Raw genomic sequence first — 135,943 nt, 5'->3', positions numbered from 1 at the left:
AGTCTGGAGAAGCACCCTGGGCGCGGTGCTCAGTGTGTGGGCTGGCAGCTGTGCCCCTGCCCGCTGCTGCAGCCAGAGGCCGCGCGGGCTCTTCTCCAGGCTCCCGTGGGCCCCAGCCGGGTGCCGATGGAGCCCCGGCCCGGCGGGGCTGCGGGGTGGCACCGCGGCTCCCCGGGCAGCAGCCGGCCCTCTGCCCCCTCCAGAGCCCGGCGCCAGCGGCTGCTGGCCGGGCCTCAGGGCTGTGCGGGCAGGGGAGGCCGGGGCTGGGCGCAGGGAGCGCCCGGCCCAGGGGCTGAGCCCGCGCCAACCCTTCCCTGCTGCCGCTCTCTCCAGCTGGCAGAGGACAGGAGCCGAGCGGCCGAGCACCTGCGCCGGGCCCTGCCCTACCTGCAGAGCCCACAGGAGCCCCTGCGAGAGGCGGCCGTCAGGTTCATGGGTGAGCCAGGAGCCCGGGCTCCCTCCCCGCCCCGCCGCAGCTCGGCCCCAGCCCCGCCTGCTGCCCCGGCAGCGCCATCCGGGCCCGGCGCCGTGGAGCCCCGCCTGGCCTGGGCGCTGCTGCCGCCCTCCGGCAGCCGTGCCCTTGGGCGGCAGCGTGCGGCAAGGGCCCGGGCTGAGCCCTGCCGGGCCACGAGGCCGTGTGGCCACAGGGCTGGCAGCGCCGCTGGCAGGGAGCTGTGCCGCTGGGCCGTGACAGGCTCTGTGTTCGCAGGGATGGCCGGGCGGAGCTTGAGGGGGCAGCAGGGAGAGCTCCAGCTGATCTCTGAGGGTGAGTGAGGGCAGCGGGCTGACAGCGGGGGCTGGCGGGGGCAGCTGCCATCCCTGCCCCGGCTGCAGAGGGCTCTGCTCCCTGTGCGGAGCAGGGCTGGCCTGGGCAGAGCACACAGAGATTTCAGGGACACATGGGGGATTCGTGGCCCGCAGCTTGGGCCTGATCCTGTTGGTCCCTACTCCCTCCTGGCCATGGCAAGAACTGGCTGGGATGGCCCTGGCAGGGGGCTCTCCTCGGCTCCCCGCAGATCCAGGATCTGGCCATGGCTCTGATCCTCTCTCTTTCAGCCCTTGAAGGAATGGTGAATGACATCAGCGTCAGCGTGGGAAGCCTGGCAATTCAATCATTGTGCATACTGAAGGCAGCAGAGCAGGCTCCCATCCCAATGTTCCAGAGGCTGCGAGATCAGCTGCGCAGGGCATGGAAGACACGGCCTCGTCTGTCGCGGCTCGGCTGGCTGGGCTGCTGGGGCTCTGTCGAGGGCTGATCCAGGAGGCTGTCTTTCCTGGGGCCTCCTGAGCCAGCAGGGATTTTATTCAAAATAGCTTTTTTCTTCATTTTGTTTTCCTTTAGTATGTAGATATTGAATGTAAATAAATATCTTGTTTTCTTTTCCTTTAGTATGTAAATATAGGATGTGTTATAATAGACAGACTCCCAGGATCTTTCTTTTGCTACCCTGGATCTGCAGGGCATAGGGGAGGAGGGGGAAAAGGGTGCTTGTGCTCAGCAAGCTTCCCCATCGTGCAGTGTTGCAGGGAAAATGGCCAGAAGCCCCCTGGCCTTTGGGGGTGTGCTGAAGCCTTTGTGCTGCCCACAGAGTGGGTGGGCAGGGCCGGAGCCGCGGGGATCCCTGCGAGAGCGGTGCCTGGAGATGGCCACAAGGCCTGTCCCAGGCAGGAAGCGCCATCCGTGTCCTCCTGCCCGTGTGTTGCTGGCTGGATTGCTGAGGGCTCTGAGGTGCCTCTTGATGGGGCTCCCCTGGAGCTGCTGTGGGGCTGCGGCGCTGCTGCCGGGCAGGTTGGCCGGGCTGGGGGAGACCCGGAGGGGCTGGGGCAGTGGGCAGCCCTGAGCAATTGGGTGTCAGAGGCCACAAGCAGCCCCCAGGCAGCCGCCTTGTTCCTGGCACCCGGCTGCTCTGGCGCTTCCTCAGTGGGCGGTTGGAGGGACCCCCTGGAATCAGGCGTGGAACCCTGGTGCCGGCCTTTCAGGGCTGTGAGGCCAGCAGTTGTGGGGCTGGGCGTGTGCCCTCGCTGTGCTGAGACTGGGGTCCCTGGCCCCTCAGCCTTAGGCACCGAGCTTGACTGCCTGCTTGCTGAGTCTTGCTGCTGTAGCCGTGGGGGATGCCAAGCTCTGTGGGTTTAGACATTATTGAGCGAGAAGAGCAGCAGCTTTGAGCCCAAGAGGGGCCACAGAAAGGCCCTCTGGGCAAAGGGCATTGCTGGCATTCCCAGGGCAGGGACACACGAGAGTGCAGCGGGCACCTTCAGGGTGCCAGGCTGGCTTTGCTTTGGGTCACCTCCCTGTGTGCAGGGCTGGGTCTTTGCTTTGCTGTCGTTGGCCTTTTGCCCTCGTGCTCCTTTGGCTGCCTGCAGAGAGGGGCAGCCCTATCAGGAGGGTGAAAGGCCCTGTCTCTGACATCTCAAGGGGGAAATGGAGCTCTGCCGGCCCTCAGCCCACGCTGTGAGCAGAGCAGAGCCTTTTTCCCGCCCCAGTGGCTTTCTGCCTGCTGCAGGCCCCAGGCCAGCATGACCCACTCTCCTGGGGCTGAGTCACTGAGGGGGTGGGTGGCTGCTGCCCCTCGGTTCACTGACAGGCTGTGAGGGTCGCTGAGTGAAAGGTGGGTGTCCCAAGCGCTGCTGAGGGGACCTGGGGCACTGAGGGACATGAGGTGCACTGAGGGGACATGCACCAGTGGCTCCTGTCCAATCAGTCTGCTGAGCTCAGGCTGAACAGGAACACTGCTGGATCTGACCGAGTGTCTCCTGGTTTAGGGCAGATTTGGGAGAAAACCTCCAAAAGGGGTTCCCCCAGAAAACAAACCCACACGGCCCCTCCCTCCAAGTGCTTCGTGAAAAAAATCTCCTTCTGGAGAGAAGTGGAAAAAAACCTGTTAATTTTATGAGGCAAAGCAGTGCTACCATAAAAAGTGAACAATACCAGATGAGAAAACTCATTTGCCGCTCTGATGGGATGACAAATTCAGAAAATCTCTCCGGTGGATGGTTGCTCTGTTCTCAGTCCCTCTGGCCCTGGGAAAGGCTGCTGCCCCGAGTAGGCCACAAAGTGCGAGCTCTCGGTGTTTCCCCGGGTCCCAGTCCGGAGCAGGTTCGAACAGTTCCAAGAAAAAGGAAAGGAAAAAAACAGTGCAGGGAAAAATTCTCTGCCTCAGCTAGCTAAACTAACTAAAAAGCAAAGGAGGGCCCTGTTCTGCCCCATCCGTGCCCAGACAACACAACAGTTCTGTGTTCCAGCAGAATGTGGAGCAGTGAGTGCAGGCTGATAACAAAACTCCGTGCTTCTTCTTCTCCCCGCCTTCGCTCTCAGAGCCAGTCTTGAAGGCACAGAATATAATATCCAGCATAAAGAGAACAGACGACTGGGGATACAAGCATCATAACGTCACCCTAGGGCATTCCACCCCTTATCCCCATCAACTTATATCCTCACCTTACTACCAAACATCATGCATTTTATTAATGTAAAAACTTCCATCTGTCCCACCCAAAAAATTACAAGCAACACCCATTATGCCCCCATCATATCCCCAGACCGGACAACTGAATCCAGGCACCAGACTTCAGAGCTGCAGGATTCCCCACTTTCTTTTTACTCACTCCAACTCCATCTTTCACCTGCTCAGACCTTCAACACTCACACATTTCCTTCTATCTCATGTCTGTGTGGTTTAATGTACAGACGGTGGCAGTAACATCCCGCAAACTGTGATATTTGCATCTGAGTCTCACCCCACAATCAGATCAACCTGAGGTTCACATCGTGTTTTTCCATCTCTCTGCATTATCCACCACGTGCAGTCTGGTCCCTGGGCAGAGACAACGCCTAAATGAGTTTGTACTCGAGGCAGAATTGATCCACGCTGTCTTCCCTAACAAACCTCTGACATGTACCACTGGGACTTTGTCTCCTACATTCAGGGACTCAGAGCGGGCAGGACCTGCTCGGTTGGTGGAACCTCGGGTGTTAACTAACCAGGTGGACTTTGCTATATGCAGCTCCCAATTTTTGAAAGATCCCCCACCCAATGCTTTCATGGGTTTTGAACAGTGCATTGTAGCTCTCCACTTTGCGTGCAGCTGGTGCATGATAGGGGATACGGGACATCCACTCAGTGCCATGTTCCCTGGCCCAGGTGTTGATCAGGCTGTTCTTGAAATGAGTCCCATTGTCTGACTCAATCCTCTCAGGGGTACCATGCCTCCAAAGGACCCGCTTTTCAAAGCCCAGGATGGTGTTATGGGCAGAATTGTGAAGCACAGGCTAGGTTTCCAACCATCCCGTGGTGGCTTTTACCATGGTGAGCACGTAGCACTTGCCTTGGCGTGTCTGGGGCAGTGTGATGTAGTCAATCTGCCAGGCCTCCCCATACCTGTACTTGGACCACCGCCCACCATAGCACAGGGGCTTCACTCGCTTGGCCTGCTTGATGGCAGCACATGTCTCACAGTCCTGGATAACCTGAGAAATACCATCCATGGTTAAATCCACCCCTCGGTCTCGTGCCCACTTACAGGTGGCGTCTCTGCCCTGATGGCCTGAGGCATCCTGGGCCCATCGAGCTAGGAATAACTCTCCTTGTGTTGCCAATCCAAGTCTATCTTTGCCACCCCTATCTTTGCAGCCTGCTCTACCTGCTGATTGTTTTGGTGCTCCTCATTAGCTCTACTCTTGGGAACATGGGCATCCACGTGGACAACTTTCACAGGTAGCTTCCTTACCCGGGTAGCGATGTCTTCCCGTTCTTCAGCAGACCAAATTGGTTTTCCTCTACGCTGCCAGTTAGCCTCTTTCCACCTCTCCAGCCATCCCCACAGAGCATTGGCTACCATCCACGAATCAGTGTAGAGCTAGAGCTATGGCCACTTCTCTCTTTCGGCATTGTCCAGGGCCAGTTGAAGGGCTTTGAGTTCCGCAAGTTGGCTTGATCCCCCTTCTCCTTCGGTGGCCTCTGCGACCTGTCGTGTGGGGCTCCATACAGCTGCTTTCCACTTCCAATTCATCCCTACGATGTGACAGGAACGGTCAGTGAAAAGAACGTAGCGTGTTTCTTCTACTGGCAGTTGCTTGTATGGTGCAGCTTCTTCAGCCCTTGTCACTTCTTCTTCATCTGTGACACCAAAATTTTCACCTTCAGGCCAATTTGTAATTGCTTCCAAAATCCCAGGGCGATTCAGTTTGCCAATACGAGCGTGCTGCGTGATGAGAGCAATCCACTTGCTCCATGTAGCACTGGTGGCATGGTGGGTGGAGGGAACCTTTCCTCTGAACATCTGGAAGGGATGCCAGGAGCAACACGGCCTTGCCACCAGCCCCAACAGGTGCTCCATCCCAGTCCTTCTGTCCCTGCCACATTGCCAGGGCCGGAGCCAGCACTGCAAGTGTGACCTGGGCTTTGCTCTGCACACAGGTTTGCAGTGTGGACCCTGAAGTCCCTGCTGTACCAAAAGCAGTACAAGGATGTGGTGATGGCAATGGAACGCAAGCGTGGCTGGGACACGCTGCTCTGTGCTGACACCCACCACTATGCCGTGGGTCTGCTGGCCAGGTGAGACCCCCTTCTCCCCGCTGCCTCTGACATTTGTGCTCTGCGCCTGGGGTGCCCCACACAGTCCCCATGGTCGTGGGCCAGAGGGCCTCGTCACCGAGGGACTGCCAAGCAGACTGGAAAAGGCTGGGAGAGGAGGGTGCCCACAAAGAGCCACCTCCCAAATGGCCCAGGTCCCCTTGCAGGATGCTGGGGAAAGACCAGAACTCTGTGAGTCAATCCTGAAAGAAGTTTGTTCCAGTGGCTCACAGTCTTGTGGACTTTTACTCCTGACAGGGAGATGTCCTGCATCTCCATACGCTCGTGTTTCCGGATCTTTCGCTATCTGCTCCACCTGCTCAGCAAAGAGATGCCATACTGGGATCTGCCTGCCCTGGCCTTCCTGGTGGAGGTGAGCCCGTTGGCCAGCGCTGCCTCGCTGAGCTGCCTCCCAGCTCTCTGCCCTCTCGTAGCCGCAGCTGCTTGGGACGGTGCCCACGCCCTGTGCGGTTCTGGGCTCCTGCCGGCCGGTCCCCTGTCACTGCCCTGTGCCTTTCAGGTCCTCGAGCACCTGGACTTGAGTGAACGCCATGCTGACAGAGTCCTGCAAATCTTCTCAAGGCACCTGCAGAGTGAGTGCAGGGAGAGGCGTCACCTGGCACTCAAGGGCCTTCTCAAGCTCACTGACAATCCCTCGATGGTGAGAAGGGGGCAGTGGCTGAAGCCGTGCAGGCAGCGTGGGGCTGGGGAACGCAGTTTCTTGGGCTTGGCTGTGCTTGGGGTGCTGGGGCAGCTCCTCCCAGCTCTCCTGCCTCCCGCTTCAGCTGCCTGAGTGCTTTGCCCTCTAGATCCTGTGGCAGAAGGGTGGCCTTTCACAAACTTGTGTTCTACACAGACCGAGAAAATGCGGAGCCTGACTGAAAGTCTTGTGGAGCTCCTGCGGGATGCAGATGGAGAGATTGTTAAGATAACACTCATGGTACTCAGCTTTATAATCTTGGACAAGGACACGCCAATACCCAGCTCCTTCGCCCTGCAGCTGGCTCAGGCAGTCGTGCTACTCTTTGACCTCGTAAGGCTCTGTGCCCCCAGCCACGGCCCCTGGGTACTGCCCAAACACTTGGTGCCCTGTGGATTTGCAGGCATGCACCCAGCTGAGCCCCTCGCAGCCCATGCTGAGGTCTTCTTTTCGTCTCTTAATACAGGACAATAGCCAGGTACAGCTGCTCTCCATGCTGCTCTTCCGAACACTGCTGACTCTTCCATTGGAAAAGGAGAGAAACACTCTGAAGTCACAAGTGTGCCACAGCCTGCTGCCACTCTTCTTCCACTGCCATGATGAGAATCAGCGTGTGGCAGAGGTGAGCACTCGTGGGCTGCTGCTGTCCCCTTGGGAGGGGGCTCGGCTGCCTCCTGCCCTGGTGCCTGGCGGGCTGCAGCCTCCTCCAGGCCTTGGCACAGGGATGCGGGTCCTGGGCTCTGGGCTGTGGGGCCATCTCCGTGTCTCTGCTGCTCTCCAGGCTTCTCGGGAAACGCTGATTTGTGTGGCCGAGTTCCTGAACAGGAGAGATCTTGAGAAACTAGTCAAGAAGGAGAAACTCTGGATTTTCGCCAACTGCCTGGTAAGGACGGCCTGGAAGCCCCAGGCTCAGCCTGGAGAAGCGCCCTGAGCGCGGTGCTCAGTGTGTGGGCTGGCAGCTGTGCCCCTGCCCGCTGCTGCAGCCAGAGGCCGCGCGGGCTCTTCTCCAGGCTCCCCTGGGCCCCAGCCGGGTGCCGATGGAGCCCCGGCCCGGCGGGGCTGCGGGGCGGCACCGCGGCTCCCCGGGCAGCAGCCGGCCCTCTGCCCCCTCCAGAGCCCGGCGCCAGCGGCTGCTGGCCGGGCCTCAGGGCTGTGCGGGCAGGGGAGGCCGGGGCTGGGCGCAGGGAGCGCCCGGGCCAGGGGCTGAGCCCACGCCAACCCTTCCCTCCTGCCGCTCTCTCCAGCTGGCAGAGGACAGGAGCCGAGCGGCCGAGCACCTGCGCCGGGCCCTGCCCTACCTGCAGAGCCCACAGGAGCCCCTGCGAGAGGCGGCCGTCAGGTTCATGGGTGAGCCAGGAGCCCGGGCTCCCTCCCCGCCCCGCCGCAGCTCGGCCCCAGCCCCGCCTGCTGCCCCGGCAGCGCCATCCGGGCCCGGCGCCGTGGAGCCCCGCCTGGCCTGGGCGCTGCTGCCGCCCTCCGGCAGCCGTGCCCTTGGGCGGCAGCGTGCGGCAAGGGCCCGGGCTGAGCCCTGCCGGGCCACGAGGCCGTGTGGCCACAGGGCTGGCAGCGCCGCTGGCAGGGAGCTGTGCCGCTGGGCCGTGACAGGCTCTGTGTTCACAGGGATGGCCGGGCGGAGCTTGAGGGGGCAGCAGGGAGAGCTCCAGCTGATCTCTGAGGGTGAGTGAGGGCAGCGGGCTGACAGCGGGGGCTGGCGGGGGCAGCTGCCATCCCTGCCCCGGCTGCAGAGGGCTCTGCTCCCTGTGCGGAGCAGGGCTGGCCTGGGCAGAGCACACAGAGATTTCAGGGACACGTGGGGGATTCGTGGCCCGCAGCTTCGGCCTGATCCTGTTGGTCCCTACTCCCTCCTGGCCATGGCAAGAACTGGCTGGGATGGCCCTGGCAGGGGGCTCTCCTCGGCTCCCCACTGAGTCGGGATCTGACCGTGGCTCTGATCCTCTCTCTTTCAGCCCTTGAAGGAATGGTAAATGACATCAGCCTCAGCGTGGGAAGCCTGGCAATTCAATCATTGTGCATCCTGAAGGCAGCAGAGCAGGCTCCCATGCCAATGTTCCAGAGGCTGCGAGATCAGCTGCGCAGGGCATGGAAGACACGGCCTCGTCTGTCGCGGCTCGGCTGGCTGGGCTGCTGGGGCTCTGTGGAGGGCTGATGCAGCAGGCTGTCTTTGCTGGGGCCTCCTGAGCCAGCAGAGATTTTATTCAAAATAGCTCTTTTCTTCATTTTGTTTTCCTTTATCATGTAAATATTGAATGTAAATAAACATCTTGTTTTGCTTTCCTTTAGTATGTAAATATAGAATGTATTATAATAGACAGACTCCTAGGATCTTTCTTTTGCTGCCCAGGGTGCCCAGGACATAGGGGGAAGCGTGGAAAAATGGTGCTTGGGCTCAGCAAGCTTCCCAGGCGTGCAGTGTTGCAGGGAAAATGGCCAGAAGCCCCCTGGCCTTTGGGGGTTGTGCTGAAGCCTTTGTGCTGCCCACAGAGCGGGTGGGCAGGGCCGGAGCCGCGGGGATCCCTGCGAGAGCGGTGCCTGGAGATGGCCACAAGGCCTGTCCCAGGCAGGAAGCGCCATCCGTGTCCTCCTGCCCGTGTGTTGCTGGCTGGATTGCTGAGGGCTCTGAGGTGCCTCTTGATGGGGCTCCCCTGGAGCTGCTGTGGGGCTGCGGCGCTGCTGCCGGGCAGGTTGGCCGGGCTGGGGGAGACCCGGAGGGGCTGGGGCAGTGAGCAGCCCTGAGCAATTGGGTGTCAGAGGCCACAAGCAGCCCCCAGGCAGCCGCCTTGTTCTAGCACCTTGCTGCTCTGGCGCTTCCCCAAAGCATCTCCCAGGCCTGCGACAGAAGCCCTCGATGCCGGGACACCACCGCAGCAGGAGGGTGGGGACACCCCCGAGGTGCCCAGGCTGGGCTGGCTGGGGACAGGGAGAGCAGGGGCCACTGCCAGGGCATGGCCACTGGCTGCTGCCAATAAGCGGCAGGGGGCAGAGGCAGGGCTGGCGGCCAGCCCGGGCCCTCGCGGTTGCCCAGGCCTTGGTGCTGTGACCAAGGCCCCCCTGACAAAGAGCTCTGGGCCCGCAGAGCTGCTGCCACCATGGGGAGGGCGGCCATGTCTCCTCGAGCAGGGCTGCGGAGGCGCTGCTGCCCTGGCGCCTCTGGACCCCACAGGAACAGCACCAGAGCGTGCTCCGGCACAGCAGCACCCTGGAACGCTGGCACCTGCTCAACGAGGCTCCCGCACCAGCCAGGATGCCAGACGCGGGGAGACCGTGGGCACAATTGCCATGCTTTGGCAAAAGGCTTCAGCAGTGTTCACCAGAATGGCTTTCTCTTGACTTGCCAGCCTCACAGCAAAGCCTGACAGCTTCAGCTGCAGCCTGTGCCCCTGACTGACTTCCATGGCCGTGCTTCAGCATTGCATCCTGGGATGCGTTCAGATTAGGGGTTCTGATCTGTTTTTGCTAGCCAGTTCTGTGGACCCCTGCACACCCCCCGAGTTTCCCCCCCCCCGTGCTGGTCTGCTCCGGGTCTCTTACCATTGGAGCTCACCGTGCCAGTCCTGTAACCACTCCCCTGTCCACTCCGGAGTGTTCTGTGTCCGTCACCCCATTCGCCCCGGAGCCCCGTGTCCACCCCTGCCGCGTTCTCGTTGGTTGCCGTGGTCCATGTCACCGCCACGGCACCTGTCCCCATTGTGCGGGAGGGCTTCTACCCTCCTAGTCCAGCCCCCTATAAAATCCTGCGCCTCCCCGGTCCCAGTGCCATTTTCTGTCCACGTGGCGCTGATAGCGAGTCGCGGTTTCTCCACCACAGATCCCCGCGGCAATAAAAGCTTTCTAGCAAACTGTACGGACGGAGTGGACAATTCCTTCCCTCTTTGTCTTGTCCCTCGTGCCGATGGCAGAAGTGGCCAGCCCTACCCCGGTGCGCGGAAAGCAGAAGCGCCCGGGAATCGCGACAAACCTCGGTCCTGCCGAGAAGCAGTGCATTGCCGGGCTCTCCGGAGCTGCCCAGGACAAGGAAAAACAACGCATCGTCGCACTTGAGGGCAGACTCGCCTTCCACAGGCGGGCGTCCCAAGGCAGAGGCATTGGTGCCATGGTGAGAGAGAGACTCTGACGGGGCACGAGCCCTGCGCTGCAGCTGCCCGCCCTCTCCTCCATGCAGGCACCTTAAAGACACATGCGTCAGCTCTGAAACTGAATCCTGGAGTTGCTTGCAACAAAGAACAAAGGAGGTGCCGGAGAAAAGCTGGGACTTCTATGGCTCGGTTTTGCTCTCCACTTGGGGAATCACAGAATGCCAGAGCACTTTATCTTGCAAAGTATCATAAAGATCATCCAGTTCCTACCACCCTGCCACGGCCACAGGTGCTGTGCAGGCACAGCTGTCACTAGGGTTGGAAGAACACTTCTCCATGTTTACCATTCCTCTCCTGGATTTCAAGCTAACATGAAAAAATCGGCTGGTTACAGCTGAATTTTGTAGCTCTCAGAACTTGGAATAGGAGTCTCCAGTTCCATGGGATGTCCATTCAGCCTTTGTTAGATCATCCCGATGGAGCTCAGCCCTGTGCAGCCCAGGCACAGGCACCAGGCTGCTGGTCCATTTCAGCATCCCAAAGTCTTTGTGGCTTCCTGTGCACCCTGAGGCTCCGGCATCCACTCTTGAATTCCCAGTTAGTGCTGTGCAGGACATGAGAACACAGGAATCGCCTGCTTGGCTCATTCTTGGCTTTGCTGCTCCTGCCTAAAGGAATAATCAGGAGTATATGCTGATGTAAAGCTATAGCTAAACACCAGGGACCTTTTCGGTAGTGTTTAAAACAAAACCCTTGTGTGACTCTTCAGAGACTCTAAAATGCAGGGTGAAAATGACAGCTTTGGTATTTAAGAATCCCATGTGATTTTTCTGGTCAAGGATTTGAATGCTAATGCAGAAATTACAAAAATGTTAAAAGTTGTTTTCATTGGCAACCCCTTTTAAATGGCATCAGCACACTTACAGGGGACAGAGTATGACACTGGGACAGTACTTGCTGTTGCGGTGTGTTAGTTTATTAAGACAAATGTTCTGTTATCTTGTGGTATGTTCCAGTGTCCTCTGAGTTATTCCAGGTGGTTTCTCCCCTCTGTTATGGCCTCCTACCTGGCTGTCCCTCAAAGAATCCCCTCCCTACTTTCCAGACACTTCCCTGCCTGTTAAGGCAACCTGGCCCCTTCGCCCTGTCTGTCAGCCCAAACCCTACCCTTTGTTCCAGAAGGTTCCCTGTCCCTCATGCTCAAATCCAATCCTCAGCCAGATCCTGTATCCTCCCCTCGCTCTGATTGGTTTTAGTCCCAGAAACCGCAGCCTAGAAGTTCCTCATTGGTTGCCGTAAGGTGTCCACCGCCTGTTTTGAAAGATTTAAAATCCGGGGCACAGGTGTGCTCGGGGCTCTTTTTGGCTTGTGCTCCCCTCTGTCATCCCTCCCCTGTACACCTTCCTCTTGCCTCTCCCAATAAATTGGCTGGACTTTGCACTACAGAAGAGTGTCCTCTGCTTCCTCTGCCCAGTCCTTGTTGCTCCTCCATGGGTCTCTACTGCTGGGCATCTGGCTCAGAGGTCCTGGCCCAGGCAAAACCCCAGCCAGGCCAGCCCACTCTCGCCACTGGCCCGGGGCATCGCAGAGCTAGCCAGGGCTCTGGAGGACAATGGCAACTTGGCACTTAATGGCTTCAGATCTGGGAGATACATGTTTTGCCCAGCTTCACCCAGGAGTTCAAGTTCTCCCAGGACTTTGATCAACTGGTCACTGCAGGTAACTTTCACTAAATGCAAAAGGATGTAACAGCAGAACTTCTGGAGAATGTGCCCTAGGGATAGGGAGAAAACCTTAAAAATGATCAGCAGGCTCTGGAAAACTTAAAACAAAAAATCAAAACCAGATGTACCCTGTGACTTTTCAGGCTTGACTCTTTGGGTCTGGAGGAAATATTTGTCTGGCATCAGCTACGACACAGACAGACATGCAGCAACTGGAGCATGAAACATCAGAGACTGGGCTAGTGTGTTTTTCCCAGAAGAACAGACAGAAGACCACATTGATAAATGACAGTGTCTCTCTACAGTGGAATCGTCCAGGGAAACTCAGCAGCTGTTGGTGTTGTGGTGCTACTGCTAATCTCTTCCATGAAAAGAAGCATTTCAGGACAGACTAACAGCTTCTGCCTTCTCACAGACACCAAGTGTTGCCAGCAGTTGCTCCAGTTGCTCCTGCCAGCAGCCCCCGATGCACATGGGCTTTGGCTCCCTGTGGCACAGAAGCCCCCCAGGGGCACCGGTCTCTGGGGCAGGAGACGGGCACCAGCGCTGCCAGGGCTCGGGGGGTGGCAGGGCTGCTTGGGCGGGGACTCTGCCACACCTGCTGATGTCAGCGCTCCCCGGGCCCCAGGGCTCGGAGCAGCGTTCGTGCCCTGGCCCACACGTTCCTTGTCCCTGTCACAGCCGCGGGTTTAGGATGGCCACCAGCCGGGACTTGTCCCAAGGAGGCCGTGGCAGCTTCCGTGGAAGGCCCCATGCCCTTCCCAGCGCGGCTGCGTCGGCAGCCCTGGGGGCTCCTTGTGCTGCCCTGAGCCCGCAGAGCAGGGCAGGCTTTGCTGATGCTCTGAGCCGTTCCTAAAGATCCTGTGCGGGCTGCCCCGGACCGCGTCCTGCAGGGTGACCCGCTGCTGCCTGATCAACAGGTGCCCCGATAGAGAAATGTAGCCCCACCAAAAGACAGGAGGACTCTCGTGCTGCTGAAATCCACGTGGCTTTATTGAGGACAGGTGGAAGGAGGAAGGAAGCAGGAACAGGAGCAGGGAGACAACCAGATGCAGAGGGAGACAGCTCCGAGAGCAACTGGGGAAGGATGGGCCAGGGTATAGAACTGGGGAGGGATGGGAGTGCTTAGGGTACAGACTGTCCAATGGGAAAAAGGCTTCAGGGATGAGCCCCAGGGCAGGTGACAGTGTTTCCAAGGGCCCTTTGTGACATGGTGCCGCACGGTCACCGTGGAATTGCAATGGAATCGGGTGTCCAAGGGCCCTTTGTGACACGTGGTGACACAGCAGCTGGTGGTTCCAAGAGCACGCCACAGTGCTCAGAGCAGGCGACGGGACAGGACGGGACAGAGCAGTGCCGTGAGGAGCCCCCTCACAGCTCACTTGTTCGTGTCCGACCCGCAGCTTTTCTGAGGCGTTGTTCCTGCAGCTGACCTCGAGGCCACACCACAGCACTTGGTGACCCGTGGCCTTCCCGAGGCTTCTGTTCTGCAGGTGCCCTTGAGGGCAGAGGGTGGGACTTGGTGCCCTGGAGCCTTTCTGAGGCATCTCCCAGCCCTGCCGCCAGTGCCCTCGAGGCCAGACCACAATCCCTGACAGAAGTCTCCTGTCCTTGTGGCAGGAGCCCTTGAGACCAGAGGCCAGGCCTTGCTGTCCTGTAGCCTTCCTGAGGCTTCTCTCTGGAAGGTTCCTCCCAGGCACAACTGCAGGACTTGCTGACATGGAGATTTTCTGAGGCATCTCTCCTGCAATTTCCCAAAAATCCAGTGACTGACATGGAGAAGAGACCCCCGAGAGTGCCCAAGCTGGCCTGGGTGGAGGAGGAGGAAGAAGGCCCTGGAGCTGCCCCAGCACAGGAGACTGAAAAGGTGGTGCCGTTCCATCCACCGCAGGAAGGTGAGTGGCAGAGCTGGGCCGCAGGGCCGGTGCCTGCAACGAGCTTTGTCCCATCCGATCATATCCAATTGCATCCCATTGCATCCTCCCCCGTTGCATTTCCTCACATTCCATTGCATCCCATTGCATCCCATCCCAAGCCATCCCATTCCCTGGGGATCAGCCTGGGGACACGATGGAAGGGGTCCTGGCAGACACCCCTCAGTGGCCGTGCTCCATCCCCTGCGGCATCCCGGGGCTGTCCCTGCCTGGGGAGAGAAGGGCCGGGCTGTGTTCTCCGGCCTCTCCCGCAGCCCCTCAGCTCTGGCTGTGCTCACTCCTTGCCAGGTGCAGCCCTCGACTGCACACAAGAGCAGGAATCCACCCGTGGCCGCTTCCGCAGAGCAGCGCAGGTACTTGCAGCCATCCCCACCTGGGCTGGGCCTGCTGTCACTGCTCAGCCCAGCACCGTGTGTGGAGCACTCCATGCAACATCCCTGGCTTCTTGCCCTTCTCCTACAGCTCATTTGCAAATTCATCAGGAGCATTCGGCAGGAAGAGACCATCTCCAGGGGCACTGGGCTCAGAGATTACTCAGAGGTCCTCAAACATGAGACCAGTGCTGCCCTGCGGGATTTGCTTGTGGAGAGGGGTGTTTTCAGACCAGAGCAAGTAAGCAGCCTGTGGCCAGGCTTCAATTCCCTCATGAGTCACATGGCTTCCCAAGCCACTAGTGTTGGTCCCTGTGAGTCTTTGAGGCCATCGCAGTGCGGTGGGAAGGGAAGCACTTCTCTGGGGACACTGGGAACGTTGCTCACTTCTGGCAGCTTTCCAAATTGCCCTGTGCCTTCTGCAGGTGCCTGCCATGGTGAGATACATCCACCAGTGGCTCACGGCCAATGATTCTGCTGAGCACAGGCTGGACAACACCCTGCTGCATCTCACCAAAGCGCAGCCAAATGACGCAGTAATGACACTCCTGCGTGTGGCCCCATCCTGTGACAGGTATGGGGCCCACCTGGCCAGAGGGCTCAGGGCTCCCCCCAGCCCATCACCCTGTACAGCCTGTCCCAGGTGTCTGACCAACAGAGACTTCCAGGGCCCTCTGGCTGCTCCCTTTCCCAGCCCTGGCATGTCAGCCCCCCAAGCCTGCTGCCATGCTCCCTTGCTGCCCCTCAGGGGCCAAGCCCAGGCCACGGTGCTGTGCCTGAGACCCCCTGAGACAGAGCTCTAACCCCACAGAGCTGCCATGGCCATGTGGAAGACCATCATGTGCTCACCCAGGACTGCGAAGCTGGTGCAGCTGATTCTCCTGGATGTGCTGGGGAGCTGGCCAGAGTACAGCACGTGCACCTCCGATGGGGACAAAACGGGTGTCTTTGCCCTGGCTGTGAGTTCCTGCCAGTGGCCTTTGCTGGCCCCAAGGCCGCCTCTCCAGCAGCTCTCCTTCCTCCTTCCCCACTGCATTTCCCTGCCTCAGGCGCTGCCCTGAAACCTGGCCTAGGGGCAGCTGCAGGGCCACCGGTCCCGCTGCTCCCCCTGTGTCTCTCTGGGCCTCTCCCTGCCACGCTCGGGCCCTGTCACACGGACACCTCGGCACTGAGCGCTTTCTCAGGGGGCTTTGTTCTTTGCAGGCAACTGTGGTGATGTGGAAGATCCTCCAGGAGCCCCGTGTCCCACGTATAGCGACAGCGCATCTCCCCCGCCTATTTGTGCATCTGCTCTTTCAAGTGTTCTTCAGCACTGAACAGATGCCAAAGAAGGTCCTTACCTTCTGGAAGGGATGCCAGGAGCAACACGGCCTTGCCACCAGCCCCAACAGGTGCTCCATCCCAGTCCTTCTGTCCCTGCCACATTGCCAGGGCAAGAGCCAGTGCTCCCAGTGTGACCTGGGCTTTGCTCTGCACACAGATTTGCAGTGCGGACCCTGAAGTCCCTGCTGTGCCAAAAGCAGTACAAGGATGTGGTGATGGCAATGGAACGCAGGTGTGGCTGGGACACGCTGCTCTGTGCTGACACCCACCACTATGCCGTGGGTCTGCTGGCCAGGTGAGACCCCCTTCTCCCCGCTGCCTCTGACATTTGTGCTCTGCGCCTGGGGTGCCCCACACAGTCCCCGTGGTCATGGGCCAGAGGGCCTCTTCACCGAGGGACTGCCAAGCAGACTGGAAAAGGCTGGGAGAGGAGAGAGCACAGAAGGAGACACCTCCTAAGTGGCCCAGGTCCCTTGGTGGGAGACCAGACCTCTGTGAGCCTGTCCTGGGAGAGATTTCTTCAGGGTCCTGGTCCCTTTTTCGCCCTCCTAGGGAGATGCGCCATGCTTCTCTTGAGTTGTGTTCCAGTATTGCACTCCACCTCCTCTGGCTGCTCAGCACACAGGAGCCACGCTGGGATCTGCCTGCCCTGGCATTCCTTGTGGAGGTGAGCCTGTTGGCCAGCGCTGCCTCGCTGAGCTGCCTCCCAGCTCTCTGCCCTCTCGTAGCCACAGCTGCCAGGACGGTGCCCACGCCCTGTGCTGCTGCCTGGGCCCAGCCCTGTGCGCTTCTGGGCTCCTGCCGGCCGGTCCCCTGTCACTGCCCTGTGCCTTTCAGGTCCTCGAGTGCCTAGATTCAAGTGAATGTGGTGACAGTGTTGTGGAGGTCTCATCAAGGTACCTGCAGAGCGAGTGCAGGGAGAGGCGTCGCCTGGCGCTCAGGGCCCTTCTCGAGCTCATTGACGATCCCTCGATGGTGAGAAGGGGCAGCGGCTGAAGCTGTGCTGGGAACGCAGTCACTTGGGCTTGGCTTCAGGCGCTGGGGCAGCTGCTCCCAGCTCTCCCGTTTCGGCTTCCCCAGTGCCTCGGGACAGGCCTTTGGCCTCCAGGCCCTGCAGCAGCAGGGTGGTGTTTCAAAAACTTGTGTTCCACACAGGCTGAAAAGATGTGGCGCCTGACCGAAAGCCTCATGGACCTACTGTGGGACAGTGATGCAGAGATAGCTGGGCTGACACTCATCACACTCAGCTTTATATTCTTGCACAAATCCATTCTGATCTCAACTCCCATTGCCCTGCAGCTGGCTAAGGCGCTCCTGCCACTCTTTGACCATGTAAGGCTCTGTGCCCCCAGCCACAGTCACTGGGTGCTGCCTGGAAACTTGGTGCCCTGTGGAGTTCCAGGCCTGTGCCCAGGCAGGCCTGGAGGAGCCAAAGCGGAGGTATTTTTCCCTTTTCTTCATATAGGAAAATAGCCAGGTACAGCTGCTCTCCATAAAACTCTTTCAAGACATGATGGGGTTTTTGGAAAAGGGAGAAAAGCCTTTGGAAAGGCCTGTGCACCAGAGCCTGCTGCCACTCTTCTTCCACTGCCATGATGAGAATCAGCGTGTGGCAGAGGTGAGGACTCGTGGGCTGCTGCTGTCCCCTTGGGAGGGGGCTCGGCTGCCTCCTGCCCTGGGGCCTGGCGGGCTGCAGCCTCCTCCAGGCCTTGGCACAGGGACGTGGGTCCTGGGCCCTGGGCTGTGGGGCCATCTCCGTGTCTCTGCTGCTCTCCAGGCTTCTCGGGAAACGCTGATTTGTGTGGCCGAGTTTCTGAGAAGGAGAGATCTCGAGAAACTGGTGAAAAAGGAGAAACTCTGGATTTTCGCCAACTGCCTGGTAAGGACGGCCTGGAAGGCCCAGGCTCAGCCTGGAGCAGCGCCCTGAGCGCGGTGCTCAGTGTGTGGGCTGGCAGCTGTGCCCCTGCCCGCTGCTGCAGCCAGAGGCCGCGCGGGCTCTTCTCCAGGCTCCCGTGGGTCCCAGCCGGGTGCCGATGGAGCCCCGGCCCGGCGGGGCTGCGGGGCGGCACCGCGGCTCCCCGGGCAGCAGCCGGCCCTCTGCCCCCTCCAGAGCCCGGCGCCAGCGGCTGCTGGCCGGGCCTCAGGGCTGTGCGGGCAGGGGAGGCCGGGGCTGGGCGCAGGGAGCGCCCGGGCCAGGGGCTGAGCCCGCGCCAACCCTTCCCTGCTGCCGCTCTCTCCAGCTGGCAGAGGACAGGAGCCGAGCGGCCGAGCACCTGCGCCGGGCCCTGCCCTACCTGCAGAGCCCACAGGAGCCCCTGCGAGAGGCGGCCGTCAGGTTCATGGGTGAGCCAGGAGCCCGGGCTCCCTCCCCGCCCCGCCGCAGCTCGGCCCCAGCCCCGCCTGCTGCCCCGGCAGCGCCATCCGGGCCCGGCGCCGTGGAGCCCCGCCTGGCCTGGGCGCTGCTGCCGCCCTCCGGCAGCCGTGCCCTTGGGCGGCAGCGTGCGGCAAGGGCCCGGGCTGAGCCCTGCCGGGCCACGAGGCCGTGTGGCCACAGGGCTGGCAGTGCCGCTGGCAGGGAGCTGTGCCGCTGGGCCGTGACAGGCTCTGTGTTCACAGGGATGGCCGGGCGGAGCTTGAGGGGGCAGCAGGGAGAGCTCCAGCTGATCTCTGAGGGTGAGTGAGGGCAGCGGGCTGATAGCGGGGGCTGGCGGGGGCAGCTGCCATCCCTGCCCCGGCTGCAGAGGGCTCTGCTCCCTGTGCGGAGCAGGGCTGGCCTGGGCAGAGCACACAGAGATTTCAGGGACACGTGGGGGATTCGTGGCCCGCAGCTTCGGCCTGATCCTGTTGGTCCCTACTCCCTCCTGACCATGGCAAGAACTGGCTGGGATGGCCCTGGCAGGGGGCTCTCCTCGGCTCCCCGCAGATCCAGGATCTGACCATCCTCTGATCCTCTCTCTTTCAGCCCTTGAAGGAATGGTGAATGACATCAGCGTCAGCGTTGGAAGCCTGGCAATTCAATCATTGTGCATACTGAAGGCAGCAGAGCAGGCTCCCATCCCAATGTTCCAGAGGCTGCGAGATCAGCTGCGCAGGGCATGGAAGACACGACCTCGTCTGTCGCGGCTCGGCTGGCTGGGCTGCTGGGGCTCTGTCGAGGGCTGATCCAGGAGGCTGTCTTTGCTGGGGCCTCCTGAGCAGGCAGAGATGTTATTCAAAATAGCTCTTTTCTTCATTTTGTATTCCTTTACTATGTAGATATTGAATGTAAATAAATATCTTGTTTTGTTTTCCTTTAGTATGTAAATATGGGATGTGTTATAATAGACAGACTCCCAGGATCTTTCTTTTGCTACCCTGGATCTGCAGGGCATAGGGGAGGAGGGGGAAAAGGGTGCTTGTGCTCAGCAAGCTTCCCAGTCGTGCAGTGTTGCAGGGAAAATGGCCAGAAGCCCCCTGGCCTTTGGGGGTTGTGCTGAAGCCTTTGTGCTGCCCACAGAGCGGGTGGGCAGGGCCGGAGCCGCGGAGATCCCTGCGAGAGCGGTGCCTGGAGGTGGCCACAAGGCCTGTCCCAGGCAGGAAGCGCCATCCGTGTCCTCCTGCCCGTGTGTTGCTGGCTGGATTGCTGAGGGCTCTGAGGTGCCTCTTGATGGGCTCCCCTGGAGCTGCTGTGGGGCTGCGGCGCTGCTGCCGGGCAGGTTGGCCGGGCTGGGGGAGACCCGGAGGGGCTGGGGCAGTGGGCAGCCCTGAGCAATTGGGTGTCAGAGGCCACAAGCAGCCCCCAGGCAGCCGCCTTGTTCCTGGCACCCGGCTGCTCTGGCGCTTCCTCAGTGGGCGGTTGGAGGGACCCCCTGGAATCAGGCGTGGAACCCTGGTGCCGGCCTTTCAGGGCTGTGAGGCCAGCAGTTGTGGGGCTGGGCGTGTGCCCTCGCTGTGCTGAGACTGGAGTCCCTGGCCCCTCAGCCTTAGGCACCGAGCTTGACTGCCTGCTTGCTGAGTCTTGTTGCTGTTGCCGTGGGGGATGCCAAGCTCTGTGGGTTTAGACATTATTGAGTGAGAAGAGCAGCAGCTTTGAGCCCAAGAGGGGCCACAGAAAGGCCCTCTGGGCAAAGGGCATTGCTGGCATTCCCAGGGCAGGGACACACGAGAGTGCAGCGGGCACCTTCAGGGTGCTAGGCTGGCTTTGCTTTGGGCCACCTCCCTGTGTGCAGGGCTGGGTCTTTGCTTTGCTGTCGTTGGCCTTTTGCCCTCGTGCTCCTTTGGCTGCCTGCAGAGAGGGGCAGCCCTATCAGGAGGGTGAAAGGCCCTGTCTCTGACATCTCAAGGGGGAAATGGAGCTCTGCCGGCCCTCAGCCCACGCTGTGAGCAGAGCAGAGCCTTTTTCCCGCCCCAGTGGCTTTCTGCCTGCTGCAGGACCCTGGCCAGCATGACCCACTCTCCTGGGGCTGAGTCACTGAGGGGGTGGGTGGCTGCTGCCCCGCGGTTCGCTGACAGGCTGTGAGGGTCGCTGAGTGAAAGGTGGGTGTCCCAAGAGCTGCTGAGGGGACCTGGGGCACTGAGGGACATGAGGTGCACTGAGGGGACATGCACCATGGCTCCTGTCCAATCAGTCTGCTGAGCTCAGGCTGAACAGGACCACTGCTGGATCTGACCGAGTGTCCTGCTTTAGGGCAGATTTGGGAGAAAACCTCCAAAAGGGGTCCCCCCAGAAAACCAACCCACATGGCCCATCCCTCCAAGTGCTTTGTGAAAAAAATCTCCTTGGAGAGAAGTGGAAAAAAACCTGTTTATTTCAAGATGCAAAGCACTCCCCGGCACAAAAAGTGAACAATACCAGATGACAAAACTTATTTGCTGCTCTGATGGGATGACAAATTCAGAAAATCTCTCCGGTGGATGGTTGCTCTGTTCTCAGTCCCTCTGGCCCTGGGAAAGGCTGCTGCCCCGAGTAGGCCACAAAGTGTGAGCTCTCGGTGTTTCCCCGGGTCCCAGTCCAGAGCAGGTTCGAACAGTTCCAAGAAAAAGGAAAGGAAAAAAACAGTCCAGGGAAAACTTCTCTGCCTCAGCTAGCTAAACTAACTAAAAAGCAAAGGAGGGCCCTCTGCTGCCCCATCCGTGCCCAGACAACACAACAGTTCTGTGTTCCAGCAGAATGTGGAGCAGTGAGTGCAGGCCGATAACAAAACTCCGTGCTTCTTCTTCTCCCCGCCTTCGCTCTCAGAGCCAGCCTTGAAGGCACAGAATATAATATCCAGCATAAAGAGAACACACGACTGGGGATACAAGCATCATAACGTCACCCTAGGGCATTCCACCCCTTATCCCCGTCAACTTATATCCTCAACTTACTACCAAACATCATGCATTTTATTCACGTAAAAACTTCCATCTGTCCCACCCAAAAAATTACAAGCAACACCCATCATGCCCCCGTCACATTCCCACACCAGACCACTGCATCCAGACCCTAGACTTCGGAGCTGCAGGATTCCCCACTTTCTTTTTACTCACTCCAACTCCATCTTTCACTTGCTCAGACCTTCAACACTTACACATTTCCGTCTATCTCATGTCTGTGTGGTTTAATGTACAGACAGTGGCAGTAACATCCCGCAAACAGTGATATTTGCACCTGAGTCTCACCCCACAATCAGATCTCCCTGAGGTACACATCGTGTTGTTCCATCTCTCTGCATTATCCACCACGTGCAATCTGGTCCCTGGGCAGAGACAACGCCATGAATGAGTTTGTCTGTACTCGAGGCAGAATTGATCCACGCTGTCTTCCCTAACAAACCTCTGACATGTACCACTGGGACTTTGTCTCCTACATTCAGGGACTCAGAGCGGGCAGGACCTGCTCGGTTGGTGGAACCTCGGGTGTTAACTAACCAGGTGGCCTTTGCTAAATGCTGCTCCCAATTTTTGAAAGATCCCCCACCCAATGCTTTCATGGGTTTTGAACAGTGCATTGTAGCCTCCACTTTGCCTGCAGCTGGTGCATGATAGGGGATACGGGACATCCACTCAGTGCCATGTTCCCTGGCCCAGGTGTTGATCAGGCTGTTCTTGAAATGAGTCCCATTGTCTGACTCAATCCTCTCAGGGGTACCATGCCTCCAAAGGACCCGCTTTTCAAGGCCCAGGATGGTGTTATGGGCAGAATTGTGAAGCACAGGCTAGGTTTCCAACCATCCCGTGGTGGCTTCTACCATGGTGAGCACGTAGCACTTGCCTTGGCGTGTCTGGGGCAGTGTGATGTAGTCAATCTGCCTGGCCTCCCCATACCTGTACTTGGACCACCGCCCACCATAGCACAGGGGCTTCACTCGCTTGGCCTGCTTGATGGCAGCACATGTCTCACAGTCCTGGATAACCTGAGAAATACTCTCCATGGTTAAATCCCCCCCTCGGTCTCGTGCCCACTTACGGGTGGCGTCTCTGCCCTGATGGCCTGAGGCATCCTGGGCCCATCGAGCTAGGAATAACTCCCCTTGTGTTGCCAATCCAAGTCTATCTTTGCCACCCCTATCTTTGCAGCCTGCTCTACCTGCTGATTGCTTTGGTGCTCCTCATTAGCTCTACTCTTGGGAACATGGGCATCCACGTGGCCAACTTTCACAGGTAGCTTCCCTACCCGGGTAGCGATCTCTTCCCGCTCTTCAGCAGCCCAAATTGGTTTTCCTCAATGCTGCCAGTTAGCCTCTTCCCACCTCTCCAGCCCTCCCCACAGAGCATTGGCTACCATCCACGAATCAGTGTAGAGCTAGAGCTTTGGCCACTTCTCTCTTTCGGCATTGTTCAGGGCCAGTTGAAGGGCTTTGAGTTCCGCAAGTTGGCTTGATCCCCCTTCTCCTTCAGTGTCCTCTGTGACCTGTCGTGTGGGGCTCCATACAGCTGCTTTCCACTTCCAATTCATCCCTACGATGCGACAGGAACGGACAGTGAAAAGAACGTAGCGTGTTTCTTCTGCTGGCAGTTGCTTGTATGGTGCAGCTTCTTCAGCCCTTGTCACTTGTTCTTCATCTGTGACACCAAAATTTTCACCTTCGGGCCAATTTGTAATTGCTTCCAAAATCCCAGGGCGATTCAGTTTACCAATACGAGCGTGCTGCGTGATGAGAGCAATCCACTTGCTCCATGTAGCACTGGTGGCATGGTGGGTGGAGGGAACCTTTCCTCTGAACATCCACCCCAGCACCGGTAGTCAGGGTGCCAGGAGGACTTGTACTTCTGTACCAATCACCTCTGAGGCGGCTTGGACTCCTTCGTAGGCAGCCAAGATTTCCTTCTCTCTTGGGGTGGAGTTGGCTTCAGACGCTCTGTAGCTTCGACTCCAAAATCCTAGTGGTAGGCATTGAGTCTCCCAAGGCACCTTCTGCCAAAGGCTTCAGGACAAACCATGGCTCCCGGCTCCAGAGTAGAGCACACTCCTCACCTATGGTCCCCTCCTGACTGGGTCAAGGACGACTACATGAGCGATCTCCTGCTTAATTTGGGCAAAAGCTGGTTGCTGCTCAGGGCCCCACTGGAAATCTTTCTTCTTGTGGGTGACCAGGTAAAGAGGGCTCAGGATCTGACTGTACTGAGGAATATGCATTCTCCAGAAACCAATGGAGCCTAGGAAAGCTTGTCTTTCCTTCTTACTGGTTGGAGGGGACATTGCTGTAATCTTGTTGATGACATCCGGAGGAATCTGATGCCGTCCATCTTTCCACTTTACTCCCAGGAACTGGATCTCACAAGCTGGTCCCTTAACTTTGCTCTTTCTGATGTCAAAACCAGCTTCCAGGAGGATGCGGATGATTTTCTCTCCTTTCTCAAACATTTCTGCGGCTGTGTTCCCCCAGACAATGATGTCATCAATATACTGCAGGTGTTCTGCAGCCTCAGCCTTTTCCAGTGCAGCCTTGATCAGTCCATGGCAGATGGTGGGGCTGTGCTTCCAGCCCTGGGGCAGTCGGTTCCAGGTATACTGCACCGCCCTCCATGTGAAGGCAAACTGAGGCCTGCATTCTGCTGCCAGAGGAATGGAGAAAAAGGCATTGGCAACATCGATAGCCTTGGACTGCAGCTTCTACTGGAGCTCTAACATGTCTGGCACAGCAGTGCTCAGCCGTGGTGTCACTTCATTCCATGCACAGTAGTCCACTGTCAATCTCCATTCTCCTTCAGATTTACACACAGGCCAAATGGGGCTGTTGAAGGGTGAGTGGGTTTTGCTGACCACCCCTTGGCTCTGCAGCTCTGGCATCATCTTATGGATGGGAACCACAGCATCTCGAGTTGTTCTGTACTGTCGGCGATGCACTGTTGAAGTGGCAATTGGTACCTGTGTCTCTTCTCCCTTCAGAAGTCCTCCTGTAGATGGATTCTCGGACAGTCCAGGCAAGGTGTTCAATTGCTGGACGCCCTCTGTCACTGCAGCTGCTATCCCAAATGCCCACCTGAGTGCTTTTGGAGCTTTGAAATACCCACTTTGGAGGCAATCTATGCCCAAAATACGTGGGGCCTCTGGGTCAGTCACAATAGGGTGTTTCTTCCACTCATTTCCAGTCAGGCTCACATCAGCTTCCACTAAAGGAAAATCCTGTGATCCCCCTGTCACGCCAGCAGTAGAGACAGATTCTGCCCCCGCATGTCTCAATGGGACTAATGTGCATTGCGCACCAGTATCGACCAAAGCTTTATATTCTTGTGCTTCAGATGTGCCAGGCCAAGGAATCCACACAGTCCACAAAACATGGTTTTCCCTTGCCTCTACCTGGCTAGAAGCAGGGCCCCTCTAAGCCTGGTTATCCTTCTTCCTTTGGGCACATGTCTTGGAGGTTCCTTCAAGGGGATCAGACATGTCATCATCATCATCATCATCATCATCACACGTGGCAGTTCAGCTACGGGCAACTGGAGCCGCTTTCCTTTTGGTGGTGAACCATATAAACCAAAACTCAAGGACAAAGACTCTCTAACTAGTCCAAGTTAGAAAGTGGTATGTTTATTACAGAGTCCCCGAAATGCGTGACCGTGCCACACAAGGATTTTTGCCTTCTAGAGGCTCACCGCCTAGTCCACACACGCCTCTTGGGATCAGGTAGTTACCCGGAGGCCATACACACTGCAGCAGCTGTCCTTCCTCTGATGGAGCTTCCCAGCACTCTAGATCTCTTGTAGGCTGCTCTCCGAATATCCTGGGGCTGTTCTTAATACCATTGATGTGAGCTGAGTCTTCCGCCCACTCTTGGGATTCTCTCATTGGAAGACAAACATTTTCTGGCTGGCTTCATGGAGAGGGAGGCAAAAGAAGGCACCCTTCAGATTGAAACAGTAAACTAGGTTAATTCAGGTGTTAAACAGGTTAACAAAGTGCAGGGCTTGGCAACCACTGGCTATAAATCCTCAGTTGTTTTATGAACAGCTCTTAAATCTTGTACTGTTCAGTATGATCCATCAGGCTTTTGAACAGGTAAAAGAGGAGTATTGAACTCAAACTGATACTCTTTTCATAGCTCTGTCCATAAAAACATTTTCATTACTTGGCTAATCTCTTCTCTGTCTTCCTTCTTTAAGGGATATTGTTTAACTTTTTAACTGGTTCTTTCCCCCTTTTTAAGCTTAACTTGCACTGGGGGTGCATTCTTTGCTCTCCCTGGTATATTAGAAGGCCACACCTCAGGAGATACCTGATCCATTATTTTCCTTTACTTCCCAAATAATCTCCCTATCTTTTGTTTTCAACTGCTAGACAAACCTATAAATGCCCACTTGCTTTCCAAGGTTATATTTTGATCGTTTGCAAAAATATGCTCTTTCAGATTGGCCAAGTAGCTCCCCTTACCATGACATAATCATCTGTTATTGACATTAAGGCTTTATTTCACACTGAGTAAGTTGCCCCCATGTCTACTAAAAATTCTTTTTTTTTTTTTTTGGTTTCCATTTTTCTCAAATAACTTGTTATTTCCTTGCTCCTCATGATCAGTTGCTACTAAAATCCTTATAGCTCTCTGAGCAGCCTTTGTTTCTTTAAAATGACAAGGTGCCTCTCTCAGCCTTCTCTATTTAAATGTCTGTGTATACCACAACTTTTTACACTGAATACAGAGAAAACAAACCCAGGGTTCACAAGGGGAGCCCTTTGAACAAGCAACCTCTACCAAATTCGGTCTCCACTGATTTGTAATTTTATAGGACATTTCAGTTACTTATTTTTACTCACTCTACCTAAACTTTGACAAAATTTTACAGTCCTTTCCTAGTTTTTTCCTGCACAATCCAATCTTCAAGTACCAAAGTGACTTTGAAGACACCAACTTTAAAATCGTTTATCTCCTGTTGTTGAGAAGACACCATGTCCCCAATCCCCACTGGCTTCCTGTTCAGTTAATTGAATTTGATCACCACCAGTGAGGGACACCCGGAAAACATATTCTGTTTCTGATTCATGTGGAAGGTGTCCGTATTCCCTTTTAAGCTTAGCTAGCTCAGTGGCAGTGTTTAGTTGTGATGGTATGTGTTTGGTTGTGATGTGAGGGTCGAGATCATCATCACTGAGATAGTTATTCTCTCTTTTAATCAAGGGTCTCAAGTGATGGCAGCAATGTTCCCCACAATTACTTGCTGCTTCAAGTTCTTGATGAGGATAGATTTGGTTAATGTGAGGAGTTTCCTTCTCCTCAAGCTCTGTAGAGGAATCAGCATTATGTGATTTCTTAACATGTTCCTCTGTTAAGGCAGCTCGCAATGCATAGATCACATTTTTTGCTTCATAGAACTGTTTCTGCAAAATTTCAACTAGATTTTGAAGGGAGTCTATTATAGCATGTTCCTCACTTCTTCGCTCAAAGCGATTTTCTGTAGCTGCCATGAGACAAGCTCCCAAAACTGAGCCTAAGATAGTTTTATTTTTGCCCAGTTTGAATTTTGGTTCATGTTGTAATGAACACACTCTATCAATAGCATTTTCTAAGTTAAACCAATTACTCTGTGCCCATTTTCCTCCTTCCGTAGAAGGTTTGGCATTGTGTTTGGCTAGTAGTGCATAAAATTCAGCTTTAATTTCAACACTAAGATTATCACTCATTTTGTGAAGGGACCAAAACCACGACAGAGAGCTACAAACTTAAGTTACACAAAACTACACAGCCCTCGCTGTGTCGCCCTTCGCTTCCCTGGGTGGGTGAAAGGACAATAATCTGCCTGGGAGGCTCTGCTTAGTTTCTGCAAGTTGTCCCTTCCTTCCCAGACCAGACATACACAACAACAACAAAACAACAGTGTCCCGCCTTTTGCACTAAGGGATCCTTTGTGAATTTCCAAAGACACTGTGGGTACCTTTTCAGCTGCAACCCTTCTGTCTAGACAGAAATCCTGTCTGTGACACCAATTTTAACCTCACGATCCGCTTATTGCGGGGTGTCGTGATGGTTCTTTTCACCGATCCCAAAAGTGCAAAAAAGGCAAACAAGAAGGGACTATCAGTTAATCACAACAAATGCACCTTTATTAGGGGCCAAACCAGTAAATGTGATAGTGGGGATCAGAAAGGAGATAGAAGGATAGAGAGAGAGAAAGAAGAGGGATATGGAATAGCTACCAACACAGGCGAGATCCTCAGTGGTCCGGACGATGGGGATCCGTCTGTCGTGTCGGGGAAGTCTTCCAAGTTCTGGTGGACTCGGGGGTCCAGTTATAGTCCACAGAGGAAAGAGGGGGGAACAAGTGGAACAGTGAAAGTCCATTGTAATCGCCCCGAGGGAACGGGTGAGTCCACAGAAACCACCAAAGCAAGACGAATCCAATGAAGAATAAGTCCATTGAAATTACTGAAGGGAAACAGGTCACGTCATTAGTGGTCAGACCACCAATTTCCCCTCCTGCCTATAGTAGGGGTCTCAGTCTCAGTCCTTGGGAGGAGAGTTCTCATTCTTTCTTTGTCACGGTGGTAAGGAGGCAGATGAGGTGTCTTCAATGAAGGACCACGGGAGTCACCCCAAAAGTTCATTCGGCTTAAGGAACGGAGATCAGAAGCAGGCTGCGCATCAGACTGTCCCGTGCTGGCTCCATGTCAGGTCTTTGCCAAGTCCTTGCCAACTCCTTGCCAAGTTCTTGTCAGGCCTTGTTCGGAACAGCGAGCATGACGGTTCAGTGGTTGCACCTGCACTGTGTCCTGTTGTAAGCCGGAAACTGCAGTGGGGGAAGGGATTCTTTCTCATGGCAATTGGAAGGCAGAATGGAGAACGAGGGGCTTCAGACGGCCTCTTATAACATCTCCCACAACGTATCAAACGGCCTTTCCAGACCATGCATCCACTATACAGGTCACTATTTAAAACTGTTTTAATTTTTAAACATGCCGTTTTGTCCGGAGTTTTAGTAGTCAGGGGTCCTTGTCTGCTCCTGGATGAACAGTCTGGGCAGTGGAGCCCACTCTTCCAGGAATGCCCTGGGGTCGCCCCAAGGGGGTCCACAACCTGGGCTGGTCTCACAGCAGAGCAGAGTCTCCTCCTGGCTGGCTCGCCAACTGAATCATTAAAACCAAAAATCACAGACAAAAACTCTCGGACTGGTCAAAGTTAGAAAGTGGTATGTTTGTTACGCCGGCAGGCAGCACCGTGGGGATTGTCCCCGAAATGCGTGACTGCGCCGCAGAAGGGTTTCTGCCTTCTGTTTATTTCCCAAAATAATACATATGCGCAACCGCAGCACCTCCCATCCCCGCTTTCTATTCAAATGAGGTTATTAGTCCTTCATGCGTGCGTAGTTCTTCTCTTGAATTGGGTCGGTGGTCTCAAATTGAGCCAGTGGTGCCAGGGAGGAAGTCAGGAAGGTCTTCATCAGGTCTCTGTGACCCCTGGCATGATCCAAGGCCCCCTGCTTCGTGATGGACTGACATAGGGGCCAGGTGCTGGGCATTGTTCTACTGGTTTCAATATGTTCCTGTTCACTTTCTCCACTTCCTTCTACAAATGAGCTTGTAATAGAACAATTAGCTTTAGCTTAAGCATCTAATCATCATTAACCTATCGCTGGTGTATCTAACTTCAATATGAATTGGTTCTAACCATCAGCTGAAATCTTAACCCCTTAAAATCAGGATTCACAGGCAGATCCAATTCTAGTGCCAATTAATAGCGTATCAATACCCCTGGCTAGATAAACATGCACAGCCCAACATCCCCAGGGCCGCTCCTCCCATTCCCCCACTGGAAGGGAAGAGGCAGAGGCAGCCCCACCCTCTGTGGGATCCCAGGTGGAGCTGGCACCTCTCCTGATATCCCCCAAGCCGTGGAAGGCCCAGGCTAGGAAACAGGGACATTTCCTGGCACAAATGACCACGAGATATCCCCATCACCATGAGCCACCCCCCAAGACAAGGCGCAAGTAACCCTCTGAAAGCCCAGAACAAAGGGTCTGTCACATTGAAATATACTCCAGCAATGATCCCGAATCCATCCTGGTATGGATAAGGCAAGGATGTCTGGGTTCCAAAACCCCCTGTGACAACTGAACAACAGGTAAAACGTCTGGCTTGCCAAGCACTCAAAAGTATAGACATTAACTTTACTAACAGTATATGGTTTCAACTATTACCTACCAGAAGCTCTGTTTCAGAGCCTACACGTCAACTTGTCTCCAACAGCAACTGAAACGAACATTACCATGGTCCAAAAACTGTTGGAACATCCTGGCCTGCACAAAGTGCTACAACAGCAGAAGAAGAAAAGTCATAAGACACTGATCAGTGTCCATCACAATACAGAAAAGGCACGTTATGTCCTAGAAGAAATGAAGAGGGATGGAGAGAATCACGGGCAGGAAAACTTTCTTGGAGGGTCCCCAAGTGCCACAGGCTTTTCCAACCTAAGCTTCATCCTGCAGTTGTGATACTGGCACTAACTGGGATTGGGTTTGTGTCAATAATTGCAGTGGATGTAAGAGTGTGGTACCTAATCCAGCAATCATGAAAACAAACTTGTCCAGAAATACACAGGTTGAAGGAAGGAAAAGCAATGTGGGTTTTTTTTTGTGCCAGAACGAGATGCTGTGTTTTTGTTCATAGATACCACTTGGTTTTAACATTTTGATAAAAGAACTGATTGGCTCCAACACTGAGCCAAGAGCCACCACAGAGACTGACTCAGAGAGGTGGGTATTGGCTTTATTCGGCGCTGGCTACATGGGGGATTGCTCCTCTGTGAGAAATGGATTTGTAAAGGATTCTCAGAAGCTGGCTGAAAGCTCACACAGTCTTGTACATCTGTATGCAAACTCTGAGATAAGGTGTGCTGCCTTAGGAAGGCCATGGAATCGAGGACATTGTTGAGAGAGAGATTGAACTAGAAACAAGTCTCAGAAGGTGGCCTTACAAAAAGACCAGCTATTTTGAGAACTAGAACTGTGAAAGATGCATTGTAGCAAGATCACATGGGGTGAAATAATAGGTGATTGGTGTTAGGAGTATTAGCAGCATTGTGTGGCAAAAGCTAATAGGCTGAAAAACATTTCTAAGGTATTGCAAGCAGGAAATAGGGTGGCTTCTTAGAGAATGGTGTTAAGCTTTATATCTCTTATGTCTCACCCTTCTACAAGACTGGTAATGGAATAAAATCTTTGAAAAAGCCTCTCAGTTGCCCCGTCTCTGTAGAGCTAGGATTTCCCAACGCTCCTCCTAACAATCACACTCAGCACATTGCACAGCGTAATATATGGTTACATATTGTGCATATTTATTACATTCCTTGGTTAGGACTGGTTATACAAATTAATTCTCAGAAGTCATTCATATCATTAGCATATGTGATGGCAAATTCAGTGTACTCTGGTGGTGCCACTGAGGAAGGCTCCGAGTCTTCCACAGGGCTCACTGCCATGAAGGCCGACAGTCTCATTCTGTCTGCACTTACCACCTTTCTTTCTGAAGCATGCACAGTCCTTTGTTGGCTGCTCCAATGGTATCAACATGTTCTGTTCCTCTGATCTTAACAAGGAACCTTCCGTTTCTCTTAGCTTCAAATGGCTAAAGTGCATCTTGTTCCTTAGGCTTCTGCTTAATATTTGCTGACCCTTTGCCATGGTTGGACGCTGGCGCAATGCCAGTGCACCCATGCAAAGATATTTTTTCCAAATGAATGCTGTGAGATACGACTAGAAACAGAGCAGAGCAGGCTGGAGCTTAGAAATAAAGCAAAACACTTTTTTAACCTACAACTAGAATAAAAGACACCCACCGAATTCAGAATGAAAACCTTCCAAAACATTCCTCCTCCCCCCACCCAATTCCCACCAAAACACAGTGAGACAAAACCTTGCATTCCCGATCAAGTTACCAGCCCTCAGATAATCAATTCTCAGCCCATCAAGGGAGAGAGGAGTCTCTCTTGTACCATAGACTCCCCCAGGAAACACAATTGCCACCTCTTGTGTTTCCGCGTCACACACGGCACCACCTGGAGAAAATCTGCCATCGTGACATCCTCCTTCCATGTACAGTGCTCTCAGCACCGTGCATGATGGACCGAGACTGCTCACAGGGTTCCTTTGAAGGACGCTTTGCCAAGGAGCAAAGAACAACTGTTTCTCTTTTTGGGACAACAGTGCCCCCCATTTTCTCCTCCCCTGGAGCCAAGGGTCTCGAGAACAGAGATCTTCTTCTTCCCTGAAGACTGAGGGCACCACCACACCCTCCTCATCTTCTTCTCCACTCCTGCCACTCCCTTGGCATCACTGCAGCAGGTCACTCACACTCCAGCCCTGGCAGTCACTCCCTTGGCTCAAGCCATTACATCCCCCTAAAATGCAGTCTGTGTTGCAGGAGGAATTGCTTCTGTCTATGGCTATACAAGAAAAGTCCAGCCAAGCCTGCTCCATCATCTCCTCCCACTTAGGATTTCTTCTTCTAACATCTCAGATCCCAGGCAGTCTCTCTTCTCTTTCCGAGCAAGGAGGATTAATGTTTCACCAAGTTTTCTCTATCCAAGAAGGGGTTAAAAGTCTCGGGCTCCCAGGATGACTGAAGTCTTGGCTGCCCAGAACTCCCACGGCTGGGCACCTTCCCCCCTCCGCTTCTCTTTCTCCTCTGCCGGCGTACTGCCGGCACATGAGATCAAATTTCCAGGTGTGTGGTAGTCTGTTATTTCACAGTTTGTTCTTCTGTAGTATGTTTGAATATTCCTTCTTCTAAGTTTGTAATGGTTCATTCTATGTACCCAGTTTGGCCTCCCTAATGGTTCAGTCCTGAGTTGTTTACCACAGTTTTCCCCACCAAAATGTATGTCAATCTACTTGTCAGTCTCCCTGTATGCCTCCCTTGTTGCCTTGTCTTACCCCTGTCTGTCAAAGATAGCACACTGCTTTGGTTCCGGAGTGTTCCCTGTCTTTCATCCCTTCCTCAAAGCAGAATTGGATTGTAGGGTTTGCTCCCTCCCCGTGTTGGCTTCTACTGGGGAGCTCTTACCCTGCACCCCTCCCCTGATGCCCTCCTCTTGGTCAAAGGTTGTGTACTCCCCGTGTTCCCTCTACCCTTTAAAAGGAGTCCTTTCATGTTCAGATTTGGCACTTGCTCTGCCCCCCTTTGGGAATTAAATCCTTGGAGATTCAGACAAGTGTCCTTCCCTTATTCCTCTGCCTCTCTTTCCTCGTGCCCTGTGCCTTTGCTGTGCTGCCCACGCCACAGCAATCACCGCCACGCGCAACAGTCTCGGCAGAGAATTGGGGACGGCCACTCGCGTGTCTGCCCTTCGGCCACAGGCGGGACAGCTCGTCGGCGAACCTCCATCCCGTGGCCGCTGAGAGCCAGACTCAGATTTGAAAACCAATGGATGGCTTTTATTTTTTTTGCCTCCGTGTTATGTTTTCTAAAGTGACTCTCAATGGCTGACGTTAAGGCAAATGAGTTGCTGCTTTGCGATGGGAAGCAAACTTGAAAATCTTTCATTTGTTATAAATGACTAAGGCAAGAGTTGGCTCTCACAATTCAGAGATGAATATTATGTGGACGTGAAGAGAAGTATGTAGAGTTCTGTTATTTTTCCATGTTCTCCCCATAGTCCTCTTTCCCTTCCCCCCTGAATTGGTGTCACTGGTCGGGGCTCTCAGAGGAGGGAGAGCTTGTTACTAGGAGGTGTGGCATGGCAACACCTGACCTCCAATCAAGATGTAAGAAAGTAATCTCACTGACGGACAGCAGAGAAAGAGTTGACTGACAAAACCTTGGGAAGGGCTAAGGGTATAAAAGGCAGAGTATCCATTTTGCAGATGAGTACTGGTCATGGAGACTCCCAGCCCTTTCCTTATTCAGTTGTTTGTTGTATTTTTGTTCAGGTTTAATAAACCTTTGAAATTTTAAAAGTGAGTGTCGTTTCTCAAAACGTTCTTAGGCAATTCCAATTAATTTGGGAAGTTTGCAACTTATTGGAACTACTTGAGTTGAGCAATGGAAACTAAAGCATTCCTTAATAGGGGATTCTTTAATGCCAGATTCTTCTGTGTCTTCATGGTAAAGAAGTTTTTGTGCTGCAGGAAATGACTTCAATGAGAAAATAATTCCAGCATGGAGTAAGAGCTCCTGACAGATACCACGTGTTGCCAGCAGTTGCTCCAGTTGCTCCTGCCAGCAGCCCCCGATGCACGTGGGCTTTGGCTCCCTGTGGCACAGAAGCCCCCCAGGGGCACCGGTCTCTGGGGCAGGAGACGGGCACCAGCGCTGCCAGGGCTCGGGGGGTGGCAGGGCTGCTTGGGCGGGGACTCTGCCACACCTGCTGATGTCAGCGCTCCCCGGGCCCCAGGGCTCAGAGCAGCGTTCGTGCCCTGGCCCACACGTTCCTTGTCCCTGTCACAGCCGCGGGTTTAGGACGGCCACCAGCCGGGACGTGTCCCAAGGAGGCCGTGGCAGCTTCCGTGGAAGGCCCCATGCCCTTCCCAGCGCGGCTGCGTCGGCAGCCCTGGGGGCTCCTTGTGCTGCCCTGAGCCCGCAGAGCAGGGCAGGCTTTGCTGATGCTCCGAGCCGTTCCTAAAGATCCTGTACGGGCTGCCCCGGACCGCGTCCTGCAGGGTGACCCGCTGCTGCCTGATCAACAGGTGCCCAGATAGAGAAATGTAGCCCCACCAAAAGACAGGAGGACTCTCGTGCTGCTGAAATCCACGTGGCTTTATTGAGGACAGGTGGAAGGAGGAAGGAAGCAGGAACAGGAGCAGGGAGACAACCAGACGCAGAGGGAGACAGCTCCAAGAGCAACTGGGGAAGGATGGGCCAGGGTATAGAACTGGGGAGGGATGGGAGTGCTTAGGGTACACACTGTCCAATGGGAAAAAGGCTTCAGGGATGAGCAGGGATGGGGTGACATAACCCCAAGCAATGAGGGAGAAGGGGAGGAGTGGTTTGTGGAGGGAAGCAATGGGGTTATTGAGAACAAGGAACTTTCTAGAACTTGGGGAGATGACAAGCATGAACTGACAGATGACAGAGATGTGTTCATCTGCATGGGGAAGCAGGGAACTCTGGACCCGTGTTCTACACAAATGAAGCCTCCCAGGGCATCCCTGAGCTGCTGTCCCCAGGGGCACATCCCAGAATCCTGTTGGGCTGTCTCAGACACTTGGGGTCAGGGATTCCTTCCAACCTGGGCCACTTTGGGTGGGCTGGGGGCGGCCCCAGGGCAGGTGACAGTGTTTCCAAGGGTCCTTTGTGACATGGTGCCGCACGGTCACCGTGGAATTGCAATGGAATCGGGTGTCCAAGGGCCCTTTGTGACACGTGGTGACACAGCAGCTGGTGGTGCCAAGAGCACGCCACAGTGCTCAGAGCAGGCGACGGGACAGGACGGGACAGAGCAGTGCCGTGAGGAGTCCCCTCACAGCTCACTTGTTCGTGTCCAACCCGCAGCTTTTCTGAGGCGTTGTTCCTGCAGCTGACCTCGAGGCCACACCACAGCACTTGGTGACCCGTGGCCTTCCCGAGGCTTCTGTTCTGCAGGTGCCCTTGAGGGCAGAGGGTGGGACTTGGTGCCCTGGAGCTTTTCTGAGGCATCTCCCAGCCCTGCCGCCAGTGCCCTCGAGGCCAGACCACAATCCCTGACAGGAGTCTCCTGTCCTTGTGGCAGGAGCCCTTGAGACCAGAGGGCAGGGCTTGCTGTCCTGTAGCCTTCCTGAGGCTTCTCTCTGGAAGGTGCCTCCCAGGCACAACTGCAGGACTTGCTGACATGGAGATTTTCTGAGGCATCTCTCCTGCAATTTCCCAAAAATCCAGTGACTGAAATGGAGAAGAGACCCCCGAGAGTGCCCAAGCTGGCCTGGGTGGAGGAGGAGGAAGAAGGCCCTGGAGCTGCCCCAGCACAGGAGACTGAAAAGGTGGTGCCGTTCCATCCACCGCAGGAGGGTGAGTGGCAGAGCTGGGCCCCAGGGCTGGTGCCTGCAACGAGCTTTATCCCATCCTATCGGATCCAACTGCATCCTCTTCCATCCTCTCCCATTGGATTTCATCACATACCTTTGCATCCCATTGCATCCCATCCGATCCCATCCCTTCCCAACCCATCCCAGCCTCTGGGGACCAGCCTGGGGACACGATGGAAGAGGGGCCTGGCAGACACCCCACAGGGGCCGTGCTCCATCCCCCTGGGGCATCCCAGGGTTGTCCCTGCCTGGGGAGAGCAGGGCCGGGCTGTGTTCTCCGGCCTCTCCCGCAGCCCCTCAGCTCTGGCTCTGCTCACTCCTTGCCAGATGCAGCCCTGGACCACAAACAAGAGCAGGAATCCACCCGTGGCCGCTTCCGCAGAGCAGCGCAGGTACCTGCAGCCATCCCCACCTGGGCTGGGCCTGCTGTCACTGCTCAGCCCAGCACCGTGTGTGGAGCACTCCATGCAACATCCCTGGCTTCTTGCCCTTCTCCTACAGCTCGTTTGCAAATTCATCAAGAGCATTCGGCAGGAAGAGACCATCTCGAGGGGCGCTGGGCTCAGAGAATACTCAGAGGTCCTCAAACATGAGACCAGTGCTGCCCTGCTGGATTTGCTTGTGGAGAGGGGTGTTTTCAGACCAGAGCAAGTAAGCAGCCTGTGGCCAGGCTTCAATTCCCTCATGAGTCACATGGCTTCCCAAGCCACTAGTGTTGGTCCCTGTGAGTCTTTGAGGCCATCGCACTGCGGTGGGAAGGGAAGCACTTCTCTGGGGACACTGGGAACGTTGCTCACTTCTGGCAGCTTTCCAAATTGCCCTGTGCCTTCTGCAGGTGCCTGCCATGGTGAGATACATCCACCAGTGGCTCACGGCCAATGATTCTGCTGAGCACAGGCTGGACAACACCCTGCTGCATCTCACCAAAGTGCAGCCAAATGACGCAGTAATGACACTCCTGCGTGTGGCCCCATCCTGTGACAGGTATGGGGCCCACCTGCCCAGAGGGCTCAGGGCTCCCCCCAGCCCATCACCCTGTACAGCCTGTCCCAGGTGTCTGACCAACAGAGACTTCCAGGGCCCTCTGGCTGCTCCCTTTCCCAGCCCTGGCATGTCAGCCCCCCAAGCCTGCTGCCATGCTCCCTTGCTGCCCCTCAGGGGCCATGCCCAGGCCACGGTGCTGTGCCTGAGACCCCCTGAGACAGAGCTCTAACCCCACAGAGCTGCCATGGCCATGTGGAAGACCATCATGTGCTCACCCAGGACTGCGAAGCTGGTGCAGCTGATTCTCCTGGATGTGCTGGGGAGCTGGCCAGAGTACAGCACGTGCACCTCGGATGGGGACAAAACGGGTGTCTTTGCCCTGGCTGTGAGTTTCTGCCAGTGGCCTTTGCTGGCCCCAAGGCCGCCTCTCCAGCAGCTCTCCTTCCTCCTTCCCCACTGCATTTCCCTGCCTCAGGCACTGCCCTGAAACCTGGCCTAGGGGCAGCTGCAGGGCCACCGGTCCCGCTGCTCCCCCTTTGTCTCTCTGGGCCTCTCCCTGCCACGCTCGGGCCCTGTCACACGGACACCTCGGCACTGAGCGCTGTCTCAGGGGGCTTTGTTCTTTGCAGGCAACTGTGGTGATGTGGAAGATCCTCCAGGAGCCCCGTGTCCCACGTATAGCGACAGCGTATCTCCCCCGCCTATTTGTGCATCTGCTCTTCCAAGTGTTCTTCAGCACTGAACAGATGCCAAAGAAGGTCCTTACCTTCTGGAAGGGATGCCAGGAGCAACACGGCCTTGCCACCAGCCCCAACAGGTGCTTCCTCCCAGTCCTTCTGTCCCTGCCACACTGCCAGGGCAAGACCCAGTGCTCCCAGTGTGACCTGGGCTTTGCTCTGCACACAGATTTGCAGTGCGGACCCTGAAGTCCCTGCTGTGCCAAAAGCAGTACAAGGATGTGGTGGTGTCAATGGAACGCAGGTGTGGCTGGGACACGCTGCTCTGTGCTGACACCCACCACTATGCCGTGGGTCTGCTGGCCAGGTGAGACCCCCTTCTCCCCGCTGCCTCTGACATTTGTGCTCTGCGCCTGGGGTGCCCCACACAGTCCCCGTGGTCGTGGGCCAGAGGGCCTCTTCACCGAGGGACTGCCAAGCAGACTGGAAAAGGCTGGGAGAGGAGAGAGCACAGAAGGAGACACCTCCTAAGTGGCCCAGGTCCCTTGGTGGAAGACCAGACCTCTGTGAGCCTGTCCTGGGAGAGATTTCTTCAGGGTCCTGGTCCCTTTTTCGCCCTCCTAGGGAGATGCGCCATGCTTCTCTTGAGTTGTGTTCCAGTATTGCACTCCACCTCCTCTGGCTGCTTAGCACACAGAAGCCACGCTGGGATCTGCCTGCCCTGGCCTTCCTGGTGGAGGTGAGCCTGTTGGCCAGTGCTGCCTCGCTGAGCTGCCTCCCAGCTCTCTGCCCTCTCGTAGCCGCAGCTGCTTGGGACGGTGCCCACGCCCTGTGCTGCTGCCTGGGCCCAGCCCTGTGCGCTTCTGGGCTCCTGCCGGCCGGTCCCCTGTCACTGCCCTGTGCCTTTCAGGTCCTCGAGTGCCTAGATTCAAGTGAATGTGGTGACAGTGTTGTGGAGGTTTCATCAAGGTACCTGCAGAGCGAGTGCAGGGAGAGGCGTCGCCTGGCGCTCAGGGCCCTTCTCGAGCTCATTGACGATCCCTCGATGGTGAGAGGGGGCAGCGGCTGAAGCTGCGCTGGGAACGCAGTCACTTGGGCTTGGCTTCAGGCGCTGGGGCAGCTGCTCCCAGCTCTCCCGTTTCGGCTTCCCCAGTGCCTCGGGACAGGCCTTTGGCCTCCAGGCCCTGCAGCAGCAGGGTGGTCTTTCAAAAACTTGTGTTCCACACAGGCTGAAAAGATGTGGCGCCTGACTGAAAGCCTCATGGACCTACTGTGGGACAGTGATGCAGAGATAGCTGGGCTGACACTCATCACACTCAGCTTTATATTCTTGCACAAATCCATTCTGATCTCAACTCCCATTGCCCTGCAGCTGGCTAAGGCGCTCCTGCCACTCTTTGACCATGTAAGGCTCTGTGCCCCCAGCCACAGTCACTGGGTGCTGCCTGGAAACTTGGTGCCCTGTGGAGTTCCAGGCCTGTGCCCAGGCAGGCCTGGAGGAGCCAAAGCGGAGGTATTTTTCCCTTTTCTTCATATAGGAAAATAGCCAGGTACAGCTGCTCTCCATAAAACTCTTTCAAGACATGATGGGGTTTTTGGAAAAGGGAGAAAAGCCCTTGGAAAGGCCTGTGCACCAGAGCCTGCTGCCACTCTTCTTCCACTGCCATGATGAGAATCAGCGTGTGGCAGAGGTGAGGACTCGTGGGCTGCTGCTGTCCCCTTGGGAGGGGGCTCGGCTGCCTCCTGCCCTGGCGCCTGGCGGGCTGCAGCCTCCTCCAGGCCTTGGCACAGGGACGCGGGTCCTGGGCCCTGGGCTGTGGGGCCATCTCCGTGTCTCTGCTGCTCTCCAGGCTTCTCGGGAAACACTGATTTGTGTGGCCGAGTTCCTGAGAAGGAGAGATCTCGAGAAACTGGTGAAAAAGGAGAAACTCTGGATTTTCGCCAACTGCCTGGTAAGGACGGCCTGGAAGCCCCAGGCTCAGCCTGGAGCAGCGCCCTGAGCGCGGTGCTCAGTGTGTGGGCTGGCAGCTGTGTCCCTGCCCGCTGCTGCAACCAGAGGCCGCGCGGGCTCTTCTCCAGGCTCCCCTGGGCCCCAGCCGGGTGCCGATGGAGCCCCGGCCCGGCGGGGCTGCGGGGCGGCACCGCGGCTCCCCGGGCAGCAGCCGGCCCTCTGCCCCCTCCAGAGCCCGGCGCCAGCGGCTGCTGGCCGGGCCTCAGGGCTGTGCGGGCAGGGGAGGCCGGGGCCGGGCGCAGGGAGCGCCCGGGCCAGGGGCTGAGCCCGCGCCAACCCTTCCCTGCTGCCGCTCTCTCCAGCTGGCAGAGGACAGGAGCCGAGCGGCCGAGCACCTGCGCCGGGCCCGGCCCTACCTGCAGAGCCCACAGGGGCCCCTGCGAGAGGCGGCCGTCAGGTTCATGGGTGAGCCAGGAGCCCGGGCTCCCTCCCCGCCCCGCCGCAGCTCGGCCCCAGCCCCGCCTGCTGCCCCGGCAGCGCCATCCGGGCCCGGCGCCGTGGAGCCCCGCCTGGCCTGGGCACTGCTGCCGCCCTCCGGCAGCCGTGCCCTTGGGCGGCAGCGTGCGGCAAGGGCCCGGGCTGAGCCCTGCCGGGCCAAGAGGCCGTGTGGCCACAGGGCTGGCAGCGCCGCTGGCAGGGAGCTGTGCCACTGGGCCGTGACAGGCTCTGTGTTCACAGGGATGGCCGGGCGGAGCTTGAGGGGGCAGCAGGGAGAGCTCCAGCTGATCTCTGAGGGTGAGTGAGGGCAGCGGGCTGACAGCGGGGGCTGGCGGGGGCAGCTGCCATCCCTGCCCCGGCTGCAGAGGGCTCTGCTCCCTGTGCGGAGCAGGGCTGGCCTGGGCAGAGCACACAGAGATTTCAGGGACACGTGGGGGATTCCTGGCCCGCAGCTTCGGCCTGATCCTGTTGGTTCCTACTCCCTCCTGACCATGGCAAGAACTGGCTGGGATGGCCCTGGCATGGGGCTCTCCTCGTCTCTCTGCTGATCCAGGATCTGGCCATGGCTCTGATCCTCTCTCTTTCAGCCCTTGAAGGAATGGCTAATGACATCAGCGTCAGCGTTGGAAGCCTGGCAATTCAGTCATTGTGCATACTGAAGGCAGAAGACCAGGCTCCCATCCCAATGTTCCAGAGGCTGCGAGATCAGCTGCGCCGGGCATGGAAGACACGACCTCGTCTGTCGCGGCTCGGCTGGCTGGGCTGCTGGGGCTCTGTGGAGGGCTGATCCAGGAGGCTGTCTTTGCTGGGGCCTCCTGAGCCAGCAGGGATTTTTTTTTCTTCAAAATTGCTCTTTCCTTCGTTGTGTTTTCCTTTAGTATGTAAATATAGGCTGTATTACAATGGACAGACTCCCAGGCTCTTTCTTTTGCTGCCCAGGGTGCCCAGGACATAGGGGAAGAGTGGGAAAATGGTGCTTGGGCTCAGCAATTTTCCCAGGCGTGCAGTGTTGCAGAGAAAATGGCCAGAAGCCCCCTGGCCTTTGGGGGTTGTGCTGAAGCCTTTGTGCTGCCCACAGAGCGGGTGGGCAGGGCCGGAGCCGCAGGGATCCCTGCGAGAGCGGTGCCTGGAGATGGCCACAAGGCCTGTCCCAGGCAGGAAGCGCCATCCGTGTCCTCCTGCCCGTGTGTTGCTGGCTGGATTGCTGAGGGCTCTGAGGTGCCTCTTGATGGGCTCCCCTGGAGCTGCTGTGGGGCTGCGGCGCTGCTGCCGGGCAGGTTGGCCGGGCTGGGGGAGACCCGGAGGGGCTGGGGCAGTGGGCAGCCCTGAGCAATTGGGTGTCAGAGGCCACAAGCAGCCCCCAGGCAGCCGCCTTGTTCCTGGCACCCGGCTGCTCTGGCGCTTCCTCAGTGGGCGGTTGGAGGGACTCCCTGGAATCAGGCGTGGAACCCTGGTGCCGGCCTTTCAGGGCTGTGAGGCCAGCAGTTGTGGGGCTGGGCGTGTGCCCTCGCTGTGCTGAGACTGGAGTCCCTGGCCCCTCAGCCTTAGGCACCGAGCTTGACTGCCTGCTTGCTGAGTCTTGTTGCTGTTGCCGTGGGGGATGCCAAGCTCTGTGGGTTTAGACATTATTGAGTGAGAAGAGCAGCAGCTTTGAGCCCAAGAGGGGCCACAGAAAGGCCCTCTGGGCAAAGGGCATTGCTGGCATTCCCAGGGCAGGGACACACGAGAGTGCAGCGGGCACCTTCAGGGTGCCAGGCTGGCTTTGCTTTGGGTCACCTCCCTGTGTGCAGGGCTGGGTCTTTGCTTTGCTGTCGTTGGCCTTTTGCCCTCGTGCTGCTTTGGCTGCCTGCAGAGAGGGGCAGCCCTATCAGGAGGGTGAAAGGCCCTGTCTCTGACATCTCAAGGGGGAAATGGAGCTCTGCCGGCCCTCAGCCCACGCTGTGAGCAGAGCAGAGCCTTTTTCCCGCCCCAGTGGCTTTCTGCCTGCTGCAGGCCCCAGGCCAGCATGACCCACTCTCCTGGGGCTGAGTCACTGAGGGGGTGGGTGGCTGCTGCCCCGCGGTTCGCTGACAGGCTGTGAGGGTCGCTGAGTGAAAGGTGGGTGTCCCAAGAGCTGCTGAGGGGACCTGGGGCACTGAGGGACATGAGGTTCACTGAGGGGACATGCACCAGTGGCTCCTGTCCAATCAGTCTGCTGAGCTCAGGCTGAACAGGAACACTGCTGGATCTGACCGAGTGTCTCCTGGTTTAGGGCAGATTTGGGAGAAAACCTCCAAAAGGGGTTCCCCCAGAAAACAAACCCACACGGCCCCTCCCTCCAAGTGCTTCGTGAAAAAAATCTCCTTCTGGAGAGAAGTGGAAAAAAACCTGTTAATTTTAAGAGGCAAAGCAGTGCTACCATAAAAAGTGAACAATACCAGATGAGAAAACTCATTTGCCGCTCTGATGGGATGACAAATTCAGAAAATCTCTCCGGTGGGTGGTTGCTCTGTTCTCAGTCCCTCTGGCCCTGGGAAAGGCTGCTGCCCCGAGTAGGCCACAAAGTGCGAGCTCTCGGTGTTTCCCCGGGTCCCAGTCAGGAGCAGGTTCGAACAGTTCCAAGAAAAAGGAAAGGAAAAAAACAGTGCAGGGAAAAATTCTCTGCCTCAGCTAGCTAAACTAACTAAAAAGCAAAGGAGGGCCCTCTGCTGCCCCATCCGTGCCGAGACAACACAACAGTTCTGTGTTCCAGCAGAATGTGGAGCAGTGAGTGCAGGCCGATAACAAAACTCCGTGCTTCTTCTTCTCCCCGCCTTCGCTCTCAGAGCCAGCCTTGAAGGCACAGAATATAATATCCAGCATAAAGAGAACACACGACTGGGGATACAAGCATCATAACGTCACCCTAGGGCATTCCACCCCTTATCCCCGTCAACTTATATCCTTAACTTACTACCAAACATCATGCATTTTATTCACGTAAAAACTTCCATCTGTCCCACCCAAAAAATTACAAGCAACACCCATTATGCCCCCATCATATCCCCAGACCGGACAACTGAATCCAGGCACCAGACTTCAGAGCTGCAGGATTCCCCACTTTCTTTTTACTCACTCCAACTCCATCTTTCACCTGCTCAGACCTTCAACACTTACGCATTTCTTTCTATCTCATGTCTGTGTGGTTTAATGTACAGACGGTGGCAGTAACATCCCGCAAACTGTGATATTTGCATCTGAGTCTCACCCCACAATCAGATCACCCTGAGGTTCACATCGTGTTTTTCCATCTCTCTGCATTATCCACCACGTGCAGTCTGGTCCCTGGGCAGAGACAACGCCATGAATGAGTTTGTACTCGAGGCAGAATTGATCCACGCTGTCTTCCCTAACAAACCTCTGACATGTACCACTGGGACTTTGTCTACTACATTCAGGGACTCAGAACGGGCAGGACCTGCTCGGTTGGTGGAACCTCGGGTGTTAACTAACCCGGTGGACTTTGCTATATGCAGCTCCCAATTTTTGAAAGATCCCCCACCCAATGCTTTCATGGGTTTTGAACAGTGCATTGTAGCTCTCCACTTTGCCTGCAGCTGGTGCATGATAGGGGATACGGGACATCCACTCAGTGCCATGTTCCCTGGCCCAGGTGTTGATCAGGCTGTTCTTGAAATGAGTCCCATTGTCTGACTCAATCCTCTCAGGGGTACCATGCCTCCAAAGGACCCGCTTTTCAAAGCCCAGGATGGTGCTATGGGCAGAATTGTGAAGCACAGGCTAGGTTTCCAACCATCCCGTGGTGGCTTTTACCATGGTGAGCACGTAGCGCTTGCCTTGGCGTGTCTGGGGCAGTGTGATGTAGTAAATCTGCCTGGCCTCCCCATACCTGTACTTGGACCACCACCCACCATAGCACAGGGGCTTCACTCGCTTGGCCTGCTTGATGGCAGCACATGTCTCACAGTCCTGGATAACCTGAGAAATACTGTCCATGGTTAAATCCACCCCTCCATCAGGTGCCCACTTACAGGTGGCGTCTCTGCCCTGATGGCCTGGGGCCTCCTGGGCCCATCAAGCTAGGAATAACTCTCCTTGTGTTGCCAATCCAAGTCTATCTTTGCCACCCCTATCTTTGCAGCCTGCTCTACCTGCTGATTGTTTTGGTGCTCCTCATTAGCTCTACTCTTGGGAACATGGGCATCCACGTGGACAACTTTCACAGGTAGCTTCCTTACCCGGGTAGCGATGTCTTCCCGTTCTTCAGCAGACCAAATTGGTTTTCCTCTACGCTGCCAGTTAGCCTCTTTCCACCTCTCCAGCCCTCCCCACAGAGCATTGGCTACCATCCATGAATCAGTGTAGAGCTAGAGCTATGGCCACTTCTCTCTTTCGGCATTGTCCAGGGCCAGTTGAAGGGCTTTGAGTTCCGCAAGTTGGCTTCATCCCCCTTCTCCTTCAGTGGCCTCTGTGACCTGTCGTGTGGGGCTCCATACAGCTGCTTTCCACTTCCAATTCATCCCTACGATGCGACAGGAACGGTCAGTGAAAAGAACGTAGCGTGTTTCTTCTGCTGGCAGTTGCTTGTATGGTGCAGCTTCTTCAGCCCTTGTCACTTGTTCTTCATCTGTGACACCAAAATTTTCACCTTCAGGCCAATTTGTAATTGCTTCCAAAATCCCAGGGCGATTCAGTTTGCCAATACGAGCGTGCTGCGTGATGAGAGCAATCCACTTGCTCCATGTAGCACTGGTGGCATGGTGGGTGGAGGGAACCTTTCCTCTGAACATCCACCCCAGCACTGGTAGTCAGGGTACCAGGAGGACTTGTACTTCTGTACCAATCACCTCTGAGGCGGCTTGGACTCCTTCGTAGGCAGCCAAGATTTCCTTCTCTCTTGGGGTGGAGTTGGCTTCAGACGCTCTGTAGCTTCGACTCCAAAATCCCAGTGGTGGGCATTGAGTCTCCCAAGGCACCTTCTGCCAAAGGCTCCAGGACAAACCATGGCTCCCGGCTGCAGAGTAGATCACACTCCTCACCTCTGGTCCCGTCCTGACTGGGCCAAGGACGACTACATGAGTGATCTCCTGCTTAATCTGGGCAAAAGCTTGCTGCTGCTCAGGGCCCCACTGGAAATCTTTCTTCTTGTGGGTGACCAGGTAAAGAGGCCTCCGGATCTGACTATACTGAGGAATATGCATTCTCCAGAAACCTATGGAGCCTAGGAAAGCTTGTGTTTCCTTCTTATTGGTTGGAGGAGACATTGCTGCGATCTTGTTGATGACATCCGGAGGAATCTGATGCCGTCCATCTTTCCACTTTACTCCCAGGAACTGGATCTCACAAGATGGTCCCTTATCTTTGCTCTTTTTGATGGCAAAACCAGCTTCCAGGAGGATGCGGATGATTTTCTCTCCTTTCTCAAACATTTCTGCGGCTGTGTTCCCCCACACAATGATGTCATCAATATACTGCAGGTGTTCTGCAGCCTCAGCCTTTTCCAGTGCAGCCTTGATCAGTCCATGGCAGATGGTGGGGCTGTGCTTCCAGCCCTGGGGCAGTCGGTTCCAGGTATACTGCACTGCCCTCCACGTGAAGGCAAACTGAGGCCTGCATTCTGCTGCCAGAGGAATGCAGAAAAAGGCATTGGCAACATCGATAGCCTTGGACTGCAGCTTCTACTGGAGCTCTAACATGTCTGGCACAGCAGTGCTCAGCCGTGGTGTCACTTCATTCCATGCACAGTAGTCCACTGTCAATCTCCATTCTCCTTCAGATTTACACACAGGCCAAATGGGGCTGTTGAAGGGTGAGTGGGTTTTGCTGACCACCCCTTGGCTCTGCAGCTCTGGCATCATCTTATGGATGGGAACCACAGCATCTCGAGTTGTTCTGTACTGTCGGCGATGCACTGTTGAGGTGGCAATTGGTACCTGTGTCTCTTCTCCCTTCAGAAGTCCTCCTGTAGATGGATTCTCGGACAGTCCAGGCAAGGTGTTCAATTGCTGGACGCCCTCTGTCACTGCAGCTGCTCTCCCAAATGCCCACCTGAGTCCTTTTGGAGCTTTGAAATAACCACTTCGGAGGCAATCTATGCCCAAAATACATGGGGCCTCTGGGTCAGTCACAATAGGGTGTTTCTTCCACTCATTTCCAGTCAGGCTCACATCAGCTTCCACTAAAGGAAAATCCTGTGATCCCCCTGTCATGCCAGCAGTAGAGACAGATTCTGCCCCCGCATGTCTCGATGGGACTAATGTGCATTGCGCACCAGTATCGACCAAAGCTTTATATTCTTGTGCTTCAGATGTGCCAGGCCAAGGAATCCACACAGTCCACAAAACATGGTTTTCCCTTGCCTCTAACTGGCTGGAAGCAGGGCCCCTCTAAGCCTGGTTATCCTTCTTCCTTTGGGCACATGTCTTGGAGGTTCCTTCATGGGGATCAGACATGTCATCATCATCATCATCATCATCATCATACCTGGCAGTTCAGCTACGGGAAACTGGAGCCGCTTTCCTTTTGGTGGTGAACCATATAAACCAAAACTCAAGGACAAAGACTCTCTAACTAGTCCAAGTTAGAAAGTGGTATGTTTATTACACAGTCCCCGAAATGCGTGACCGTGCCACACAAGGATTTTTGCCTTCTAGAGGCTCACCGCCTAGTCCACACACGCCTCTTGGGATCAGGTAGTTACCCGGAGGCCATACACACTGCAGCAGCTGTCCTTCCTCTGATGGAGCTTCCCAGGACTCCAGATCTCTTGTAGGCTGCTCTCCGAATATCCTGGGGCTGTTCTTAATACCATCGATGTGAGCTGAGTCTTCCGCCCACTCTTGGGATTCTCTCATTGGAAGACAAACATTTTCTGGCTGGCTTCATGGAGAGGGAGGCAAAAGAAGGCACCCTTCAGATCGAAACAGTAAACTAGGTTAATTCAGGTGTTAAACAGGTTAACAAAGTGCAGGGCTTGGCAACCACTGGCTATAAATCCTCAGTTGTTTTATGAACAGCTCTTAAATCTTGTACTGTTCAGTATGATCCATCAGGCCTTTGAACAGGTAAAAAAGGAGTATTGAACTCAAACTGACACTCTTTTCATAGCTCTGTCCGTAAAAACATTTTCATTACTTGGCTAATCTTTTCTCGGTCTTCCTTCTTTAAGGGATATTGTTTAACTTTTTAACTGGTTCTTTCCCCCTTTTTAAGCTTAACTTGCACTGGGGGTGCATTCTTTACTCTCCCTGGTATATTAGAAGCCCACACCTCAGGAGATACCTGATCCATTATTTTCCTTTACTTCCCAAATAATCTCCCTATCTTTTGTTTTCAACTGCTAGACAAACCTATAAATGCCCACTTGCTTTCCAAGGTTATATTTTGATCGTTTGCAAAAATATGCTCTTTCAGATTGGCCAAGTAGCTCCCCTTACCATGGCATAATCATCTGTTATTGACATTAAGGCTTTATTTCACACTAAGTAAGTTGCCCCCATGTCTACTAAAAATCCTTTTTTTTTTTTTTGGTTTCCATTTTTCTCAAATAACTTGTTATTTCATTGCTCCTCATGATCAGTTGCTACTAAAATCCTTATAGCTCTCTGAGCAGCCTTTGTTTCTTTAAAATGACAAGGTGCCTCTCTCAGCCTTCTCTACTTAAATGTCTGTGTATACCACAACTTTTTACACTGAATACAGAGAAAACAAACCCAGGGTTCACAAGGGGAGCCCTTTGAACAAGCAACCTCTACCAAATTCAGTCTCCTCTGATTTGTAATTTTATAGGACATTTCAGTTACTTATTTTTACTCACTCTACCTAAACTTTGACAAAATTTTACAGTCCTTTCCTAGTTTTTTCCTGCACAATCCAATCTTCAAGTACCAAAGTGACTTTGAAGACACCAATTTTAAAATCGTTTATCTCCTGTTGTTGAGAAGACACCATGTCCCCAATCCCCACTGGCTTCCTGTTCAGTTAATTTAATTTGATCACCACCAGTGAGGGACACCCGGAAAACATATTCTGTTTCTGATTCATGTGGAAGGTGTCCGTATTCCCTTTTAAGCTTAGCTAGCTCAGTGGCAGTGTTTAGTTGTGATGGTATGTGTTTGGTTGTGATGTGAGGGTCGAGATCATCATCACTGAGATAGTTATTCTCTCTTTTAATCAAGGGTCTCAAGTGATGGCAGCAATGTTCCCCACAATTACTTGCTGCTTCAAGTTCTTGACGAGGATATATTTGTTTAATGTGAGGAGTTTCCTTCTCCTCAAGCTCTGTAGAGGAATCAGCATTATGTGATTTCTTAACATGTTCCTCTGTTAAGGCAGCTCGCAATGCATAGATCACATTTTTTGCTTCATAGAACTGTTTTTGCAAAATTTCAACTAGATTTTGAAGGGAGTCTATTATAGCATGTTCCTCACTTCTTCGCTCAAAGCGATTTTCTGTAGCTGCCATGAGACAAGCTCCCAAAACTGAGCCTAAGATAGTTTTATTTTTGCCCAGTTTGAATTTTGTTTCATGTCGTAATGAACACACTCTATCAATAGCATTTTCTAAGTTAAACCAATTACTCTGTGCCCATTTTTCTCATTCCGTAGGAGGTTTGGCATTGTGTTTGGCTAGTAGTGCATAAAATTCAGCTTTAATTTCAACACTAAGATTGTCACTCATTTTGTGAAGGGACCAAAACCACAACAGGGAGGTACAAACTTAAGTTCCACAAAACTACACAGCCCTCGCTGTGTCGCCCTTCGCTTCCCTGGGTGGGTGAAAGGACAATAATCTGCCTGGGAGGCTCTGCTTAGTTTCTGCAAGTTGTCCCTTCCTTCCCAGACCAGACATACACAACAACAACAAAACAACAGTGTCCCGCCTTTTGCACTAAGGGATCCTTTGTGAATTTCCAAAGACACTGTGGGTACCTTTTCACCTGCAACCCTTCTGTCTAGACAGAAATCCTGTCTGTGACACCAATTTTAACCTCACGATCCGCTTATTGCAGGGTGTCGTGATGGTTCTTTTCACCGATCCCAAAAGTGCAAAAAAGGCAAACAACAAGGGACTATCAGTTAATCACAACAAATGCACCTTTATTAGGGGCCAAACCAGTAAATGCGATAGTGGGGATCAGAAAGGAGATAAAAGGATAGAGAAAGAGAGAGAAGAGGGGTATGGGAATAGCTACCAACACAGGCGAGATCCTCAGTGGTCCGGACGATGGGGATCCGTCTGTCGTGTCGGGGAAGTCTTCCAAGTTCTGGTGGACTCGGGGGTCCAGTTATAGTCCACAGAGGAAAGAGGGGGGAACAAGTGGAACAATGAAAGTCCATTGTAATCGCCACGAGGGAACAAGTGAGTCCACAGAAACCACCAAAGCAAGACGAATACAATGAAGAATAAGTCCATTGAAATTACTGAAGGGAAACAGGTCATGTCATTAGTGGTCAGACCACCAATTTCTCCTCCTGCCTATAGTAGGGGTCTCAGTCTCAGTCCTTGGGAGGAGAGTTCTCATTCTTTCTTTGTCACGGTGGTAAGGAGGCAGATGAGGTGTCTTCAATGAAGGACCACGGGAGTCACCCCAAAAGTTCATTCTGCTTAAGGAACGGAGATCAGAAGCAGGCCGCGCATCAGGCTGTCCCGTGCTGGCTCCATGTCAGGTCTTTGCCAAGTCCTTGCCAACTCCTTGCCAAGTTCTTGTCAGGCCTTGTTCGGAACAGCGAGCATGACGGTTCAGTGGTTGCACCTGCACTGTGTCCTGTTCTAAGCCGGAAAGTGCAGTGGGGGAAGGGATTCTTTCTCGTGGCAATTGGAAGGCAGAATGGAGAACGAGGGGCTTCAGACGGCCTCTTATAACATCTCCCACAACGTATCAAACGGCCTTTCCTGACCATGCATCCTCTATACAGGTCACTATTTAAAACTGTTTTAATTTTTAAACCTACCGGAGTTTTAGTAGTCAGGGGTCCTTGTCTGCTCCTGGATGAACAGTCTGGGCAGCGGAGCCCACTCTTCCAGGAATGCCCTGGGGTCGCCCCAAGGGGGTCCACAACCTGGGCTGGTCTCACAGCAGAGCAGAGTCTCCTCCTGGCTGGCTCGCCAACTGAATCATTAAAACCAAAAATCACAGACAAAAATGCTCTAACTGCTCAAAGCTAGAAAGTGGTATGTTTGTGACACCGGCAGGCAGCACCGTGGGGATGGTCCCCGAAATGCGTGACCGCGCCGCACAAGGATTTCTGCCTTCTGTTTATTTCCCAAAATAATACATATGTGCAACCGCAGCACCTCCCATCCCTGCTTTGTATTAAAATGAGGTTATTAGTCCTTCGTGCGTGCGTAGTTCTTCTCTTGAATTGGGTCGGTGGTCTCAAATTGGGCCAGTGGTCCCAGGGAGGAAGTCAGGAAGGTCTTCATCAGGTCTCTGTGACCCTCTAGCATGATCCAAGGCCCCCTGCTTCGTGATGGACTGACATAGGGTCCAGCTGCTGGGCATTGTTCTACTGGTTTCAATATGTTCCTGTTCACTTTCTCCACTTCCTTCTACAAATGAGCTTGTAATAGAACAATTAGCTTTAGCTTAAGCATCTAATCATCATTAACCTATCGCTGGTGTCTCTAACTTCAATATGAATTGGTTCTAACCATCAGCTGAAATCTTAACCCTTTAAAATCAGGATTCACAGGCAGATCCAATTCTAGTGCCAAGTTAGAGCGTATCAATACCCCCGGCTAGATAAACATGCACAGCCCAACATCCCCAGGGCCGCTCCTCCCATTCCCCCACTGGAAGGGAAGAGGCAGAGCCAGCCCCACCCTCTGTGGGATCCCAGGTGGAGCTGACACCTCTCCTGATATCCCCCAAGCCGTGGAAGGCCCAGGCTAGGAAACAGGGACATTTCCTGGCACAAATGACCACGAGATATCCCCATCACCATGAGCCACCCCCCAAGACAAGGCGCAAGTAACCCTCTGAAAGCCCAGAACAAAGGGTCTGTCACATTGAAATATACTCCAACAATGATCCCGAATCCATCCTGGTATGGATAAGGCAGGGATGTCTGGGTTCCAGAACCCCCTGTGACGCCGTAACAGCAGATAAAACGTCCGGCTTGCCAAGCACTCAAAAGTAGGTACTTGTAACTTTGCTAACAGGATGTGATTTCAACTATTACCTACCAGAAGCTGTGTTACAGAGCCTACACGTCAACTTTTCTCCAACTGAAAGGAACATTACCATGCTCCAAAAACTGTTGGAACATCCTGGCCTGCACAAAGTGCTACAACAGCAGAAGAAGACAAGTCAGAAGACACTGATCAGTGTCCATCAGAATACAGAAAAGGCACGTTATGTCCTAGAAGAAATGAAGAGGGATGGAGAGAATCACGGGCAGGAAAACTTGCTTGGATGGTCCCCAAGTGCCACAGGCTTTTCCAACCTAAGCTACATCCTGCAGTTGTGATACTGGCACTAACTGGGATTGGGTTTGTGTCAATAATTGCAGTGGATGTAAGAGTGTGGTACCTACTCCAGCAATCATGAAAACAAACTTGTCCAGAAATACAAAGGTTGAAGGAAGGAAAAGCAATGTGGGTTTTGGGTGTTTTTTTTGGTTTGTTTTTTTTTTTTTGGTTTTTTTGGTTTTTTTTCCAGAACCAGATGCTGTGTTTTTGTTCATAGATACCACTTGGTTTTAACATTTTGATAAAAGAACTGATTGGCTCCAACACTGAGCCAAGAGCCACCACAGGGACTGACTCAGAGAGGTGGGTATTGGCTTTATGCGGCGCTGGCTACGTGGGGGATTGCTCATCTGTGAGAAATGGATTTGTAAAGGATTCTCAGAAGCTGGCTGAAAGCTCACACAGTCTTGTACATCTGTATGCAAACTCTGAGATAAGGTGTGCTGACTTAGGGAGGCCATGGAATCGAGATGACATTGTTGAGAGAGAGATTGAACTAGAAACAAGTTTCAGAAGGTGGCCTTGCAAAAAGACCAGCTATTTTGAGAACTAGAACTGTGAAAGATGCATTGTAGCAAGATCACATGGGGTAAAATAATAGGTGATTGGTGTTCGGAGTATTAGCAGCATTGTGTGACAAAAGCTAATAGGCTGAAAAACATTTCTAAGGTATTGCAAGCAGGAAATAGGGTGGCTTCTTAGAGAATGGCGTTAAGCTTTACATCTCTTATGTCTCACCCTTCTACAAGACTGGTAATGGAATAAAATCTTTGAAAAAGCCTCCCAGTTGCCCCGTCTCTGTACAGCTACGATTTCCCAACACTCCTCCTAACACACACACTCAGCACATTGCACAGCACAATACATGGTTACATTTTGTGCAAATTTATTACATTCCTTGGTTAGGAGTGGTTATACAAATTATTTCTCAGAAGTCATTCATATCATTAGCATACGTGATGGAAAATTCAGTGTACTCTGGTGGTGCCACTGAGGAAGGCTCCGAGTCTTCCACAGGGCTCACTGCCATGAAGGCCGACAGTCTCATTCTGTCTGCACTTATCACCTTTCTTTCTGAAGCACGCACAGTCCTTTGTTGGCTGCTCCAATTGTATCAACATGTTCTGTTCCTCTGATCTTAACAAGGAACCTTCCGTTTCTCTTAGCTTCAAATGGCTAAAGTGCATCTTGTTCCTTAGGCTTCTGCTTAATATTTGCTGACCCTTTGTCATGGTTGGACGTTGGCGCAATGCCTGTGCACCCATGCAAAGATATTTTTCCAAATGAATGCTGTGAGATGCGACTAGAAACAGAGCAGAGCAGGCTCGAGCCTAGAAATAAAGAAAAAAACTTTATTAACCTACAACTAGAATAAAAGACACCCACAGAATTCAGAATGGAAACCTTCCAAAACATTCCTCCTCCCCCCACCCAATTCCCACCAAAACACAGTGAGACAATGTGGCCAGCACATTTCTCTCTCTCTCAGGATTTTTTATTGAGGTGCACAGAGAGAAATTAAAGAGAAAACAATTTCTATTTCTGCTCCTTGTTTTTCTCTTGTGGAATGTTTTTGGAGAATTGTTTACCCAGATTGAGCGCTTGATTGGATCATGGTGGATTGTTTGGGCCTGACAGCCAATTGGATCCACCTGTGTCTGGGCTCTGGAGAACAGGGTCACGAGTTGTGAGTTAGTTAGATATGATAGTTAGAGAAAGTAGCATGTAGTATTTAGTATCCTCTTTTATATAGCATATTAATATATTATAACATAATTATAATAAAGCAATCATTCAGCATTCTGAAATGGAGTTAGACATCATCATTCTTCCCATTGGGTTCGCCGACATCTACAACAAGACAAAACCTTGGATTCCTGATCAAGTTACCAGCCCTCAGATAATCAATTCTCAGCCCATCACGGGAGAGAGGAGTCTCTCTTGTACCATAGACTCCCCCAGGAAACACAATTGCCACCTCTTGGGTTTCCGCGTCACACACGGCACCACCTGGAGAAAATCTGCCATCGTGACATCCTCCTTCCATGTCCAGTGCTCTCAGCACCGTGCATGATGGACCGAGACTGCTCACAGGGTTCCTTTGAAGGACGCTTTGCCAAGGAGCAAAGAACAACAGTTTCTCTTTTTGGGACAACAGTGCCCCCCATTTTCTCCTCCCCTGGGGCCAAGGGTCTCGAGAACAGAGATCTTCTTCTTCCCTGAAGACTGAGGGCACCACCACACCCTCCTCATCTTCCTCTCCACTCCTGCCACTCCCTTGGCATCACTGCAGCAGGTCACTCACACTCCAGCCCTGGCAGTCACTGCAGCCGGTCACTCCCTTGGCTCAAGCCATGACATCCCCCTAAAATGCAGTCTGTGTTGCAGGAGAAATTGCTTCTGTCTATGGCTATACAAGAGAAGTCCAGCCAAGAAAGTGTAAGCCTGCCTATCTTTGTCTTCATTCTCTTAATTTTCTCTTGAACATTTCTAGTGAAGGCAAGTTTTCAGCAGCTCTAAGTGTTTACAAACTAATGAGTAAGTAAATAAACTCAGCATTCACATGCTTTTTATTTCCAAAGTGAAGTGGTGCTTTTTTGTCTGCTGAAGAGAAGAAAATGTCTTCCCATGGTGTTCTGAGATCTCATCGTGGGAAGCAGTGCCACAGCTGACTCTTGCTGTAGCATTAGTTTAGGCTGGATATTAGGAAAAAGTTCTTTACAGAGAAAGGGTTGTCCAGCCCTGGAACAGACTGCCCAAGGCAGTGGTGGCACCCCCATCTCAGGGTGAGGATTTAAAAGCTGTGTGGATGTGGCACTTGAGGACATGAATTAGTGGTGGAATTGGTTCCAACCCAAATAATTCTATGATTTTACATTTAGCAGAGAATGTTTACCATTAGACCTGGAATCTCAGACATTCCCACAGCAGTAATCCAGATGGAGATGTGTAGTTAGCAGCATGAGTAGGGAAGACCTCTGAGGAGGGGAAGATGGTCTTTAGAATCATGGTATTTGAAACTTTGGAGACTTAGACTTGGATGTTTCTTTGATTGCCAGCTCATGGAAATATTATCTTTGGGATCTGTTTCACTGTTTTCAGAGTAATAGTATAAGAGAAAAAAAAAAAACAAACAGAAAGCAAGAAAACAGAACACTGCTAGAGAACAAAATCTGCTCTGTATGATTGCTTAACTTTGCTAACTTGTGGCAGCTTGAGTATTTCCCTTAATCAGAGAGAGCTGATAGGAATGGACAAGAAAAACCAGATCCTTCCATATCTGTGGGCATGAACATTGCTGTCCACAAATAAGTGTTTAGGTTAAGACTACCCAGAGACAAGCAGCGTTGGATAAGAAGTCAAAGAAATACCAAAAACATCTCCTTGGTACTGGAAGCAAAAGTGTCTTGAGAAGGAAAATGGAATAGCATTCTACTAATAGTAATTTGCATGTTAGTTCATTTACTTGTACTAAAAACGATGCCAGTCACGTGCAGCCCTGCCTCCCTGGGAGGATGGAGCACTGGGGGGAGTTGGGGTGTGGTAATTAGCCAAGTTTTCCTGGGTCTCCAGACTGATCCCATTGCTCCGTGTTCTCCTTCTGCTTCTAGGATGGTGCATCGATTTAGACAACTGGATGCAAAGGTACTTCTGACCCAGATTGCTCTGGGGAATGTGATTCTCTCTGGTAAAGCAGGGGGTGTGCCTTGGCAAGGAAAATGAGCCTCCCAGAGTCGTGTGCAGTCTTTGTCACTGTCACCAGGACCCCATTTTAATTGGCCTTTTTTGCCGTGCTCTTTTGATTCCATACATAGGAGTGTGTAGGACGTGTAGTGATTAGGAGAAGAGGGAATGGTTTTGAACTTAGAGCAGGATTAGATGGGATAATGGGATGAAATTCTTGGCTGTGAGAGTGGGGAGGCCCTGGCACAGGGTGCCCAGAGAAGCTGTGACTGCCCCTGGTGTGGTAGATAGGGACAGGCGAACGGAAGATCTCGGGATGTGACGGAAAGCTAGACCCTTCCCCCCTTCTTCCTGCTATAGTTAATCAATTACCCCTAAAGCATGCAGCCCCTCCTAAACCCAGTAGTTTTCCACTCCTTACTAACCCCAACCAGACCCACCATCCCCTTCTGACGTAGCGAAGCCCCCTTGACTATTTAACCCCATGAGATAAGATAATAAACGCCATTTGACCATCCACCACATTGGTGTCTGTGCATGTCTGTGGCCCGAGTGACCTGGGGGAGGCCAGGTTGCCGTGCTGTGTCTTGAACCAGGTCGCCAGCCTTCTCATCAGAAGGCGACATATGGTGCCGAAACCCTCGGGTAGCGGGAATCTCCTGGACAAGAGACAGCGGCCAGAACGGCCAAGCCGATTCTAGGCGGGGGAGACGTCCCCGGACCAGCGAACCACATGGAGGCCATCGCGAAGGTCGTAAGTTCGATTTATAAGCAGTGGGGAATTAAGTGTAAGCTCAAGGATTTTTACCTCGCTATTGCGAGACTCCTTGAACTCGGGACGATTGAACGTCCCGTGGATATATTACACCCGGAGGTGTGGGGGAGATGTACAGCCGCGTTAGCTGAGGATACAAAGACCTCAGGCAGCGGAAAAAGCCTCAAGGCTTGGGGAAAAGTCGAGCGGGCTCTGCGCGAAGCGTTAGAGGAGCAAGAAACATGGAGCGCGGCGAGCGCATGTTTATTAGCCACACCCAAACTGGGGGTAGGAGCGGCAACGCAAACCGCCCCAGACAGCGAGGTACCCGGGAGCGGGGACCCGGGGGGATCGGGCGCGTTCCCCCCCTCCCCGAGCCCGAGCCCAACCCCCCCCGCGGGACCTCCCGAAAAACCCGCGGACCCCCTGTCCGTTCCTTCACCACGGATCGGCGACTCGGCGCCGGGGGCGCGACAGCGCGCGCAGTCCGTTTGGGAGAAATTGGCTAGGGAAGCCAGAGACGCGGAGAGACGAGCGGCGCCGCCGCCACCGCCGCCCTATCCCGCCAAACATGGCGCCAGCGACCCAGAAGATGGGCGGGGCGCGCATGCTCCCTGCGGGAAGACCCCAAATACCCGGATTCTCGCTAGTGCGCAGCCGCGAGGAAAGGAGGAGGAGGGGGGCGGCAGAGAGCGCATGCCCAATCAGGAGTCATGCTCAACGCCGCTACCATCTAAGGGAGAGACCTCCCCCTGCGGGCGGCAGGGCAAGCCCAGGGGGCGGGAACGGCACCACCCCCGAAGGGAGGGGGAGGGACGGGGCCGGAGCTGCACGAAAAGGCACCGGGACCCGGAAACGCGCTGGCACTCGACTTCCGGCTCTGAGTCGAGCTCCATCAGCTCCGACAGCTCGGGAGAGCTGACGGATGCTGATGGGGACTCAGAAACGGAAAAAGCGGAGCTGACGCGGTTTGAAACAAAACCGAATAAAGCCTTAAGCCACATCGAAAGGCAATCACAATGCGAACCAGCCCAGTTTACCGACTGGGCTAGAATAAAGATAGCTTGTGCAAAATGGACTCCCTCAAGGGCAGTAAAAGCCTTCCTGGTGAGGATCACCGGACCAGAGGGAAACCAACAACGGGTATATAATCTGGCAAACCCCAAAGGGCAGCCATGCCCAGTGCTGGACATCAAGGACTGCTTCTTTTCAATACCCCTGCACGCTGAGGACAAGGAACGGTTCGCCTTTTCCATCGTGTTCCCGAACGGCGAGCGACCTAACCTCCGCTTCCAATGGAAGGTATTACCGCAAGGTCTCGTGGACAGCCCGACCATATGCCAAATCACCGTGGACAAAGCACTGGTGCCAGTCCAACAGTCCTACCCCGCTGCGACCATCGTTCAATACATGGATGACATCCTCGTTGATGCACCATCGACGAGCCAGGTGGATCACCTGGTGACCGCGATCACGGAAACTCTCCAGGCCAATGGCTTTGAGATCGCGAACACGAAGATCAAGAGAGGACCCTGCGTGACCTTCCTGGGAGTGGGGATCATGGACTCCCACGTGACGCCTCCCAAGGTAAAGGTCCGCCGAGACATCAAGACGCTCCATGACGTGCAGCGCCTTGTGGGTTCTCTGCAGTGGCTCCGCAACATCATCCTGGTTCCACCCGAGGTCATGGAACCCCTATATGACCTCCTGAAAGGAAAGCACCCCTGGGACCCCAAGGAACTGACGCCGCAAGCAGCAAGCTCCCTCAACTTCATCGAGCACCAGATGTCTACTGGCACGCTTGCCAGGTGGGACCCAGATGCGCCACTCGATCTGTACGTCCACTTCACACAAAAGGGAGGAGTGGGAGCACTAGCCCAAGGACCTTCCGAAAAGTCCCGGCCAATCCAATGGGTGGTTCTCGGAAGACCAACTCGTGCGTTTTCCCCGGGAGTTGAATGCATCGCCAACCTCATCATGAAAGGTAGGAGACTCGCTCTGAGACACCTGGGAACCGAGCCGACAAGAATCCACCTCCCCTTTCGCAAGCGGCCAACCACGGAGTCGACCTCAATATCGGAGCACCTGGCCCTTGCTCTCACCGGCTTCGGAGGAGAAATCTCCTACGCCACCAGGCCACCTTGGACTCAGCTGCTGACCATCGTCGATATAGACATGCCGCCAAAGGTCATGGACCGACCGCAGCCGGGACCGACGGTCTTCACGGACGCTTCCTCCACGACTTCTACTGCAGCGGCAGTGTGGCAGGAAGGAGAGCAATGGCATTGCGTCAAAACAAGTGACCCCACACTGTCAGTGCAACAACTGGAAGCAGCAGCAGTGGTCTTGGCGTGCGGACTCTTCCAAGACGAACACCTCAACATCGTAACAGACTCTATATTCGTGGCAGAGCTTTGCCTGGCCATGTCAGGACCAGGCGTGTCAACGTCAGCAGCGGCCTCAATGCTGGAGGAGGCACTCTCCTCGCGACGGGGCACCGTGTCTGTCATCCACGTCAACAGCCACAACCCAGTCAAAGGCTTCTTCCAGACCGGCAATGACAAAGCAGACGCCGCAGCAAAGGGAGTGTGGACGCTGCAGGAAGCTCGGCAGCTGCACGAGTCGCTCCACATCGGAGCCAAAGCACTGGCGAAGAGATGCGGGATCTCGACCGTGGACGCAAAACATGTAGTGGCCACTTGCCCTCACTGCCAGAAGTCGCCCCTGTGGACCAGTGGGGTCAACCCAAGAGGTCTCAAGGCCTCGGAAATCTGGCAGTCGGACTTCACCTTATGTCAACTGCTAAAGCCCCCAGCATGGATTGCAGTGACAGTGGACACTTACAGCGGAGCGATCGTAGCCACACAGCACCCCAAAGCTAACTCTAAGGCCACGATGCAGCACTGGCTGACAGCTATGGCATGGCTTGGTATCCCCAAGCAAATCAAAACTGACAACGATTCCAATTTCATTTCCAAACCAGTGCAAGAATTCGCCTCGAAATGGGGCATCACCTTAGTACAAGGTATCCCATATAACAGTACCAGGCAAGCCATAGTTGAGCGAGCAAACCAGACCCTGAAAGCTAAGCTAGAAGTATTGGCAAAGGCAGAGGGCTTTACCAGTTCCGTTCCCCCAGGAGACCAAACGCGTATACTGACAACAGCTTTGCTAGCACTGAATCAGTTCCCTAGAGGAGATGAGGCAGACAGTCCGGTTCGAAAGCACTGGGCCACTCGAGCCCTAGAGGAGGGCCCGCAGGTTGTAATCAAAAACGAACTGGGCGAATGGGAACGGGGCTGGAGACTGGTACTCACGGGACGGGGGTATGCGGCGGTTAAAAAAGAGGGCAAGATCAAGTGGTGCCCACTTAAGTCAATCAAGCCAGACCTTCAGAATGAGACTAACGAGAATTGCGAGTTTCTCTTTACAGGACGTGCTCGTGGGTCGTCCCCGTAATGCGTACATCCCGGCTCCAGAGAAAAGCGACGAACCACCAAAACGCCAGACAGCACCCAAGAATCCTACACCATTCTAATTGTTCCTAGGGTCCTGTACCACTCAGACGAGGAGGTGTACCACATCTTCGAGGAGCTCAAAGAAAGAGAGACAGGGAAACCCAACAGAGCTGGTTCGAGTCCTGGTTCAATCAATCACCATGGCTCACCACTCTAATTTCCACCCTAGTAGGTCCGCTAGCGATACTGCTTTTAACCTTCACATTCGGACCTTGCCTGCTAAACAGGCTGGTCTCATTTGTTCAAGCTCGCCTAGAACGGGCCAACATCCTGTTCATAGGCCGGCAACAAATGCTGTGAGCCAAAAACCGAGGACACTGCCAGTCGCAGAGGTTCTCTAAACTTCCCTTGCGAAAATTACTCAGGTTTACCAAAAAACCCCTTTTCCCTTATCACATTACAACTTTATACCTCACCTTAGTGCCTATGTTTATAACTACCTCATTCATTAGTAAAAAAGGGGGGGGGAGATGTGGTAGATAGGGACAGGCGAACGGAAGATCTCGGGATGTGATGGAAAGCTAGACCCTTCCCCCCTTCTTCCTGCTATAGTTAATCAATTACCCCTAAAGCATGCAGCCCCTCCTAAACCCAGTAGTTTTCCACTCCTTACTAACCCCAACCAGACCCACCATCCCCTTCTGACATAGCGAAGCCCCCTTGACTATTTAACCCCATGAGATAAGATAATAAACGCCATTTGACCATCCACCACATTGGTGTCTGTGCATGTCTGTGGCCCGAGTGACCTGGGGGAGGCCGGGTTGCCGTGCTGTGTCTTGAACCAGGTCGCCAGCCTTCTCATCAGAAGGCGACACCCTGGATCCCTGGAAGTGTCCAAAGCCAGATTGGATGGGGTTGGAGCAGCCTGTGTTCCTGCCCACAGCAGGGGTGGAACACAATGAGCTGTAAGGTCCCTTCCAAGCCACAAGAGCTTCATATTGTGCAGGAAAATGAAACAAAGACACTTGCTTAGCACTGGAGGAGTGTTTCTCAGTATTCCTTGTGGGATGGAATAAAATAGAAGGAATTTCCATCTTAAACTGCAACATTCAGCTGTCTTAACAGGTCCATGAAACACCAGTGGGAAGAAGGGGTGTCACATACTTGACATGTCCCCATCCCAAAGGTGTCTGTCAAGTTTAGCTTCCGGTGCTGTTGGCATGGGGTAATTAAGCAATATAAAGCTACCAATCTACCAGAGAGCACATGATGAGAATTGCCATACAAATAATCTTTTTATGACTGTGATGTTAAAATGGGTATGTGTGTTCACAATGGGTATTTTCTGAGGCTTGACTATCTTTTTGGCCTCTGAAGTGGGGAGTGGCTTTGGTATGAAGCACAGACTTTTTGAGAAACTCACAGGTGAAAAGACCCACATATACTTCAGAGTATTTTTTTTTGGTTGCTGTCAAATAATTTAGATTGCAAAATAATAGGTTGCTTCCCAGACTGAAAGGGAAGTGGTGAGTGAGTCTGTGGCTAGTGATGCTTCTCTTGAAACTGAAAGGAGATCTGCTAACCTTAATTCTCTTCTGAAAAGAAATACCCATCTCTTGCTCCTCTGTTCTGCTAACTGCTGGTTAACTCGCTGCAATACAGAGGCATCGGGGCTCGCTGTATTAATTGCCCTGATGAACACTGTCATTGGGAGTGTCCTCTCGAGCACTCTTGCATTTGGTGTAATACTTGAAGAGGCAATTACTTGTTACCTTCATTACTCATTAGCATTGCTTTCCTTCAGCTAGATGGACTTTACAAAAATAACCTCTTTTTTTTTTAAGCTCTCTGATTTGAAAGGCCTTCTGAAAGAGATTTCCAGTAAAATTAAATGAGTGCAGCTGAAATTCAAGAGCAGCTACTGGAGCAGGGTAAGCCGTCTTTAAATCCATTCTCTGCCTTGAAAAAGTTACCAGCATTTGTGGTGTTAAATTGGTGTGTCTTTGAAAGAAGAGCTAGTATTAATTGCTGATGGTTGTATTCATATTGTCTGATACTGGGGAAGAAAGGAGACCCGAATTGTCTTCCTCATTTGTGTTTTTCTTTCTGAAAAATACAGGTTTCCATCTGGGCTTTCCATCAGTTTTTGGCACTGTTTAAAACACTTTGTTTTGCTCGCTTGCCTCTGAATAACTGTGACTAACCCAAGGTTATTTTAGTTGTCTTTCTGTTGGAGGGCCTCTAGAAAATGAGGAGCTGCTGTGCTGGATCCTTTACCCTTGGTACCTTCTAACTCTGAAGAGCAGGCAACCCAAATAGAAAAGACACAAGTGAGGGCAGGAGTAAGGTTTATTTTTCCACTATCAAAGTGGGGCATTAGGCTGGACCACTGTAGCCTTCTTGTACAATAAGCTGCAGTGTGAGGAGCTGACCCAAAGTCTCAGGTGCAGCTGAGTGTCTGGTCATCAGCCTTGTGTCCTTTTGCCTCCAGTTTCAAGAAAGAATTGGCTTGGATCCCACAGAGGGATGTGAAAGTCAGACAGAATACTGATGGATGCAGAGAACGCTGCCATCTTTAGAGACAGCAGGCTAAGAAGTGTAACTGTTGAATGGGATAATCTGGAACAACTTGATCAGCCTGGACATTACGGCCTGGCTCCTTCTTCCACAGAGTGGTTTTGTCCAAGAGAACTTAAACCTGTGCCAAACATTCCCCACTCAGCTCACTGTTTTCCTGGGAGAACTGAATATTCACTTGACCTAAGTTCCATGTAGTCATGAATGACTTGCAACCACCTAATAAAATCTACAGAGATCACCAGTTCCTGGGCTGGTTCTAGGATGTGCTGGACTCCCAAGTTGCCTAAAAAAAAGGCTGTAGAATAGTGGAACTCTGGAGGCCATTTAGTCCAGTGCTGCTCAAACAGTGCCAGCACAGATCAAAGGGAGCTGCAGTGTGGCTGGCAAACAGGTTGTAATTAGATACAGTGGGGCAGCCTGGGACAAGGGACAGCAGTTCATGATGGAGCTTGTGGAAAGGCACCTCTCATGAAAGATGATAGTGCCTTCAGAAGAATCCTAGAATCCCAGAATGGTTTGGGCTGGAAGGGGCTTTAAAGCTCATTCAGTTCTACCCTCTGCTATGTCCACCCTCCCCTGGACAAGGCATCCAGTCACGTGAGCTGATGTTGAGAGGATGAAAGCAAAGCCTTGAGGTGGGCTGGGAGCTCTACTCTCCAATTCTTTCTGTTGCTCACACAGGTACCAGTTCATGAAGAAAAATTGCTCGGAGCTGGCAGTAACCCCCAAGCAGATGGTAACGGAGGCACCAGAGTATCAATGTCTCGGCAGGAGTCAGCAGGATTTTCTTGCTATTTTTATTTTTGTTGATCAAACAGCCCTTTCTGCTTGTTGCAAGGTTGTGGTGAAACAGGAGATGATTGCTTATCTCCTGACATGATTCCTGCATTCCCCAAACTCTTCTCATCTGCCCTAATGTCCACTGGCAGCAATTAGTCCTTGTAAGCTGCTGTTGCAAAACACTCCTATTTCCAAGAGTTCTGCTGCTGTTGCCAAAATCCCTTTGCTTTTACACTTCACTCAAAGGGACCCGTGCATGGGTTTCCTTCAAGCACTAATTGCGCGTCTGAATGAATCCATCTCCCTTCCTGTTCTGTCCTGCAGTAGCTGGATCTTGCTTGTTCCTTGCACGGGCTGTCTGTCAGACCTGCTGGGGTCTGGAAGGCTGGCATGCCAGAAAGCAATGGATTTCAGCATCATCCCCCCAAGGAAAGCCTTTGGTCCAGCCCTTCATCCCTATTTCAGACTGTACAGGAACATTGTGGACTTGTTCCCCCTCTACCTGGAGCCTTTCAGCAGTGCAGAAGTTCAGCTATTACAGCCCTGCATGGGAGAGACATTAATTCATCTAGGAAATGTTTCTAAAGGCTTTGTGGGCAATCCTTGCTTGGTTTCATTGATGAAAATTTGTATTCTGGGAATGTTTGAATTCATTTGACTTTTCCAATGTGTGTTTGCTGATGTTTGCAGCTGGAAATGGAGAAGAGATTGTTGGAACCTTTAAATAGAGCAGTGCTTGATATGGTGAGGTGGCGCTTTGTGCTTTCTGTCTAAAATAGCAGCTGAATTCTGTCACATTTTGTTTGGTATAACTGAGAGCACAGCCAACTGAAAGCACTACAAATAGCATTTATTTACATGGCAAAGCATTGTATCAACCTTCCTTCCCAGTGTCCAGGAATCATGGAATCATAGACTCACCAGAGGAAAGGACCTGCCAGGATGATGGAGTCCAAGCCCTGGCCCTGCACAGACACCCCAACAATCCCAGCCTGTGCATCCCTGAGAGCATTGTTCAAATGTTCCTTGGGCTCTGTCAGCCTGGGGCTGTGCCCATTCCCTGGGGGAGTCTGCTCAGTGCCCCAGCACCATCTGGGAGAAGAACCTTTTCCTAAAATCCCACCTGACCCTGCCCTGACACAGCTCCAGCTGCTCCCTCAGGTGCTGTCCCTGTCACAGAGAGCAGAGATTGGAGATGTCCTCTGGGAGGAAGCTGCCAGCCATGCTGAGACCTGCTCCCTCTCTTTCCTCCTCTTCTCCAAGCTGACCAAGCCAATTGACTTTAGCCGTGCCTCATACAGCTTCCCCTCCTGTCCCCTCATCATCTTCATTCCCCTCTTTGAATACTCTCTGCAGGCTTTGTATCCTTATGATATGTTCAGAGAGGTTGCTGCTCTTTTCTCCCTGTATCTCATGACCCAGCTGTACTGTATGCTGTGCATGACACCATCCTGGGGGCTCCAGCACTAACAAGAGCAGTGGTATTTGTTTACATGTGGAAACATTTCCTGCTGAAAAGTAAAGGGCTTTCACTGATTCACACGGCAGTTAGCTTGCACCATAAATTCTTGAGATAAGATTCCTTTCTGGAAGTTATTTTTCCCATATAATTTGTCTGCCTTGGATGTGAAAATTGTGCTATTTGTTCACTCCCTTCCTATATAAAACCTGTGGAATCCTTTAAACCCTTCAGGGAAATCCCAAGGACCCTGCCTTGTAAGAATATACCCTAGAGTCTCCACCTAGGCTTAAAGAGAAGACTTCTGCCATGGAGCCTTGCAACACCATGATCCACCCCAGTTCCTTTCCCCATATGTCCCAAATTCTTGTGGTTTTTCCTTTCCCTGTTTCCTCATTGGTTGTGGTATCCCTGGTGGCCAGCCCTGTCTTCCCTGTAGGCCAATGCCATCAGACCACTGGCCTCTGACCCCTACTTAACCTTGTGCAGAGCACAGGGCCAGGTCTTTGCCCCTGATCCCTTTGGCATGGTGGATGCAATAAACCTTCGCTGGAATACATCATAAACAGACCCTTCCTGTCTTTCCTCCGCTGAGCTGTGTGTGTGAGTGGATTTGAAATGGCTGTTCTTGTGGCCTCACTCAGAGCAGCTTCTGAAGGAGACGCTTCAAAGAAGGCTGCAGCATTTCTACCACCCTGCCACGTGGCAACAAAAACCTGCTGTGTGGTTCCCGAAGCTCTAGTGATCTGTTGTTGTGTGAATGTAGCAGTGAAACCATGTTCTGTAAGGCCTGAATTCTGGAGTCAGTCCGTGTCCAGTGCTGCACCCAGGGGCACCAGCCTGTGCCACACACGCTGCTGCAGCCAGAGGCCGCGCGGGCTCTTCTCCAGGCTCCCGTGGGCCCCAGCCGGGTGCCGATGGAGCCCCGGCCCGGCGGGGCTGCGGGGTGGCACCGCGGCTCCCCGGGCAGCAGCCGGCCCTCTGCCCCCTCCAGAGCCCGGCGCCAGCGGCTGCTGGCCGGGCCTCAGGGCTGTGCGGGCAGGGGAGGCCGGGGCTGGGCTGGCGGCCAGCCCGGGCCCTCGTGGCTGCCCAGGCCACAGTGCCGTGACCGAGGGTCCCCTGACACCGTGGGGAGGGCGGCCGTGTCTCCTCGAGCAGGGCTGTGGAGGTGCTGCTGTCCCGGCGGCTCTGGATCCCACAGAAACAGCACCGGAACACGCACGAGAACAGCAAGTCTGCGAGCACTTCCCCTGGCTGCTCCTTTAGTGTGTTCACAACACACTGAGAGACACAGAACACCACCTGCTTCTCCTCTAAGAGTTATCCCTTTCCTCTGCATTTCCCAATGCACCAGATATTAGCTGCTGGCTTTAGCTAGACACACAAACAGTGCTGCATTAAACTTTGGACTTGGCTGTTTTTCTGTTCCAGAATGCTTTAAAAATGCGCAGAAAAGTCCAGGGAGACATGACTGTGTCTCTGTCCTGTGAAAATCAATAGCTGTTGGTGCTTTTGTGTTGCTGCTAATCCCTTCTATGGAAAAAAAATCATTCCTGGAAGGAACAACATCATCTCATAGATACCAAGTGTTGCCAGCATTTGCTCCAGGTGCTCCCACCAAGAGCCCCTGCAGGGAGGAGCACAGCCCCCGATGCACGTGGGCTTTGGCTCCCTGTGGCACAGAAGCCCCCCAGGGGCACCGGTCTCTGGGGCAGGAGACGGGCACCAGCGCTGCCAGGGCTCGGGGGGTGGCAGGGCTGCTTGGGCGGGGACTCTGCCACACCTGCTGATGTCAGCGCTCCCCGGGCCCCAGGGCTCAGAGCAGCGTTCGTGCCCTGGCCCACACGTTCCTTGTCCCTGTCACAGCCGCGGGTTTAGGAGGGCCACCAGCCGGGACGTGTCCCAAGGAGGCCGTGGCAGCTTCCGTGGAAGGCCCCGTGCCCTTCCCAGCGCGGCTGCGTCGGCAGCCCTGGGGGCTCCTTGTGCTGCCCTGAGCCCGCAGAGCAGGGCAGGCTTTGCTGATGCTCTGAGCCGTTCCTAAAGATCCTGTGCGGGCTGCCCCGGACCGCGTCCTGCAGGGTGACCCGCTGCTGCCTGATCAACAGGTGCCCAGATAGAGAAATGTAGCCCCAGCAAAAGACAGGAAGACTCTCGTGCTGCTGAAATCCACGTGGGTTTATTGAGGACAGGTGGAAGGAGGAAGGAAGCAGGAACAGGAGCAGGGAGACAACCAGACGCAGAGGGAGACAGCTCCAAGAGCAACTGGGGAAGGATGGGCCAGGGTATAGAACTGGGGAGGGATGGGAGTGCTTAGGGTACAGACTGTCCAATGGGAAAAAGGCTTCAGGGATGAGCAGGGATGGGGTGACATAATCCGAAGCAATGAGGGAGAAGGGGAGGAGTGGTTTGTGGAGGGAAGCAATGGGGTTATGGAGAACAAGGAACTTTCTAGAACTTGGGGAGATGACAAGCATGAACTGACAGATGACAGATATGTGTTCATCTGCATGGGGAAGCAGGGAACTCTGGACACGTGTTCTACACAAATGAAGCCTCCCAGGGCATCCCTGAGCTGCTGTCCCCAGGGGCACATCCCAGAATCCTGTTGGGCTGTCTCAGACACTTGGGGTCAGGGATTCCTTCCAACCTGGGCCACTTTGGGTGGGCTGGGGGCGGCCCCAGGGCAGGTGACAGTGTTTCCAAGGGCCCTTTGTGACATGGTGCTGCACGTGGACACCGGGAAACGGGTGTCCAAGGGCCCTTTGTGACACGTGGTGACACAGCAGCTGGTGCTGCCAAGAGCACGCCACAGTGCTCAGAGCAGGCGACGGGACAGGACGGGACAGAGCAGTGCCGTGAGGAGCCCCCTCACAGCTCACTTGTTCGTGTCCGACCCGCAGCTTTTCTGAGGCGTTGTTCCTGCAGCTGACCTCGAGGCCACACCACAGCACTTGGTGACCCGTGGCCTTCCCGAGGCTTCTGTTCTGCAGGTGCCCTTGAGGGCAGAGGGTGGGACTTGGTGCCCTGGAGCTTTTCTGAGGCATCTCCCAGCCCTGCCGCCAGTGCCCTCGAGGCCAGACCACAATCCCTGACAGGAGTCTCCTGTCCTTGTGGCAGGAGCCCTTGAGACCAGAGGGCAGGGCTTGCTGTCCTGTAGCCTTCCTGAGGCTTCTCTCTGGAAGGTGCCTTCCAGACACGACTGCAGGACTTGTTGATGTGGAGATTTTCTGAGGGATCTCTCCTGCAAGTTCCCAAAAATCCAGTCACTGACATGGAGAAGAGACCCCCAAGAGTGCCCAAGCTGGCCTGGGTGGAGGAGGAGGAAGAAGGCCCTGGAGCTGCCCCAGCACAGGAGACCGAAAAGGTGGTGCCGTTCCATCCACCGCAGGAGGGTGAGTGGCAGAGCTGGGCCCCAGGGCTGGTGCCTGTGGCCACCTTTGCCCGATCCCATCCCATCCCATCCCATCCCATCCCATCCCATCCCATCCCATCCCATCCCCTGGGGACGTGCCTATGGAGACGAAGGAAGACGGGCCTTCTTCCATCCCCCTGGGGCATCCCAGGGCTGTCCCTGCCTGGGGAGAGCAGGGCTGGGCTGTGTTCTCCGGCCTCTCCCGCAGCCCCTCAGCTCTGGCTGTGCTCACTCCTTGCCAGGTGCAGCCCTGGACCACAAACAAGGGCAGGAATCCACCCGTGGCCGCTTCCGCAGAGCAGCGCAGGTACCTGCAGCCATCCCCACCTGGGCTGGGCCTGCTGTCACTGCTCAGCCCAGCACCGTGTGTGGAGCACTCCATGCAACATCCCTGGCTTCTTGCCCTTCTCCTACAGCTCGTTTGCAAATTCATCAGGAGCATTCGGCAGGAAGAGACCATCTCCAGGGGCACTGGGCTCAGAGATTACTCAGAGGTCCTCAAACATGAGTCCAGTGCTGCCCTGCTGGATTTGCTTGTGGAGAGGGGTGTTTTCAGACCAGAGCAAGTAAGCAGCCTGTGGCCAGGCTTCAATTCCCTCATGAGTCACATGGCTTCCCAAGCCACTAGTGTTGGTCCCTGTGAGCCTTTGAGGCCATCGCAGTGCGGTGGGAAGGCAAGCACTTCTCTGGGGACACTGGGAATGTTGCTCACTTCTGGCAGCTTTCCAAATTGCCCTGTGCCTTCTCCAGGTGCCTGCCATGGTGAGATACATCCACCAGTGGCTCACGGCCAATGATTCTGCTGAGCACAGGCTGGACAACACCCTGCTGCATCTCACCAAAGTGCAGCCAAATGACGCAGTAATGACACTCCTGCGTGTGGCCCCATCCTGTGACAGGTATGGGGCCCACCTGCCCAGAGGGCTCAGGGCTCCCCCCAGCCCATCGCCCTGTACAGCCTGTCCCAGGTGTCTGACCAACAGAGACTTCCAGGGCCCTCTGGCTGCTCCCTTTCCCAGCCCTGGCATGTCAGCCCCCCAAGCCTGCTGCCATGCTCCCTCGCTGCCCCTCAGGGGCCATGCCCAGGCCACGGTGCTGTTCCTGAGACCCCCTGAGACAGAGCTCTAACCCCACAGAGCTGCCATGGCCATGTGGAAGACCATCATGTGCTCACCCAGGACTGCGGAGCTGGTGCAGCTGATTCTCCTGGATGTGCTGGGGAGCTGGCCAGAGTACAGCACGTGCACCTCTGATGGGGACAAAACGGGTGTCTTTGCCCTGGCTGTGAGTTTCTGCCAGTGGCCTTTGCTGGCCCCAAGGCCGCCTCTCCAGCAGCTCTCCTTCCTCCTTCCCCCACTGCATCTGCCTGCCTCAGGCGCTGCCCTGAAACCTGGCCTAGGGGCAGCTGCAGGGCCACCGGTCCCGCTGCTCCCCCTGTGTCTCTCTGGGCCTCTCCCTGCCACGCTCGGGCCCTGTCACACGGACACCTCAGCACTGAGCTTTGTTCTCTGCAGGCAACTGTGGTGATGTGGAAGATCCTCCAGGAGCCCTGTGTCCCACACAACGTGAAGCTGCATTTCCCCCACCTATTTGTGCATCTGCTCTTCCAAGTGTTCTTCAGCACTGAACAGATGCCAAAGAAGGTCCTTACCTTCTGGAAGGGATGCCAGGAGCAACACGGCCTTGCCACCAGCCCCAACAGGTGCTCCATCCCAGTCCTTCTGTCCCTGCCACATTGCCAGGGCCGGAGCCAGCACTGCAAGTGTGACCTGGGCTTTGCTCTGCACACAGGTTTGCAGTGTGGACCCTGAAGTCCCTGCTGTACCAAAAGCAGTACAAGGATGTGGTGATGGCAATGGAACGCAGGTGTGGCTGGGACACGCTGCTCTGTGCTGACACCCACCACTATGCCGTGGGTCTGCTGGCCAGGTGAGACCCCCTTCTCCCCGCTGCCTCTGACATTTGTGCTCTGCGCCTGGGGTGCCCCACACAGTCCCCGTGGTCGTGGGCCAGAGGGCCTCGTCACCGAGGGACTGCCAAGCAGACTGGAAAAGGCTGGGAGAGGAGGGTGCCCACAAAGAGCCACCTCCCAAATGGCCCAGGTCCCCTTGCAGGATGCTGGGGAAGACCAGAACTCTGTAGTCAATTCTGGGAGAAGTTTGTTCCAGTGGCTCACAGTCTTATGGACTTTTACTCCTGACAGGGAGATGTCCTGCATCTCCATACGCTCGTGTTTCCGGATCTTTCGCTATCTGCTCCGGCTGCTCAGCACACAGGAGCTATGCTGGGATCTGCCTGCCCTGGCCTTCCTGGTGGAGGTGAGCCCGTTGGCCAGCGCTGCCTCGCTGAGCTGCCTCCCAGCTCTCTGCCCTCTCGTAGCCACAGCTGCTTGGGACCGTGCCCACGCCCTGTGCGGTTCTGGGCTCCTGCCGGCCGGTCCCCTGTCACTGCCCTGTGCCTTTCAGGTCCTCGAGCACCTGGACTTGAGTGAACGCCATGCTGACAGAGTCCTGCAAATCTTCTCAAGGCACCTGCAGAGTGAGTGCAGGGAGAGGCGTCACCTGGCACTCAAGGGCCTTCTCAAGCTCACTGACAATCCCTTGATGGTGAGAAGGGGGCAGTGGCTGAAGCCGTGCAGGCAGCGTGGGGCTGGGGAACGCAGTTGCTTGGGCTTGGCTGTGCTTGGGGTGCTGGGGCAGCTCCTCCCAGCTCTCCTGCCTCCCGCTTCAGCTGCCTGAGTGCTTTGCCCTCTAGATCCTGTGGCAGAAGGGTGGCCTTTCACAAACTTGTGTTCTACACAGACTGAAAAAATGTGGAGCCTGACTGAAAGTCTTGTGGAGCTCCTGCGGGATGCAGATGGAGAGATTGTTAAGATAACAGTCATGGTACTCAGCTTTATAATCTTGGACAAGGACACGCCAATACCCAGCTCCTTTGCCCTGCAGCTGGCTCAGGCAGTCGTGCTACTCTTTGACCTCGTAAGGCTCTGTGCCCCCAGCCACGGCCCCTGGGTACTGCCCGGACACTTGGTGCCCTGTGGATTTGCAGGCATGCACCCAGCTGAGCCCCTCGCAGCCCATGCTGAGGTCTTCTTTTCGTCTCTTAATACAGGACAATAGCCAGGTACAGCTGCTCTCCATGCTGCTCTTCCGAACACTGCTGACTCTTCCATTGGAAAAGGAGAGAAAGACTCTGAAGTCACAAGTGTGCCACAGCCTGCTGCCACTCTTCTTCCACTGCCATGATGAGAATCAGCGTGTGGCAGAGGTGAGGACTCGTGGGCTGCTGCTGTCCCCTTGGGAGGGGGCTCGGCTGCCTCCTGCCCTGGTGCCTGGCGGGCTGCAGCCTCTTCCAGGCCTTGGCACAGGGACGCGGGTCCTGGGCCCTGGGCTGTGGGGCCATCTCCGTGTCTCTGCTGCTCTCCAGGCTTCTCGGGAAATGCTGATTCGTGTGGCCGAGTTCCTGAACAGGAGAGATATTGAGAAACTGGTGAAAAAGGAGAAACTCTGGATTTTCGCCAACTGCCTGGTAAGGACGGCCTGGAAGGCCCAGGCTCAGCCTGGAGAAGCGCCCTGGGCGCGGTGCTCAGTGTGTGGGCTGGCAGCTGTGCCCCTGCCCGCTGCTGCAGCCAGAGGCCGCGCGGGCTCTTCTCCAGGCTCCCGTGGGTCCCAGCCGGGTGCCGATGGAGCCCCGGCCTGGTGGAGCTGCGGGGCGGCACCGCGGCTCCCCGGGCAGCAGCCGGCCCTCTGCCCCCTCCAGAGCCCGGCGCCAGCGGCTGCTGGCCGGGCCTCAGGGCTGTGCGGGCAGGGGAGGCCGGGGCTGGGCGCAGGGAGCGCCCGGCCCAGGGGCTGAGCCCGCGCCAACCCTTCCCTGCTGCCGCTCTCTCCAGCTGGCAGAGGACAGGAGCCGAGCGGCCGAGCACCTGCGCCGGGCCCTGCCCTACCTGCAGAGCCCACAGGAGCCCCTGCGAGAGGCGGCCGTCAGGTTCATGGGTGAGCCAGGAGCCCGGGCTCCCTCCCCGCCCCGCCGCAGCTCGGCCCCAGCCCCGCCTGCTGCCCCGCCGGCGCCATCCGGGCCCGGCGCCGTGGAGCCCCGCCTGGCCTGGGCGCTGCTGCCGCCCTCCGGCAGCCGTGCCCTTGGGCGGCAGCGTGCGGCAAGGGCCCGGGCTGAGCCCTGCCGGGCCACGAGGCCGTGTGGCCACAGGGCTGGCAGCGCCGCTGGCAGGGAGCTGTGCCGCTGGGCCGTGACAGGCTCTGTGTTCACAGGGATGGCCGGGCGGAGCTTGAGGGGGCAGCAGGGAGAGCTCCAGCTGATCTCTGAGGGTGAGTGAGGGCAGCGGGCTGACAGCGGGGGCTGGCGGGGGCAGCTGCCATCCCTGCCCCGGCTGCAGAGGGCTCTGCTCCCTGTGCGGAGCAGGGCTGGCCTGGGCAGAGCACACAGAGATTTCAGGGACACGTGGGGGATTCGTGGCCCGCAGCTTCGGCCTGATCCTGTTGGTCCCTATTCCCTCCTGACCATGGCAAGAACTGGCTGGGATGGCCCTGGCAGGGGGCTCTCCTCGGCTCCCCGCAGATCCAGGATCTGACCGTGGCTCTGATCCTCTCTCTTTCAGCCCTTGAAGGAATGGTGAATGACATCAGCGTCAGCGTGGGAAGCCTGGCAATTCAGTCATTGTGCATCCTGAAGGCAGCAGAGCAGGCTCCCATGCCAAAGTTCCAGAGGCTGCGAGATCAGCTGCGCAGGGCATGGAAGACACGGCCTCGTCTGTCGCGGCTCGGCTGGCTGGGCTGCTGGGGCTCTGTGGAGGGCTGATCCAGGAGGCTGTCTTTCCTGGGGCCTCCTGAGCAGGCACAGATTTTATTCAAAATAGCTTTTTTCTTCATTTTGTTTTCCTTTAGTATGTAGATATTGAATGTAAATAAATATCTTGTTTTGTTTTCCTTTAGTATGTAAATATAGGATGTGTTATAATAGACAGACTCCCAGGATCTTTCTTTTGCTACCCTGGATCTGCAGGGCATAGGGGAGGAGGGGGAAAAGGGTGCTTGTGCTCAGCAAGCTTCCCCATCGTGCAGTGTTGAAGGGAAAATGGCCAGAAGCCCCCTGGCCTTTGGGGGTTGTGCTGAAGCCTTTGTGCTGCCCACAGAGCGGGTGGGCAGGGCCGGAGCCGCGGGGATCCCTGCGAGAGCGGTGCCTGGAGATGGCCACAAGGCCTGTCCCAGGCAGGAAGCGCCATCCGTGTCCTCCTGCCCGTGTGTTGCTGGCTGGATTGCTGAGGGCTCTGAGGTGCCTCTTGATGGGGCTCCCCTGGAGCTGCTGTGGGGCTGCGGCGCTGCTGCCGGGCAGGTTGGCCGGGCTGGGGGAGACCCGGAGGGGCTGGGGCAGTGAGCAGCCCTGAGCAATTGGGTGTCAGAGGCCACAAGCAGCCCCCAGGCAGCCGCCTTGTTCCTGGCACCCGGCTGCTCTGGCGCTTCCTCAGTGGGCGGTTGGAGGGACCCCCTGGAATCAGGCGTGGAACCCTGGTGCCGGCCTTTCAGGGCTGTGAGGCCAGCAGTTGTGGGGCTGGGCGTGTGCCCTCACTGTGCTGAGACTGGAGTCCCTGGCCCCTCAGCCTTAGGCACTGAGCTTGACTGCCTGCTTGCTGAGTCTTGCTGCTGTTGCCGTGGAGGATGCCAAGCTCTGTGGGTTTAGACATTATTGAGCGAGAAGAGCAGCAGCTTTGAGCCCAAGAGGGGCCACAGAAAGGCCCTCTGGGCAAAGGGCATTGCTGACATTCCCAGGGCAGGGAACACATGAGAGTGCAGAGGGCACCTTCAGAGTGTCACGCTGGCTTTGCTTTGGGCCACCTCCCTGTGTGCAGGGCTGGGTCTTTGCTTTGCTGTCGTTGGCCTTTTGGCCTCGTGCTCCTTTGGCTGCCTGCAGAGAGGGGCAGCCCTATCAGGAGGGTGAAAGGCCCTGTCTCTGACATCTCAAGGGGGAAATGGAGCTCTGCCAGCCCTCAGCCCACGCTGTGAGCAGAGCAGAGCCTTTTTCCCGCCCCAGTGGCTTTCTGCCTGCTGCAGGCCCCAGGCCAGCATGACCCACTCTCCTGGGGCTGAGTCACTGAGGGGGTGGGTGGCTGCTGCCCCTCGGTTCGCTGACAGGCTGTGAGGGTCGCTGAGTGAAAGGTGGGTGTCCCAAGCGCTGCTGAGGGGACCTGGGTCACTGAGGGACATGAGGTTCACTGAGGGGACATGCACCAGTGGCTCCTGTCCAATCAGTCTGCTGAGCTCAGGCTGAACAGGACCACTGCTGGATCTGACCGAGTGTCCTGCTTTAGGGCAGATTTGGGAGAAAACCTCCAAAAGGGGTCCCTCCAGAAAACCAACCCACACGGCCCCTCCCTCCAAGTGGTTTGTGAAAAAAATCTCCTTCTGGAGAGAAGTGGAAAAAAACCTGTTAATTTAAAGAGGCAAAACACTCCCCAGCACAAAAAAGAGAACAATACCAGATGACAAAACTCATTTGCCGCTCTGATGGGATGACAAATTCAGAAAATCTCTCCGGTGGGTGGTTGCTCTGTTCTCAGTCCCTCTGGCCCTGGGAAAGGCTGCTGCCCTGAGTAGGCCACAAAGTGTGAGCTCTCGGTGTTTCCCCGGGTCCCAGTCCGGAGCAGGTTCAAACAGTTCCAGGAAAAAGGAAAGGAAAAAAACAGTCCAGGGAAAACTTCTCTGCCTCAGCTAGCTAAACTGACTAAAAAGCAAAGGAGGGCCCTGTTCTGCCCCATCCGTGCCCAGACAACACAACAGTTCTGTGTTCCAGCAGAATGTGAAGCAGTGAGTGCAGGCTGATAACAAAACTCCGTGCTTCTTCTTCTCCCTGCCTTCGCTCTCAGAGCCAGTCTTGAAGGCACAGAATATAACATCCAGCATAAAGAGAACACACGACTGGGGATACAAGCATCATAACGTCACCCTAGGGCATTCCACCCCTTATCCCCGTCAACTTATATCCTCAACTTACTACCAAACATCATGCATTTTATTCACGTAAAAACTTCCATCTGTCCCACCCAAAAAATTACAAGCAACACCCATCATGCCCCCGTCACGTCCCCACACCAGACCACTGCATCCAGGCCCCAGACTTCAGAGCTGCAGGATTCCCCACTTTCTTTTTACATACTCCAACTCCATCTTTCACTTGCTCAGACCTTCAACACTCACACATTTCCTTCTATCTCTTGTCTGTGTGGTTTCATGTACAGACAGTGGCAGTAACATCCCGCAAACAGTGATATTTGCATCTGAGTCTCACCCCACAATCAGATCTCCCTGAGGTACACATCGTGTTGTTCCATCTCTCTGCATTATCCACCACGTGCAATCTGGTCCCTGGGCAAAGACAATGCCATGAATGAGTTTGTCTGTACTCGAGGCAGAATTGATCCACGCTGTCTTCCCTAACAAACCTCTGACATGTACCACTGGGACTTTGTCTCCTACATTCAGGGACTCAGAGCGGGCAGGACCTGCTCAGTTGGTGGAACCTCGGGTGTTAACTAACCAGGTGGCCTTTGCTAAATGCTGCTCCCAATTTTTGAAAGATCCCCCACCCAATGCTTTCATGGGTTTTGAACAGTGCATTGTAGCTCTCCACTTTGCCTGAAGCTGGTGCATGATAGGGGATACGGGACATCCACTCAGTGCCATGTTCCCTGCCCCAGGTGTTGATCAGGCTGTTCTTGAATTGAGTCCCATTGTCTGACTCAATCCTCTCAAGGGTACCATGCCTCCAAAGGACCCGCTTTTCAAAGCCCAGGATGGTGTTATGGGCAGAATTGTGAAGCACAGGCTAGGTTTCCAACCATCCCGTGGTGGCTTTTACCATGGTGAGCACGTAGCACTTGCCTTGGCGTGTCTGGGGCAGTGTGATGTAGTCAATCTGCCTGGCCTCCCCATACCTGTACTTGGACCACCACCCACCATAGCACAGGGGCTTCACTCGCTTGGCCTGCTTGATGGCAGCACATGTCTCACAGTCCTGGATAACCTGAGAAATACTGTCCATGGTTAAATCTGCCCCTCGGTCTCGTGCCCACTTACAGGTGGCATCTCTGCCCTGATGGCCTGAGGCATCCTGGGCCCATCAAGCTAGGAATAACTCTCCTTGTGTTGCCAATCCAAGTCTATCTTTGCCAACCCTATCTTTGCAGCCTGCCCTACCTGCTGATTGCTTTGGTGCTCCTCATCAGCTCTACTCTTGGGAACATGGGCATCCACGTGGACAACTTTCACAGGTAGCTTCCCTACCCGGGTAGCAATGTCTTCCCGCTCTTCAGCAGCCCAAATTGGTTTTCCTCTACGCTGCCAGTTAGCCTCTTCCCACCTCTCCAGCCCTCCCCACAGAGCATTGGCTACCATCCACGAATCAGTGTAGAGCTAGAGCTTTGGCCACTTCTCTCTTTCGGCATTGTCCAGGGCCAGTAGAAGGGCTTTGAGTACCGCAAGTTGGCTTGATCCCCCTTCTCCTTCAGTGGCCTCTGTGACCTGTCGTGTGGGGCTCCATACAGCTGCTTTCCACTTCCAATTCATCCCTACGATGCGACAGGAACGGTCAGTGAAAAGAACGTAGCGTGTTTCTTCTGCTGGCAGTTGCTTGTATGGTGCAGCTTCTTCAGCCCTTGTCACTAGTTCTTCATCTCTGACACCAAAATTTTCACATTCGGGCCAATTTGTAATTGCTTCCAAAATCCCAGGGCGATTCAGTTTACCAATACGAGCGTGCTGCGTGATGAGAGCAATCCACTTGCTCCATGTAGCACTGGTGGCATGGTGGGTGGAGGGAACCTTTCCTCTGAACATCCACCCCAGCACCGGTAGTCAGGGTGCCAGGAGGACTTGTACTTCTGTACCAATCACCTCTGAGGCGGCTTGGACTCCTTCGTAGGCAGCCAAGATTTCCTTCTCTCTTGGGGTGGAGTTGGCTTCAGACGCTCTGTAGCTTCGACTCCAAAATCCCAGTGGTGGGCATTGAGTCTCCCAAGGCACCTTCTGCCAAAGGCTCCAGGACAAACCATGGCTCCCGGCTGCAGAGTAGAGCACATTCCTCACCTCTGGTCCTGTCCTGACTGGGCCAAGGATGACTACATGAGTGATCTCCTGCTTAATCTGGGCAAAATCTTGTTGCTGCTCAGGGCCCCAGTGGAAATCTTTCTTCTTGTGGGTGACCAGGTAAAGAGGCCTCCGGATCTGACTGTACTGAGGAATATGCATTCTCCAGAAACCTATGGAGCCTAGGAAAGCTTGTGTTTCTCTCTTGTTGGTTGGAGGAGACATTGCTGCGATGTTGTTGTTGACATCCGTAGCAATCTGATGCCGTCCATCTTTCCCCTTTACTCTCAGGAACTGGATCTCACAAGATGGTCCCTTAACTTTGCTCTTTTTGATGGCAAAACCAGCTTCCAGCAGGATTCCGATGATTTTCTCTCCTTTCTCAAACATTTCTGCGGCTGTGTTCCCCCAGACAATGATGTCATCAATATACTGCAGGTGTTCTGCAGCCTCAGCCTTTTCCAGTGCAGTCTGGATCAGTCCATGGCAGATGGTGGGGCTGTGCTTCCAGCCCTGGGGCAGTCGGTTCCAGGTATACTGCACTGCCCTCCACGTGAAGGCAAACTGAGGCCTGCATTCTGCTGCCAGAGGAATGGAGAAAAAGGCATTGGCAACATCGATAGCCTTGGACTGCAGCTTCTACTGGAGCTCTAACATGTCTGGCACAGCAGTGCTCAGCCGTGGTGTCACTTCATTCCATGCACAGTAGTCCACTGTCAATCTCCATTCTCCTTCAGATTTACACACAGGCCAAATGGGGCTGTTGAAGGGTGAGTGGGTTTTGCTGATCACCCCTTGGCTCTCCAGCTCTGGCATCATCTTATGGATGGGAACCACAGCATCTCGAGTTGTTCTGTACTGTCGGCGATGCACTGTTGAAGTGGCAATTGGTACCTGTGTCTCTTCTCCCTTCAGAAGTCCCACTGTAGATGGATTCTCGGACAGTCCAGGCAAGGTGTTCAATTGCTGGACGCCCTCTGTCACTGCAGCTGCTATCCCAAATGCCCACCTGAGTCCTTTTGGAGCTTTGAAATACCCACTTTGGAGGCAATCTATGCCCAAAAGACATGGGGCCTCTGGGTCAGTCACAATAGGGTGTTTCTTCCACTCATTTCCAGTCAGGCTCACATCAGCTTCCACTAAAGGAAAATCCTGTGATCCCCCTGTCACGCCAGCAGTAGAGACAGATTCTGCCCCCGCATGTCTCGATGGGACTAATGTGCATTGCGCACCAGTATCGACCAAAGCTTTATATTCTTGTGCTTCAGATGTGCCAGGCCAAGGAATCCACACAGTCCACAAAACATGGTTTTCCCTTGCCTCTAACTGGCTGGAAGCAGGGCCCCTCTAAGCCTGGTTATCCTTCTTCCTTTGGGCACATGTCTTGGAGGTTCCTTCATGGGGATCAGACATGTCATCATCATCATCATCATCATCATCATACCTGGCAGTTCAGCTACGGGAAACTGGAGCCGCTTTCCTTTTGGTGGTGTACCATATAAACCAAAACTCAAGGACAAAGACTCTCTAACTAGTCCAAGTTAGAAAGTGGTATGTTTATTACAGAGTCACCGAAATGCGTGACCGTGCCACACAAGGATTTTTGCCTTCTAGAGGCTCACCGCCTAGTCCACACACGCCTCTTGGGATCAGGTAGTTACCCGGAGGCCATACACACTGCAGCAGCTGTCCTTCCTCTGATGGAGCTTCCCAGGACTCCAGATCTCTTGTAGGCTGCTCTCCGAATATCCTGGGGCTGTTCTTAATACCACCGATGTGAGCTGAGTCTTCCACCCACTCTTGGGATTCTCTCATTGGAAGACAAACATTTTCTGGCTGGCTTCATGGAGAGGGAGGCAAAAGAAGGCACCCTTCAGATCGAAACAGTAAACTAGGTTAATTCAGGTGTTAAACAGGTTAACAAAGTGCAGGGCTTGGCAACCACTGGCTATAAATCCTCAGTTGTTTTATGAACAGCTCTTAAATCTTGTACTGTTCAGTATGATCCATCAGGCTTTTGAACAGGTAAAAAAGGAGTATTGAACTCAAACTGACACTCTTTTCATAGCTCTGTCCATAAAAACATTTTCATTACTTGGCTAATCTCTTCTCTGTCTTCCTTCTTTAAGGGATATTGTTTAACTTTTTAACTGGTTCTTTCCCCCTTTTTAAGCTTAACTTGCACTGGGGGTGCATTCTTTGCTCTCCCTGGTATATTAGAAGGCCACACCTCAGGAGATACCTGATCCATTATTTTCCTTTACTTCCCAAATAATCTCCCTATCTTTTGTTTTCAACTGCTAGACAAACCTATAAATGCCCACTTGCTTTCCAAGGTTATATTTTGATAGTTTGCAAAAATATGCTCTTTCAGATTGGCCAAGTAGCTCCCCTTACCATGACATAATCATCTGTTATTGACATTAAGGCTTTATTTCACACTAAGTAAGTTGCCCCCATGTCTACTAAAAATCCTTTTTTTTTTTTTTTTGGTTTCCATTTTTCTCAAATAACTTGTTATTTCATTGCTCCTCATGATCAGTTGCTACTAAAATCCTTATAGCTCTCTGAGCAGCCTTTGTTTCTTTAAAATGACAAGGTGCCTCTCTCAGCCTTCTCTACTTAAATGTCTGTGTATACCACAGCTTTTTACACTGAATACAGAGAAAACAAACCCAGGGTTCACAAGGGAAACCCTTTGAACAAGAAACCTCTACCAAATTTTGTCTCCTCTGATTTGTAATTCTATCGGACATTTCAGTTACTTATTTTTACTCACTCTACCTAAACTTTGACAAAATTTTACAGTCCTTTCCTAGTTTTTTCCAGCACAATCCAATCTTCAAGTACCAAAGTGACTTTGAAGACACCAACTTTAAAATCGTTTATCTCCTGTTGTTGAGAAGACACCATGTCCCCAATCCCCACTGGCTTCCTGTTCAGTTAATTGAATTTGATCACCACCAGTGAGGGACACCCGGAAAACATATTCTGTTTCTGATTCATGTGGAAGGTGTCCGTATTCCCTTTTAAGCTTAGCTAGCTCGGTGGCAGTGTTTAGTTGTGATGGTATGTGTTTGGTTGTGATGTGAGGGTCGAGATCATCATCACTGAGATAGTTATTCTCTCTTTTAATCAAGGGTCTCAAGTGATGGCAGCAATGTTCCCCACAATTACTTGCTGCTTCAAGTTCTTGATGAGGATAGATTTGTTTAATGTGAGGAGTTTCCTTCTCCTCAAGCTCTGTAGAGGAATCAGCATGATGTGATTTCTTAACATGTTCCTCTGTTAAGGCAGCTCGCAATGCATAGATCACATTTTTTGCTTCATAGAACTGTTTTTGCAAAATTTCAACTAGATTTTGAAGGGAGTCTATTATAGCATGTTCCTCACTTCTTCGCTCAAAGCGATTTTCTGTAGCTGCCATGAGACAAGCTCCCAAAACTGAGCCTAAGATAGTTTTATTTTTGCCCAGTTGGAATTTTGTTTCATGTCGTAATGAACACACTCTATCAATAGCATTTTCTAAGTTAAACCGATTACTCTGTGCCCATTTTTCTCCTTCCGTAGAAGGTTTGGCATTGTGTTTGGCTAGAAGTGCATAAAATTCAGCTTTAATTTCAACACTAAGATTGTCACTCATTTTGTGAAGGGACCAAAACCACAACAGGGAGGTACAAACTTAAGTTCCACAAAACTACACAGCCCTCGCTGTGTCGCCCTTCGCTTCCCTGGGTGGGTGAAAGGACAATCATCTGCCTGGGAGGCTCTGCTTAGTTTCTGCAAGTTGTCCCTTCCTTCCCAGACCAGATACACACAACAACAACAAAACAACAGTGTCCCGCCTTTTGCACTAAGGGATCCTTTGTGAATTTCCAAAGACACTGTGGGTACCTTTTCACCTGCAACCCTTCTGTCTAGACAGAAATCCTGTCTGTGACACCAATTTTAACCTCACGATCCGCTTATTGTGGGGTGTCGTGATGGTTCTTTTCACCGATCCCAAAAGTGCAAAAAAGGCAAACAACAAGGGACTATCAGTTAATCACAAGAAATGCACCTTTATTAGGGGCCAAACCGGTAAATGCGATAGTGGGGATCAGAAAGGAGATAAAAGGATAGAGAAAGAGAGAGAAGAGGGGTATGGGAATAGCTACCAACACAGGCGAGATCCTCAGTGGTCCGGACGATGGGGATCCGTCTGTCGTGTCGGGGAAGTCTTCCAAGTTCTGGTGGACTCGGGGGTCCAGTTATAGTCCACAGAGGAAAGAGGGGGGAACAAGTGTAACAGTGAAAGTCCATTGTAATCGCCACGAGGGAACAAGTGAGTCCACAGAAACCACCAAAGCAAGACGAATCCAATGAAGAATAAGTCCATTGAAATTACTGAATGGCAACAGGTCATGTCATTAGTGGTCAGACCACCAATTTCCCCTCCTGCCTATAGTAGGGGTCTCAGTCCTTGGGAGGAGAGTTCTCATTCTTTCTTTGTCACGGTGGTAAGGAGGCAGATGAGGTGTCTTCAATGAAGGACCACGGGAGTCACCCCAAAAGTTCATTCTGCTTAAGGAACGGAGATCAGAAGCAGGCCGCGCATCAGGCTGTCCCGTGCTGGCTCCATGTCAGGTCTTTGCCAAGTCCTTGCCAACTCCTTGCCAAGTTCTTGTCAGGCCTTGTTCGGAACAGCGAGCATGACGGTTCAGTGGTTGCACCTGCACTGTGTCCTGTTGTAAGCCGGAAACTGCAGTGGGGGAAGGGATTCTTTCTCGTGGCAATCGGAAGGCAGAATGGAGAACGAGGGGCTTCAGACGGCCTCTTATAACATCTCCCACAACGTATCAAACGGCCTTTCCTGACCATGCATCCGCTATACAGGTCACTATTTAAAACTGTTTTAATTTTTAAACCTACCGGAGTTTTAGTAGTCAGGGGTCCTTGTCTGCTCCTGGATGAACAGTCTGGGCAGCGGAGCCCACTCTTCCAGGAACACCCTGGGGTCGCCCCAAGGGGGTCCACAACCTGGGCTGGTCTCACAGCAGAGCAGAGGCTCCTCCTGGCTGGCTCGCCAACTGAATCATTAAAACCAAAAATCACAGACAAAAACCCTCAAACTGGTCAAAGCTAGAAAGTGGTATGTTTGTGACACCGGCAGGCAGCCCCGTGGGGATGGTCCCCGAAATGCGTGACTGCGTCGCAGAAGGATTTTTGCCTTCTGTTTATTTCCCAAAATAATACATATGTGCAACCGCAGCACCTCCCATCCCCGCTTTCTATTCAAATGAGGTTATTAGTCCTTCATGCGTGCGCAGTTCTTCTCTTGAATTGGGTCGGTGGTCTCAAATTGGGCCAGTGGTGCCAGGGAGGAAGTCAGGAAGGTCTTCATCAGGTCTCTGTGACCCTCTGGCATGATCCAAGGGCCCCTGCTTCGTGATGGACTGACATAGGGTCCAGCTGCTGGGCATTGTTCTACTGGTTTCAAGAGGTTCCTGTTCACTTTCTCCACTTCCTTCTACAAATGAGCTTGTAATAGAACAATTAGCTTTAGCTTAAGCATCTAATAATCATTAACCTATCGTTGGTGTATCTAACTTCAATATGAATTGGTTCTAACCATCAGCTGAAATCTTAACCCTTTAAAATCAGGATTCACAGGCAGATCCAATTCTAGTGCCAAGTTAGAGCGTATCAATACCCCCGGCTAGATAAACATGCACAGCCCAACATCCCCAGGGCCGCTCCTCCCATTCCCCCACTGGAAGGGAAGAGGCAGAGCCAGCCCCACCCTCTGTGGGATCCCAGGTGGAGCTGACACCTCTCCTGATATCCCCCAAGCCGTGGAAGGCCCAGGCTAGGAAACAGGGACATTTCCTGGCACAAATGACCACGAGATATCCCCATCACCATGAGCCACCCCCCAAGACAAGGCGCAAGTAACCCTCTGAAAGCCCAGAACAAAGGGTCTCTCACACTGCAATATACTCCAGCAATGATCCCGAATCCATCCTGCTATGGATATAAGGCAAGGATGTCTGGGTTTCAGAACCCCCTGTGACAACTGAACAACAGGTAAAACGTCTGGCTTGCCAAGCACTCAAAAGTATAGACATTAACTTTACTAACAGTATATGGTTTCAACTATTACCTACCAGAAGCTGTGTTACAAAGCCTACACGTCAACTTTTCTCCAACACCAACTGAAACGAACATTACCATGCTCCAAAAACTGTTGGAACATCCTGGCCTGCACAAAGTGCTACAACAGCAGAAGAAGAAAAGTCAGAAGACACTGATCAGTGTCCATCAGAATACAGAAAAGGCACGTCATGTCCTAGAAGAAATGAAGAGGGATGGAGAGTCACGGGCAGGAAAACTTGTTTGGATGGTCCCCATGTGCCACAGTCTTTTCCAACCTAAGTTACATCCTGCAGTTGTGATACTGGCACTAACAGGGATTGGGTTTGTGTCAATAATTGCAGTGGATGTAAGAGTGTGGTACCTAATCCAGCAATCATGGAAACAAACTTGTCCAGAAATACACAGGTTGAAGGAAGGAAAAGCAATGTGGGTTTGGTTTTTTTTTTGCCAGAACGAGCTGCTGTGTTTTTGTTCATATATACCACTTGGTTTTAACATTTTGATAAAAGAACTGATTGGCTCCAACACTGAGCCAGATGCCACCACAGAGACTGACTCAGAGAGGTGGGTATTGGCTTTATGCGACGCTGGCTACGTGGGGGATTGCTCCTCTGTGAGAAATGGATTTGTAAAGGAATTCTCAGAAGCTGTCTGAAAGCTCACACAGTCTTGTACATCTGTATGCAAACTCTGAGATAAGGTGTGCTGACATAGGAAGGCCATGGAATCGAGATGACATTGTTGAGAGAGAGATTGAACTAGAAACAAGTTTCAGAAGGTGGCCTTGCAAAAAGACCAGCTATTTTGAGAACTAGAACTGTGAAAGATGCATTGTTGCAAGACCACATGGGGTAAAATAATAGGTGGTTGGTGTTAGGAGTATTAGCAGCATTGTGTGGCAAAAGCTAATAGGCTGAAAAACATTTCTAAGGTATTGCAAGCAGGAAATAGGGTGGCTTCTTAGAGAATGGTGTTAAGCTTTACATCTCTTATGTCTCACCCTTCTACAAGACTGGTAATGGAATAAAATCTTTGAAAAAGCCTCTCAGTTGCCCCGTCTCTGTAGAGCCAGGATTTCCCAACACTCCTCCTAACACACACACTCAGCACATTGCACAGCACAATACATGGTTACATTTTGTGCATGTTTATTACATTCCTTGGTTAGGAGTGGTTATACAAATTACTTCTCAGAAGTCATTCATATCATTAGCATACGTGATGGAAAATTCAGTGTACTCTGGTGGTGCCACTGAGGAAGGCTCCGAGTCTTCCACAGGGCTCACTGCCATGAAGGCCGACAGTCTCATTCTGCCTGCACTTACCACCTTTCTTTCTGAAGCATGCACAGTCCTTTGTTGGCTGCTCCAATGGTATCAACGTGTTCTGTTCCTCTGATCTTAACAAGGAACCTTCCGTTTCTCTTAGCTTCAAATGGCTAAAGTGCATCTTGTTCCTTAGGCTTCTGCTTAATATTTGCTGACCCTTTGTCATGGTTGGACGCTGGCGCAATGCCAGTGCACCCATGCAAAGATATTTTTTCCAAATGAATGCTGTGAGATGCGACTAGAAACAGAGCAGAGCAGGCTGGAGCTTAGAAATAAAGCAAAACACTTTTTTAACCTACAACTAGAATAAAAGACACCCACCGAATTCAGAATGAAAACCTTCCAAAACATTCCTCCTCCCCCCACCCAATTCCCACCAAAACACAGTGAGACAAAACCTTGGATTCCCGATCAAGTTACCAGCCCTCAGATAATCAATTCTCAGCCCATCAAGGGAGAGAGGAGTCTCTCTTGTACCATAGACTCCCCCAGGAAACACAATTGCCACCTCTTGTGTTTCCGCGTCACACACGGCACCACCTGGAGAAAATCTGCCACCGTGACATCCTCCTTCCATGTACAGCGCTCTCAGCACCGTGCATGATGGACCGAGACTGCTCATAGGGTTCCTTTGAAGGACGCTTTGCCAAGGAGCAAAGAACAACAGTTTCTCTTTTTGGGACAACAGTGCCCCCCATTTTCTCCTCGCCTGGGGCCAAGGGTCTCGAGAACAGAGATCTTCTTCTTCCCTGAAGACTGAGGGCAGCACCACACCCTCCTCATCTCACTCTCCACTCCTGCCACTCCCTTGGCATCACTGCAGCAGGTCACTCACACTCCAGCCCTGGCAGTCACTCACTTGGCTCAAGCCATTGCATCCCCCTAAAATGCAGTCTGTGTTGCAGGAGAAATGGCTTCCGTCTATGGCTATACAAGAAAAGTCCAGCCAAGCCTGCTCCTTCATCTCCTCCCACTTAGGATTTCTTCTTCTAACATCTCAGATCCCAGGCAGTCTCTCTTCTCTTTCAGAGCAAGGAGGATTAATGTTTCACCAAGTTTTCTCTATCCAAGAAGGGGTTAAAAGTCTCGGACTCCCAGGATGACTGAAGTCTTGCCTGCCCAGAACTCCCACGGCTGGGCACCTTCCCCCCTCCGCTTCTCTTTCTCCTCTGCCGGCGTACTGCCGGCACATGAGATCAAATTTCCAGGTGTGTGGTAGTCTGTTATTTCACAGTTTGTTCTTCTGTAGTATGTTTAAATATTCCTTGTTCTAAGTTTGTAATGGTTCGTTCTATGTACCCCTTTTGGCTTCCCTAATGGTTCAGTCCTGAGTTGTTTGCCACAGTTTTCCCCACCAAAATGTATGTCAATCTACTTGTCAGTCTCCCTGTGTGCCTCCCTTGTTCCCTTGTCTTACCCCTGTCTGGTAAAGATAGCACACTCCTTTGGTTCTGGAGTGTTCCCTGTCTTTCATCCCTTCCTCGAAGCAGAATTGGATTGTAGGGTTTGCTCCCTCCCCGTGTTGGCTTCCATTGGGGAGCTCTTACCCTGCACCCCTCCCCTAGTGCCCTCCTCTTGGTCAAAGGTTGTGTACTCCCCGTGTTCCCTCTACCCTTTAAAAGGAGTCCTTTCATGTTCAGATTTGGCACTTGCTCTGCCCCCCTTTGGGAATTAAATCCTTGGAGATTCAGACAAGTGTCCTTCCCTTATTCCTCTGCCTCTCTTTCCTCGTGCCCTGTGCCTTTGCTGTGCTGCCCACGCCACAGCAATCACCGCCACCCGCAACAGTCTCGGCCGAGAATTGGGGACGGCCACTCGCGTGTCTGCCCTTCGGCCACAGGTGGGACAGCTCGTCGGTGAACCTCCATCCCGTGGCCGCTGAGAGCCAGACTCAGATTTGAAAACCAATGGATGAGCATTTTTTTTTTTGCCTCTGTGTTACGTTTTCTAAAGTGACTCTCAATGGCTGACGTTAAGGCAAATGAGTTGCTGCTTTGAGAAGGGAAGCAAACTTGAAAATCTTTCATTTGTTATAAATGACTAAGGCAAGAGTTGGCTCTCCCAATGAAGAGATGAATATTATGTGTATGTGAAAAGAAGTATGTAGAGTTCTGTTATTTTTCCATGTTGTCCCCATAGTCCTCTTTCCCTTCCCCCCTGAATTGGTGTCACTGGTCGGGGCTCTCAGAGGAGGGAGAGCTTGTTACTAGGAGGTGTGGCATGGCAACACCTGACCTCCAATCAAGATGTAAGAAAGTAATCTCACTGACGGACAGCAGAGAAAGAGTTGACTGACAAAATTTTGGGAAGGACTAAGGGTATAAAAGGCAGAGTATCCATTTTGCAGATGAGCACTGGTCATGGAGACTCCCAGCCCTTTCCTTATTCAGTTGTTTGTTGTATTTTTGTTCAGGTTTAATAAATCTTTGAAATGTTAAAAGTGAGTGTCATTTCTCAAAACGTTCTTAGGCAATTCCAATTAATTTGGGAAGTTTGCAACTTATTGGAACTACTTGAGTTGAGCAATGGAAACTAAAGCATTCCTTAATAGGGGATTCTTTAATGCCAGATTCTTCTGTGTCTTCATGGTAAAGAAGTTTTTGTGCTGCAGGAAATGACTTCAATGAGAAAATAATTCCAGCATGGAGTAAGAGCTCCTGACAGATACCACGTGTTGCCAGCAGTTGCTCCAGTTGCTCCTGCCAGCAGCCCCCGATGCACGTGGGCTTTGGCTCCCTGTGGCACAGAAGCCCCCCAGGGGCACCGGTCTCTGGGGCAGGAGACGGGCACCAGCGCTGCCAGGGCTCGGGGGGTGGCAGGGCTGCTTGGGCGGGGACTCTGCCACACCTGCTGATGTCAGCGCTCCCCGGGCCCCAGGGCTCAGAGCAGCGTTCGTGCCCTGGCCCACACGTTCCTTGTCCCTGTCACAGCCGCGGGTTTAGGATGGCCACCAGCCGGGACGTGTCCCAAGGAGGCCGTGGCAGCTTCCGTGGAAGGCCCCGTGCCCTTCCCAGCGCGGCTGCGTCGGCAGCCCTGGGGGCTCCTTGTGCTGCCCTGAGCCCGCAGAGCAGGGCAGGCTTTGCTGATGCTCTGAGCCGTTCCTAAAGATCCTGTGCGGGCTGCCCCGGACCGCGTCCTGCAGGGTGACCCGCTGCTGCCTGATCAACAGGTGCCCAGATAGAGAAATGTAGCCCCACCAAAAGACAGGAGGACTCTTGTGCTGCTGAAATCCACATGGGTTTATTGAGGACAGGTGGAAGGAGGAAGGAAGAAGGAACAGGAGCAGGGGGACAACCACACGCAGAGGGAGACAGCTCCGAGAGCAACTGGGGAAGGATGGGCCAGGGTATAGAACTGGGGAGGGATGGGAGTGCTTAGGGTACACACTGTCCAATGGGAAAAAGACTTAAGGGATGAGCCCCAGGGCAGGTGACAGTGTTTCCAAGGGCCCTTTGTGACATGGTGCCGCACGGTCACCGTGGAATTGCAATGGAATCGGGTGTCCAAGGGCCCTTTGTGACACGTGGTGACACAGCAGCTGGTGGTGCCAAGAGCACGCCAGAGTGCTCAGAGCAGGCGACGGGACAGGACGGGACAGAGCAGTGCCGTGAGGAGCCCCCTCACAGCTCACTTGTTCGTGTCCGACCCGCAGCTTTTCTGAGGCGTTGTTCCTGCAGCTGACCTCGAGGCCACACCACAGCACTTGGAGACCCGTGGCCTTCCCGAGGCTTCTGTTCTGCAGGTGCCCTTGAGGGCAGAGGGTGGGACTTGGTGCCCTGGAGCTTTTCTGAGGCATCTCCCAGCCCTGCCGCCAGTGCCCTCGAGGCCAGACCACAATCCCGGAGAGGAGTCTCCTGTCCTTGTGGCAGGAGCCCTTGAGACCAGAGGGCAGGGCTTGCTGTCCTGAGGCTTCTCTCTGGAAGGTGCCTTCCAGGCACGACTGCAGGACTTGCTGACTTGGATATTTTCTGAGGCATCTCTCCTGCAATTTCCCAAAACTCCAGTGACTGACATGGAGAAGAGACTCCTTAGAGTGCCCAATCTGGCCTGGGGGCAGGCGGAGGAAGAAGGCCCTGGAGCTGCACCAGCACAGGAGACTGAAAAGGTGGTGCCGTTCCATCCACCGCAGGAGGGTGAGTGGCAGAGCTGGGCCCCAGGGCTGGTGCCTGCAACGAGCTTTGTCCCATCCGATCATATCCAATTGCATCCCATTGCATCCTCCCCCGTTGCATCCCATCCCATCCCATCCCATCCCATCCCATCCCATCCCATCCCATCCCATCCCATCCCATCCCATCCCCTGGGGACGTGCCCATGGAGAAGAAGGAAGAAGGGCCTTGCTCCATCCCTTGGGGCATCCCGGGGCTGTCCCTGCCTGGGGAGAGCAGGGCTGGGCTGTGTTCTCCGGCCTCTCCCGCAGCCCCTCAGCTCTGGCTGTGCTCACTCCTTGCCAGGTGCAGCCCTGGACCACAAACAAGAGCAGGAATCCACCCGTGGCCGCTTCCGCAGAGCAGCGCAGGTACCTGCAGCCATCCCCACCTGGGCTGGGCCTGCTGTCACTGCTCAGCCCAGCACCGTGTGTGGAGCACTCCATGCAACATCCCTGGCTTCTTGCCCTTCTCCTACAGCTCGTTTGCAAATTCATCAAGAGCATTCGGCAGGAAGAGACCATCTCCAGGGGTACTGGGCTCAGAGAATATTCAGAGGTCCTCAAACATGAGACCAGTGCTGCCCTGCTGGATTTGCTTGTGGAGAGGGGTGTTTTCAGACCAGAGCAAGTAAGCAGCCTGTGGCCAGGCTTCAATTCCCTCATGAGTCACATGGCTTCCCAAGCCACTAGTGTTGGTCCCTGTGAGCCTTTGAGGCCATCGCAGTGCGGTGGGAAGGGAAGCACTTCTCTGGGGACACTGGGAACGTTGCTCCTTCTGGCAGCTTTCCAAATTGCCCTGTGCCTTCTCCAGGTGCCCGCCATGGTGAGATACATCCACCAGTGGCTCACGGCCAATGATTCTGCTGAGCACAGGCTGGACAACACCCTGCTGCATCTCACCAAAGCGCAGCCAAATGACGCAGTAATGACACTCCTGCGTGTGGCCCCATCCTGTGACAGGTATGGGGCCCACCTGCCCAGAGGGCTCAGGGCTCCCCCCAGCCCATCACCCTGTACAGCCTGTCCCAGGTGTCTGACCAACAGAGACTTCCAGGGTCCTCTGGCTGCTCCCTTTCCCAGCCCTGGCATGTCAGCCCCCCAAGCCTGCTGCCATGCTCCCTTGCTGCCCCTCAGGGGCCATGCCCAGGCCAGGGTGCTGTGCCTGAGACCCCCTGAGATAGAGCTCTAACCCCACAGAGCTGCCATGGCCATGTGGAAGACCATCATGTGCTCACCCAGGACTGCGGAGCTGGTGCAGCTGATTCTCCTGGATGTGCTGGGGAGCTGGCCAAAGCACAGCACGTGCACCTCCGATGGGGACAAAACGGGTGTCTTTGCCCTGGCTGTGAGTTTCTGCCAGTAGCCTTTGCTGGCCCCAAGGCCGCCTCTCCAGCAGCTCTCCTTCCTCCTTCCCCCACTGCATCTCCCTGCCTCAGGCGCTGCCCTGAAACCTGGCCTAGGGGCAGCTGCAGGGCCACCGGTCCCGCTGCTCCCCCTGTGTCTCTCTGGGCCTCTCCCTGCCACGCTCGGGCCCTGTCACACGGACACCTCGGCACTGGGCTTTGTTCTTTGCAGGCAACTGTGGTGATGTGGAAGATCCTCCAGGAGCCCTGTGTCCCACACAACGTGAAGCTGCATTTCCCCCGCCTATTTGTGCGTCTGCTTTTCCAAGTCTTCTTCAGCACTAAACAGATGCCAAAGAAGGTCCTTACCTTCTGGAAGGGATGCCGGGAGCAACACGGCCTTGCCACCAGCCCCAACAGGTGCTCCATCCCAGTCCTTCTGTCCCTGCCACATTGCCAGGGCAGGAGGCACTGCTCCCAGTGTGACTTGGGCTTTGCTCTGCACTCAGGTTTGCAGTGAGGACCCTGAGGTCCCTGCTCTGCTTTCTCCAGTGTGAGCATGTGGTGATGTCAATGGAATGTAAGCGTGGCTGGGACACGCTGCTCTGTGCTGACACCCACCACTATGCCGTGGGTCTGCTGGCCAGGTGAGACCCCCTTCTCCCCGCTGCCTCTGACATTTGTGCTCTGCGCCTGGGGTGCCCCACACAGTCCCCGTGGTCGTGGGCCAGAGGGCCTCTTCACCGAGGGACGGCCAAGCAGACTGGAAAAGGCTGGGAGAGGAGGGTGCCCAAGAGCAAGCAACTCCTAAATGGGCCAGGTCTCCTTGCTGGAAGGGTGGTGGGGAAGATGAGAACTCTGTGAGTTACCCCTGGAGGAGGTTTGCCCCACTGGCTCAGGTCTTGTTTCCTTTTTCCTCTTGTCAGAGAATTGCGCCAATCATCCATAGACTTTTGTCCCGGGATTGCATTCTACCTGCTCAGGCTGCTCAGCAAAGAGATGCCATACTGGGATCTGCCTGCCCTGGCCTTCCTGGTGGAGGTGAGCCTGTTGGCCAGCGCTGCCTCGCTGAGCTGCCTCCCAGCTCTCTGCCCTCTCGTAGCCGCAGCTGCTTGGGACGGTGCCCACGCCCTGTGCTGCTGCCTGGGCCCAGCCCTGTGCGGTTCTGGGCTCCTGCCGGCCGGGTCCCCTGTCACTGCCCTGTGCCTTTCAGGTCCTCGAGTGCCTGGACTTGAGGGAATGCAGTGACGATGTTCTGGAGATCATGTCAAAGAACCTACAGCACGAGTGCAGGGAGAGGCGTCGCCTGGCACTCAGAGGTCTCACGGTGCTCAGCAAGGATCCCTCGATGGTGAGAAGGGGGCAGCGGCTGAAACCGTGCAGGCAGCGTGGGGATGGGGAATGCAGTTGCTCGGGCTTGGCTGGGCTTCCCGTGCTGTGGCAGCTGCTCCCAGCTCTCCTGCCTCCCACTTCAGCTGCCCGAGTGCTTCGGGACAGGCTTTTGCCGCAGGGTGGTGTTTCACAGACTTATGTTCCACACAGGCCAAAGGAATGTGGAGCCTGACTGAAAATCTTGTGGAGCTGCTGGAGGAAAATGATAGCAACGTGGTCAGGATGACCATTGTTCTACTCCGATATTTATTCCTCCATAATCGTGCCCCAATACCGAGCCCCATCGCCCTGCAGCTGGCTGAGGCGCTCCTGCCCCTCTTTGACAACGTAAGGCTCTGTGCCCCCAGCCACGGCCTCTGGATGCTGCCTGGACACATTGTGCCCTGTGGAGATGCAGGTCTGCACCAATGTGGGCCAGAATCAGCTGATGCTGAGGTCTTTTGTCCTTCCTTCCTACAGGATGATAGCCTGGTGCAGCTGTGCTCCATGTCTGTCTTTCAAAACATGCTGGAGTTATTAATGGAAGAGGGAAGAAAAGCCCTGAAGTCACCTGTGCGCCAGAGCCTGCTGCCACTCTCCTTCCACTGCCATGATGAGAATCAGCGTGTGGCAGAGGTGAGGACTCGTGGGCTGCTGCAGTCCCTCTGGGAGGGGGCTGGGCTGCCTCCTGCCCTGGCGCCTGGCGGGCTGCAGCCTCCTCCAGGCCTTGGCACTGGGATGCTCCTGTGCCCCGGCCTGTGGGGCCATCTCCGTGTCTCTGCTGCTCTTCAGGCCTCTCGGGAAACGCTGCATTCTTCAGCCAGATTCCTGAAGAGGAGGGACATCGAACAAATGCTACAGGTGGATCAGACATGGAGGTTCGGCGAGGGCCTGGTAAGGACGGCCTGGAAGGCCCAGGCTCAGCCTGGAGAAGCCCCCTGGGCGCGGTGCTCAGTGTGTGGGCTGGCAGCTGTGCCCCTGCCCGCTGCTGCAGCCAGAGGCCGCGCGGGCTCTTCTCCAGGCTCCCCTGGGCCCCAGCCGGGTGCCGATGGAGCCCCGGCCCGGCGGGGCTGCGGGGCGGCACCGCGGCTCCCCGGGCAGCAGCCGGCCCTCTGCCCCCTCCAGAGCCCGGCGCCAGCGGCTGCTGGCCGGGCCTCAGGGCTGTGCGGGCAGGGGAGGCCGGGGCCGGGCGCAGGGAGCGCCCGGGCCAGGGGCTGAGCCCGCGCCAACCCTTCCCTGCTGCCGCTCTCTCCAGCTGGCAGAGGACAGGAGCCGAGCGGCCGAGCACCTGCGCCGGGCCCTGCCCTACCTGCAGAGCCCACAGGAGCCCCTGCGAGAGGCGGCCGTCAGGTTCATGGGTGAGCCAGGAGCCCGGGCTCCCTCCCCGCCCCGCCGCAGCTCGGCCCCAGCCCCGCCTGCTGCCCCGGCAGCGCCATCCGGGCCCGGCGCCGTGGAGCCCCGCCTGGCCTGGGCGCTGCTGCCGCCCTCCGGCAGCCGTGCCCTTGGGCGGCAGCGTGCGGCAAGGGCCCGGGCTGAGCCCTGCCGGGCCACGAGGCCCTGTGGCCACAGGGCTGGCAGCGCCGCTGGCAGGGAGCTGTGCCGCTGGGCCGTGACAGGCTCTGTGTTCACAGGGATGGCCGGGCAGAGCTTGAGGGGGCAGCAGGGAGAGCTCCAGCTGATCTCTGAGGGTGAGTGAGGGCAGCGGGCTGACAGCGGGGGCTGGCGGGGGCAGCTGCCATCCCTGCCCCGGCTGCAGAGGGCTCTGCTCCCTGTGCGGAGCAGGGCTGGCCTGGGCAGAGCACACAGAGATTTTAGGGAGACATGGGGGATTCGTGGCCCGCAGCTTCGGCCTGATCCCTATGGTCACTCTTCCTTCCCATGAAAAGAGCTGGCTGGAATGGCCCTGGCAGGGGGCTCTCCTCGGCTCCCCGCTGAGTCGGGATCTGACCGTGGCTCTGTTTGTCTCTCTTGCAGCCCTTGAAGAAGTGACAAATGACAGCAGTCCTGCCATCAGAAACATGGCAATTGAAACAGGGTTCGTGATCCGGGCAATACAGAGAGCTCCCTACTCCACATTCCGCAGGCTACGAGATCAATTCCGCAGCGCATGGAAGAGATGGCCTCGTCTATGCAGCCCTACCTTCCTGTGCTGCTGGATCCCTGAGGAGGCCTGATCTGGAAGGCTTTGCCTGCTGGGGCCCCTTGAGCCAGCAGCTATTTTATTTTTCTTCAAGGTTTTTAGTTTCGTATTTTCATTTTTGTTTAGTATATAAATATAGTATGTGTTATAAAAGACAGACTCCCAGGATCTTTCTTTTGCTACCCTGGATCTGCAGGGCATAGGGGAGGAGGGGGAAAAGGGTGCTTGTGCTCAGCAAGCTTCCCCATCGTGCAGTGTTGCAGGGAAAATGGCCAGAAGCCCCCTGGCCTTTGGGGGTTGTGCTGAAGCCTTTGTGCTGCCCACAGAGCGGGTGGGCAGGGCCGGAGCCGCAGGGATCCCTGCGAGAGCGGTGCCTGGAGATGGCCACAAGGCCTGTCCCAGGCAGGAAGCGCCATCCGTGTCCTCCTGCCCGTGTGTTGCTGGCTGGATTGCTGAGGGCTCTGAGGTGCCTCTTGATGGGGCTCCCCTGGAGCTGCTGTGGGGCTGCGGCGCTGCTGCCGGGCAGGTTGGCCGGGCTGGGGGAGACCCGGAGGGGCTGGGGCAGTGGGCAGCCCTGAGCAATTGGGTGTCAGAGGCCACAAGCAGCCCCCAGGCAGCCGCCTTGTTCCTGGCACCCGGCTGCTCTGGCGCTTCCTCAGTGGGCGGTTGGAGGGACCCCCTGGAATCAGGCGTGGAACCCTGGTGCCGGCCTTTCAGGGCTGTGAGGCCAGGAGTTGTGGGGCGGGGCGTGTGCCCTCGATGTGCTGAGACTGGAGTCCCTGGCCCCTCAGCCTTAGGCACTGAGCTTGACTGCCTGCTTGCTGAGTCTTGTTGCTGTTGCCGTGGGGGATGCCAAGCTCTGTGGGTTTAGACATTATTGAGCGAGAAGAGCCGCAGCTTTGAGCCCAAGAGGGGCCACAGAAAGGCCCTCTGGGCAAAGGGCATTGCTGGCATTCCCAGGGCAGGGACACACGAGAGTGCAGCGGGCACCTTCAGGGTGCCAGGCTGGCTTTGCTTTGGGCCACCTCCCTGTGTGCAGGGCTGGGTCTTTGCTTTGCTGTCGTTGGCCTTTTGCTCTCGTGCTCCTTTGGCTGCCTGCAGAGAGGGGCAGCCCTATCAGGAGGCTGAAAGGCCCTGTCTCTGACATCTCAAGGGGGAAATGGAGCTCTGCCGGCCCTCAGCCCACGCTGTGAGCAGAGCAGAGCCTTTTTCCCGCCCCAGTGGCTTTCTGCCTGCTGCAGGCCCCTGGCCAGCATGACCCACTCTCCTGGGCTGAGTCACTGAGGGGGTGGGTGGCTGCTGCCCCTCGGTTCACTGACAGGCTGTGAGGGTCGCTGAGTGAAAGGTGGGTGTCCCAAGCGCTGCTGAGGGGACCTGGGTCACTGAGGGACATGAGGTTCACTGAGGGGACATGCACCAGTGGCTCCTGTCCAATCAGTCTGCTGAGCTCAGGCTGAACAGGACCATTGCTTGATCTGACCGAGTGTCCTGCTTTAGGGCAGATTTGGGAGAAAACCTCCAAAAGGGGTCCCTCCAGAAAACCAACCCACACGGCCCCTCCCTCCAAGTGGTTCGTGAAAAAAATCTCCTTCTGGAGAGAAGTGGAAAAAACCCTGTTAATTTAAAGAGGCAAAACACTCCCCAACACAAAAAAGAGAACAATACCAGATGACAAAACTCATTTGCCGCTCTGATGGGATGACAAATTCAGAAAATCTCTCCGGTGGGTGGTTGCTCTGTTCTCAGTCCCTCTGGCCCTGGGAAAGGCTGCTGCCCCGAGTAGGCCACAAAGTGCGAGCTCTCGGTGTTTCCCCGGGTCCCAGTCCGGAGCAGGTTCAAACAGTTCCAAGAAAAAGAAAAGGAAAAAAACAGTCCAGGGAAAACTTCTCTGCCTCAGCTAGCTAAACTAACTAAAAAGCAAAGGAGGGCCCTCTGCTGCCCCATCCGTGCCGAGACAACACAACAGTTCTGTGTTCCAGCAGAATGTGGAGCAGTGAGTGCAGGCCGATAACAAAACTCCGTGCTTCTTCTTCTCCCCGCCTTCGCTCTCAGAGCCAGTCTTGAAGGCACAGAATATAATATCCAGCATAAAGAGAACACACGACTGGGGATACAAGCATCATAACGTCACCCTAGGGCATTCCACCCCTTATCCCCGTCAACTTATATCCTTAACTTACTACCAAACATCATGCATTTTATTCACGTAAAAACTTCCATCTGTCCCACCCAAAAAATTACAAGCAACACCCATCATGCCCCCGTCACGTCCCCACACCAGACCACTGCATCCAGGCCCCAGACTTCAGAGCTGCAGGATTCCCCACTTTCTTTTTACATACTCCAACTCCATCTTTCACTTGCTCAGACCTTCAACACTCACACATTTCCTTCTATCTCATGTCTGTGTGGTTTCATGTACAGACAGTGGCAGTAACATCCCGCAAACAGTGATATTTGCATCTGAGTCTCGCCCCACAATCAGATCTCCCTGAGGTACACATCGTGTTGTTCCATCTCTGCATTATCCACCACGTGCAATCTGGTCCCTGGGCAAAGACAACGCCATGAATGAGTTTGTCTGTACTCGAGGCAGAATTGATCCACGCTGTCTTCCCTAACAAACCTCTGACATGTACCACTGGGACTTTGTCTCCTACATTCAGGGACTCAGAGCGGGCAGGACCTGCTCGGTTGGTGGAACCTCGGGTGTTAACTAACCAGGTGGCCTTTGCTAAATGCTGCTCCCAATTTTTGAAAGATCCCCCACCCAATGCTTTCATGGGTTTTGAACAGTGCATTGTAGCTCTCCACTTTGCCTGCAGCTGGTGCATGATAGGGGATACGGGACATCCACTCAGTGCCATGTTCCCTGGCCCAGGTGTTGATCAGGCTGTTCTTGAAATGAGTCCCATTGTCTGACTCAATCCTCCCAGGAGTAACATGCCTGGTCTACCTGCTGATTGTTTTGGTGCTCCTCATCAGCTCTACTCTTGGGAACATGGGCATCCACGTGGCCAACTTTCACAGGTAGCTTCCCTACCCGGGTAGCAATGTCTTCCCACTCTTCAGCAGCCCAAACTGATTTTCCTCTGTGCTGCCAGTTAGCCTCTTTCCACCTCTCCAGCCCTCCCCACAAAGCATTGGCTACCATCCACGAATCAGTGTAGAGCTAGAGCTTTGGCCACTTCTCTCTTTCGGCATTGTCCAGGGCCAGTAGAAGGGCTTTGAGTTCCGCAAGTTGGCTTGATCCCCCTTCTCCTTCAGTGGCCTCTGTGACCTGTCGTGTGGGGCTCCATACAGCTGCTTTCCACTTCCAATTCATCCCTACGATGCGACAGGAACGGTCAGTGAAAAGAACGTAGCGTGTTTCTTCTGCTGGCAGTTGCTTGTATGGTGCAGCTTCTTCAGCCCTTGTCACTAGTTCTTCATCTGTGACACCAAAATTTTCACCTTCGGGCCAATTTGTAATTGCTTCCAAAATCCCAGGGCGATTCAGTTTACCAATACGAGCCTGCTGCGTGATGAGAGCAATCCACTTGCTCCATGTAGCACTGGTGGCATGGTGGGTGGAGGGAACCTTTCCTTTGAACATCCACCCCAGCACCGGTAGTCAGGGTGCCAGGAGGACTTGTACTTCTGTACCAATCACCTCTGAGGCGGCTTGGACTCCTTCGTAGGCAGCCAAGATTTCCTTCTCTCTTGGGGTGGAGTTGGCTTCAGACGCTCTGTAGCTTCACACTCCAAAATCCTAGTGGTGGGCATTGAGTCTCCCAAGGCACCTTCTGCCAAAGGCTCCAGGACAAACCATGGCTCCCGGCTGCAGAGTAGAGCACATTCCTCACCTCTGGTCCTGTCCTGACTGGGCCAAGGACGACTACATGAGTGATCTCCTGCTTAATCTGGGCAAAATCTTGTTGCTGCTCAGGGCCCCAGTGGAAATCTTTCTTCTTGTGGGTGACCAGGTAAAGAGGGCTCAGGATCTGACTGTACTGAGGAATATGCATTCTCCAGAAACCTATGGAGCCTAGGAAAGCTTGTGTTTCTCTCTTGTTGGTTGGAGGAGACATTGCTGCGATGTTGTTGTTGACATCCGTAGCAATCTGATGCCGTCCATCTTTCCCCTTTACTCTCAGGAACTGGATCTCACAAGATGGTCCCTAAACTTTGCTCTTTTTGATGGCAAAACCAGCTTCCAGCAGGATTCCGATGATTTTCTCTCCTTTCTCAAACATTTCTGCGGCTGTGTTCCCCCACACAATGATGTCATCAATATACTGCAGGTGTTCTGCAGCCTCAGCCTTTTCCAGTGCAGTCTGGATCAGTCCATGGCAGATGGTGGGGCTGTGCTTCCACCCCTGGGGCAGTCGGTTCCAGGTATACTGCACTGCCCTCCACGTGAAGGCAAACTGAGGCCTGCATTCTGCTGCCAGAGGAATGGAGAAAAAGGCATTGGCAACATCAATAGCCTGGGACTGCAGCTTCTACTGGAGCTCTAACATGTCTGGCACAGCAGTGCTCAGCCGTGGTGTCACTTCATTCCATGCACAGTAGTCCACTGTCAATCTCCATTCTCCTTCAGATTTACACACAGGCCAAATGGGGCTGTTGAAGGGTGAGTGGGTTTTGCTGACCACCCCTTGGCTCTGCAGCTCTCGCATCATCTTATGGATGGGAACCACAGCATCTCGAGTTGTTCTGTACTGTCGGCGATGCACTGTTGAGGTGGCAATTGGTACCTGTGTCTCTTCTCCCTTCAGAAGTCCTCCTGTAGATGGATTCTCGGACAGACCAGGCAAGGTGTTCAATTGCTGGACGCCCTCTGTCACTGCAGCTGCTATCCCAAATGCCCACCTGAGTCCTTTTGGAGCTTTGAAATACCCACTTTGGAGGCAATCTATGCCCAAAATACATGGGGCCTCTGGGTCAGTCACAATAGGGTGTTTCTTCCACTCATTTCCAGTCAGGCTCACATCAGCTTCCACTAAAGGAAAATCCTGTGATCCCCCTGTCATGCCAGCAGTAGAGACAGATTCTGCCCCCGCATGTCTCGATGGGACTAATGTGCATTGCGCACCAGTATCGACCAAAGCTTTATATTCTTGTGCTTCAGATGTGCCAGGCCAAGGAATCCACACAGTCCACAAAACATGGTTTTCCCTTGCCTCTAACTGGCTGGAAGCAGGGCCCCTCTAAGCCTGGTTATCCTTCTTCCTTTGGGCACATGTCTTGGAGGTTCCTTCATGGGGATCAGACATGTCATCATCATCATCATCATCATCATCATCATCATCATCATCATCATACCTGGCAGTTCAGCTACGGGAAACTGGAGCCGCTTTCCTTTTGGTGGTGAACCATATAAACCAAAACTCAAGGACAAAGACTCTCTAACTAGTCCAAGTTAGAAAGTGGTATGTTCATTACACAGTCCCCGAAATGCGTGACCGTGCCACACAAGGATTTTTGCCTTCTAGAGGCTCACCGCCTAGTCCACACACGCCTCTTGGGATCAGGTAGTTACCCAGAGGCCATACACACTGCAGCAGCTGTCCTTCCTCTGATGGAGCTTCCCAGGACTCCAGATCTCTTGTAGGCTGCTCTCCGAATATCCTGGGGCTGTTCTTAATACCACCGATGTGAGCTGAGTCTTCCACCCACTCTTGGGATTCTCTCATTGGAAGACAAACATTTTCTGGCTGGCTTCATGGAGAGGGAGGCAAAAGAAGGCACCCTTCAGATCGAAACAGTAAACTAGGTTAATTCAGGTGTTAAACAGGTTAACAAAGTGCAGGGCTTGGCAACCACTGGCTATAAATCCTCAGTTGTTTTATGAACAGCTCTTAAATCTTGTACTGTTCAGTATGATCCATCAGGCTTTTGAACAGGTAAAAGAGGAGTATTGAACTCAAACTGACACTCTTTTCATAGCTCTGTCCGTAAAAACATTTTCATTACTTGGCTAATCTTTTCTCGGTCTTCCTTCTTTAAGGGATATTGTTTAACTTTTTAACTGGTTCTTTCCCCCTTTTTAAGCTTAACTTGCACTGGGGGTGCATTCTTTGCTCTCCCTGGTATATTAGAAGGCCACACCTCAGGAGATACCTGATCCATTATTTTCCTTTACTTCCCAAATAATCTCCCTATCTTTTGTTTTCAACTGCTAGACAAACCCATAAATGCCCACTTGCTTTCCAAGGTTATATTTTGATAGTTTGCAAAAATATGCTCTTTCAGATTGGCCAAGTAGCTCCCCTTACCATGACATAATCATCTGTTATTGACATTAAGGCTTTATTTCACACTAAGTAAGTTGCCCCCATGTCTACTAAAAATTCTTTTTTTTTTTTTTGGTTTCCATTTTTCTCAAATAACTTGTTATTTCCTTGCTCCTCATGATCAGTTGCTACTAAAATCCTTATAGCTCTCTGAGCAGCCTTTGTTTCTTTAAAATGACAAGGTGCCTCTCTCAGCCTTCTCTACTTAAATGTCTGTGTATACCACAGCTTTTTACACTGAATACAGAGAAAACAAACCCAGGGTTCACAAGGGGAGCCCTTTGAACAAGCAACCTCTACCAAATTTTGTCTCCTCTGATTTGTAATATTATCGGACATTTCAGTTACTTATTTTTACTCACTCTACCTAAACTTTGTTTGACAAAATTTTACAGTCCTTTCCTAGTTTTTTTCCTGCACAATCCAATCTTCAAGTACCAAGAGTGACTTTGAAGACACCAATTTTAAAATCGTTTATCTCCTGTTGTTGAGAAGACACCATGTCCCCAATCCCCACTGGCTTCCTGTTCAGTTAATTTAATTTGATCACCACCAGTGAGGGACACCTGGAAAACATATTCTGTTTCTGATTCATGTGGAAGGTGTCCGTATTCCCTTTTAAGCTTAGCTAGCTCAGTGGCAGTGTTTAGTTGTGATGGTATGTGTTTGGTTGTGATGTGAGGGTCGAGATCATCATCACTGAGATAGTTATTCTCTCTTTTAATCAAGGGTCTCAAGTGATGGCAGCAATGTTCCCCACAATTACTTGCTGCTTCATGTTCTTGATGAGGATAGATTTGTTTAATGTGAGGAGTTTCCTTCTCCTCAGGCTCTGTAGAGGAATCAGCATGATGTGATTTCTTAACATGTTCCTCTGTTAAGGCAGCTCACAATGCATAGATCACATTTTTTGCTTCATAGAACTGTTTTTGCAAAATTTCAACTAGATTTTGAAGGGAGTCTATTATAGCATGTTCCTCACTTCTTCGCTCAAAGCGATTTTCTGTAGCTGCCATGAGACAAGCTCCCAAAACTGAGCCTAAGATAGTTTTATTTTTGCCCAGTTGGAATTTTGTTTCATGTCGTAATGAACACACTCTATCAATAGCATTTTCTAAGTTAAACCAATTACTCTGTGCCCATTTTTCTCCTTCCGTAGGAGGTTTGGCATTGTGTTTGGCTAGAAGTGCATAAAATTCAGCTTTAATTTCAACACTAAGATTGTCACTCATTTTGTGAAGGGACCAAAACCACAACAGGGAGGTACAAACTTAAGTTACACAAAACTACACAGCCCTCGCTGTGTCGCCCTTCGCTTCCCTGGGTGGGTGAAAGGACAATCATCTGCCTGGGAGGCTCTGCTTAGTTTCTGCAAGTTGTCCCTTCCTTCCCAGACCAGACATACACAACAACAACAAAACAACAGTGTCCCGCCTTTTGCACTAAGGGATCCTTTGTGAATTTCCAAAGACACTGTGGGTACCTTTTCACCTGCAACCCTTCTGTCTAGACAGAAATCCTGTCTGTGACACCAATTTTAACCTCACGATCCGCTTATTGCGGGGTGTCGTGATGGTTCTTTTCACCGATCCCAAAAGTGCAAAAAAGGCAAACAACAAGGGACTATCAGTTAATCACAACAAATGCACCTTTATTAGGGGCCAAACCAGTAAATGTGATAGTGGGGATCAGAAAGGAGATAAAAGGATAGAGAGAGAGAGAAGAGGGGTATGGGAATAGCTACCAACACAGGCGAGATCCTCAGTGGTCCGGATGATGGGGATCCGTCTGTCGTGTCGGGGAAGTCTTCCAAGTTCTGGTGGACTCGGGGGTCCAGTTATAGTCCACAGAGGAAAGAGGGGGGAACAAGTGTAACAGTGAAAGTCCATTGTAATCGCCACGAGGGAACAAGTGAGTCCACAGAAACCACCAAAGCAAGACGAATACAATGAAGAATAAGTCCATTGAAATTACTGAAGGGAAACAGGTCATGTCATTAGTGGTCAGACCACCAATTTCCCCTCCTGCCTATAGTAGGGGTCTCAGTCTCTGTCCTTGGGAGGAGAGTTCTCATTCTTTCTTTGTCACGGTGGTAAGGAGGCAGATGAGGTGTCTTCAATGAAGGACCACGGGAGTCACCCCAAAAGTTCATTCGGCTTAAGGAACGGAGATCAGAAGCAGGCCGCGCATCAGGCTGTCCCGTGCTGGCTCCATGTCAGGTCTTTGCCAAGTCCTTGCCAACTCCTTGCCAAGTTCTTGTCAGGCCTTGTTCGGAACAGTGAGCATGACGGTTCAGTGGTTGCACCTGCACTGTGTCCTGTTGTAAGCCGGAAACTGCAGTGGGGGAAGGGATTCTTTCTCGTGGCAATCGGAAGGCAGAATGGAGAACGAGGGGCTTCAGACGGCCTCTTATAACATCTCCCACAACGTATCAAACGGCCTTTCCTGACCATGCATCCGCTATACAGGTCACTATTTAAAACTGTTTTAATTTTTAAACCTACCGTTTTGTCCAGAGTTTTAGTAGTCAGGGGTCCTTGTCTGCTCCTGGATGAACAGTCTGGGCAGCGGAGCCCACTCTTCCAGGAATGCCCTGGGGTCGCCCCAAGGGGGTCCACAACCTGGGCTGGTCTCACAGCAGAGCAGAGGCTCCTCCTGGCTGGCTCGCCAACTGAATCATTAAAACCAAAAATCACAGACAAAACCCCTCAAACTGGTCAAAGTTAGAAAGTGGTATGTTTGTTACGCCGGCAGGCAGCACCGTGGGGATTGTCCCCGAAATGCGTGACAACGCCGCAGAAGGATTTTTGCCTTCTGTTTATTTCCCAAAATAATACATATGTGCAACCGCAGCACCTCCCATCCCCACTTCGTATTCAAATGAGGTTATTAGTCCTTCATGCGTGCGCAGTTCTTCTCTTGAATTGGCTCGGTGGTCTCAAATTGGGCCAGTGGTGCCAGGGAGGAAGTCAGGAAGGTCTTCATCAGGTCTCTGTGACCCTCTGGCATGATCCAAGGCCCCCTGCTTCGTGATGGACTGACATAGGGTCCAGGTGCTGGGCATTGTTCTACTGGTTTCAAGAGGTTCCTGTTCACTTTCTCCACTTCCTTCTACAAATGAGCTTGTAATAGAACAATTAGCTTTAGCTTAAGCATCTAATCATCATTAACCTATCGCTGGTGTATCTAACTTCAATATGAATTGGTTCTAACCATCAGCTGAAATCTTAACCCTTTAAAATCAGGATTCACAGGCAGATCCAATTCTAGTGCCAAGTTAGAGCGTATCAATAACCCCCGGCTAGATAAACATGCACAGCCCAACATCCCCAGGGCCGCTCCTCCCATTCCCCCACTGGAAGGGAAGAGGCAGAGGCAGCCCCACCCTCTGTGGGATCCCAGGTGGAGCTGGCACCTCTCCTGATATCCCCCAAGCCGTGGAAGGCCCAGGGTAGGAAACAGGGACATTTCCTGGCACAAATGACCACGAGATATCCCCATCACCATGAGCCACCCCCCAAGACAAGGCGCAAGTAACCCTCTGAAAGCCCAGAACAAAGGGTCTGTCACATTGAAATATACTCCAACAATGATCCCGAATCCATCGTGGTATGGATAAGGCACGGATGTCTGGGTTTCAGAACCCCCTGTGACAACTGAACAACAGGTAAAATGTCTGGCTTGCCAAGCACTCAAAAGTATAGACATTAACTTTACTAACAGTATATGGTTTCAACTATTACCTACCAGAAGCTGTGTTTCAGAGCCTACACGTCAACTTTTCTCCAACAGCAACTGAAACGAACATTACCATGGTCCAAAAACTGTTGGAACATCCTGGCCTGCACAAAGTGCTACAACAGCAGAAGAAGAAAAGTCAGAAGACACTGATCAGTGTCCATCACAATACAGAAAAGGCACGTCATGTCCTAGAAGAAATGAAGAGGGATGGAGAGAATCACGGGCAGGAAAACTTTCTTGGAGGGTCCCCAAGTGCCACAGGCTTTTCCAACCTAAGCTTCATCCTGCAGTTGTGATACTGGCACTAACTGGGATTGGGTTTGTGTCAATAATTGCAGTGGATGTAAGAGTGTGGTACCTACTCCAGCAATCATGGAAACAAACTTGTCCAGAAATACACAGGTTGAAGGAAGGAAAAGCAATGTGGGGTTTTTTTTGTGCCAGAACCAGATGCTGTGTTTTTGTTCATAGATACCACTTGGTTTTAACATTTTGATAAAAGAACTGATTGGCTCCAACACTGAGCCAAGAGCCACCACAGAGACTGACTCAGAGAGGTGGGTATTGGCTTTATGCGGCGCTGGCTACGTCGGGAATTGCTCCTCTGTGAGAAATGGATTTGTAAAGGATTCTCAGAAGCTGGCTGAAAGCTCACACAGTCTTGTACATCTGTATGCAAACTCTGAGATAAGGTGTGCTGACATAGGAAGGCCATGGAATCGAGGACATTGTTGAGAGAGAGATTGAACTAGAAACAAGTCTCAGAAGGTGGCCTTGCAAAAAGACCAGCTATTTTGAGAACTAGAACTGTGAAAGATGCATTGTAGCAAGATCACATGGGGTAAAATAATAGGTGATTGGTGTTCGGAGTATTAGCAGCATTGTGTGGCAAAAGCTATTAGGCTGAAAAACATTTCTAAGGTATTGCAACCAGGAAATAGGGTGGCTTCTTAGAGAATGGTGTTAAGCTTTATATCTCTTATGTCTCACCCTTCTACAAGACTGGTAATGGAATAAAATCTTTGAAAAAGCCTCTCAGTTGCCCCGTCTCTGTAGAGCTAGGATTTCCCAACGCTCCTCCTAACAATCACACTCAGCACATTGCACAGCACAATACATGGTTACATTTTGTGCATATTTATTACATTCCTTGGTTAGGAGTGGTTATACAAATTACTTCTCAGAGGTCATTCATATCATTAGCATACGGGATGGAAAATTCAGTGTACTCTGGTGGTGCCACTGAGGAAGGCTCCGAGTCTTCCACAGGGCTCACTGCCATGAAGGCCGACAGTCTCATTCTGTCTGCACTTATCACCTTTCTTTCTGAAGCACGCACAGTCCTTTGTTGGCTGCTCCAATGGTATCAACATGTTCTGTTCCTCTGATCTGAACAAGGAACCTTCCGTTTCTCTTAGCTTCAAATGGCTAAAGTGCATCTTGTTCCTTAGGCTTCTGCTTAATATTTGCTGACCCTTTGCCATGGTTGGACGCTGGCGCAATGCCAGTGCACCCATGCAAAGATATTTTTTCCAAATGAATGCTGTGAGATGCGACTAGAAACAGAGCAGAGCAGGCTGGAGCTTGGAAATAAAGCAAAACACTTTATTAACCTACAACTAGAATAAAAGACACCCACAGAATTCAGAATGAAAACCTTCCAACACATTCCTCCTCCCCTCACCCAGTTCCCACCAAAACACAGTGAGACAAAACCTTGCATTCCCGATCAAGTTACCAGCCCTCAGATAATCAATTCTCAGTCCATCAAGGGAGAGAGGAGTCTCTCTTGTACCATAGACTCCCCCAGGAAACACAATTGCCACCTCTTGTGTTTCCGCGTCACACACGGCACCACCTGGAGAAAATCTGCCACCGTGACATCCTCCTTCCATGTCCAGTGCTCTCAGCACCGTGCATGATGGACCGAGACTGCTCATAGGGTTCCTTTGAAGGACGCTTTGCCAAGGAGCAAAGAACAACAGTTTCTCTTTTTGGGACAACAGTGCCCCCCATTTTCTCCTCCCCTGGGGCCAAGGGTCTCGAGAACAGAGATCTTCTTCTTCCCTGAAGACTGAGGGCAGCACCACACCCTCCTCATCTCCCTCTCCACTCCTGCCACTCCCTTGGCATCACTGCAGCAGGTCACTCACACTCCAGCCCTGGCAGTCACTCACTTGGCTCAAGCCATTGCATCCCCCTAAAATGCAGTCTGTGTTGCAGGAGAAATTGCTTCCGTCTATGGCTATACAAGAAAAGTCCAGCCAAGGCCGCTCCATCATCTCCTCCCACTTAGGATTTCTTCTTCTAACATCTCAGATCCCAGGCAGTCTCTCTTCTCTTTCAGATCAAGGAGGATTAATGATTCACCAAGTTTTCTCTATCCTAGAAGGGGTTAAAAGTCTCGGGCTCCCAGGACGACTGAAGTCTTGGCTGCCCAGAACTCCCACGGCTGGGCACCTTCCCCCCTGCTTCTCTTTCTCCTCTGCCGGCATACTGCCGGCAGATGAGATCAAATTTCCAGGTGTGTGGTAGTCTGTTATTTCACAGTTTGTTCTTCTGTAGTATGTTCAAATATTCCTTGTTCTAAATTTGTAATGGTTCGTTCTATGTACCCCTTTTGGCTTCCCTAATGGTTCAGTCCTGAGTTATTTGCCACAGTTTTCCCCCCCAAAATGTATGTCAATCTACTTGTCAGTCTCCCTGTGTGCCTCCCTTGTTCCCTTGTCTTACCCCTGTCTGTCAAAGATAGCACACTCCTTTGGTTCTGGAGTGTTCCCTGTCTTTCATCCCTTCCTCAAAGCAGAATTGGATTGGAAGGTTTGCTCCCTCCCCGTGTTGGCTTCTGCTGGGGAGCTCTTACCCTGCACCCCTCCCCTGATGCCCTCCTCTTGGTCAAAGGTTGTGTACTCCCCGTGTTCCCTCTACCCTTTAAAAGGAGTCCTTTCATGTTCAGATTTGGCACTTGCTCTGCCCCCCTTTGGGAATTAAATCCTTGGAGATTCAGACAAGTGTCCTTCCCTTATTCCTCTGCCTCTCTTTCCTCGTGCCCTGTGCCTTTGCTGTGCTGCCCACGCCACAGCAATCACCGCCACCCGCAACAGTCTCGGCCAAGAATTGGGGACGGCCACTCGCGTGTCTGCCCTTCGGCCACAGGCGGGACAGCTCGTCGGCGAACCTCCATCCCGTGGCTGCTGAGAGCCAGACTCAGATTTGAAAACCAATGGATGGCTTTTATTTTTTTTGCCTCCGTGTTATGTTTTCTAAAGTGACTCTCAATGGCTGACGTTAAGGCAAATGAGTTGCTGCTTTGAGATGGGAAGCAAACTTGAAAATCTTTCATTTGTTATAAATGACTAAGGCAAGAGTTGGCTCTCACAATTAAGAGATGAATATTATGTGTATGTGAAAAGAAGTATGTAGAGTTCTGTTATTTTTCCATGTTCTCCCCATAGTCCCCTTTCCCTTCCCCCCTGAATTGGTGTCACTGGTCGGGGCTCTCAGAGGAGGGAGAGCTTGTTACTAGGAGGTGTGGCATGGCAACACCTGACCTCCAATCAAGATGTAAGAAAGTAATCTCACTGATGGACAGCAGAGAAAGAGTTGACTGACAAAATTTTGGGAAGGACTAAGGGTATAAAAGGCAGAGTATCCATTTTGCAGATGAGTACTGGTCATGGAGACTCCCAGCCCTTTCCTTATTCAGTTGTTTGTTGTATTTTTGTTCAGTTTTAATAAACCTTAGAAATTTTAAAAGTGAGTGTCATTTCTCAAAACGTTCTTAGGCAATTCCAATTAATTTGGGAAGTTTGCAACTTATTGGAACTACTTGAGTTGAGCAATGGAAACTATAGCATTCCTTAATAGGGGATTCTTTAATGCCAGATTCTTCTGTGTCTTGATGGTAAAGAAGTTTTTGTGCTGCAGGAAATGACTTCAATGAGAAAATAATTCCAGCATGGAGTAAGAGCTCCTGACAGATACCACGTGTTGCCAGCAGTTGCTCCAGTTGCTCCTGCCAGCAGCCCCCGATGCACGTGGGCTTTGGCTCCCTGTGGCACAGAAGCCCCCCAGGGGCACCGGTCTCTGGGGCAGGAGACGGGCACCAGCGCTGCCAGGGCTCGGGGGGTGGCAGGGCTGCTTGGGCGGGGACTCTGCCACACCTGCTGATGTCAGCGCTCCCCGGGCCCCAGGGCTCAGAGCAGCGTTCGTGCCCTGGCCCACACGTTCCTTGTCCCTGTCACAGCCGCGGGTTTAGGACGGCCACCAGCCCGGACTTGTCCCAAGGAGGCCGTGGCAGCTTCCGTGGAAGGCCCCGTGCCCTTCCCAGCGCGGCTGCGTCGGCAGCCCTGGGGGCTCCTTGTGCTGCCCTGAGCCCGCAGAGCAGGGCAGGCTTTGCTGATGCTCTGAGCCGTTCCTAAAGATCCTGTGCGGGCTGCCCCGGACCGCGTCCTGCAGGGTGACCCGCTGCTGCCTGATCAACAGGTGCCCAGATAGAGAAATGTAGCCCCAGCAAAAGACAGGAGGACTCTTGTGCTGCTGAAATCCACGTGGCTTTATTGAGGACAGGTGGAAGGAGGAAGGAAGCAGGAACAGGAGCAGGGAGACAACCAGATGCAGAGGGAGACAGCTCCAAGAGCAACTGGGGAAGGATGGGCCAGGGTATAGAACTGGGGAGGGATGGGAGTGCTTAGGGTACACACTGTCCAATGGGAAAAAGGCTTCAGGGATGAGCAGGGATGGGGTGACATAATCCGAAGCAATGAGGGAGAAGGGAAGGAGTGGTTTGCGGAGGGAAGCAATGGGGTTATGGAGAACAAGGAACTTTCTAGAACTTGGGGAGATGACAAGCATGAACTGGCAGATGACAGATATGTGTTCATCTGCATGGGGAAGCAGGGAACTCTGGGCAAGTGTTCTACATAAATGAAGCCTCCCAGGGCATCCCTGAGCTGCTGTCCCCAGGGGCACATCCCACAATCCTGTTGGGCTGTCTCAGACCCTTGGGGTCAGGGATTCCTTCCAACCTGGGCCACTTTGGGTGGGCTGGGGGCGGCCCCAGGGCAGGTGACAGTGTTTCCAAGGGCCCTTTGTGACATGGTGCCGCACGGTCACCGTGGAATTGCAATGGAATCGGGTGTCCAAGGGCCCTTTGTGACACGTGGTGACACAGCAGCTGGTGGTGCCAAGAGCACGCCACAGTGCTCAGAGCAGGCGAAGGGACAGGACGGGACAGAGCAGTGCCGTGAGGAGCCCCCTCACAGCTCACTTGTTCGTGTCCAACCCGCAGCTTTTCTGAGGCATTGTTCCTGCAGCTGACCTCGAGGCCACACCACAGCACTTGGAGACCTGTGGCCTTCCTGAGGCTTCTGTTCTGCAGGTGCCCTTGAGGGCAGAGGGTGGGACTTGGTGCCCTGGAGCTTTTCTGAGGCATCTCCCAGCCCTGCCGCCAGTGCCCTCAAGGCCAGACCACAATCCCTGACAGGAGTCTCCTGTCCTTGTGGCAGGAGCCCTTGAGACCAGAGGGCAGGGCTTGCTGTCCTGTAGCCTTCCTGAGGCTTCTCTCTGGAAGGTGCCTTCCAGACACGAATGCAGGACTTATTAATGTGGAGATTTTCTGAGGCATCTCTCCTGCAATTTCCCAAAAATCCAGTGACTGACATGGAGAAGAGACCCCCGAGAGTGCCCAAGCTGGCCTGGGTGGAGGAGGAGGAAGAAGGCCCTGGAGCTCCACCAGCACAGGAGACCGAAAAGGTGGTGCCGTTCCATCCACCGCAGGAGGGTGAGTGGCAGAGCTGGGCCCCAGGGCTGGAGCCTGCAACGAGCTTTGTCCCATCCGATCATATCCAATTGCATCCCATTGCATCCTCCCCCGTTGCATTTCCTCACATCCCATTGCATCCCATCCCATTGCATCCCATCCCATTGCATCCCATTGCATCCCATTGCATCCCATTGCATCCCATCCCATCCCATCCCATCCCATCCCATCCCATCCCATTCCCTGGGGATCAGCCTGGGGACACGATGGAAGAGGTCTTGGCAGACACCCCTCAATGGCCTTGCTCCATCCCTTGGGGCATCCCGGGGCTGTCCCTGCCTGGGGAGAGCAGGGCTGGGCTGTGTTCTCCGGCCTCTGCCGCAGCCCCTCAGCTCTGGCTGTGCTCACTCCTTGCCAGATGCAGCCCTCGACTGCACACAAGAGCAGGAATCCACCCGTGGCCGCTTCCGCAGAGCAGCGCAGGTACCTGCAGCCATCCCCACCTGGGCTGGGCCTGCTGTCACTGCTCAGCCCAGCACCGTGTGTGGAGCACTCCATGCAACATCGCTGGCTTCTTGCCCTTCTCCTACAGCTCGTTTGCAAATTTATCAAGAGCATTCGGCAGGAAGAGACCATCTCCAGGGGCACTGGGCTCAGAGAATACTCAGAGGTCCTCAAACATGAGACCAGTGCTGCCCTGCTGGATTTGCTTGTGGAGAGGGGTGTTTTCAGACCAGAGCAAGTAAGCAGCCTGTGGCCAGGCTTCAATTCCCTCATGAGTCACATGGCTTCCCAAGCCACTAGTGTTGGTCCCTGTGAGCCTTTGAGGCCATTGCAGTGCGGTGGGAAGGGAAGCACTTCTCTGGGGACACTGGGAACGTTGCTCCTTCTGGCAGCTTTCCAAATTGCCCTGTGCCTTCTCCAGGTGCCTGCCATGGTGAGATACATCCACCAGTGGCTCACGGCCAATGATTCTGCTGAGCACAGGCTGGACAACACCCTGCTGCATCTCACCAAAGTGCAGCCAAATGACGCAGTAATGACACTCCTGCGTGTGGCCCCATCCTGTGACAGGTATGGGGCCCACCTGCCCAGAGGGCTCAGGGCTCCCCCCAGCCCATCGCCCTGTACAGCCTGTCCCAGGTGTCTGACCAACAGAGACTTCCAGGGCCCTCTGGCTGCTCCCTTTCCCAGCCCTGGCATGTCAGCCCCCCAAGCCTGCTGCCATGCTCCCTCGCTGCCCCTCAGGGGCCATGCCCAGGCCAGGGTGCTGTGCCTGAGACCCCCTGAGACAGAGCTCTAACCCCACAGAGCTGCCACAGCCATGTGGAAGACCATCATGTGCTCACCCAGGACTGCGGAGCTGGTGCAGCTGATTCTCCTGGATGTGCTGGGGAGCTGGCCAGAGCACAGCACGTGCACCTCCGATGGGGACAAAACGGGTGTCTTTGCCCTGGCTGTGAGTTTCTGCCAGTGGCCTTTGCTGGCCCCAAGGCCGCCTCTCCAGCAGCTCTCCTTCCTCCTTCCCCCACTGCATCTCCCTGCCTCAGGCGCTGCCCTGAAACCTGGCCTAGGGGCAGCTGCAGGGCCACCGGTCCCGCTGCTCCCCCTGTGTCTCTCTGGGCCTCTCCCTGCCATGCTCGGGCCCTGTCACACGGACACCTCGGCACTGAGCTTTGTTCTTTGCAGGCAACTGTGGTGATGTGGAAGATCCTCCAGGAGCCCCGTGTCCCACGTATAGCGACAGCGTATCTCCCCCGCCTATTTGTGCATCTGCTCTTCCAAGTGTTCTTCAGCACTGAACAGATGCCAAAGAAGGTCCTTACCTTCTGGAAGGGATGCCAGGAGCAACACGGCCTTGCCACCAGCCCCAACAGGTGCTTCCTCCCAGTCCTTCTGTCCCTGCCACATTGCCAGGGCAAGACCCAGTGCTCCCAGTGTGACCTGGGCTTTGCTCTGCACACAGATTTGCAGTGCGGACCCTGAAGTCCCTGCTGTGCCAAAAGCAGTACAAGGATGTGGTGGTGTCAATGGAACGCAGGTGTGGCTGGGACACGCTGCTCTGTGCTGACACCCACCACTATGCCGTGGGTCTGCTGGCCAGGTGAGACCCCCTTCTCCCCGCTGCCTCTGACATTTGTGCTCTGCGCCTGGGGTGCCCCACACAGTCCCCGTGGTCGTGGGCCAGAGGACCTCGTCACCGAGGGACCGCCAAGCAGACTGGAAAAGGCTGGGAGAGGAGAGAGCACAGAAGGAGACACCTCCTAAGTGGCCCAGGTCCCTTGGTGGAAGACCAGACCTCTGTGAGCCTGTCCTGGGAGAGATTTCTTCAGGGTCCTGGTCCCTTTTTCGCCCTCCTAGGGAGATGCGCCATGCTTCTCTTGAGTTGTGTTCCAGTATTGCACTCCACCTCCTCTGGCTGCTTAGCACACAGAAGCCACGCTGGGATCTGCCTGCCCTGGCCTTCCTGGTGGAGGTGAGCCTGTTGGCCAGTGCTGCCTCGCTGAGCTGCCTCCCAGCTCTCTGCCCTCTCGTAGCCGCAGCTGCTTGGGACGGTGCCCACGCCCTGTGCTGCTGCCTGGGCCCAGCCCTGTGCGGTTCTGGGCTCCTGCCGGCCAGTCCCCTGTCACTGCCCTGTGCCTTTCAGGTCCTCGAGTGCCTAGATTCAAGTGAATGTGGTGACAGTGTTGTGGAGGTTTCATCAAGGTACCTGCAGAGCGAGTGCAGGGAGAGGCGTCGCCTGGCGCTCAGGGCCCTTCTCGAGCTCATTGACGATCCCTCGATGGTGAGAGGGGGCAGCGGCTGAAGCTGCGCTGGGAACGCAGTCACTTGGGCTTGGCTTCAGGCCCTGGGGCAGCTGCTCCCAGCTCTCCCGTTTCGGCTTCCCCAGTGCCTCGGGACAGGCCTTTGGCCTCCAGGCCCTGCAGCAGCAGGGTGGTCTTTCAAAAACTTGTGTTCCACACAGGCTGAAAAGATGTGGCGCCTGACTGAAAGCCTCATGGACCTACTGTGGGACAGTGATGCAGAGATAGCTGGGCTGACACTCATCACACTCAGCTTTATATTCTTGCACAAATCCATTCTGATCTCAACTCCCATTGCCCTGCAGCTGGCTAAGGTGCTCCTGCCACTCTTTGACCATGTAAGGCTCTGTGCCCCCAGCCACAGTCACTGGGTGCTGCCTGGAAACTTGGTGCCCTGTGGAGTTCCAGGCCTGTGCCCAGGCAGGCCTGGAGGAGCCAAAGCGGAGGTATTTTTCCCTTTTCTTCATATAGGAAAATAGCCAGGTACAGCTGCTCTCCATAAAACTCTTTCAAGACATGATGGGGTTTTTGGAAAAGGGAGAAAAGCCCTTGGAAAGGCCTGTGCACCAGAGCCTGCTGCCACTCTTCTTCCACTGCCATGATGAGAATCAGCGTGTGGCAGAGGTGAGGACTCGTGGGCTGCTGCTGTCCCCTTGGGAGGGGGCTCGGCTGCCTCCTGCCCTGGTGCCTGGCAGGCTGCAGCCTCCTCCAGGCCTTGGCACAGGGACGCGGGTCCAGGGCCCTGGGCTGTGGGGCCATCTCTGTGTCTCTGCTGCTCTCCAGGCTTCTCGGGAAACGCTGATTTGTGTGGCCGAGTTTCTGAGAAGGAGAGATCTCGAGAAACTGGTGAAAAAGGAGAAACTCTGGATTTTCGCCAACTGCCTGGTAAGGACGGCCTGGAAGCCCCAGGCTCAGCCTGGAGAAGCCCCCTGAGCGCGGTGCTCAGTGTGTGGGCTGGCAGCTGTGCCCCTGCCCGCTGCTGCAGCCAGAGGCCGCGCGGGCTCTTCTCCAGGCTCCCGTGGGTCCCAGCCGGGTGCCGATGGAGCCCCGGCCCGGCGGGGCTGCGGGGCGGCACCGCGGCTCCCCGGGCAGCAGCCGGCCCTCTGCCCCCTCCAGAGCCCGGCGCCAGCGGCTGCTGGCCGGGCCTCAGGGCTGTGCGGGCAGGGGAGGCCGGGGCTGGGTGCAGGGAGCGCCCGGCCCAGGGGCTGAGCCCGCGCCAAACCTTCCCTGCTGCCGCTCTCTCCAGCTGGCAGAGGACAGGAGCCGAGCGGCCGAGCACCTGCGCCGGGCCCTGCCCTACCTGCAGAGCCCACAGGAGCCCCTGCGAGAGGCGGCCGTCAGGTTCATGGGTGAGCCAGGAGCCCGGGCTCCCTCCCCGCCCCGCCGCAGCTCAGCCCCAGCCCCGCCTGCTGCCCCGGCAGCGCCATCCGGGCCCGGCGCCGTGGAGCCCCGCCTGGCCTGGGCGCTGCTGCCGCCCTCCGGCAGCCGTGCCCTTGGGCGGCAGCGTGCGGCAAGGGCCCGGGCTGAGCCCTGCCGGGCCACGAGGCCGTGTGGCCACAGGGCTGGCAGCGCCGCTGGCAGGGAGCTGTGCCACTGGGCCGTGACAGGCTCTGTGTTCGCAGGGATGGCCGGGCGCAGCTTGAGGGGGCAGCAGGGAGAGCTCCAGCTGATCTCTGAGGGTGAGTGAGGGCAGCGGGCTGACAGCGGGGGCTGGCGGGGGCAGCTGCCATCCCTGCCCCGGCTGCAGAGGGCTCTGCTCCCTGTGCGGAGCAGGGCTGGCCTGGGCAGAGCACACAGAGATTTCAGGGACACGTGGGGGATTCGTGGCCTGCAGCTTCGGCCTGATCCTGTTGGTTCCTACTCCCTCCTGACCATGGCAAGAACTGGCTGGGATGGCCCTGGCATGGGGCTCTCCTCGTCTCTCTGCTGATCCAGGATCTGGCCATGGCTCTGATCCTCTCTCTTTCAGCCCTTGAAGGAATGGCTAATGACATCAGCGTCAGCGTTGGAAGCCTGGCAATTCAGTCATTGTGCATACTGAAGGCAGAAGACCAGGCTCCCATCCCAATGTTCCAGAGGCTGCGAGATCAGCTGCGCCGGGCATGGAAGACACGACCTCGTCTGTCGCGGCTCGGCTGTCTGGGCTGCTGGGGCTCTGTGGAGGGCTGATCCAGGAGGCTGTCTTTGCTGGGGCCTCCTGAGCCAGCAGGGATTTTTTTTTCTTCAAAATTGCTCTTTCCTTCGTTGTGTTTTCCTTTAGTATGTAAATATAGGCTGTATTATAATGGACAGACTCCCAGGCTCTTTCTTTTGCTGCCCAGGGTGCCCAGGACATAGGGGAAGAGTGGGAAAATGGTGCTTGGGCTCAGCAATTTTCCCAGGCGTGCAGTGTTGCAGAGAAAATGGCCAGAAGCCCCCTGGCCTTTGGGGGTTGTGCTGAAGCCTTTGTGCTGCCCACAGAGCGGGTGGGCAGGGCCGGAGCCGCGGGGATCCCTGCGAGAGCGGTGCCTGGAGATGGCCACAAGGCCTGTCCCAGGCAGGAAGCGCCATCCGTGTCCTCCTGCCCGTGTGTTGCTGGCTGGATTGCTGAGGGCTCTGAGGTTCTCAGGCACAGCAGCACCCTGAACGCCGGCACCTGCTCAACGAGGCTCCCGCACCAGCCAGGATGCCAGACGCGGGGAGACCGTGGGCACAATTGCCATGCTTTGGCAAAAGGCTTCAGCAGTGTTCACCAGAATGGCTTTCTCTTGACTTGCCAGCCTCACAGCAAAGCCTGACAGCTTCAGCTGCAGCCTGTGCCCCTGACTGACTTCCATGGCCGTGCTTCAGCATTGCATCCTGGGATGCGTTCAGATTAGGGGTTCTGATCTGTTTTTGCTAGCCAGTTCTGTGGACCCCTGCACACCCCCCGAGTTTCCCCCCCCCCGTGCTGGTCTGCTCCGGGTCTCTTACCATTGGAGCTCACCGTGCCAATCCTCTAACCACTCCCCTGTCCACTCCGGAGTGTTCTGTGTCCGTCACCCCATTCGCCCCGGAGCCCCGTGTCCACCCCTGCCACATTCCCGTTGGTTGCCGTGGTCCATGTCACCGCCACGGCACCTGTCCCCATTGTGCGGGAGGGCTTCTACCCTCCTAGTCCAGCCCCCTATAAAATCCTGCGCCTCCCCGGTCCCAGTGCCATTTTCTGTCCACGTGGCGCTGATAGCGAGTCGCGGTTTCTCCACCACAGATCCCCGCGGCAATAAAAGCTTTCTAGCAAACTGTACGGACGGAGTGGACAATTCCTTCCCTCTTTGTCTTGTCCCTCGCGCCGACGGCAGAAGTGGCCAGCCCTACCCCGGTGCGCGGAAAGCAGAAGCGCCCGGGAATCGCGACAAACCTCGGTCCTGCCGAGAAGCAGTGCATTGCCGGGCTCTCCGGAGCTGCCCAGGACAAGGAAAAACAATGCATCGTCGCACTTGAGGGCAGACTCGCCTTCCACAGGCGGGCGTCCCAAGGCAGAGGCATTGGTGCCATGGTGAGAGAGAGACTCTGATGGGGCACGAGCCCTGCGCTGCAGCTGCCCGCCCTCTCCTCCATGCAGGCACCTTAAAGACACATGCGTCAGCTCTGAAACTGAATCCTGGAGTTGCTTGCAACAAAGAACAAAGGAGGTGCCGGAGAAAAGCTGGGACTTCTATGGCTCGGTTTTGCTCTCCACTTGGGGAATCACAGAATGCCAGAGCACTTTATCTTGCAAAGTATCATAAAGATCATCCAGTTCCTACCACCCTGCCACGGCCACAGGTGCTGTGCAGGCACAGCTGTCACTAGGGTTGGAAGAACACTTCTCCATGTTTACCATTCCTCTCCTGGATTTCAAGCTAACATGAAAAAATCGGCTGGTTACAGCTGAATTTTGTAGCTCTCAGAACTTGGAATAGGAGTCTCCAGTGGCCATGGGATGTCCATTCAGCCTTTGTTAGATCATCCCGATGGAGCTCAGCCCTGTGCAGCCCAGGCACAGGCACCAGGCTGCTGGTCCATTTCAGCATCCCAAAGTCTTTGTGGCTTCCTGTGCACCCTGAGGCTCCGGCATCCACTCTTGAATTCCCAGTTAGTGCTGTGCAGGACATGAGAACACAGGAATCGCCTGCTTGGCTCATTCTTGGCTTTGCTGCTCCTGCCTAAAGGAATAATCAGGAGTATATGCTGATGTAAAGCTATAGCTAAACACCAGGGACCTTTTCGGTAGTGTTTAAAACAAAACCCTTGTGTGACTCTTCAGAGACTCTAAAATGCAGGGTGAAAATGACAGCTTTGGTATTTAAGAATCCCATGTGATTTTTCTGGTCAAGGATTTGAATGCTAATGCAGAAATTACAAAAATGTTAAAAGTTGTTTTCATTGGCAACCCCTTTTAAATGGCATCAGCACACTTACAGGGGACAGAGTATGACACTGGGACAGTACTTGCTGTTGCGGTGTGTTAGTTTATTAAGACAAATGTTCTGTTATCTTGTGGTATGTTCCAGTGTCCTCTGAGTTATTCCAGGTGGTTTCTCCCCTCTGTTATGGCCTCCTACCTGGCTGTCCCTCAAAGAATCCCCTCCCTACTTTCCAGACACTTCCCTGCCTGTTAAGGCAACCTGGCCCCTTCGCCCTGTCTGTCAGCCCAAACCCTACCCTTTGTTCCAGAAGGTTCCCTGTCCCTCATGCTCAAATCCAATCCTCAGCCAGATCCTGTATCCTCCCCTTGCTCTGATTGGTTTTAGTCCCAGAAACCGCAGCCTAGAAGTTCCTCATTGGTTGCCGTAAGGTGTCCACCGCCTGTTTTGAAAGATTTAAAATCCGGGGCACAGGTGTGCTCGGGGCTCTTTTTGGCTTGTGCTCCCCTCTGTCATCCCTCCCCTGTACACCTTCCTCTTGCCTCTCCCAATAAATTGGCTGGACTTTGCACTACAGAAGAGTGTCCTCTGCTTCCTCTGCCCAGTCCTTGTTGCTCCTCCATGGGTCTCTACTGCTGGGCATCTGGCTCAGAGGTCCTGGCCCAGGCAAAACCCCAGCCAGGCCAGCCCACTCTCGCCACTGGCCCGGGGCATCGCAGAGCTAGCCAGGGCTCTGGAGGACAATGGCAACTTGGCACTTAATGGCTTCAGATCTGGGAGATACATGTTTTGCCCAGCTTCACCCAGGAGTTCAAGTTCTCCCAGGACTTTGATCAACTGGTCACTGCAGGTAACTTTCACTAAATGCAAAAGGATGTAACAGCAGAACTTCTGGAGAATGTGCCCTAGGGATAGGGAGAAAACCTTGAAAATGATCAGCAGGCTCTGGAAAACTTAAAACAAAAAATCAAAACCAGATGTACCCTGTGACTTTTCAGGCTTGACTCTTTGGGTCTGGAGGAAATATTTGTCTGGAATCAGCTACGACACAGACAGACATGCAGCAACTGGAGCATGAAACATCAGAGACTGGGCTAGTGTGTTTTTCCCAGAAGAACAGACAGAAGACCACATTGATAAATGACAGTGTCTCTCTACAGTCGAATTGTCCAGGGAAACTCAGCAGCTGTTGGTGTTGTGGTGCTACTGCTAATCTCTTCCATGAAAAGAAGCATTTCAGGACAGACTAACAGCTTCTGCCTTCTCACAGACACCAAGTGTTGCCAGCAGTTGCTCCAGTTGCTCCTGCCAGCAGCCCCCGATGCACATGGGCTTTGGCTCCCTGTGGCACAGAAGCCCCCCAGGGGCACCGGTCTCTGGGGCAGGAGACGGGCACCAGCGCTGCCAGGGCTCGGGGGGTGGCAGGGCTGCTTGGGCGGGGACTCTGCCACACCTGCTGATGTCAGCGCTCCCCGGGCCCCAGGGCTCAGAGCAGCGTTCGTGCCCTGGCCCACACGTTCCTTGTCCCTGTCACAGCCGCGGGTTTAGGATGGCCACCAGCCGGGACTTGTCCCAAGGAGGCCGTGGCAGCTTCCGTGGAAGGCCCCGTGCCCTTCCCAGCGCGGCTGCGTCGGCAGCCCTGGGGGCTCCTTGTGCTGCCCTGAGCCCGCAGAGCAGGGCAGGCTTTGCTGATGCTCTGAGCCGTTCCTAAAGATCCTGTGCGGGCTGCCCCGGACCGTGTCCTGCAGGGTGACCCGCTGCTGCCTGATCAACAGGTGCCCCGATAGAGAAATGTAGCCCCACCAAAAGACAGGAGGACTCTCGTGCTGCTGAAATCCACGTGGCTTTATTGAGGACAGGTGGAAGGAGGAAGGAAGCAGGAACAGGAGCAGGGAGACAACCAGATGCAGAGGGAGACAGCTCCGAGAGCAACTGGGGAAGGATGGGCCAGGGTATAGAACTGGGGAGGGATGGGAGTGCTTAGGGTACAGACTGTCCAATGGGAAAAAGGCTTCAGGGATGAGCCCCAGGGCAGGTGACAGTGTTTCCAAGGGCCCTTTGTGACATGGTGCCGCACGGTCACCGTGGAATTGCAATGGAATCGGGTGTCCAAGGGCCCTTTGTGACACGTGGTGACACAGCAGCTGGTGGTTCCAAGAGCACGCCAGAGTGCTCAGAGCAGGCGACGGGACAGGACGGGACAGAGCAGTGCCGTGAGGAGCCCCCTCACAGCTCACTTGTTCGTGTCCGACCCGCAGCTTTTCTGAGGCGTTGTTCCTGCAGCTGACCTCGAGGCCACACCACAGCACTTGGTGACCCGTGGCCTTCCCGAGGCTTCTGTTCTGCAGGTGCCCTTGAGGGCAGAGGGTGGGACTTGGTGCCCTGGAGCCTTTCTGAGGCATCTCCCAGCCCTGCCGCCAGTGCCCTCGAGGCCAGACCACAATCCCTGACAGGAGTCTCCTGTCCTTGTGGCAGGAGCCCTTGAGACCAGAGGCCAGGGCTTGCTGTCCTGTAGCCTTCCTGAGGCTTCTCTCTGGAAGGTTCCTCCCAGGCACAACTGCAGGACTTGCTGACATGGAGATTTTCTGAGGGATCTCTCCTGCAATTTCCCAAAAATCCAGTGACTGACATGGAGAAGAGACCCCCGAGAGTGCCCAAGCTGGCCTGGGTGGAGGAGGAGGAAGAAGGCCCTGGAGCTGCACCAGCACAGGAGACCGAAAAGGTGGTGCCGTTCCATCCACCGCAGGAGGGTGAGTGGCAGAGCTGGGCCCCAGGGCTGGTGCCTGCAACGAGCTTTGTCCCATCCGATCATATCCAATTGCATCCCATTGCATCCTCCCCCGTTGCATTTCCTCACATCCCATTGCATCCCATTGCATCCCATCCCAAGCCATCCCATTCCCTGGGGATCAGCCTGGGGACACGATGGAAGGGGTCCTGGCAGACACCCCTCAGTGGCCTTGCTCCATCCCCTGGGGCATCCCGGGGCTGTCCCTGCCTGGGGAGAGAAGGGCCAGGCTGTGTTCTCCGGCCTCTCCCGCAGCCCCTCAGCTCTGGCTGTGCTCACTCCTTGCCAGATGCAGCCCTGGACCACAAACAAGAGCAGGAATCCACCCGTGGCCGCTTCTGCAGAGCAGCGCAGGTACCTGCAGCCATCCCCACCTGGGCTGGGCCTGCTGTCACTGCTCAGCCCAGCACCGTGTGTGGAGCACTCCATGCAACATCCCTGGCTTCTTGCCCTTCTCCTACAGCTCGTTTGCAAATTCATCAAGAGCATTCGGCAGGAAGAGACCATCTCCAGGGGCACTGGGCTCAGAGATTACTCAGAGGTCCTCAAACATGAGACCAGTGCTGCCCTGCTGGATTTGCTTGTGGAGAGGGGTGTTTTCAGACCAGAGCAAGTAAGCAGCCTGTGGCCAGGCTTCAATTCCCTCATGAGTCACATGGCTTCCCAAGCCACTAGTGTTGGTCCCTGTGAGCCTTTGAGGCCATCGCACTGCGGTGGGAAGGGAAGCACTTCTCTGGAGACACTGGGAATGTTGCTCCTTCTGGCAGCTTTCCAAATTGCCCTGTGCCTTCTCCAGGTGCCTGCCATGGTGAGATACATCCACCAGTGGCTCACGGCCAATGATTCTGCTGAGCACAGGCTGGACAACACCCTGCTGCATCTAACCAAAGTGCAGCCAAATGACGCAGTAATGACACTCCTGCGTGTGGCCCCATCCTGTGACAGGTATGGGGCCCACCTGCCCAGAGGGCTCAGGGCTCCCCCCAGCCCATCGCCCTGTACAGCCTGTCCCAGGTGTCTGACCAACAGAGACTTCCAGGGCCCTCTGGCTGCTCCCTTTCCCAGCCCTGGCATGTCAGCCCCCCAAGCCTGCTGCCATGCTCCCTCGCTGCCCCTCAGGGGCCATGCCCAGGCCAGGGTGCTGTGCCTGAGACCCCCTGAGACAGAGCTCTAACCCCACAGAGCTGCCACGGCCATGTGGAAGACCATCATGTGCTCACCCAGGACTGCGAAGGCGGTGCAGAGGATTCTCCTGGATGTGCTGGGGAGCTGGCCAGAGCACAGCACGTGCACCTCCGATGGGGACAAAACGGGTGTCTTTGCCCTGGCTGTGAGTTTCTGCCAGTGGCCTTTGCTGGCCCCAAGGCCGCCTCTCCAGCAGCTCTCCTTCCTCCTTCCCCCACTGCATCTCCCTGCCTCAGGCGCTGCCCTGAAACCTGGCCTAGGGGCAGCTGCAGGGCCACCGGTCCCGCTGCTCCCCCTGTGTCTCTCTGGGCCTCTCCCTGCCATGCTCGGGCCCTGTCACACGGACACCTCGGCACTGAGCTTTGTTCTTTGCAGGCAACTGTGGTGATGTGGAAGATCCTCCAGGAGCCCCGTGTCCCACGTATAGCGACAGCGTATCTCCCCCGCCTATTTGTGCATCTGCTCTTCCAAGTGTTCTTCAGCACTGAACAGATGCCAAAGAAGGTCCTTACCTTCTGGAAGGGATGCCAGGAGCAACACGGCCTTGCCACCAGCCCCAACAGGTGCTTCCTCCCAGTCCTTCTGTCCCTGCCACATTGCCAGGGCAAGACCCAGTGCTCCCAGTGTGACCTGGGCTTTGCTCTGCACACAGATTTGCAGTGCGGACCCTGAAGTCCCTGCTGTGCCAAAAGCAGTACAAGGATGTGGTGGTGTCAATGGAACGCAGGTGTGGCTGGGACACGCTGCTCTGTGCTGACACCCACCACTATGCCGTGGGTCTGCTGGCCAGGTGAGACCCCCTTCTCCCCGCTGCCTCTGACATTTGTGCTCTGCGCCTGGGGTGCCCCACACAGTCCCCGTGGTCGTGGGCCAGAGGACCTCGTCACCGAGGGACCGCCAAGCAGACTGGAAAAGGCTGGGAGAGGAGAGAGCACAGAAGGAGACACCTCCTAAGTGGCCCAGGTCCCTTGGTGGAAGACCAGACCTCTGTGAGCCTGTCCTGGGAGAGATTTCTTCAGGGTCCTGGTCCCTTTTTCGCCCTCCTAGGGAGATGCGCCATGCTTCTCTTGAGTTGTGTTCCAGTATTGCACTCCACCTCCTCTGGCTGCTTAGCACACAGAAGCCACGCTGGGATCTGCCTGCCCTGGCCTTCCTGGTGGAGGTGAGCCTGTTGGCCAGTGCTGCCTCGCTGAGCTGCCTCCCAGCTCTCTGCCCTCTCGTAGCCGCAGCTGCTTGGGACGGTGCCCACGCCCTGTGCTGCTGCCTGGGCCCAGCCCTGTGCGGTTCTGGGCTCCTGCCGGCCGGTCCCCTGTCACTGCCCTGTGCCTTTCAGGTCCTCGAGTGCCTAGATTCAAGTGAATGTGGTGACAGTGTTGTGGAGGTTTCATCAAGGTACCTGCAGAGCGAGTGCAGGGAGAGGCGTCGCCTGGCGCTCAGGGCCCTTCTCGAGCTCATTGACGATCCCTCGATGGTGAGAGGGGGCAGCGGCTGAAGCTGCGCTGGGAACGCAGTCACTTGGGCTTGGCTTCAGGCCCTGGGGCAGCTGCTCCCAGCTCTCCCGTTTCGGCTTCCCCAGTGCCTCGGGACAGGCCTTTGGCCTCCAGGCCCTGCAGCAGCAGGGTGGTCTTTCAAAAACTTGTGTTCCACACAGGCTGAAAAGATGTGGCGCCTGACTGAAAGCCTCATGGACCTACTGTGGGACAGTGATGCAGAGATAGCTGGGCTGACACTCATCACACTCAGCTTTATATTCTTGCACAAATCCATTCTGATCTCAACTCCCATTGCCCTGCAGCTGGCTAAGGTGCTCCTGCCACTCTTTGACCATGTAAGGCTCTGTGCCCCCAGCCACAGTCACTGGGTGCTGCCTGGAAACTTGGTGCCCTGTGGAGTTCCAGGCCTGTGCCCAGGCAGGCCTGGAGGAGCCAAAGCGGAGGTATTTTTCCCTTTTCTTCATATAGGAAAATAGCCAGGTACAGCTGCTCTCCATAAAACTCTTTCAAGACATGATGGGGTTTTTGGAAAAGGGAGAAAAGCCCTTGGAAAGGCCTGTGCACCAGAGCCTGCTGCCACTCTTCTTCCACTGCCATGATGAGAATCAGCGTGTGGCAGAGGTGAGGACTCGTGGGCTGCTGCTGTCCCCTTGGGAGGGGGCTCGGCTGCCTCCTGCCCTGGTGCCTGGCAGGCTGCAGCCTCCTCCAGGCCTTGGCACAGGGACGCGGGTCCTGGGCCCTGGGCTGTGGGGCCATCTCTGTGTCTCTGCTGCTCTCCAGGCTTCTCGGGAAACGCTGATTTGTGTGGCCGAGTTTCTGAGAAGGAGAGATCTCGAGAAACTGGTGAAAAAGGAGAAACTCTGGATTTTCGCCAACTGCCTGGTAAGGACGGCCTGGAAGCCCCAGGCTCAGCCTGGAGAAGCCCCCTGAGCGCGGTGCTCAGTGTGTGGGCTGGCAGCTGTGCCCCTGCCCGCTGCTGCAGCCAGAGGCCGCGCGGGCTCTTCTCCAGGCTCCCGTGGGTCCCAGCCGGGTGCCGATGGAGCCCCGGCCCGGCGGGGCTGCGGGGCGGCCCCGCGGCTCCCCGGGCAGCAGCCGGCCCTCTGCCCCCTCCAGAGCCCGGCGCCAGCGGCTGCTGGCCGGGCCTCAGGGCTGTGCGGGCAGGGGAGGCCGGGGCTGGGTGCAGGGAGCGCCCGGCCCAGGGGCTGAGCCCACGCCAAACCTTCCCTGCTGCCGCTCTCTCCAGCTGGCAGAGGACAGGAGCCGAGCGGCCGAGCACCTGCGCCGGGCCCTGCCCTACCTGCAGAGCCCACAGGAGCCCCTGCGAGAGGCGGCTGTCAGGTTCATGGGTGAGCCAGGAGCCCGGGCTCCCTCCCCGCCCCGCCGCAGCTCGGCCCCAGCCCCGCCTGCTGCCCCGGCAGCGCCATCCGGGCCCGGCGCCGTGGAGCCCCGCCTGGCCTGGGCGCTGCTGCCGCCCTCCGGCAGCCGTGCCCTTGGGCGGCAGCGTGCGGCAAGGGCCCGGGCTGAGCCCTGCCGGGCCACGAGGCCGTGTGGCCACAGGGCTGGCAGCGCCGCTGGCAGGGAGCTGTGCCACTGGGCCGTGACAGGCTCTGTGTTCGCAGGGATGGCCGGGCGCAGCTTGAGGGGGCAGCAGGGAGAGCTCCAGCTGATCTCTGAGGGTGAGTGAGGGCAGCGGGCTGACAGCGGGGGCTGGCGGGGGCAGCTGCCATCCCTGCCCCGGCTGCAGAGGGCTCTGCTCCCTGTGCGGAGCAGGGCTGGCCTGGGCAGAGCACACAGAGATTTCAGGGACACGTGGGGGATTCGTGGCCCGCAGCTTCGGCCTGATCCTGTTGGTTCCTACTCCCTCCTGACCATGGCAAGAACTGGCTGGGATGGCCCTGGCATGGGGCTCTCCTCGTCTCTCTGCTGATCCAGGATCTGGCCATGGCTCTGATCCTCTCTCTTTCAGCCCTTGAAGGAATGGCTAATGACATCAGCGTCAGCGTTGGAAGCCTGGCAATTCAGTCATTGTGCATACTGAAGGCAGAAGACCAGGCTCCCATCCCAATGTTCCAGAGGCTGCGAGATCAGCTGCGCCGGGCATGGAAGACACGACCTCGTCTGTCGCGGCTCGGCTGTCTGGGCTGCTGGGGCTCTGTGGAGGGCTGATCCAGGAGGCTGTCTTTGCTGGGGCCTCCTGAGCCAGCAGGGATTTTTTTTTCTTCAAAATTGCTCTTTCCTTCGTTGTGTTTTCCTTTAGTATGTAAATATAGGCTGTATTATAATGGACAGACTCCCAGGCTCTTTCTTTTGCTGCCCAGGGTGCCCAGGACATAGGGGAAGAGTGGGAAAATGGTGCTTGGGCTCAGCAATTTTCCCAGGCGTGCAGTGTTGCAGAGAAAATGGCCAGAAGCCCCCTGGCCTTTGGGGGTTGTGCTGAAGCCTTTGTGCTGCCCACAGAGCGGGTGGGCAGGGCCGGAGCCGCGGGGATCCCTGCGAGAGCGGTGCCTGGAGATGGCCACAAGGCCTGTCCCAGGCAGGAAGCGCCATCCGTGTCCTCCTGCCCGTGTGTTGCTGGCTGGATTGCTGAGGGCTCTGAGGTTCTCAGGCACAGCAGCACCCTGAACGCCGGCACCTGCTCAACGAGGCTCCCGCACCAGCCAGGATGCCAGACGCGGGGAGACCGTGGGCACAATTGCCATGCTTTGGCAAAAGGCTTCAGCAGTGTTCACCAGAATGGCTTTCTCTTGACTTGCCAGCCTCACAGCAAAGCCTGACAGCTTCAGCTGCAGCCTGTGCCCCTGACTGACTTCCATGGCCGTGCTTCAGCATTGCATCCTGGGATGCGTTCAGATTAGGGGTTCTGATCTGTTTTTGCTAGCCAGTTCTGTGGACCCCTGCACACCCCCCGAGTTTCCCCCCCCCCGTGCTGGTCTGCTCCGGGTCTCTTACCATTGGAGCTCACCGTGCCAATCCTCTAACCACTCCCCTGTCCACTCCGGAGTGTTCTGTGTCCGTCACCCCATTCGCCCCGGAGCCCCGTGTCCACCCCTGCCACATTCCCGTTGGTTGCCGTGGTCCATGTCACCGCCACGGCACCTGTCCCCATTGTGCGGGAGGGCTTCTACCCTCCTAGTCCAGCCCCCTATAAAATCCTGCGCCTCCCCGGTCCCAGTGCCATTTTCTGTCCACGTGGCGCTGATAGCGAGTCGCGGTTTCTCCACCACAGATCCCCGCGGCAATAAAAGCTTTCTAGCAAACTGTACGGACGGAGTGGACAATTCCTTCCCTCTTTGTCTTGTCCCTCGCGCCGACGGCAGAAGTGGCCAGCCCTACCCCGGTGCGCGGAAAGCAGAAGCGCCCGGGAATCGCGACAAACCTCGGTCCTGCCGAGAAGCAGTGCATTGCCGGGCTCTCCGGAGCTGCCCAGGACAAGGAAAAACAACGCATCGTCGCACTTGAGGGCAGACTCGCCTTCCACAGGCGGGCGTCCCAAGGCAGAGGCATTGGTGCCATGGTGAGAGAGAGACTCTGATGGGGCACGAGCCCTGCGCTGCAGCTGCCCGCCCTCTCCTCCATGCAGGCACCTTAAAGACACATGCGTCAGCTCTGAAACTGAATCCTGGAGTTGCTTGCAACAAAGAACAAAGGAGGTGCCGGAGAAAAGCTGGGACTTCTATGGCTCGGTTTTGCTCTCCACTTGGGGAATCACAGAATGCCAGAGCACTTTATCTTGCAAAGTATCATAAAGATCATCCAGTTCCTACCACCCTGCCACGGCCACAGGTGCTGTGCAGGCACAGCTGTCACTAGGGTTGGAAGAACACTTCTCCATGTTTACCATTCCTCTCCTGGATTTCAAGCTAACATGAAAAAATCGGCTGGTTACAGCTGAATTTTGTAGCTCTCAGAACTTGGAATAGGAGTCTCCAGTGGCCATGGGATGTCCATTCAGCCTTTGTTAGATCATCCCGATGGAGCTCAGCCCTGTGCAGCCCAGGCACAGGCACCAGGCTGCTGGTCCATTTCAGCATCCCAAAGTCTTTGTGGCTTCCTGTGCACCCTGAGGCTCCGGCATCCACTCTTGAATTCCCAGTTAGTGCTGTGCAGGACATGAGAACACAGGAATCGCCTGCTTGGCTCATTCTTGGCTTTGCTGCTCCTGCCTAAAGGAATAATCAGGAGTATATGCTGATGTAAAGCTATAGCTAAACACCAGGGACCTTTTCGGTAGTGTTTAAAACAAAACCCTTGTGTGACTCTTCAGAGACTCTAAAATGCAGGGTGAAAATGACAGCTTTGGTATTTAAGAATCCCATGTGATTTTTCTGGTCAAGGATTTGAATGCTAATGCAGAAATTACAAAAATGTTAAAAGTTGTTTTCATTGGCAACCCCTTTTAAATGGCATCAGCACACTTACAGGGGACAGAGTATGACACTGGGACAGTACTTGCTGTTGCGGTGTGTTAGTTTATTAAGACAAATGTTCTGTTATCTTGTGGTATGTTCCAGTGTCCTCTGAGTTATTCCAGGTGGTTTCTCCCCTCTGTTATGGCCTCCTACCTGGCTGTCCCTCAAAGAATCCCCTCCCTACTTTCCAGACACTTCCCTGCCTGTTAAGGCAACCTGGCCCCTTCGCCCTGTCTGTCAGCCCAAACCCTACCCTTTGTTCCAGAAGGTTCCCTGTCCCTCATGCTCAAATCCAATCCTCAGCCAGATCCTGTATCCTCCCCTTGCTCTGATTGGTTTTAGTCCCAGAAACCGCAGCCTAGAAGTTCCTCATTGGTTGCCGTAAGGTGTCCACCGCCTGTTTTGAAAGATTTAAAATCCGGGGCACAGGTGTGCTCGGGGCTCTTTTTGGCTTGTGCTCCCCTCTGTCATCCCTCCCCTGTACACCTTCCTCTTGCCTCTCCCAATAAATTGGCTGGACTTTGCACTACAGAAGAGTGTCCTCTGCTTCCTCTGCCCAGTCCTTGTTGCTCCTCCATGGGTCTCTACTGCTGGGCATCTGGCTCAGAGGTCCTGGCCCAGGCAAAACCCCAGCCAGGCCAGCCCACTCTCGCCACTGGCCCGGGGCATCGCAGAGCTAGCCAGGGCTCTGGAGGACAATGGCAACTTGGCACTTAATGGCTTCAGATCTGGGAGATACATGTTTTGCCCAGCTTCACCCAGGAGTTCAAGTTCTCCCAGGACTTTGATCAACTGGTCACTGCAGGTAACTTTCACTAAATGCAAAAGGATGTAACAGCAGAACTTCTGGAGAATGTGCCCTAGGGATAGGGAGAAAACCTTGAAAATGATCAGCAGGCTCTGGAAAACTTAAAACAAAAAATCAAAACCAGATGTACCCTGTGACTTTTCAGGCTTGACTCTTTGGGTCTGGAGGAAATATTTGTCTGGAATCAGCTACGACACAGACAGACATGCAGCAACTGGAGCATGAAACATCAGAGACTGGGCTAGTGTGTTTTTCCCAGAAGAACAGACAGAAGACCACATTGATAAATGACAGTGTCTCTCTACAGTCGAATTGTCCAGGGAAACTCAGCAGCTGTTGGTGTTGTGGTGCTACTGCTAATCTCTTCCATGAAAAGAAGCATTTCAGGACAGACTAACAGCTTCTGCCTTCTCACAGACACCAAGTGTTGCCAGCAGTTGCTCCAGTTGCTCCTGCCAGCAGCCCCCGATGCACGTGGGCTTTGGCTCCCTGTGGCACAGAAGCCCCCCAGGGGCACCGGTCTCTGGGGCAGGAGACGGGCACCAGCGCTGCCAGGGCTCGGGGGGTGGCAGGGCTGCTTGGGCGGGGACTCTGCCACACCTGCTGATGTCAGCGCTCCCCGGGCCCCAGGGCTCAGAGCAGCGTTCGTGCCCTGGCCCACACGTTCCTTGTCCCTGTCACAGCCGCGGGTTTAGGATGGCCACCAGCCGGGACTTGTCCCAAGGAGGCCGTGGCAGCTTCCGTGGAAGGCCCCGTGCCCTTCCCAGCGCGGCTGCGTCGGCAGCCCTGGGGGCTCCTTGTGCTGCCCTGAGCCCGCAGAGCAGGGCAGGCTTTGCTGATGCTCTGAGCCGTTCCTAAAGATCCTGTGCGGGCTGCCCCGGACCGCGTCCTGCAGGGTGACCCGCTGCTGCCTGATCAACAGGTGCCCCGATAGAGAAATGTAGCCCCACCAAAAGACAGGAGGACTCTCGTGCTGCTGAAATCCACGTGGCTTTATTGAGGACAGGTGGAAGGAGGAAGGAAGCAGGAACAGGAGCAGGGAGACAACCAGATGCAGAGGGAGACAGCTCCGAGAGCAACTGGGGAAGGATGGGCCAGGGTATAGAACTGGGGAGGGATGGGAGTGCTTAGGGTACAGACTGTCCAATGGGAAAAAGGCTTCAGGGATGAGCCCCAGGGCAGGTGACAGTGTTTCCAAGGGCCCTTTGTGACATGGTGCCGCACGGTCACCGTGGAATTGCAATGGAATCGGGTGTCCAAGGGCCCTTTGTGACACGTGGTGACACAGCAGCTGGTGGTTCCAAGAGCACGCCAGAGTGCTCAGAGCAGGCGACGGGACAGGACGGGACAGAGCAGTGCCGTGAGGAGCCCCCTCACAGCTCACTTGTTCGTGTCCGACCCGCAGCTTTTCTGAGGCGTTGTTCCTGCAGCTGACCTCGAGGCCACACCACAGCACTTGGTGACCCGTGGCCTTCCCGAGGCTTCTGTTCTGCAGGTGCCCTTGAGGGCAGAGGGTGGGACTTGGTGCCCTGGAGCCTTTCTGAGGCATCTCCCAGCCCTGCCGCCAGTGCCCTCGAGGCCAGACCACAATCCCTGACAGGAGTCTCCTGTCCTTGTGGCAGGAGCCCTTGAGACCAGAGGCCAGGGCTTGCTGTCCTGTAGCCTTCCTGAGGCTTCTCTCTGGAAGGTTCCTCCCAGGCACAACTGCAGGACTTGCTGACATGGAGATTTTCTGAGGCATCTCTCCTGCAATTTCCCAAAAATCCAGTGACTGACATGGAGAAGAGACCCCCGAGAGTGCCCAAGCTGGCCTGGGTGGAGGAGGAGGAAGAAGGCCCTGGAGCTGCACCAGCACAGGAGACCGAAAAGGTGGTGCCGTTCCATCCACCGCAGGAGGGTGAGTGGCAGAGCTGGGCCCCAGGGCTGGTGCCTGCAACGAGCTTTGTCCCATCCGATCATATCCAATTGCATCCCATTGCATCCTCCCCCGTTGCATTTCCTCACATCCCATTGCATCCCATTGCATCCCATCCCAAGCCATCCCATTCCCTGGGGATCAGCCTGGGGACACGATGGAAGGGGTCCTGGCAGACACCCCTCAGTGGCCTTGCTCCATCCCCTGGGGCATCCCGGGGCTGTCCCTGCCTGGGGAGAGAAGGGCCAGGCTGTGTTCTCCGGCCTCTCCCGCAGCCCCTCAGCTCTGGCTGTGCTCACTCCTTGCCAGGTGCAGCCCTCGACTGCACACAAGAGCAGGAATCCACCCGTGGCCGCTTCCGCAGAGCAGCGCAGGTACCTGCAGCCATCCCCACCTGGGCTGGGCCTGCTGTCACTGCTCAGCCCAGCACCGTGTGTGGAGCACTCCATGCAACATCCCTGGCTTCTTGCCCTTCTCCTACAGCTCGTCTGCAAATTCATCAAGAGCATTCGGCAGGAAGAGACCATCTCCAGGGGCACTGGGCTCAGAGATTACTCAGAGGTCCTCAAACATGAGACCAGTGCTGCCCTGCTGGATTTGCTTGTGGAGAGGGGTGTTTTCAGACCAGAGCAAGTAAGCAGCCTGTGGCCAGGCTTCAATTCCCTCATGAGTCACATGGCTTCCCAAGCCACTAGTGTTGGTCCCTGTGAGTCTTTGAGGCCATCGCACTGCGGTGGGAAGGGAAGCACTTCTCTGGGGACACTGGGAACGTTGCTCCTTCTGGCAGCTTTCCAAATTGCCCTGTGCCTTCTCCAGGTGCCTGCCATGGTGAGATACATCCACCAGTGGCTCACGGCCAATGATTCTGCTGAGCACAGGCTGGACAACACCCTGCTGCATCTAACCAAAGTGCAGCCAAATGACGCAGTAATGACACTCCTGCGTGTGGCCCCATCCTGTGACAGGTATGGGGCCCACCTGCCCAGAGGGCTCAGGGCTCCCCCCAGCCCATCGCCCTGTACAGCCTGTCCCAGGTGTCTGACCAACAGAGAGTTCCAGGGCCCTCTGGCTGCTCCCTTTCCCAGCCCTGGCATGTCAGCCCCCCAAGCCTGCTGCCATGCTCCCTCGCTGCCCCTCAGGGGCCATGCCCAGGCCAGGGTGCTGTGCCTGAGACCCCCTGAGACAGAGCTCTAACCCCACAGAGCTGCCACAGCCATGTGGAAGACCATCATGTGCTCACCCAGGACTGCGAAGGCGGTGCAGAGGATTCTCCTGGATGTGCTGGGGAGCTGGCCAGAGCACAGCACGTGCACCTCCGATGGGGACAAAACGGGTGTCTTTGCCCTGGCTGTGAGTTTCTGCCAGTGGCCTTTGCTGGCCCCAAGGCCGCCTCTCCAGCAGCTCTCCTTCCTCCTTCCCCCACTGCATCTCCCTGCCTCAGGCGCTGCCCTGAAACCTGGCCTAGGGGCAGCTGCAGGGCCACCGGTCCCGCTGCTCCCCCTGTGTCTCTCTGGGCCTCTCCCTGCCACGCTCGGGCCCTGTCACACGGACACCTCGGCACTGAGCGCTGTCTCAGGGGGCTTTGTTCTTTGCAGGCAACTGTGGTGATGTGGAAGATCCTCCAGGAGCCCCGTGTCCCACGTATAGCGACAGCGTATCTCCCCCGCCTATTTGTGCATCTGCTCTTCCAAGTGTTCTTCAGCACTGAACAGATGCCAAAGAAGGTCCTTACCTTCTGGAAGGGATGCCAGGAGCAACACGGCCTTGCCACCAGCCCCAACAGGTGCTTCCTCCCAGTCCTTCTGTCCCTGCCACATTGCCAGGGCAAGACCCAGTGCTCCCAGTGTGACCTGGGCTTTGCTCTGCACACAGATTTGCAGTGCGGACCCTGAAGTCCCTGCTGTGCCAAAAGCAGTACAAGGATGTGGTGGTGTCAATGGAACGCAGGTGTGGCTGGGACACGCTGCTCTGTGCTGACACCCACCACTATGCCGTGGGTCTGCTGGCCAGGTGAGACCCCCTTCTCCCCGCTGCCTCTGACATTTGTGCTCTGCGCCTGGGGTGCCCCACACAGTCCCCGTGGTCGTGGGCCAGAGGACCTCGTCACCGAGGGACCGCCAAGCAGACTGGAAAAGGCTGGGAGAGGAGAGAGCACAGAAGGAGACACCTCCTAAGTGGCCCAGGTCCCTTGGTGGAAGACCAGACCTCTGTGAGCCTGTCCTGGGAGAGATTTCTTCAGGGTCCTGGTCCCTTTTTCGCCCTCCTAGGGAGATGCGCCATGCTTCTCTTGAGTTGTGTTCCAGTATTGCACTCCACCTCCTCTGGCTGCTTAGCACACAGAAGCCACGCTGGGATCTGCCTGCCCTGGCCTTCCTGGTGGAGGTGAGCCTGTTGGCCAGTGCTGCCTCGCTGAGCTGCCTCCCAGCTCTCTGCCCTCTCGTAGCCACAGCTGCCAGGACGGTGCCCACGCCCTGTGCTGCTGCCTGGGCCCAGCCCTGTGCGCTTCTGGGCTCCTGCCGGCCGGTCCCCTGTCACTGCCCTGTGCCTTTCAGGTCCTCGAGTGCCTAGATTCAAGTGAATGTGGTGACAGTGTTGTGGAGGTCTCATCAAGGTACCTGCAGAGCGAGTGCAGGGAGAGGCGTCGCCTGGCGCTCAGGGCCCTTCTCGAGCTCATTGACGATCCCTCGATGGTGAGAGGGGGCAGCGGCTGAAGCTGCGCTGGGAACGCAGTCACTTGGGCTTGGCTTCAGGCCCTGGGGCAGCTGCTCCCAGCTCTCCCGTTTCGGCTTCCCCAGTGCCTCGGGACAGGCCTTTGGCCTCCAGGCCCTGCAGCAGCAGGGTGGTCTTTCAAAAACTTGTGTTCCACACAGGCTGAAAAGATGTGGCGCCTGACCGAAAGCCTCATGGACCTACTGTGGGACAGTGATGCAGAGATAGCTGGGCTGACACTCATCACACTCAGCTTTATATTCTTGCACAAATCCATTCTGATCTCAACTCCCATTGCCCTGCAGCTGGCTAAGGCGCTCCTGCCACTCTTTGACCATGTAAGGCTCTGTGCCCCCAGCCACAGTCACTGGGTGCTGCCTGGAAACTTGGTGCCCTGTGGAGTTCCAGGCCTGTGCCCAGGCAGGCCTGGAGGAGCCAAAGCGGAGGTATTTTTCCCTTTTCTTCATATAGGAAAATAGCCAGGTACAGCTGCTCTCCATAAAACTCTTTCAAGACATGATGGGGTTTTTGGAAAAGGGAGAAAAGCCCTTGGAAAGGCCTGTGCACCAGAGCCTGCTGCCACTCTTCTTCCACTGCCACGATGAGAATCAGCGTGTGGCAGAGGTGAGGACTCGTGGGCTGCTGCTGTCCCCTTGGGAGGGGGCTCGGCTGCCTCCTGCCCTGGCGCCTGGCGGGCTGCAGCCTCCTCCAGGCCTTGGCACAGGGACGCGGGTCCTGGGCCCTGGGCTGTGGGGCCATCTCCGTGTCTCTGCTGCTCTCCAGGCTTCTCGGGAAATGCTGATTTGTGTGGCCGAGTTTCTGAGAAGGAGAGATCTCGAGAAACTGGTGAAAAAGGAGAAACTCTGGATTTTCGCCAACTGCCTGGTAAGGACGGCCTGGAAGCCCCAGGCTCAGCCTGGAGCAGCGCCCTGAGCGCGGTGCTCAGTGTGTGGGCTGGCAGCTGTGCCCCTGCCCGCTGCTGCAGCCAGAGGCCGCGCGGGCTCTTCTCCAGGCTCCCGTGGGTCCCAGCCGGGTGCCGATGGAGCCCCGGCCCGGCGGGGCTGCGGGGCGGCCCCGCGGCTCCCCGGGCAGCAGCCGGCCCTCTGCCCCCTCCAGAGCCCGGCGCCAGCGGCTGCTGGCCGGGCCTCAGGGCTGTGCGGGCAGGGGAGGCTGGGGCTGGGTGCAGGGAGCGCCCGGCCCAGGGGCTGAGCCCGCGCCAAACCTTCCCTGCTGCCGCTCTCTCCAGCTGGCAGAGGACAGGAGCCGAGCGGCCGAGCACCTGCGCCGGGCCCTGCCCTACCTGCAGAGCCCACAGGAGCCCCTGCGAGAGGCGGCTGTCAGGTTCATGGGTGAGCCAGGAGCCCGGGCTCCCTCCCCGCCCCGCCGCAGCTCGGCCCCAGCCCCGCCTGCTGCCCCGGCAGCGCCATCCGGGCCCGGCGCCGTGGAGCCCCGCCTGGCCTGGGCGCTGCTGCCGCCCTCCGGCAGCCGTGCCCTTGGGCGGCAGCGTGCGGCAAGGGCCCGGGCTGAGCCCTGCCGGGCCACGAGGCCGTGTGGCCACAGGGCTGGCAGCGCCGCTGGCAGGGAGCTGTGCCACTGGGCCGTGACAGGCTCTGTGTTCGCAGGGATGGCCGGGCGGAGCTTGAGGGGGCAGCAGGGAGAGCTCCAGCTGATCTCTGAGGGTGAGTGAGGGCAGCGGGCTGACAGCGGGGGCTGGCGGGGGCAGCTGCCATCCCTGCCCCGGCTGCAGAGGGCTCTGCTCCCTGTGCGGAGCAGGGCTGGCCTGGGCAGAACACACAGAGATTTCAGGGACACGTGGGGGATTCGTGGCCCGCAGCTTCGGCCTGATCCTGTTGGTTCCTACTCCCTCCTGACCATGGCAAGAACTGGCTGGGATGGCCCTGGCATGGGGCTCTCCTCGTCTCTCTGCTGATCCAGGATCTGGCCATGGCTCTGATCCTCTCTCTTTCAGCCCTGGAAGGAATGGCTAATGACATCAGCGTCAGCGTTGGAAGCCTGGCAATTCAGTCATTGTGCATACTGAAGGCAGAAGACCAGGCTCCCATCCCAATGTTCCAGAGGCTGCGAGATCAGCTGCGCCGGGCATGGAAGACACGACCTCGTCTGTCGCGGCTCGGCTGTCTGGGCTGCTGGGGCTCTGTGGAGGGCTGATCCAGGAGGCTGTCTTTGCTGGGGCCTCCTGAGCCAGCAGGGATTTTTTTTTCTTCAAAATTGCTCTTTCCTTCGTTGTGTTTTCCTTTAGTATGTAAATATAGGCTGTATTATAATGGACAGACTCCCAGGCTCTTTCTTTTGCTGCCCAGGGTGCCCAGGACATAGGGGAAGAGTGGGAAAATGGTGCTTGGGCTCAGCAATTTTCCCAGGCGTGCAGTGTTGCAGAGAAAATGGCCAGAAGCCCCCTGGCCTTTGGGGGTTGTGCTGAAGCCTTTGTGCTGCCCACAGAGCGGGTGGGCAGGGCCGGAGCCGCGGGGATCCCTGCGAGAGCGGTGCCTGGAGATGGCCACAAGGCCTGTCCCAGGCAGGAAGCGCCATCCGTGTCCTCCTGCCCGTGTGTTGCTGGCTGGATTGCTGAGGGCTCTGAGGTTCTCAGGCACAGCAGCACCCTGAACGCCGGCACCTGCTCAACGAGGCTCCCGCACCAGCCAGGATGCCAGACGCGGGGAGACCGTGGGCACAATTGCCATGCTTTGGCAAAAGGCTTCAGCAGTGTTCACCAGAATGGCTTTCTCTTGACTTGCCAGCCTCACAGCAAAGCCTGACAGCTTCAGCTGCAGCCTGTGCCCCTGACTGACTTCCATGGCCGTGCTTCAGCATTGCATCCTGGGATGCGTTCAGATTAGGGGTTCTGATCTGTTTTTGCTAGCCAGTTCTGTGGACCCCTGCACACCCCCCGAGTTTCCCCCCCCCCGTGCTGGTCTGCTCCGGGTCTCTTACCATTGGAGCTCACCGTGCCAATCCTCTAACCACTCCCCTGTCCACTCCGGAGTGTTCTGTGTCCGTCACCCCATTCGCCCCGGAGCCCCGTGTCCACCCCTGCCACATTCCCGTTGGTTGCCGTGGTCCATGTCACCGCCACGGCACCTGTCCCCATTGTGCGGGAGGGCTTCTACCCTCCTAGTCCAGCCCCCTATAAAATCCTGCGCCTCCCCGGTCCCAGTGCCATTTTCTGTCCACGTGGCGCTGATAGCGAGTCGCGGTTTCTCCACCACAGATCCCCGCGGCAATAAAAGCTTTCTAGCAAACTGTACGGACGGAGTGGACAATTCCTTCCCTCTTTGTCTTGTCCCTCGCGCCGACGGCAGAAGTGGCCAGCCCTACCCCGGTGCGCGGAAAGCAGAAGCGCCCGGGAATCGCGACAAACCTCGGTCCTGCCGAGAAGCAGTGCATTGCCGGGCTCTCCGGAGCTGCCCAGGACAAGGAAAAACAACGCATCGTCGCACTTGAGGGCAGACTCGCCTTCCACAGGCGGGCGTCCCAAGGCAGAGGCATTGGTGCCATGGTGAGAGAGAGACTCTGATGGGGCACGAGCCCTGCGCTGCAGCTGCCCGCCCTCTCCTCCATGCAGGCACCTTAAAGACACATGCGTCAGCTCTGAAACTGAATCCTGGAGTTGCTTGCAACAAAGAACAAAGGAGGTGCCGGAGAAAAGCTGGGACTTCTATGGCTCGGTTTTGCTCTCCACTTGGGGAATCACAGAATGCCAGAGCACTTTATCTTGCAAAGTATCATAAAGATCATCCAGTTCCTACCACCCTGCCACGGCCACAGGTGCTGTGCAGGCACAGCTGTCACTAGGGTTGGAAGAACACTTCTCCATGTTTACCATTCCTCTCCTGGATTTCAAGCTAACATGAAAAAATCGGCTGGTTACAGCTGAATTTTGTAGCTCTCAGAACTTGGAATAGGAGTCTCCAGTGGCCATGGGATGTCCATTCAGCCTTTGTTAGATCATCCCGATGGAGCTCAGCCCTGTGCAGCCCAGGCACAGGCACCAGGCTGCTGGTCCATTTCAGCATCCCAAAGTCTTTGTGGCTTCCTGTGCACCCTGAGGCTCCGGCATCCACTCTTGAATTCCCAGTTAGTGCTGTGCAGGACATGAGAACACAGGAATCGCCTGCTTGGCTCATTCTTGGCTTTGCTGCTCCTGCCTAAAGGAATAATCAGGAGTATATGCTGATGTAAAGCTATAGCTAAACACCAGGGACCTTTTCGGTAGTGTTTAAAACAAAACCCTTGTGTGACTCTTCAGAGACTCTAAAATGCAGGGTGAAAATGACAGCTTTGGTATTTAAGAATCCCATGTGATTTTTCTGGTCAAGGATTTGAATGCTAATGCAGAAATTACAAAAATGTTAAAAGTTGTTTTCATTGGCAACCCCTTTTAAATGGCATCAGCACACTTACAGGGGACAGAGTATGACACTGGGACAGTACTTGCTGTTGCGGTGTGTTAGTTTATTAAGACAAATGTTCTGTTATCTTGTGGTATGTTCCAGTGTCCTCTGAGTTATTCCAGGTGGTTTCTCCCCTCTGTTATGGCCTCCTACCTGGCTGTCCCTCAAAGAATCCCCTCCCTACTTTCCAGACACTTCCCTGCCTGTTAAGGCAACCTGGCCCCTTCGCCCTGTCTGTCAGCCCAAACCCTACCCTTTGTTCCAGAAGGTTCCCTGTCCCTCATGCTCAAATCCAATCCTCAGCCAGATCCTGTATCCTCCCCTTGCTCTGATTGGTTTTAGTCCCAGAAACCGCAGCCTAGAAGTTCCTCATTGGTTGCCGTAAGGTGTCCACCGCCTGTTTTGAAAGATTTAAAATCCGGGGCACAGGTGTGCTCGGGGCTCTTTTTGGCTTGTGCTCCCCTCTGTCATCCCTCCCCTGTACACCTTCCTCTTGCCTCTCCCAATAAATTGGCTGGACTTTGCACTACAGAAGAGTGTCCTCTGCTTCCTCTGCCCAGTCCTTGTTGCTCCTCCATGGGTCTCTACTGCTGGGCATCTGGCTCAGAGGTCCTGGCCCAGGCAAAACCCCAGCCAGGCCAGCCCACTCTCGCCACTGGCCCGGGGCATCGCAGAGCTAGCCAGGGCTCTGGAGGACAATGGCAACTTGGCACTTAATGGCTTCAGATCTGGGAGATACATGTTTTGCCCAGCTTCACCCAGGAGTTCAAGTTCTCCCAGGACTTTGATCAACTGGTCACTGCAGGTAACTTTCACTAAATGCAAAAGGATGTAACAGCAGAACTTCTGGAGAATGTGCCCTAGGGATAGGGAGAAAACCTTGAAAATGATCAGCAGGCTCTGGAAAACTTAAAACA

At 54.8% G+C, this 135,943-nt stretch overlaps 7 protein-coding genes and 2 long non-coding RNA genes across 10 annotated transcripts in view; all 9 read left to right on the top strand.

Annotated features, from left to right (window-relative positions):
- LOC128809971 (uncharacterized) overlaps positions 1–1,256 on the top strand; it is a 2,335-nt gene extending 1,079 nt beyond the window's left edge. The window contains exons 5-7 of the mRNA XM_053982421.1: positions 334–436; positions 710–766; positions 1,057–1,256. Coding sequence (XP_053838396.1) covers positions 334–436; positions 710–766; positions 1,057–1,256 — 360 coding nt within the window. The remainder of the gene's footprint in view (positions 1–333; positions 437–709; positions 767–1,056) is intronic.
- A 4,029-nt stretch (positions 1,257–5,285) lies between these two features.
- LOC128809698 (maestro heat-like repeat-containing protein family member 6) lies at positions 5,286–8,554 on the top strand. Its single transcript, XM_053981880.1, has 10 exons — positions 5,286–5,328; positions 5,418–5,555; positions 5,832–5,946; positions 6,094–6,234; positions 6,430–6,606; positions 6,740–6,895; positions 7,055–7,156; positions 7,518–7,620; positions 7,894–7,950; positions 8,241–8,554. The coding sequence occupies exons 2-10, from the start codon at positions 5,476–5,478 to the stop codon at positions 8,438–8,440; spliced, it is 1,131 nt and encodes a 376-aa protein (XP_053837855.1). The 5' UTR covers positions 5,286–5,328; positions 5,418–5,475; the 3' UTR covers positions 8,441–8,554.
- Positions 8,555–14,161: 5,607 nt separating this feature from the next.
- Positions 14,162–18,881, top strand: LOC128809969 (uncharacterized). The gene is made up of 15 exons (XM_053982418.1): positions 14,162–14,213; positions 14,314–14,378; positions 14,488–14,637; positions 14,822–14,970; positions 15,208–15,355; positions 15,600–15,787; positions 15,877–16,014; positions 16,272–16,386; positions 16,557–16,694; positions 16,800–17,051; positions 17,185–17,337; positions 17,497–17,598; positions 17,960–18,062; positions 18,336–18,392; positions 18,682–18,881. Exons 1-15 carry the CDS (start codon positions 14,162–14,164, stop codon positions 18,879–18,881), a joined length of 2,010 nt encoding a protein of 669 aa, XP_053838393.1.
- A 12,825-nt stretch (positions 18,882–31,706) lies between these two features.
- Positions 31,707–92,515, top strand: LOC128809697 (uncharacterized). 2 transcript variants are annotated; one of them, XM_053981877.1, is made up of 16 exons: positions 31,707–31,830; positions 34,960–35,088; positions 35,433–35,497; positions 67,214–67,363; positions 67,548–67,696; positions 67,934–68,081; positions 68,312–68,499; positions 89,355–89,492; positions 89,772–89,886; positions 90,059–90,196; positions 90,388–90,564; positions 90,697–90,852; positions 91,009–91,110; positions 91,472–91,574; positions 91,848–91,904; positions 92,191–92,515. In XM_053981877.1, exons 1-16 carry the CDS (start codon positions 31,722–31,724, stop codon positions 92,388–92,390), a joined length of 2,124 nt encoding a protein of 707 aa, XP_053837852.1. In that variant the 5' UTR covers positions 31,707–31,721; the 3' UTR covers positions 92,391–92,515. The 2 variants fall into 2 exon arrangements, with proteins under 2 accessions (XP_053837852.1, XP_053837853.1); XM_053981878.1 differs by lacking the exons at positions 31,707–31,830; positions 34,960–35,088; positions 35,433–35,497 and adding exons at positions 66,186–66,375; positions 66,503–66,777; positions 67,040–67,104.
- Positions 54,262–64,904, top strand: LOC128809699 (uncharacterized). Its single transcript, XR_008437825.1, has 3 exons — positions 54,262–54,312; positions 60,411–60,497; positions 61,828–64,904. It is a non-coding gene; the product is annotated as an uncharacterized LOC128809699 (long non-coding RNA).
- Positions 92,516–108,402: 15,887 nt separating the features above from the next.
- On the top strand, positions 108,403–113,226 carry LOC128809967 (uncharacterized). The gene is made up of 12 exons (XM_053982415.1): positions 108,403–108,411; positions 108,521–108,619; positions 108,729–108,878; positions 109,062–109,210; positions 110,103–110,223; positions 110,784–110,921; positions 111,102–111,278; positions 111,412–111,564; positions 111,724–111,825; positions 112,187–112,289; positions 112,563–112,619; positions 112,910–113,226. The coding sequence occupies exons 1-12, from the start codon at positions 108,403–108,405 to the stop codon at positions 113,107–113,109; spliced, it is 1,458 nt and encodes a 485-aa protein (XP_053838390.1). The 3' UTR covers positions 113,110–113,226.
- Positions 113,227–117,453: 4,227 nt separating this feature from the next.
- Positions 117,454–121,703, top strand: LOC128809966 (uncharacterized). The gene is made up of 12 exons (XM_053982414.1): positions 117,454–117,655; positions 117,929–118,057; positions 118,385–118,449; positions 118,559–118,708; positions 118,892–119,040; positions 119,278–119,425; positions 119,656–119,843; positions 119,933–120,070; positions 120,328–120,436; positions 120,614–120,751; positions 121,242–121,394; positions 121,554–121,703. Exons 2-12 carry the CDS (start codon positions 117,937–117,939, stop codon positions 121,701–121,703), a joined length of 1,509 nt encoding a protein of 502 aa, XP_053838389.1. The 5' UTR covers positions 117,454–117,655; positions 117,929–117,936.
- Positions 121,704–122,403: 700 nt separating this feature from the next.
- Positions 122,404–123,056, top strand: LOC128810385 (uncharacterized). Its single transcript, XR_008438029.1, has 2 exons — positions 122,404–122,449; positions 122,740–123,056. It is a non-coding gene; the product is annotated as an uncharacterized LOC128810385 (long non-coding RNA).
- Positions 123,057–127,283: 4,227 nt separating this feature from the next.
- LOC128809965 (uncharacterized) lies at positions 127,284–129,099 on the top strand. Its single transcript, XM_053982413.1, has 5 exons — positions 127,284–127,485; positions 127,759–127,887; positions 128,215–128,279; positions 128,389–128,538; positions 128,722–129,099. The coding sequence occupies exons 2-5, from the start codon at positions 127,767–127,769 to the stop codon at positions 129,097–129,099; spliced, it is 714 nt and encodes a 237-aa protein (XP_053838388.1). The 5' UTR covers positions 127,284–127,485; positions 127,759–127,766.
- The last annotated feature ends 6,844 nt before the right edge of the window (positions 129,100–135,943 follow it).

Source organism: Vidua macroura, chromosome 7 (genome assembly GCF_024509145.1).
Source record: "Vidua macroura isolate BioBank_ID:100142 chromosome 7, ASM2450914v1, whole genome shotgun sequence".
Taxonomy (NCBI): domain Eukaryota; kingdom Metazoa; phylum Chordata; class Aves; order Passeriformes; family Viduidae; genus Vidua; species Vidua macroura.
The sequence above is the reverse complement of the archived record's forward strand: the minus strand, read 5'-3'. Positions and strand labels throughout refer to the sequence as shown.

Excerpts from the sequence above, each read along its gene's own strand:
- LOC128809965 (XM_053982413.1), top strand. The coding sequence starts at position 127,767 with ATGGAGAAGAGACCCCCGAGAGTGCCCAAGCTGGCCTGGGTGGAGGAG. Across the intron at positions 127,888-128,214 it reads GTTCCATCCACCGCAGGAGG|GTGCAGCCCTCGACTGCACA; the intron begins GTGAGTGGCAGA and ends ACTCCTTGCCAG. Across the intron at positions 128,539-128,721 it reads GTGTTTTCAGACCAGAGCAA|GTGCCTGCCATGGTGAGATA; the intron begins GTAAGCAGCCTG and ends TGCCTTCTCCAG.
- LOC128809966 (XM_053982414.1), top strand. The coding sequence starts at position 117,937 with ATGGAGAAGAGACCCCCGAGAGTGCCCAAGCTGGCCTGGGTGGAGGAG. Across the intron at positions 118,709-118,891 it reads GTGTTTTCAGACCAGAGCAA|GTGCCTGCCATGGTGAGATA; the intron begins GTAAGCAGCCTG and ends TGCCTTCTCCAG. Across the intron at positions 120,752-121,241 it reads TCATTGACGATCCCTCGATG|GAAAATAGCCAGGTACAGCT; the intron begins GTGAGAGGGGGC and ends TTCTTCATATAG.
- LOC128809697 (XM_053981877.1), top strand. The coding sequence starts at position 31,722 with ATGACTGAAGTCTTGGCTGCCCAGAACTCCCACGGCTGGGCACCTTCC. Across the intron at positions 91,111-91,471 it reads GGAGGTTCGGCGAGGGCCTG|CTGGCAGAGGACAGGAGCCG; the intron begins GTAAGGACGGCC and ends CGCTCTCTCCAG. Across the intron at positions 91,905-92,190 it reads GCTCCAGCTGATCTCTGAGG|CCCTTGAAGAAGTGACAAAT; the intron begins GTGAGTGAGGGC and ends TCTCTCTTGCAG.
- LOC128809698 (XM_053981880.1), top strand. The coding sequence starts at position 5,476 with ATGGCAATGGAACGCAAGCGTGGCTGGGACACGCTGCTCTGTGCTGAC. Across the intron at positions 6,607-6,739 it reads TCGTGCTACTCTTTGACCTC|GACAATAGCCAGGTACAGCT; the intron begins GTAAGGCTCTGT and ends CTCTTAATACAG. Across the intron at positions 7,621-7,893 it reads GGCGGCCGTCAGGTTCATGG|GGATGGCCGGGCGGAGCTTG; the intron begins GTGAGCCAGGAG and ends CTGTGTTCACAG.
- LOC128809969 (XM_053982418.1), top strand. The coding sequence starts at position 14,162 with ATGGAAGGGGTCCTGGCAGACACCCCTCAGTGGCCGTGCTCCATCCCC. Across the intron at positions 14,971-15,207 it reads GTGGCCCCATCCTGTGACAG|AGCTGCCATGGCCATGTGGA; the intron begins GTATGGGGCCCA and ends CTAACCCCACAG. Across the intron at positions 17,338-17,496 it reads AGAATCAGCGTGTGGCAGAG|GCTTCTCGGGAAACGCTGAT; the intron begins GTGAGGACTCGT and ends GCTGCTCTCCAG.
- LOC128809967 (XM_053982415.1), top strand. Across the intron at positions 110,922-111,101 it reads TCATTGACGATCCCTCGATG|GCTGAAAAGATGTGGCGCCT; the intron begins GTGAGAGGGGGC and ends TGTTCCACACAG. Across the intron at positions 112,620-112,909 it reads GCTCCAGCTGATCTCTGAGG|CCCTTGAAGGAATGGCTAAT; the intron begins GTGAGTGAGGGC and ends TCTCTCTTTCAG.